Source organism: Lolium perenne, chromosome 4 (genome assembly GCF_019359855.2).
Source record: "Lolium perenne isolate Kyuss_39 chromosome 4, Kyuss_2.0, whole genome shotgun sequence".
NCBI classification, from domain to species: Eukaryota; Viridiplantae; Streptophyta; class Magnoliopsida; order Poales; family Poaceae; genus Lolium; species Lolium perenne.
The window spans coordinates 10,489,217-10,633,395 of NC_067247.2; the positions used below are offsets into that span (position 1 = coordinate 10,489,217).

Sequence of the window (144,179 nt, forward strand, 5' to 3'; positions counted from 1 at the left end):
CCAGGTCCCATTCTTCTGGTGCGCGAATGTCCGGTGGCGTCTCGCGGGAGGAGGAGGACCCAAGGGAGAGTTCCGATGAGGTGGAGGAAGAGGAAGACATGGTGCACGGAAGGATTTTTGGAGCGCTAATGCGGAGCAGGAGGATGAAGAAGCAAACCGCTCAGCACGGTTAAAAGTAAAGGGGACGAGGAGGTTTAATGCTGTGGTGATTTCCGAGGTGGTGGTGCCAAAATTGTCAGATCACACAGAGAAGTTGTGAAGGCAAGTCATCATGATGAGGAATACTGCGACGGTTCTGCTCTGCCGCGACATGACCCTTCGAAGGAAAAACAGAGTGGTTTTGAAATTATCATTACCAAAACCAGGGGGGCATGTGTTATCACCAGAATTTGACCAAGTCAGAGGTGGGCCGCGATCAAGATGGACTTGAAGATTATATACGAAGAATATTCGTGAATCGGCCTTGTTTAGCAAGTTTGGGCTAGTTTGCCTTTGTATCTGTAACATAGTAGGATACGCGTCGATTTAGTTAGAGTTGGGCCCGTGCCCGGTTGGGACTATTCCCACGATTAGAGAGTCTACGGACTATAAATATGTATCTAGGGTTTATGGAATAAACAACAACCAACGTTCAACCAACACAAATCAATCTCGGCGCATCGCCAACTCCTTCGTCTCGAGGGTTTCTACCGGTAAGCGACATGCTGCCTAGATCGCATCTAGTGATCTAGGCAGCACAAGCTCCACGTTGTTCATGCGTTGCTCGTACTGAAGCCTTTTTGATGGCGAGCAACGTAGTTATCATAGATGTGTTAGGGTTAGCATAGTTCTTCGTATCATATGCTTGCGTAGTGCAACCCCTAGCATGTCTCGCCGCCCTTACACCTATCTTAGGTGTAGGGGCGGCACCCCGCTTGATCATAGTATAGTAGATTAGATCCGTTACGGTTGCTCCTTGATTCTTCAAGGATTAGTTTAATATCTGCAATAGTTAGGCCTTATAAGGGGCTGGAGGATCCAGCGGCACGTAGGGTGTCGTTCGCAAGTCCTAGACAGGACGTTCCGGGAATCAACCTCGTGTTGGTTTTTAGGCCTTGTCTAGGATCGGCTTACGATCACCGTGCGTGGCCGCGAGGCCCAATCCTGAGTAGGATGTTCCGATTATGCGGTGAAAACCCCAAATCGTCGTAGATCTTATCAGCTGTATCTTGATCAAGCAGGACCACCATATATTCGTGCACCTCGTACGAATCATGGGTGGATCGGCTCCCATGAGCCGATTCGCAGGATAACCTGAGAGCCGATCGAGGCTCGTATTTAATGTTTACGTGTATGCCATGCAGGAAACTAAGCGAGGCATCTCCATCACCTTCCTGACCAGGTATAGGTCAGGTGGCACGCCCTTGCATTCAGCATCGGACGTGTGACCAGAAAGCTTTGCGGGCCGTCGCTCGGAGGGACCAGGGCCAACCGAAGCCCTAAGTTGTTCCCGGCTCTACTGTGTTGCCCGTCGCTGCTCACCGGTGGGTTTCGACCGCAACAATAACTCAACAAATCGAGAGATCGATCCAAGGCCAATTTGGGGCTATTTTTTGGGAAAATTTTTTGTAAAATTTTTTTGGGCGAAATTGGTGGAATTGGGTGGGGTGGAGGTCAAATCCGTGGCAACCAAAGAGCTGCTGATACCATATGATGGGGGCTAAGCCCTAGGGATGGCCCGATCTTCACGGATTTGGGTGGAGTTCGTGGGGGAGGTGGATGAACGCGATGAACACGTGGGGGAAGCGCGGGATACAAACACACACACACAAATCGGTTTTCCCTCGTTGGCCCGAACCACCAACTCGATAGAAGTTGCGAGAAAAGACCCTTCGGTAGAAATCTCGCAAAAAGATCGACGTATCGAGATCCTATGAATCTAGAAGGGCGAAAAGACCAAATCGATAGAAGTGCATGCAAAAGATCCAAAGGATAGAAGTGCAAGCAAAAGACCAACTTGATAGAAGTCGCCAAAGAGATACAAAGGATTCGATCGGAGCCCGGGTGGGTAGTCACCAGATCCTAGATCTAGATTGGTTTTCCCACAAGGGTGAGCACAGCTCAGGTTTTAGTTCATCTCAAGTCTGAATCTCAAATCTGAGCCAACATGGCTATTTATACTAGGTGGGGCGAAGGGGTAAGTTACAAGCTGAAAGTGCTGATGTGCTGAAACTCGACAGGGCGGAAGTTCCGGTCGGTTTGGGCGGAAGTTCCGGTCAGGGGCGGAAGTTCCGGTCCTGGGGGCCGGAAGTTCCGGCCAAGTTCCGAAAGTCGTCCATTTCCTTGCAGTAACATCCAGTGTTGATTTCGCGTAATTTCGGAACTTGGGCGGAACTTGGGCGGAAGTTCCGGCGGGGCGGAAGTTCCGGTCCCACGGGGCGGAAGTTCCGGCCTGATGCTTTTTCCTGCGCGCTGAAGGGCATCTTGGGGGCATCTTGGAGGAATCTGGCCGGAAGTTCCGGTCTTGAGGGGCGGAAGTTCCGGCCTGGGCGCTGTAGCTCCATCTTCGTCATTTCCAGCTCTCTCTCCAATGGCTTGATCTTCATGGCTAGTGTCTTGGTCGATGTACCTGATGGAACACAAGGTATTTGCATGAAGTAGTATACCATCCAAGGGGGTATCAAATGTATACATGGAAAGGAGCGAATTCACCTCTTGGTGTAGTGCTTTGGCTCGAGCTCGTGACATGGGACCACGAGGAGGGCTAGTCGGTCTTGATGTAGTGTCGACCTTGGGTAGGGCTGCATCACTATTGTAAAGCATATAAGATGAATGCAGCGATTCAAAGCAATGGTAAATACAATGGTTAAACAATTGAATCATATAACAAAGACTTTTCATGAATAGTACTTTCAAGACAAGCATCAATAAGTCTTGCATAAGAGCTAACTCATAAAGCAATAAATTCAAAGTAAAGGCATTGAAACAACACAAAGGAAGATATAAGTTTCAGCAGTTGCTTTCAACTTGTAACATGTATATCTCATGGATAGTTGTCAACATAAAGTAATATAACAAGTGCAATAGGTAAACATGTAAGAATCAATGCACAATTAACACAAGTGTTTGTTTCTAAGACAGAAAGAAGTAGGTGAACTGACTCAACATAAAGTAAAAGAAAGGTCCTTCGCAGAGGGAAGCATTGATTGCTATATTTGTGCTAGAGCTTTTATTTTGAAAACAAGAAACAATTTTGTCAACGGTAGTAATAAAGCATATGTATCATGTAAATTATATCCTACAAGTTGCAAGCCTCATGCATAGTATACCAATAGTGCTCGCATCTTGTCCTAATTAGCTTGGATTTACATGGATTATCATAGCATAGCATATGTTTTAACCAAGTGTCACAATGGGGTACCTCTATGCCGCCTGTACAAAGGTCTAAGGAGAAAGCTCGCATTGGATTTCTCGCTTTTGATTATTCTCAACTTAGACATCCATACCGGGACAACATAGACAACAGATGGTGGACTCCTCTTTGATGCATAAGCATTCAACAACAGATAATATTCTCATAAGAGATTGAGGTTTGTTGTCCAAACTGAAACTTCCACCATGAATCATGGCTTTAGTTAGCGGCCCAATGTTCTTCTCTAACAATATGTATACTCAAACCATTTGATCATGATAAATCACCCTTACTTCAGACAAGACGAACATGCATAGCAACTCACATGATATTCAACAAAGAAATAGTTGATGGCGTCCCCAGAAACATGGTTATCGCACAACAAGCAACTTATAAGAAATAAGACACATAAGTACATATTCAATACCACAATAGTTTTTAGGCTATTTGTCCCATGAGCTATATATTGCAAAGATAAAGGATAGAAATTTAAAGGTAGCACTCAAGCAATTTACTTTGGAATGGCGGAGAAATACCATGCTAGCAAGGTTATTTGAAGCAAACACAAGTATGAACCGGTACAGCAAAACTCACATAAGAACATATTGCAAGCATTATAAGACTCTACACTGTCTTCCTTGTTGCTCAAACCCTTACTAGAAAATATCTAGACTTTAGAGAGACCAATCATGCAAACCAAATTTCAACAAGCTCTATGTATTTCTTCACTAATAGGTGCAAAGTATATGATGCAAGAGCTTAAACATGAGCACAAAAATTGCCAAGTATCACATTGTTCAAGACATCGTACCAATTACCACATGTAGCATTTCCCGTTTCCCACCATATAACAATGAACGAAGCAGTTTCAACCTTCGCCATGAACATTAAAAGTAAAGCTAAGAACACATGTGTTCATATGAACCAGCGGAGCGTGTCTCTCTCCCACACAAGCATTTATTCAAGCAAAACAAAAATAAAAACAAACAGACGCTCCAAGTAAAGTACATAAGATGTGACCGAATAAAAATATAGTTTCAAGAGAAGTGACCTGATAAGTTGTCGATGAAGAAGGGGATGCCTTGGGCATCCCCAAGCTTAGATGCTTGAGTCTTCTTGAAATATGCAGGGATGAACCACCGGGGCATCCACAAGCTTGGAGCTTTCACTCTCCTTGATCATATTATATCATCCTCCTCTCTTGACCCTTGAAAACTTCCTCCACACCAAACTCAAAACAAACTCATTAGAGGGTTAGTGCATAATTAAAAATTCACATGTTCAGAGGTGACACAATCATTATTAACACTTCTGGACATTGCACAAAGCTACTGGAGGTTAATGGAACAAGGAAATCCATCCAACACAGCAAAAGAGGCAATGTGAAATAAAAGGCAGAATCTGTCAAAACAGAACAGTCCGTAAAGACGAATTTTTTAGAGGTACCAGACTTGCTCAGATGAAAATGCTCAAATTGAATGAAAGTTGCGTACATATCTGAGGATCACGCACGTAAATTGGCAGAATTTTCTGAGTTACCTACAGGCGTAGGGATTCAATTTCGTGACAGCAAGAAAACGGTTTCTACGCAATAATCCAAATCTAGTATCAACTCTACTATCAAAGACTTTACTTGGCACAACATTGCAATAAAATAAAGATAAGGAGAGGTTTCTATAGTAGTAACAACTTCCAAAACACAACAAAACAGTAGCAAAATAAAAACATGGGTTATCTCCCAAGAAGTGCTTTCTTTATAGCCATTAAGATGGGCTCAGCAGTTTTAATGATGCACTCGCAAGAAATAAGAGTTGAAGCAAAAGAGAGCATCAAAAAGCAAATATGAAACACTTTTAAGTCTAACCCACTTCCTATGAAAAGGGATCTTGTAAATAAACAAATCATGTAGGCATAATGCAACAAGCATAGAAAGATAAAACAAGTGTAACTTCAAGATTTTCAGCATGTAGAGAGGAAACTTAATATTATTAAGATGCATATAACCATATTTCCCTCTCTCATAATAACTTTCAGTAGTATCATGAGCAAACTCAACAATATAACTATCACATAAAGCATTCTTATCATGAGTATCATGCATAAAATAATTACTACTCCCAACATAAGCATAGTCATTCTTATTAATTGTAGTGGGAGCAAATTCAACAAAGTAGCTATCATTATTATTCTCATCAAGTGTAGGAGGCATAGTATAATCATAACAAAATTTACTCTCCATAGTAGGTGGCACCAAAAGACCACTAATCATCATAAATAGGAGGCAAAGTATCATCAAAGAAAATTTTCTCCTCAATGCTTGGGGGACTAAAAATATCATGCTCATCAAAGCCAGCTTCCCCAAGCTTAGAATTTTCCATATCATTAGCAACAATAGTGTTCAAAGCATTCATAGTAATAACATTCCCATTAGCATGCATGTAAAGTTCCATGGGTTTCTTAATTCTCTCTTCAAACACATCATCTCCTAATTCAAGATAAAGTTCATAAAGATCTATCATATTTTTGTTGTTTTCCATTATGCCTAACTAGTGTAAACAAGAAACAAAAAGATGCAATTGCAGGATCTAAAGGAAATAGCTTCGACCACTCACAACGGTACCAGAAAAGTGTTTGGTTACCTGGGACCAGCGTGTGAGTACCTTTTACCTTTCCTCCCCGGCAACGGCGCCAGAAAAGTGCTTGATGTCTACTCACGCTTCTATTCCTGTAGACAGTGTTGGGCCTCCAAGAGCAGAGGTTTGTAGAACAGCAGCAAGTTTCCCTTAAGTGGATCACCCAAGGTTTATCGAACTCAGGGAGGAAGAGGTCAAAGATATCCCTCTCAAGCAACCCTGCAATCACGATACAAGAAGTCTCTTGTGTCCCCAACACACCTAGTACACTTGTCAGATGTATAGGTGCACTAGTTCGGCGAAGAGATAGTGAAATACAAGTATTATGGATGTATATGAGTGGTAATAGCAATCTGAATAAAATATGGCAGCAAGTAAACATGCAACAGAACAGTAAATAAACGGAGATTCGATGTTTGGAAACAAGGCCTAGGGATCCTACTTTCACTAGTGGACACTCTCAATATTGATCACATAATAAAACCACTCTACACTCTCTTGTTGGATGATGAACACCGCTATTTGTGTAGGGCTACAAGAGCACCTCAATGCCGGAGTTAACAAGCTCCACAACATTCGATATTCATTTTTAAATAACCTTAGAGTGCATGATAGATCGACACAATTATACCGAGTACTAACATAGCATGCACACCGTCACCGACAGACTATGATAGGGGGAATAGATCACATCAGTACCATCATAGTAATAGTTAACTTCATAATCTACAAGAGATCATAATCATAGCATATACCAAGTACTTCATGATGCACACACTGTCACAATTACATCATGGAGGAGGAATAGACTACTTTAATAACATCACTAGAGTAGCACATAGATGATATTCAACTAGATCACAAAGAGAGAGATGAACCACATAGCTACAGCGGAGCCCTCAGCCCCAGGGGTGAATTTCTCCCTCCTCATCATGGAGACAGCGATGGCGATGAAGATGGCGGTGGAGACGGCGGTGGAGATGACTCCGGGGCAATTCCCCGTCCCGGCAGGGTGCCGGAACAGAGACTTCTGTCCCCCGAATTGGAGTTTCGCGATGGCGGCGGCTCTGGAAGGTTTTCTCGGGTTTCGTCAATCCAGGTAGGGTTTTCACGACGGAGGCCTTAAGTAGGCGGAAGGGCGGCGTCAGAGGGCTCACGGGGGCCCCACACGCTAGGGCCGCGCGAGCCCCCTATAGGCCGCGCCGCCCTAGTGTGGCGGCGCCCTGTGGCCCCACTTCGTCTCTCCCTAGGTCTTCTGGAAGCTTCGTGGAAAAAAGAACCCTGGGCGTTGATTTTGTCCAATTCCGAGAATATTTCCTTACTAGGATTTCTGAAACCAAAAATAGCAGAAAACAGCAACTGGCTCTTCGGCATCTTGTTAATAGGTTAGTGCCGGAAAATGCATAATAATGACATATAATGTGTATAAAACATGTGAGTATGATCATAAAAGTAGCATGGAACATAAGAAATTATGGATACGTTTGAGACGTATCAGGGGACAACGGGGATTTGGCCAAGGCTCTGGAGAAGCTGGCAGAACTTATCACTACCAAAGGAGATGGGGGAGGAGGATCTGCTGGAGGGGGAGCAATCGTTCCCCATACCAACATCGGTCAGAAACTTGAGATGCCGGCGAATGAAATCAAGTTGGAAGGAGTGGCCAACTATGTCCGGTGGTCAAGGAGGGCGCTGCTGATTTTGAACTCGAAAGGGCTGGATGAACGTGTGAGTGGTGAAGCTGCAGAACCAGCAGACAAGGCCAGTCCGGAATGGAAACAGTGGAATGCCATAAATTCTCTTATTGTGGCATGGTTTCTTAACTCTTTGGTTCCTAACATTGTTGCTTCTGTAGAGGCACTCACAAAAGCTTCAGAGGTATGGGACACCCTATCAAATCTCTATTCTGGAAAGGGGAACATTATGTTGATTGCTGAGATTTAGGATAAAGTGCATGACTTGCAACAAGGAAACAAAACTGTGATGGCATATGTGGCTGAGTTGCAGCATCTTTGGGGAGATTTAGATCATGTTGATCCTCTGGAACTTGCCCATGGGGAATGTGTAAATGCTGCTGCAAGCTGGATTGAACGTCGGCGAGTCATGAAGTTCTTGAAAGGTCTTAATCAAGATTTTGAGGGAAGAAGGGCCGCTTTACGGCATCAAACCACTACTCCTTCTCTCAAAGAAGCCATTGCAGCTATGTACAGAGAGGAAGTGCGTCTGAATATGACAAAGGGAAACGATTATATCCCTCATCCGACCTTCTACACTACCGAGAGACAAGAGATGAAAGACTGCTATACTTGTGGACAGAAGGGACACTTGAAGCATCAGTGTACCTCCTTTGCTACACCCAGTAGGGGGAGAGGAGGATACACACATGGCAGAGGAAGCTACAGAGAAAGAGGTGATGACAGAGGTGGTGGACAACCAGATGGACAGCAGTATGGAAGAGGTGGTGGACAGCAGTATGGCAGAGGTGGTGGACAGCCATATGGACATCAGTATGGTAGAGGTGATGGACAACCATATGGACAACAGTATGGCAGGGGTGGTGGACAGCAGCACGCTATATCACCCAAGGCAGATATGGCAGTAGCTTCAGAGCCAACTACCAGTACCTCTTAGGGACAATCAAAGGAAGAAAGACAAAATGAAGCAACCTTTGAGAACTTTTCTCACTATGTCTACAGAGATGAAGGCAATATTGATCGAGTTTCTATAGCCACTCATAATGCTAATTCAGATTGGATTCTTGATTCTGGAGCATCCAAACATGTTACTGGGAATATTAGTGAGTTTGACTCTTATACTCAGTATCCTCCCACATATAGAGGCACTATCCAAATAGCAGATGGCACAGCACAATCTATAAAAGGGGAGGGGTCGGTGCAATATATACCCAACATAAAATTGTCATCCGTTCTATATGTTCCTGCTTTTCCAGTCAATCTGCTATCTCTAAGTGCCCGGATTGATCAGCAGGACTACCGTATAACAGTTGATAGATATATGTGTTTAATCCAGGAAAGGGAGAGCAGCAAGAAGATTGGGACTGCAACCAGGCATAGAGGTCGTTGGCACATAGATCGTGACAATATGGGGCATGATGCTAGTTCTGTGCTTGCTGCGATTGTTGGAGGAAAGGAGATTATGGCTCTAGTTCATCATTGTCGAATGGGCCACATGGCGTTTGATAAAATGTTTCAAGTTTTTCCTGATGTAATGAATGGAGTGGACAAAACCAAATTATGTTGTGATGCCTGCGAATATGCTAAGCATACGCGAACCTCTTATGATAGTAGAGGGATCAGAAGTGTATCCCATTTGTGTTAGTGCACTCTGATGTATGGACGTGCCCTGTTGTGTCAGTAAGTGGCATGAAGTACTTTGTGACGTTTATTGACTGCTATTCCAGAATGACTTGGATTTATCTTATGCGTCACAAAGATGAAGTGTTCACTTATTTTCAGAGTTTTTGGGCCTATGTGAAAAACCAATTCAATGTTCAGGTGCAAGTGATCAGAACGGATAATGGTACTGAATATATCAACAAACCTTTTGCTGCTTTCTTATCTTCGCAAGGTATACTGCACCAGACTTCATGTCCTGACACTTCTCCCCAGAATGGAGTTGCTGAGCGGAAGAATAGGCACATTCTTGAAGTGGCTCGATCTCTTATGTTTACCATGAATGTTCCCAAATTCTTATGGAGTGAGGCAGTTATGACTGCTACGTATTTGATCAACGGAATGCCTTCAAAGATTCTAGGTATGCAGTCTCCTTGCCAACTCCTTCTAAATAACAATGACTTTGTTGTACCACCCGAACTCTTTGGCTGTACATGTTTTGTAAGGGATCACAGACCATCTGTTGGCAAGCTAGATCATCGGGCTATCAAATGTATCTTTATTGGCTATTCCTCCAGACATAAGGGTTACAAGTGTTGGAGTCCCACTAACAGGAGGACATTTGTAAGCATGGATGTTACGTTTCGCGAGTCAGAACCATTTTATGACGGTGAGAGTGATCTTAGTGCCTTGTTCCAGGGGCTTGACCATCTTGGTGATTCTCAAGAGGGGGAGCAACAGCAAGGTGGTGATCAAGAGCAGCAAAATGGTGACTAACAGCAGCATCAACAAATTCCTATTGTTGCGGAGATTCCTGCAATTCCTGGTACACCTACACCACCTAGACCCGTACCAACACAAAGATGGCTGCAGAATCCACTTGTGTACTCTAGAAGACAAGTACAAAGGGAACAAGTAGATGCACTGGAGGAGCAACAAGACCAGGGGCAGGGGAGTAACCCATTGGACATGAAAATCAAGGAAGCACAAGTGTAGATTCTGCTGAGGAGAATCAATCTCAGACTGAGTCCAATAATAGCCTAGACTTGCCAATTGCAATAAGGAAAGGGATAAGGAAAGTTGGGCCCCCAAAGCGACTGAGTTATAATGACTATGACGTAGGAAATTATATTTCTTACGAGGCATTGTCACCCTCTTTTCGGGCTTTTGTTGCTTCACTTCAAACCGTATCTGTTCCTAAGGATTGGAAGGCAGCCAGGTTGGACCCGAGATGGTGCAATGCTATGATGGAATAATTAGAGGCCTTGAAGAAGAATAAAACATGGGAGTTGACAGATCTCCCTAAAGGAAAGAATACAGTAGGCTGTAAGTGGATCTATTCTGTAAAACAAAATGCAGAAGGAAAAGTGGAGAGATATAAGGCAAGACTTGTGGCAAGGGGATATAGTCAGACTTATGGCATTGACTATGATGAGACGTTTGCACCAGTGGCAAAAATGAGCACTGTCAGAATATTGACCTCTTGTGCAGCAAATTTCGGATGGCCCTTGCATCAACTTGATGTCAAAAATGCATTTCTGCATGGTGATCTTCAAGAGGAGGTGTATATGGAGATGCCACCAGGATTTGTCAGACCTGAAACCAAAGGGAAGGTATGTAGAATCAAGAAATCTCTATATGGTCTCAAACAATCTTCACGGGCCTGGTTTGATAGATTTAGACAAGTGGTGTGTGGCATGGGATATGGTCAATGCAATGGAGACCATACCGTATTTTACAGATATTCTGGGCAGAAAATCACTATCCTTGCTGTGTATGTTGATGATATTATTATCACGGGAGATGATGATGCGGAAATCGCAAAACTGAAAGGATGCTTGAGTCAAGCCTTTGAGGTGAAAGATTTAGGAAAACTTAAATACTTCCTTGGAATAGAAGTTGCAAGATCGTCAATAGGGATATCACTATCTCAAAGAAAGTATACATTGGATCTCTTAGATGATATGGGCATGATGGGGTGCAGAGTGGTTTCAACACCTATTGACCAAAATAATAAAATCACAGCAGAGTCTGAAGAACCCATAGACAAGGAGAAATATCAAACAATTGTTGGAAGACTAATATACTTATGCCACACGAGACCAGATATATCATTTGCAGTGAGTGTAGTGAGTCGCTATATGCATGATCCGAGGGATGGACACTTGGAAGCAGCTCAAAGAATCTTGAGATACTTGAACGACACTCCGGGAAAAGGATTGTGGTTTAAAAGTAATGGACACCTAAATGTAGATGGATATTGTGATGCAGATTGGGCTAGCTGCTTAGATGATCGAAGATCCACCTCAGGGTATTGTGTTTTTGTTGGAGGAAATTTGGTGTCATGGAGAAGTAAGAAACAATCTGTTGTCTCGAAATCAACAGCCGAAGCAGAGTATAGAGCTATGTCACAAAGCCTGGGTGAAATGTTGTGGGTACGAAACCTTCTAGGAGAGTTGAAAATTTTAAGGCAAGGAAGCTTGAAAGTATGGTGTGATAATATGTCTGCCATAAACATAGCAAACAACCCTGTCCAGCATGAGAAAACTAAACATGTGGAGATAGACAGATTCTTTATTAAAGAAAAGATTGATGCAGTGATTATCTCATTGGCTTATGTGAGATCAGGACAACAAGTGGCAGATTGCTTAATAAAAGGACTAGGATCGAAGGAGTGTAATCTTGCCTGTGCCAAGATGGGGATGATTGACATTTATCACCCATCTTGAGGGGGAGTGTTGGATAATTGTTGGGCTGTCTTCTTGTTCCCTATTATGGCCCATCTGGCCCAGCCCAGTCCTGACCTATATAAGGTGCTTCTATCTCTGTAACCATAAGCTGAGAGAGTTCCTCTCTGCGCCTCCTTCTACCTCAGATTAGGCCCTCACCTCTGTCCACAGATGGTGGCTAAATTTGGCAAATGAGAATATGTAGCTGTTTTGTTTCAGGGATAAGATTTGATCAGGTTGAACTTAAGATTGATAAATCCACACCTCGTGCAGCCGTGCTTCCTCTTCAGTCTCCAAACCTCGTGCATCCATGCTACCCTTCCTTCTTCACATGGAAGGGGAACTGCCATGGTATATCGAATGAGAAAAGGAGCATTTTTTAATTTAAGTGGGGGGCAATGTGTGGCAAAGCTAAGTACGGTAGATTTTGGAATATGGAAAACCTGTCGAAGTTTAAAGTTGGCAAAAAGGAGTTGTTCAAGCTATTATATTTTAATATTTGCATATAATTAACCTTAAATTTTTATGTTAAGATAAAACTTTGACATGCAATTACGCTATTAATATGTTATGTACATGATGTGTAATTTTTTGTACATTGTACATATGAGTAGAGATGTTAATTACCATTTATTTGTTTTCTTTATTTCACTGGTGAGATCCTATTGCTTCTTATTTATATTTCAAGGTACGGAACGTGAGTTATATTATAAAAATTAGTTCAATAAGTTTTTAGAAACTACATACACGTATAAATTCTAGTCATGGGCAGTATAAAAACTAAAAGCCTCTTCTCACTTTGCTTTTGCCACGAGATTGTTGTCGAGAACCTTGCGTCACCACTGAATCTAAGTAAATATTGACCGTCTTTTAAAAATGTTCCTTTGACTTGTTTTCACATAATATAATATATTTAGAATCATCTGATTGCTTTTTAAAGCATGTTCTCGAATGTTTTAAAAAATCTTCAAAATATTAAAGACAAAAGGTTGCAATATTTGGTTTGCAACACAAACACTTTTTATTTATCTATAACCAGTACAAGCACCAATCCGAAGAACATGCACACTGATCGACTACACGTCGAGAACATATATAGTACATAAGCCGCTGCCCAAGCACGATCGAGATCCTGCTAAATCCTGCTCGCGGCTTAGAAATGGTCCATCGATCAAGTACTTATGAGCCACCATGGATTGGCGGGCAATTTCCTTGAAAGGCTGCCACAAATGATAAACAAAAAAAAAGAATCAATTTCAGCCTTGGTGCTTCGTTGTGACAAAAAAAATGATAAACAAAAAAAACAAGTTAGCTAAGCAGAAAGAGAAACCTGAGGCGGTTAGTGAAATACGGCTTTCTAAGGCCAGCCGTATGGCAAAAAAAGAGAGATAAACAAGAGAGGGGAGCAGTGTGAGCTAGCTTACCTTCGCTACATTTGGATGGTCCACGAGCATCTTTGGCGAGGATGCTACCAACGAAAACCAGCAGAACGAGGAGGGTCAGCATCAGCCTAACCGAGGCCGTTGAGTACTTCTGTGCCATTGTTGTTGGCTTCCTGTATTTGCTGCCGAGTAGTACGATTTGTAATGCCAACTCGATCACTTATATAGAGCAGCAAGGTAGGTGCAAATGTGACGAATGGTACTTTTGCTAAGGTCTTAGAGCATCTCCAACAGGCGCGGTAAAACGCGCGAGCGGCAAAAAAACCCGCCAGTTTAGCGCGTGCGGGCGCCCGCGCGAACCCCCAGCGGAAGCGGGAAAAAGACGCGCGCGGTAAAACTTTTGCCACGCCCGCGCTTTTGCGCCATCCCGCGCGGGAAACTTGTCGCGTCCGCTCCCGCGCGCGTTCCCGGAAGCTCGAGCAGCGCCTGCGCGTGGCGGAGCAGGACGAGCGCCTGCGCCTCGAGTGGGCGCGCGCGTTCCCGAAAGAAGTCGTCGCCATGGAGGGATTTTACGGACAGAAGAAGGAGGCCAAGGCGAACGCGGCGGCGAAGAAGAAGGTCGACTGCGACAGGCGCCGCGCTGAGTCGGCGGCGAGGAAGGCGGAGAGGGCGGAGAAGGCGGCGCGGAGGGCGAAGAGGGCGGAGGAGAAGAAGAGAGGCGCCGGACCGTCGACGAACATGCCCACCTCCTCCTCCTCCTTTGAGTGGACGACCACTCCGGTCTCCGACACGACTCCGACTAGCGGATCGTCGGACTTCGATTGGGAGGACTCCGAGTAGTTTAGTTTAGTTTAAATAAAATGTCGGTATTTATCGAACTTTTAATATATTTCGTAATTTTCAGTTAAATTTTCGTAATTTTATTTGATTTGGTTGATCCGTTTCAAACGATATACAAAAAACTAGCCGTTCGCGTATCGGCGCGCGCTGTATTTTAGAGCGTCCGAAGAAGGCCCAATTTTACCACCCGCGCACGCGCTGCATTTTAGCGCGTCCAGCGAGGCAAAGTTCGGCAAAGCGCGCAGCAAACGTTTACAGCGCGTCGGAAGGGAGGTATAGCGCGCCGAAATTTTACGCGCCCTGTTGGAGATGCTCTTAACTTTTGCTTTGGGGTGGTGTGCCGGACAAGTGAGGAGTAGTAGAAAGATGGACATGCAAGTGGGAACGCACATGGTAGCTAGCTAAACATGCATTGACTGACTATCGGTTCTTTCTAAAGCATGACCTTACCTGTGTCCTGGAACATCTATGTCCTTTTTTTTCCAAAATCTTGGAGTCAAGTGGTGATTGAAACTTTGGGGGTTGGTGGATTACCTGAGTCGCCATCATGGAAGAGCTAGCTATACAAGGTCTGACCTGTGTCCTGGAACATATATGTCCTTTTTTTCCAAAATCTTGGAGTCAAGTGGAGTCAAGTGGTGATTGAAACTTTGGGGCCTTGTTTATTTCTAGAGTATTTTAGGGGATCAGAGGGGATTATACCCAATCCCGAAATCTCCCAAGTAGCATGTTTACTTCTCGAGGTTTGGGGAGGATAATCCCCACATATCCCCACAATTTCCCTCATTTTTGCCTAGATTTAAAACTCTACCTCATAGTAGTGTATTTTTTGGGAGGGGTATTTGAGGGGATGGTAAGGGATTGGATGAACACCAAATCCCCTCTTATCCCCAAACTTTTGGGGTGAAAATACAAGAGAAGTAAACAAGGCCTGGGGGTTGGTGGATTACCTGAGTCGCCATGATGGAAGTTACGGAAACCCGTCAAATCAAGTAAATTGACCGACTTCCACATATGACTGAATTTTGTTTATCAATTCGTTCTAGTTTCAACTTCAATATTGCAAACTATTGATCAATTGCAAATTGCTTGGGTCTATATATACTGCGAGTTAAGACAAAGCCTCGGCCATGCATCTGTTGGCACTCATGTGAGAAAAACCAATATCAAGTTGAATGCATATATATTATTTTCTCCAGGTGGACTCAAGGGATGACTGAGGATTAAGATGCTTACCTTAGCTTCGATTAGTTGCCATAATGGAAGGGAGGAAATCTCATTGTGTAGGGTACAGTGGAGGTTAGGAAGTGACATCAAATAAGAAACGCATAATGTATTGTAAACTGACTGGTGACTTCTTGCACAGGTACCGTGATAAACAGATTAATTCATCTTTCAATTTGGAGGTCATTTTACAAATACTGCCAGTCAAAGTTTTGTAGTTTTGACAATCGCTGAATAAAAATGGATCCTGTAGATTGAGAAGGTTAAGGTTAGTGTTGTTGGATTTTCACAAATAAGAACTTCATAAAGTGCAATCCTTTTTTATTTGAAATATTATACTTTTTACTAAAATTGCTACGCAAAGTGCCACCTTAATTTTATCAGTCATGTCTTAAAAAGACTGTATACTACTGTACTTTAGATCAGAGAGAGTATACATATAGTTAATGGGGAAAGATCGAGTTGAGTTCCTTTAACAAATAAGTGGCCAAATTCGCAAACAATCTTTTTGGTAGTTGGCGGGATCAAGTTGGGCCGGTTGGAAAGGTAGTATGAAAGTAGGACCGAGATTCCTCTTTGATTCAATGTGGAAGATAGACTATAGCACCCAGGGGGCACTTTCGTCTGCAAGCAGCAACTAAGTGCGTGCAACCAAGGAGCTTGCAGCAGCAACTTACCTTTCCCTTTTATAAATTGCAGCATATCAATAGTACAAAAATCAGACCACGCAGCCTATTGAAGAAGTAGCACAACATGTGTGACACACCGAGAAGGCTCCTAGCCATTGTTGCCGTGGCCTCTCTTTTGAACTTCACTGCCGCTGCTTCTTCTTCTTCCTCATCTAACACCGACGACTTACAAACGCTCCTTTGCTTGAAGCTCCATCTCTCCAGCAGCCCTGCTGCCAGCAGGCGTCTTGGCTCATGGGCACAGAACAGCTCCCTCCATTTCTGCAGCTGGCCCGGCGTCACTTGCAGCAACGAGTCTCATGTCGTCGCACTGGACCTCGAGAAGTCCAGCCTCGATGGCCAGATACCACCCTGCATCGCCAACCTCACCCTCCTCTCAAGAGTCCACTTCCCGGGCAATCTGCTTAGCGGCCACATTCCGGCGCAGCTTGGTGACCTCAGCAGGTTGACCTACCTTAACCTCAGCTACAATAGCCTCACCGGTTCAATCCCCAGCACCCTGTCTTCCACCACATCCCCCCAGCTCCAGGTGATTGATCTTGGCAACAACCAGCTCACTGGAGACATCCCAGAAACACTCGGGGCGCTCCGCAACCTCTCTGTTCTACGCCTTGCTCGCAACAGCTTGACAGGCCACATTCCCCTCTCGCTCGGAAGCAGCGGATCTTCCCTTGTCTCCGTGATTCTCACAAACAATTCCCTCACGGGACCCGTGCCGCCGGCCCTTGCTAGCAGCTCATCTCTTCAGGTGCTGGACCTGGTAAGAAACAACCTCGACGGAGAGATCCCTGCTGCCCTCTTCAACAGCACATCGCTCCAGAGACTAGCCCTTGGATGGAACAACTTTGCGGGGTCTATACCAGCTGTTTCAAATGTCGACTCGCCCCTGCAGTCTCTCATATTGTCGGTGAATAACCTTGCAGGCACCATACCTTGGACTCTGGGTAATTTCTCTTCCCTTCAGACGCTCCTTCTTGCGGCCAACAGTTTACAAGGAAGCATCCCTGCGAGCATAGGAGAGATCCCAAACTTGCAAGTACTAGACATGTCTTACAACCGCTTGTCGGGGACTGTCCCATCCTCCCTATACAACTTGTCTTCACTCACTTACCTTAGCTTAGCTGTCAACGATTTCATTGGGGGCATTCCATTTGACATCGGGTACACCCTTCCAAGCATCCAAATTCTCATCTTGCAAGAAAATAACTTCCAGGGCAAAATCCCTCTATCTCTAGCCAATGCGACAGATTTTGTGTCCATTAACCTAGGGGCTAATGCATTTCATGGTGTTATCCCTTCTTTTGGGTCCCTTCCTGCCTTAAATGACCTGATTCTGGCAAGTAACCAGCTCGAAGCTGGAGACTGGTCATTCCTCTCCTCGTTGGCAAATTGCACACAGCTGCAGGTCTTGTCTTTGGGAACCAACATGATGCAAGGGAATCTGCCGAGTTCAGTTGGTAGCCTTGCAAACAGCCTGCAGGCTTTGGTGCTGCACGCAAATATGATATCTGGAAGCATACCACCGGAGATAGGAAACCTCACAAACCTCGCATATATTAGGATGGAGCAGAATCAGTTTGCTGGCGATCTCCCCGACGCGATCGGAAACCTTGCAAACCTGACTTTCCTAAACCTGTCACGGAACAGGCTTTCAGGACGGATTCCACTTTCAATAGGCAAACTCCGCCAGCTGAACAAACTCCTCTTGCAAGATAATAATCTCAGCGGGCCCATTCCCAGGACGCTGGGTGATTGTAACGGTTTAATCACTCTCAACCTTTCATGCAACGCCTTGAATGAGAGCATACCAAAAGAGCTCTTCTTCCTTGACTCCTTATCAGAAGGTCTCGATTTGTCCCACAACCAGCTTTCTGGGCAGATTCCACAGGAGATAGGTGGCTTGATCAACATAGGCCGACTGAATTTTTCCAACAACTATCTTTCTGGGCACATTCCAACTGCTCTAGGCTCTTGTGTCCGCTTAGAGTTCCTACGCCTGGAGTCCAACTCTCTTGATGGCAGAATTCCGGGATCTTTCATCAATTTGAGAGGTACAGTGCAAATTGATCTATCACGAAACAACTTGAGTGGTGAAATTCCAAACTTTTTTCAGTCCTTCAATTCTTTGAGGCTCCTGAACTTGTCCTTCAACGACCTTGAGGGTCAAATGCCACAAGGGGGGATATTTCAGAATTCTAGTGAGGTATTTGTCCAAGGGAACACGATGTTATGCTCTAGTTCCCCAATGTTACAACTCCCACTTTGCGTTGCATCATCCAGAGACCGTCGCACTCGGCGCAATCTAATGATAACTGGGATTAGTGTGGCGGCTGTTGCGTTGGTTGCTTTCTCATTTGTAGTATTTATTCTGGTGAAGAGGAGTAAGAGGTCCAAACAGTCAGATAATCCATCATTCACAGAGATGAAGAGCTTCTCATATGCTGATTTAGTCAAAGCAACAAATGGTTTCTCTCAAGACAACTTGGTTGGCTCGGGGGCATATGGAGCAGTATATAAAGCTGTACTTGAGTCTGAAACAATTGGAGTGGTTGCTATCAAAGTTTTCAAGCTTGATCAACTAGGAGCACCAAAAAGCTTCATTGCTGAGTGTGAAGCCTTTAGAAACACTCGTCATCATAATCTGGTAAGAGTAATTTCGGTATGCTCAACATGGGACAACAGAGGGAATGACTTCAAAGCTCTTATCATTGAATACATGGCTAACGGAACCCTAGAGAGCTGGATTTATTCAGAAACAAGAAGACCGTTGAGTTTGGGCTCCAGAGTAACAATAGCAGTGGACATAGCTGCTGCATTGGACTATTTACATAACAGTTGCATCCCCCCCATGGTACATTGTGATTTGAAGCCTAGCAACGTGCTTCTAGATGATGTCATGGGTGCCCGTCTCAGTGACTTTGGATTAGCTAAGTTCCTTCAAAGTAATAATTCTTCAAGTATTGCTTCTTCTACAAGCTTAGCAGGACCAAGAGGATCAATTGGATACATTGCACCAGGTAAAACATTTACTATATTATTATCTTCCCTCCATGTAAAAGTTATAGGTATCCCTACTATATTCAAGTTTTACTTTTTGTTTCTTCAAAGAGAACCCTTTATGATTTCCAATAATCAACCTTGTAATATAATTGAATGTTAAACAATGCAGAGTATGGCATTGGGAACAAGATCTCAACAGGAGGCGATGTCTACAGCTATGGAATTATCATCCTAGAAATGCTCACGGGTAAACGGCCAACAAATGAGTTGTTTAATAATGGTCTGAGCCTTCAGAAATTTGTGGGAAGTGCATTTCCTGAAAAGATTGGTGAGATACTTGATCCGAGTGTCATCGCAAATTTCAGAGATGAAGGCGTTCACAGTAGCATAGACCATGGAGAGCATGCAACAGTGGGAATGCCCAGCTGCATTACGCAACTTGTTAAGCTTGGCCTCTCATGCTCTATGGAGACACCAAAAGATCGACCGGCAATGTCGGACGTTTACGCAGAAGTGTCCGCAATCAAACGGGAATATTCAGCACTGAACCTTAAGTAGGTCACTTTTAATTTTTTGCTCGCACGCATGTTCTGAGAGAGTTGTAGACTTGTAGTCTATGCTTAGTTTGCTCAATGTGACTCCTGAGAAGTCTTTAGGTTGGGGTTCGTCGAAATTTTGCTGTACTGCTAGTAGACATGTCATCAAGAAAAATATCAGCAATCCAATCCACTGTCTGATAAAGTGCGGAAGAAATACGCTGTCGGTCTGCAGCGTAAGGATGACATTGTCTGATATATCCTTTTTTTTCGAGGTTGAGTCTGATATATCCTGAATGTGTTATATTATACTACAATAGTAACAAATTAAGATGGACAGCTGGTGATTGCAATTGCAAACAGGGGGTGCTACCCTGTTGTTCAGTCTGATGATTGTGGCTAGCAATTGTGCTCTGTGTGCCTCACGAGAGATCACTAGCAATGATGGTGGCTAGATTTGGCAAATGGTGTCGTGGATGTAACCACGGCAGATGCTACGGGGGGTAGCACTTCATTGATGCGAGGGGAAGGGAACATTGCCATCTACGGGTCGAGGTGCAAGAGACGCAAGGGTTTTACCCAGGTTCAGCCCCTCCGGAGAGTAAAAGGCCTACGTCCTGTTAGATCTTTATTGCTCAGTGGAGAATTACAATGGGGGGGGCTCAGTCGGCGGCTACGCCGAGAGCTTACAGGGGGAGATTGGATCTCAAGTAAGGTGTCCCCTAGGGTTTAAGCTCGGGGGTTTATATAAGCACCCCCGATCTAGGGTTACATGGAGATAACTCCGAATCATATCAGTTGCTACTAATCCGGGATCCGCTATCCCCCTCTCAAGTAATCTTCTTGTCCAGCCGTGTGGACCTCCTCCTTGGGATCACGGCCCAGTCGCCTTAGGGCCCAGTCGCTTAGGCGACTGGCGATCCACCCGAGCCTCTATCTTCATGGCGACTGGGACTGGCGACCCACCCCCTATGGGCATATCCCCATCAGTAGTCCCCAAGCGCGGTGGTGATGAAGCGCGGATCTGGAGCAAGTCTTGGAGAGGCGCGGTGATGGATCAAGATGAGTCGCCGCCGGGCTTCCAAAGATAAAGTCGCGGGTGCGGTGGCAGTCTTAGTCGCCAGAATTTGATCGATCGATCGGCGTGTGTGATCGGCTACGGCCGATCGCCGTTTGCCAGTCGACGCGTAGTCATCATAGAGACACGTGGAGAGGCCAACGGCTAGATTTCACGTTGACCGAGGCGCACACCGTTTGCATGTTGTTGACCGTTGGGCTCGACGTGACCGCTAACGGCTAGTTTAACGGCTATTCAGCCGGTGACGGCGCAGATCTCGACCGTTGATTGCGGGGCGGCGATTCCGGACGATTCAACGAACAGATTTCATCCTCAATCTGAGCGAGTGCGGGCGGTATAAAGGGTCGCCCCTAGGATTAGGGTTCAACACTCCTCCGCATTCATCCCCCATCTTCTCTTCATCTCATCTTCATTCCAAACTCCACACACATCCATGGCGGCGAAGGGTTGGGGCAAGTCGAAGGTCACGCGGGAGTCTCTCCTCCCGTACGTCGCCTCCGGGGTCATCCCGGAGTTTAACCGAGAGCGATGGCGGGTTCCGCCGGCGAACGAGACGGAGCCCTCCCACGGCCCGGGAGTTCGTGATCTTCATGAGCTTCCTCGATCGCGGGTTCGCTCTCCCCACCTCCGATTTCCTCCGGCGATTGCTGGCCTTCTACAGCATCAAGGTTTCCGACCTCGGGCCGCACAGCGTCCGGCAGATTTCTCTGTTCGTGGCGCTGTGCGAATGCTACTTGGGCTGTCTGCCCTACTTCCCGCTGTGGGTGTCCATCTTCCATGGGCGGGCGACTCGAACCAGCAAGAACAGCGAAGCACTCATCCCAAACGGGGATCACCTTCCAGGTGAAGTCCGGGGAAAGCTTCATCGACATGGCGCTCCCAAGAAGGCGCGATCGGCTGTGGCGTCGTTTCTGGTTCTACGCCAAGGAGTACACTCCCGGGCGAGGTATGCATTCCCCAATACAGTCCCGAGCCGAGCGTCCGCGGCGCCTCAATGTCCGGTCGCTGCCGCGCGAGCAGAAGAAGGTGGTGAAGGATATGCGCCAAGCGATCCAGCGCTAAAAGATGACGGCCTGACGGCGGTCGACATGTACAACTGTTGGCTTGGCCGGCGGCTGATCCCCCTGCGGTGCCGAGCTCACCCCATGTGGGAGTACCGGGGACAGAATGACCGCACCCGGTCGACGGCGACCGAGTGGGACGAGGGCGAGTACCGGAAGGCGCTTGCCAAGATCACTACTGCCACCTTCACTTCCTTCGAAGACGGCTTGCAGCCCTACACCGAAGACACCCCAGCGCCTCAGGTAATGCTTCGCATGGCGACTTCGCACGGCCTGGCCGCGCTTCTTCCTTTCTCGACTTGTCCCTTTGATTCGATTACAGCGTTGGCGAAGATCGCGGACCACCTCCCTCCTCTCGCCGGGAAGGAACCACCGGAGATGACCGAGGGCGAGGAGGAAGAGGTCGACGAGGAGGAGGAGCGCACCGAGTCGGAGTCGGAGGCGCGGGACTTCATCAGACTCCCGCGCGGGTCGAAGAGGGGTGCCGAGTCCTCGTCCCGGGCGCGGGCTGAAGAGGAGGCGACCTCTCGCCCGGAGGACAAGGCGGAGCCCTCCAAGGAAGGGGCTGAGCCGCTATCGAAGCGACTGCGCCCCACTCTCCTGGAAGGGTCCATGAGGCTTCAGCGTCCTTTGAAGGACGCGATCGATGCGGGAGCTCGGGCTGGTCCGGGCGTAAGAGCGATTCCCACGGTGAAGTAAGTACTTCTTGTCGGATTTGTCCTTCTTGCGACTGGACTGGGTGTCGACTCACCTCACCTCCTTGTAGGTCCAAGAAGAAGACCTTGGCGAAGCCGCCCGCGGCCGGGGTGGCGGCCACGAGGGCGGCCGAGGCAAAGAAGAAAGCCGCGGAGAGGAAGGCGGCGCCGTCCGACCTTGGGGGCGCGGGGTCGGCTCCGGAAGAGCCCGCCGCCGGGAGCCAAGCGGAGAAGGAGAGCACTAGCCGCGTCGAGCCCACCGCCAACGTCTTTCCTCTACCCAGCATGGCTCGCGGGGGCATGGCGAGTGCAGCGACGGGTCCAGACGTTACTCCGCCCGTGGTGGAGGAGGAGTCGGCGACGTTGGATCGACCGAGGGCGAGAAGGCACCCGAGGTTGAAGAGGACATCGTCGAGGAGGGCGGTCTGTCGAGCCACTGAAACAGTGCCGGTCCAAGCCCGCCAGGGACCGAGCCCCGCCCAGTGACGCCGACACGCGGACGGGCGAAGTTCCATCGGCGAGGCGGTGATGCGAGCGGACGGGGCGACCGAGACGCGTCATCCGCCGCCGTCTTCATTGACCACCACCGAGCTCCACACGGCGCTTGGCGAGGCGCATGTGGTAAGTGTCGCTGAACACGTGGCCTAGTCACCCCCGGTCCCGAGGGTCGACTTGGTCCGAAAGGGCGAGTCGAGTCTCTTCTGATTTTCGTTTGTTGAACTTGGCATTTTTTGTTTGGTTTTCGCAGGAGGAGATTAAGCGGCTGACCTCGCTATTGGAGGAGGCGGCGCGAAGAACCGGAAGCTGATTGCCCTGGGCGATAAGTCGAGCCCGCTCGCCGTCCTCATTCAGTGTCACTGGCCCTGGCGTTCGTTCTCACCGTTTCCTTTTCTTGTAGCAGAGGCGCAGGCAAAGGCTCTTGCCGAGGCTCGGGAAGGGTTCGTCAAGGAGTCCTTCTACCGTGAAGCCGAGTTCCGGGCGCAGCAGGCCGAAGAGGCCCGGAAAAGGGCAAAGCGGAGGTGGCGGAATTGACGAAGGTCCTGGAGCGAAGGGCCGGGAGCTGGAGGACGTCATCGCCGAATACAAGGTGAAGCTGGAGGCCGCGGCGACGCGCGGGACTCTGCTCGTGGGGCTGCCGCGTCTCTGCGGGAGGAGGTGGCGGCCTTAAAGCAGCAGCACGCCAAAGAACTTGCTGCGGAGAAGGAGGCGTCCGAGGGCATCGTCCTGGCGGTGCAGGCCGAGAAGACCAACTTCGAGGCGTTCGTCAGAGAGATGTCGCGGCAGATTCTTGGTAAGTTCTTGTCGTCGCACTTCTTGTTTATTTGCCGGGGGTTCGAGCATCTGAACACGGCGAGTCGGCCTCGGGGGTCGGTCCCGAGCGTGGCGAGTCGGCTCGGGGCGATCCCGAGCGTGGCGAGTCGGCTCCGAGGGGCCAGTCCCCGAGCGTGGCGAGTCGGCTCGGGCGATCCCGAGCGTGGCGAAGTCGGCTCGGGGCGATCCCGAGCGTGGCGAAGTCGGCTCGAGGGGCCAGTCCCCGAGCGTGGCGAAGTCGGCTCGAGGCGATCCCGAGCGTGGCGAAGTCGGCTCGAGGCCGGTCCCCGAGCGTGGCGAGTCGGCTCCGGGGCCGATTGGCGTTGAAGGGAAGTTCTCATTTTTCCCTTTTCCTTGTGTTGTTGACTGCAGGTACGTGCGACTTCGTGGAGACGGCGACTCCGCGGAATGCCTGTCGACCGCGACCGCGCGTATCATCGCCGCGCGGGGAGATACTCGCCGCGCTCCAGTACCTAAGCCCGCGGGAGGTGATTCCGCGGGACACGCCATCCGTCTTCAAGGCGGTGTCCAACATTCCGGCTGTTGTTGGTGGCTTCGCCGCTCTTCTGCCGCGTTGGCATTACCATGGCTCGAGTATGGTGCGGCGCATTACTACGAAAGGGTTCGACGTGGAGGAGGTCACCGCTGGCTTCCCTCGAGAGGCGGCGAGTTCGATGTTGCCGAAGTGCTGCGGCTGATGGATGCGGTGCGCCCCTTCGCCGACCGAGTACTGGCGACCGCGGACTTGGAGACTCATATCCCCAGCCAAGCGGCACCTGGTGACGCGGAGAAAGAGCCGGGCCCGGTGGACTACCCCGCGGAGCGCCTCTTCCATGCCGCTGCCGCCGGCTCGTTGTCGACATATCCGGTCGTGGTGTACACGCCGAAATTTCGTCACGGCGACGATGGCGTCGAGCCTGTCGTAGAGGGGGCTCCGGGGTCGTCCTCGTAGTTTCCTGAGTACCTGTGTAGGAAGTGGCTGGATTTCCCGCGAGCGGGAGTTAGTTGTAAATAAAATGATGACTTTTGCTTAAATATGATTCGGTGGTTGCTTTTGCATTATTTTGAGGCGGCGATGCATTGGAGTTGGTTCCGACTATCCATGGCCTTCGTGCCGATCGCCTTGCGACCCCAATGAAGGCTATCGACTTGACTGTTTTCCTTTTCGAGCTGGGCGTCCCGATCGCGATGCGTAGTCATTATAGTACGAATAGCAGCCTCATGGGTGGAGTAGTGGTGAGTTGTATTTTGCGCTGTTCGGATGTAGCGCGCCACTCGTCGTGGCTCGGTGAGCCAGTCGCTAGGCGACTCCAAAGGGGATCATTGCGGGCGTATTTTCCTTGGCGAGCCGCGGGTCCGTTTTGCGGAGTCCCTAGTCGAAGTACTTAGCCGCACAATTCGCCAACCTAAGGTAGAGGAGGGCATTGGTGTGCTTTATAGCGTAGCACAAGGCGGTCGCCGAGGCCCGTGGGGCTGGCCGAGCGTGCGGCCCTGCTGTGGGTTCCAGTCGCCGTTTTCACCCGACGGCGTTAGAGATGGTGGGTGACCGGGCCTGGTGTTGCGCCTCGGTTACGCCGCCATCCCGTGTTAGCCCGGCTACTTGGCCGATCGTGGACTTCTCTCTTCCAGCAGCGGCGACCGGAGGTCTCTCAGCACCTAGTCGCTTGTTGCGGCGACTAAGCCGGTGTGTACCGGGATGAGAGATGGCGATATCTGGCGGGTGAAGGAGAGGTAGTCGGAGCTTGAGATCAAAAAAAAAAAAATGGTCGGCGATTTTTATTAACCTCTGAATTTTCGGATTACATTTTTTCCTTAGGTATAGAACCGCCGGAGAAGGTTGATGTTCCAGGGGCGCTCCACCTCTTTAGTGAGCGGCTCGCCTTTGTCGTCCTTGCGGACGTCGATGAGATAGTAGGAGTCGTTGCCGAGTACGCGGCTGACGGCGAATGGTCCTTCCCAGGGCGGGGACAGCTTGTGCATCCCTTTCTTGTCCTGGATTAGCCGGAGTACCAGGTCGCCGACTTGGAAGGAGCGACTCCGAACGCGGCGACTGTGGTAACGACGGAGGTCCTGCTGGTAAATGGCGGTTCTGGAGAGTGCGAGGTCTCTGGCCTCATCGAGGAGATCGATGTCGTCTTGGCGAGCTCGCTCGTTGTCTTCTTCGGCGTAGTTGGCGACCCGAGGCGAGTCGTAGGCGATGTCCGTGGGCATGACGGCTTCGGCGCCATATACCAGGAAGAAAGGCGTGAAGCCGGTTGACCTGTTAGGCGTTGTGCGAATGCCCCATAGTACTGAAGAGAGCTCCTCTGCCCAGCAACCGGCTGCGCGCTCTAGGGGCACGACCAGGCGTGGTTTGAGTCCGTGCAGGATGCTCTGGTTTGCCCTTTCTGCTTGGCCGTTCGACTCGGGGTGGGCGACTGAGGCGAGATCGAGTCGGATGCCCTTTTCTTCGCAAAAGTCAGCCATCTCCCCTTTGGCGAAGTTGGTGCCGTTGTCGGTTATGATACTGTGAGGGTAGCCGTACCGATAGATGAGCTCGCGTAGGAACTTTGTAGCCGTCTTCCCGTCGCACTTCTTTATGGGCTTTGCTTCTACCCACTTGGTGAACTTGTCCACCGCTACCAGGAGGTGAGTATATCCGCCGGGGGCCGTTTTGAATTTTCCCACCATGTCCATGCCCCATACGGCGAAGGGCCAGGTGAGGGGGATGGTCTTCAATGCCGATCCTGGCATGTGCGACTGGCTTGCATACTTTTGGCACCCGGCGCATGAACGGACAAGGCGATTGCGTCTTCGTGGGCTGTTGGCCGGTAGAAGCCGTGACGAAAGGCCTTGGCGACGATTGAACGCGCGCTGCGTGGTGGCCGCAGTCCCTGCGTGGATGTCGCGCAGAATGTTACGCCCTTCCGCCGTGGTGACGCATCGTTGGAACACTCCCGAGACACTGCGCTTGTATAGCTCATTGTTGATGATGGTGAAGGACTTGCATCTGCGCACGATGGCGCGTGCTTTGGTTTCATCCATCGGCGGTGCACGGCTCTCGAGGTAGCTTATGTATGGCTCGGTCCAATCGGTCTTGTCGACGGCGAGTGCGACTAAGGTGGAGTCGGGAGCAGGTGGCTCGGCAATGTCCAGCTCGCGCGGTGCGCGCACCGAGGGGTGGCTGAGGATGTCCGGGACGACGCCCGGAGGAGGTTGAAGTCGCTTGGACCCGATTCGGCTAGCGCGTCGGCTTCTTCGTTCTTGCGCTGTCAACCCACTCGACGACGTGACCGGCGAAGCCAGCGCCGGCTTGGTCGACGGCGCGTTTGTATGCGATCATGTTGGCGTACGTGGCGTCGCAGGTGCCGGAAGTTTGGCTGGCGACTAGGTCGGAATCGCCGAGGCAGCGCAGCCGTGTTGCGCCCATCTCTTTGCGACTGCATGCCGTGCGAGAGCGCCTCGTACTCGGCCATGTTGTTGGTGCATGGCTCGAATCTGAGTTGCAGGACGTACTTCACTGTGTCGCCCTTTGGTGATGTGAGGACGACTCCGCGCCTGCTCCTTCGAGGTTTTAGAACCGTCGAAGTGCAACGTCCAATGTTTGAGGTCCGCGGGGGAGCTTGGCTGCTGGGCCTCTTCCCAGTCGGCGAGGAAGTCGGCGAGTGCTTGAGATTTGATGGCGTGGCGTGACTCGTAGGTGATGTTGTGGACGCCGAGCTCGACTGCCCACTTGGCGATCCGGCCAGTTGCGTCGCGGTTGCGGATGATGTCGGCGAGTGGTGTTGAGGCGACTACCTTGATGGGGTGCTCGTGGAAGTAAGGGGCCGATCGCCGCTGGGCCCCGAGGACGGCGTACACCAGCTTCTGGTAGTGTGGATACCGTTGCTTGGATTCGATTAAGGCTTCGCTGATGTAGTAGACCGGGCGTTGTACCAGTTGCTCCCTTCCTTCCTCCTTCCGTTCGACGACCATGACTGCGCTTATAGCGCGGTTCGACGCGCGACGTATAGGAGCATGGTTTCTTTTGGCAGCGGGGCCGCGAGGATAGGGGCATTCGAGAGAGCATGCTGGAGTTCCTCTAGGGCCCGCTGCGCCTCGTCTGTCCACCGGAATGATTCCGACTTCTTGAGCAAGCGGTATAGTGGCATGGCCTTGTCTCCGAGCCGGGGTATGAAGCGACTGAGGGCGGCGACTCGACCGCGAGTTTCTGCGCGTCGACTAGGCATGCTGGCTGCTTGGTGCGCATGACCGCCAGTGTCTTCTCCGGGTTAGGTTCGATGCCTCGCCTGGAGACGACGTAGCCTAGCAGCTGTCCTGATGGAACCCCGAAGGTGCACTTCAAAGGGTTGAGCTTGATCTTGTACCGCCGTAAGTTGGCGAATGTTTCGAGGAGTCGCTGACGAGGTCGGTCTGTCGAGTCGATTTGACCACCACGTCGTCGATGTAGACATGCACATTGCGGCCGATCTGGCTTTCCAAGCAGCTGTTCATGCACCGCTGGTACGTTGCTCCGGCGTTCTTGAGGCCGAAGGTCATGGACGTGTAGCGATGGCGCCTAGGGGTGTGATGAATGCAGTCTTCTCTTGGTCTTCCTTGGCCATCTTTATTTGATTGTACCCGGAGTATGCATCCAGGAAACATAGCGACTCGGACCCGGCGACCGCGTCGATAATCTGGTCGATTCGCGGTAGGACGAATGGGTCCTTGGGGCACGCGCTGTTGAGGCTTGTGTAATCGATACACATTCGCCACGTCTTGTTCTTCTTTAGCACTAGGACTGGGTTTGCCAGCCATTTCGGGTGCTTGATTTCTATGATGAAGCCGGCAGCGAGTAGCCGGTTTACTTCTTCGGCGATTGCGCGTCGCCGTTCTTCTCCCACAGGGCGCATTGCACCTGCCTAACGGGTCGCGCGGTGGGATCGACATGTAATTTGTGCTCAGCAAGTTCTCTCGGGACACCTGGCATGTCGGATGGTTTCCATGCAAAGATATCTCGATTCTCACGGAGGAACTTGATGAGCGCTTTCCTATTGGGCGGACAGGCCCGTCCCAATGGTAACTTGCCTACTTGGATCGTTTTCTACAAGATCTACTTGGCGAGTGCCTGCTGCGGCCTTGAAGGTTGCTGCGGACGAGTCGAGCTCGGTTGGCTTCTCCAGGATGGCGGGGTCGTTGCGGTCGACTGGGTACTTGGCGAGCTCGGCGGAGTTGTCTTGTTCGTCGGCGATGACGGCGTCGGCGAGCTTGGCGCTGTCGTCCTCGCATTCCAATGCCATCTCCGGGTCGCCGTGGATGGTGATGACGCCTCGAGGCCCTGGCATCTTCATCATGTTGTACGCGTAGTGTGGGGTCGCCATGAAGCGGGCGAACGCTTGTCGGCCGAGTACGCAATGGTAAGAGCCGGAAGTTCACCACCTCGAACGTTATCCGCTCGGTGCGGTAGTTCACGGGCGTGCCGAAGGTGGCGGCAGCGTCACCTTGCCGATCGGGAAGGCCTTCCGCCGGGGACGATGCCGTGGAACGTGACCTTGGTGTTCTCAAGGCGTGAGTCCGGCAGACCAAGCCGCTGGAAGGTGTCGTAGTACATGATGTTGATGGAGCTTCCCCGTCCATCGGGGTTTTGGTAGCCGATGGTCGGCGACCTTGGGCACGACGACTAGCGCCACTCGCCCGGGGTACTCGATGCGGGGGCGTGATCTTCGCGGCTCCAGGTGATGCTTTGCTCGGACCAGTTGAGCCACCGGGGTACGTCGGAAAGTATGACTGCGTGTACCGCCATCGCCCTTGCGAGGACCTTCTGTCCCGTCGGTCGCCGACCCCGGTGAAGGTGTGGAGCGAGCCGGCGCTGCGACCGAAGCCCTCTCCCTTGTGCTGGTCTTGGTCTTTGGCGCGCTCTTTGTGCTGGTTGCCGCCGTCGTTTTCCTTGGCGCGGCGAGCTCTTTCTATCTGCTTCAGGGAGTAGCAATTTCCCGTCGTGTGGTTGGCGGGCTTGCCCTCCTTGCTGTGATAGATGCATGGTGCATCTAGGAGGCTGCGGTCGTAGTCGCGCTTGGGGTGAGTCCGATCCTCCCGAGGTGCACGAGTGTCGCGCCGAAACGATTTTGGCTCGCGCTGCTCGTAATCGGTGGTAGCGACTAGCTCGTTGTGTCCTCCCTCTCCGCGGCGCTTGCCGTTGTTAGACCGGCCGGCGAACCGGTAGTCGCCACGCCGAGGCTCCGTGTGCGCAGGGCGGCGATTGCGTCGTTGACCGTACTCGTCGTCCGAGTCGACTGTAGGGTCTTCATCGGCGTAGCGGGTGGCGATGTCGAAGAGCTCGGAGATTGAGATATTGTCCCTGCTGACGCGACGGAGCTTGGCGCTTAGCGGTTCATACCGGCAGCAGCGTCGGAAGCGATGATTGCCGTGTCCGTGCGATGCCGCTGGAGGTCGTCCACATGTCTGCCCGCCAGCGCTGCACCCACCGGCGGGTCGACTCGCGCGGGCCTTGGACGCAGCGATCTAGGTCTTCTATGGTTGTGGCACGGGTGTATGCGCTGGCGAAGTGCTTTGGATGAACGCGGCGCGGGCTTCTTCCAGTCGATGCTGTTGACGGTGAGGGTATTGAACCAATGGCGATTGACGCCGTCCATCATGAGGGGCAGGTACCGCGCTGCGAGTAACTCGGAGTGGCCCTGGATCCCCATTGCCATGGCGTCTGAGTCGATCCAGGCAGTGGGGTCAATGCTTGTATCGTACTTTTCGATGTCGCGGGGTCCTTTGAACCCTACAGGATACGGCTCGCCTCTAATCATCGGCCCGAAGCAAGCGGGGCCGATTCGGGTGAACGCGCTCTGGCGCGGAGCTTCATCGGCGTGGCGGTCGTTCAATCGATTGCGCGCCCGCCATTCTTGGTCGGTGACGATGTGGGTTCGGGCGTCAACTGGCTGCCCGTTAGCGGCGACCCTCATCCGCGCGGGCGCGGCTCGACTCGGTTGTTAGGCGAGTGGGCGCGCGCGGTCTTTGCGGCGGGCCGTTGTTGGCGTTGACGATTGCGCGGTTTGCCGCGTCGACGACGCCGCGCGGCGGCGGATGTGCTTGCGAATAGAGTCGCCCTGCGAGTCGGCTGCGGCGTGCTGCTGCTCCAATGCCTTGGCTACCAAAGCCTTGGCGTGCTTTGGACGAGGATCGCGCCGTCTCCCGTTTCGGGATTCTTGCGAGGACGGCCTGCGCAGCTGCCACGTTATCGGCTGGAGACGAGTGCGGTGGTAGGCCGTTGGCGTCGACCTCTGCCCGAGGAACTTCGGGCGGTGGTGGTGGGGGTGGCGGGGGTGCTCCGCGCGCTGCTCTATCTGCGGCAGCCCGACTTCCTTCCGGGATGTCGTGGTTTTGGACTCGGGCGACCCGGATTTCTCCGTCTGGGTCGTCGAAGTTAAGGCGTGCGCCGGGAAAGTCGTTCGCGCGGGCGCGCTCCATGCGCCGGCGGTTTCGCTGCGACGATAGTGGGACACGGCCCTTACTTCATCTTGCTCGAGGCGGAATTTCTGCCTTTCGGCGAGCTCCTTTTCCTCTGCTCCTCGAGGGCCGCCCGGGGCGCCTCGATCTCGGTTGGGGTGGCGGTTGCGGGGCGGGGAGTGGTGAAGGCGTCGTCTGGGAGCTCCTCTTCACCCCCTGCCATGAAGACTGCGGTCGGGTAAGCGGTAACGCGGGGCCTCGACGAGTCCGAGTCGTAGTCGCTGCCGAAGAGGGAGAGGATGGAGTCATCCTCGAAGCCACCTTCGAAGTCGCTCGGGTGGGAGACCAGGAGATAGAGTCCTTGGTTGATGCTGTGGCGATGGAGCGGGCAGTCGGGACGCAGCGGTGGATCCCGCAACCGACGTTGCAGCGATGATGTCGGTGAAGTCGGCGTCGATCGCAGCGATGACGGAGTCGATGGCCGGGATGGTGTCGGCGGAATCGGCGGGCTGGAGCGGTGTCGGCGGTGTCGGCGGCGCCAAGGCACCAGTGGAGTTGGCGGTCGGTGCCACGACCGCCGACTCGGCATCGTCTTCCAGGGCCGCCTCGGCCTCCGCGTATACCTCGCCGGTGACCGGGCGAGTAGCAGTGAGGAGCTGCCCGGGCGCGACGGGGTCGTGCGAGCGGCCAGGCGAGGCTCGAGAGGGTCGCTGACGCCGGCGAGCCCAACGAAGAGGTTGATGGAGCCGATCGGCACCATCCAGGCGTGCTTGAGAGGCGACGAGGCGGGCCGGTAGGTGCTTGGCTGGATGTGGAAGAAATTGCCGGTGGCGATCATCCTGCCGGAAGCAACCGGCCGCCGTATTGGCGAGTAGGGCCTCGCCGTAGCTCGAAGGCTTGATGTCCCATGCCCCACGGTGGGCGCCACTGTCGTGGATGTAACCACGGCAGATGCTACGGGGGGTAGCACTTCATTGATGCGAGGGGAAGGGAACATTGCCATCTACGGGTCGAGGTGCAAGAGACGCAAGGGTTTTACCCAGGTTCAGCCCCTCCGGAGAGTAAAAGGCCTACGTCCTGTTAGATCTTTATTGCTCAGTGGAGAATTACAATGGGGGGGGCTCAGTCGGCGGCTACGCCGAGAGCTTACAGGGGGAGATTGGATCTCAAGTAAGGTGTCCCCTAGGGTTTAAGCTCGGGGGTTTATATAAGCACCCCCGATCTAGGGTTACATGGAGATAACTCCGAATCATATCAGTTGCTACTAATCCGGGATCCGCTATCCCCCTCTCAAGTAATCTTCTTGTCCAGCCGTGTGGACCTCCTCCTTGGGATCACGGCCCAGTCGCCTTAGGGCCCAGTCGCTTAGGCGACTGGCGATCCACCCGAGCCTCTATCTTCATGGCGACTGGGACTGGCGACCCACCCCCTATGGGCATATCCCCATCAAATGGGAACATGTAGCTGTTTTGTTTCAGGCATAAGATTTGATCAGGTTGAACGCAAGTTGGATAAATCAGTTGAGATCTTCACATTCAAGAGATGAATTAGGAGCGGACCGCAGTCAGAGAGGCGGGCACCAAGGCTACAATATAGATGCTACAATACCTAAGCCAAATCTTCGGTGGTTTGGTGCTACATTAATTTGTTGCACAAAGGAACACATATTTAACGACCACGCAAAGTAGAAAAACCATGGGAAAAACTAGAAATAATAGCAGAGAAATTAAGTTGGATTCAGCACATACAGACCCAGGAGCTAAATCAGAAATTACCACATCCATTCCAAGAGAAACAGGGGCAGGTGAGCAGGCGAGCAGCGAACAGAGTTCCTCGGCAGGAGCCGGTGGCGGGAGGGGGAGATGCCAGCAGTAGGCGGTAGGCACCCGGAGCGTACATATGGGAACTGGGCTAGTGGGGAGAAGCGTAGATTTCTTAGGCGCTGTAGTCCAAATAAGTACTCTAATTGGATTCTCAAAAAAAGAAGTACTCTAATATAAAGTCGCTCCAAAATTGCACCAAGAGCAATGCAACATCGCTGTGATAAAGTATTTGCAATCAGTGGATATCTTAGTATCAGTTCCATGTAGGGATATTCACTTTGACTCATAGAATCATTTGCTTCGTTGTGTGAATCTACATTTTGAAGTGTCAAAAAATTATAAATTCAAAATTTTCATGTACATCTACACATTTTATGTTCGTACACAAGTCTTTTAAAAAAATAAAAAGTTGTATGGCTCCTGTAAAAAAGACAAATTTTGATGCTATAACACGACTACATACCGGATATTTTTTTCTCTTTTTTGTACACGTCACATAAAATATTCTTTCTCCATGAAAACTTGTGCACTAACATAAAATGTCATGACGTACACCAAAAAATTTATTTCAGAATTTTTTAATATTTTTTAATATTTTTAATTATTTTGTATAATGTGAGGCAAAACGCCGCCTCCTTCCATGTACCACTACTCAACTGTCACACCTACTCAATTGTCAGCTCTGTTTGAATGTGGTGTCCGGCATAGAGTGCTCCAAACTCTGCATAATTTTGTTAAGTAATCAACAACAGCCAGGAAAAGGGGACATAAAGATCCATCTGACATAATGGTGCTTAAGATTTGAAAAAAAAATCTCACACAACAATGGTTAGCAGCCTATGTCGTGAATAACCACCTTGAACAGGTTTATATATGCTAGCAAAGCTGCAAAAGCATAGCAACAATCTTTTATTTAATGGCTATTGCTTACACCACCAACCACAATTAGTAGTGGAACAAGAATATCTAGATCAAAACACGGATATATTTATGCCCTTGTGCCAACTTTTTATTTGTTCCTGCTCCTGATAAATATGTGGGGATACAAAAATCCCAGTGACTTGGATCTCTCTCATCTTTTTGCCCAAACCGTGTCAATGACACAGCTTATTCACTAGTTACAACTAGGATAGGAGACCAGAAATTTAAAAGGCTTGCGTAGGTGCTCGTCGAGCATAAACATGGATCCAAAGACCTTCAGAAAAATTAAAGCCAACATAAGTTAGATATGCATCGATCACTCTACATAATCGTTAAATATTCGTGTTGTTTAAGGAGGCATACCAGAAATGTTGGAGCAATGGATGTTGTGATGATCTCCTTTCCTAGACTACGGCTCCTCTCCCGATGGCGTGGCTTGATAACTGGAATTGACTAGATTGTTGGTCAAATTTTCCTTGATTTATACTCTTTCCAGTTCTCTCAAGTTGTTGTGACGAACATTGATACTTTTTCTCTAAATTGTAAATTTTAAAAGTAATTAAGGTTGTAGTACATCTATACATTCCACATATACTTTACCAATGTATTGATAGTCAAAGTTTTGAGAGTTGACTTTACATAAGCATAAAATTAAAAACCTTTTTAGAATCATCGGAACAAAAGACACTCAGCTACAATAGTTTAAGCAACACACGTGGTCATAAAGAAATTTCAATTTTATACCATGAACTATGACTGAAATCCATTTTTTTCCTAATACTTTCTATCCCTCCAAAACAAACCTTGCGCTTAGGCAACCTTTAACTTTTGTGCAATGTATTAATTTGAAAGTGTTTTGCTACCTACACTAGGCTAGATAAATTTGTGCTAATGGGCATTGGAGTCACAAAGATTTATACATATGGAAGAAATATATAAATGTAATGTTATGTATTCTCTATATTATAAAAAAACTACATAAATTACATTCAAGTTATCATTTGTAGGTTGTAGGTGAAGTTACCCGTTGGTAATGTCCCAATTAATACTTTCCAGCCCTTGAAGCATAACAATAATTTTCTTCATTGTAGGCCTTTTAGTCCGCTCGGGATTTAGGCACATTAGACCAACTTGAATGCATCTTTTTATTTGTTGGCAGTCTTTTTCTAGTGATGTATAGCTTGGTCCTTTTTGCAACACATCTCTCCATTTCTGAAGCGCCTGTGAATTGGAAAACAAATCAGAATGGTTGATATACATAATTCATTGGTAAAATGTCACATGGTGTCTAGGATAAGAGGCCTCGATCTTGAAAGTTAGTTGTCTTACAAGCTCGATGAAGACCGTGGAAGGTGTTCCATTATCATCTAGGTACTTCCTGTGTCCCGTTATTACCTCCATGATTATTACACCCAAACTGAATATATCTGACATAGGTGTGACCATACCTTGTAGGTATTCCGGTGGCATGTAACCTCTGCATTAACACAACTCGGTGAATATATATGAAGATTTAAGAGAAAATACATCCCGTTGATTACTACAACACAATGAATTGTATAGTGGTGATTCACTTACAACGTTCCACTAATATTTTTTGTGCGAATAGTTTGTTTTTCATCATTCAGTCTCGATAGACCAAAGTCGGTAACTTTTGGCAACATTTGTTCATCTAGCAATATGTTCCCGGGTTTTAGGTCCAAGTGAATAATTGGACCGCCGTCTTGCTCATGGAGGTATTGTAGACCATAGGAAATCCCCTCAATTATTTTGTAGCGCGTGGGCCAATCAAGTCCAGATGATGCATCTACATTTGCGAATAAAATAATATCATTCAATAGATGTTGTCTTGTAATCCTTATTATTGGTTTGCCCTCTATATAGAAGGTTTTCTAGTTTTTTATTGTACATTCCTACTTTTCATTCGTGAGAGCAAGGCATTTATAGCTGTGATCAAGCCACAATAAGGTGACCTCGACAAGAGATGAAAATTAGAGATAGAAGAGTTATTCCATCTTTCAATGGCATACCTGTAATATACTTCTCAAGACTTCCATTAGGTAAATATTCCAAGCAAAGCAAACATTGTGTATTCTCAGCAAATATTAATTTTCCTTCATAATTATTATGTAAGTGTTGCGTTTCATAGCAATAGCTTACTAGTTGCACTATATTTGGGTGCTTCAGCTTCATAAGAAGATTAATCTCATTCTCAAATGGCTTTTGGGATCCCGATATTGATTGCACAAGCTTCTTGACAGCAATCATTTTCCCGTCACCTAGCAAACCCTGTTTAAAGACTCCTATTAATATGGATATTGGTTTAGGGTCTAGTATGGTTCCCACTTTGATAGAAATCTATTTAGCCTTACCTTATATACCACACCAAAACCACCCCTTCCTACTATCATCTTCTCACAGAAGTTGTTTGTGATATCTTTCAAATTTTGCAACGTCATGTTGTGTAACGTGGATCCCGTCTGCATAAATAAGTCAATGAGTTAATGAAGTATTGCATGTATACCATTTCAAGAGCTTTTGGGTTAACTTGAGGATATAGATCAAAGAAGACATTTTAAAAAGTTATGTTAAACATTGAAAAAAGTATGAGTTATGTAGTCAAAGACAAGGCGACGAACTCTCTTCAGACCCCTCCCATATTTTAATGTTTCATTGTTGCCATACAAGGTAATTTTTTTATCCTACCACCATGTTACTTTCATCAACGCAGTGCCAAGATCACAAGTATGTAGGAGTATGACAAAATCCTAGAGTAAAATTAATAAGTCTAAAATTTACACTCCGGTACTCCACTCGCAATCTCTTATAAATTATCCTTGTCTATCAATTCCAGGGGTAAGCCCATAAGCGATCCAGGTCCACCCCTTTTGTTCTCTACTATAGGGTTTTATGCATGAATATGTGGGCTAGCTCCAGCATGTAGAATATCAGAATTATGAGTGAAAAAAATGGTTACTTTCACCAAGAAACCGAGATCAATTTATTTGAAGATCTTGCTTATTCTACATCACATGTAACTAGTTGATAAGTAACATCCTCGACTAAGTAAAAGTAAGTTTTTGCCCTCGGTACCAACCAACTAAGATCATATTGACATCAACTCTAATCTTCGGTATCAATTTTTTTTTGGTGTTTCCTGCATCTATAAAACAATCAATCCCATACGAACCATTTAAAATCAAGCAAATAATGGAACAACATAAAGTCAAGAGTTCTCACATCTTGAAAATTTATGTTTGCCTCAGCGGGCCCAGAAGAACGAGGCGACGAACCCTCTTTAGACCCCTCCTGCCTGGGCGATGGTGGTTGTACATAGAGTACCTTCAGCTTTGTCTTGTCCATTGCATTACCTGCTTGCTTTTTAAACTACGCAAGGTTGACCTGTTAATAATGTTGAAGCAAAAAAAAACTCCACCAACAAAGAGACATTGGAATGAGAAGTACCATCTCCTCAGTTAGATCGTTAGTTGTTGTTGCTTCCCTCACCACAACACTCTGCACGAGAAACATGTCCTTACAATGCATGTTTGGCGGTGCCTCTTCTTGTGGTTTCATTATAACTAGCAAAACACATAGTATATCAGTTTTTGTGCGAAAATGACAAAGCATCATAATGAATTTGCTGGGTGGGAATGTGAATACACTACCATTGACATCGTAGGTGGACTGCGGTGGCACAATAGAGATGTTGGGCCGAACCCAATATCTCTTAGGATTAGTATTTTTAACCTAAGAAGAACAATAGTTTGCCAAATGTGGCATTATATTCCGAAACTTTTTATAATAGTAGAGTCCTGGTGGAAATCAAAGTATCCCGACACTTTGTCATGATGGAAATCAAATCAATAGTAGTTCTAAATTACCTTAAATGCAATGAAGTCGGTTGTTGTATTCGTTAGATACATAAAGCACATGATTTGCCTCGTTGTTTCAACTGCGTGAATAAAAAATGAGAGAATAAAATTTAGCACAGAGAGTACGAGCTAACGAAATACCAAATTCCATATATGCTCTGGATGTTGAATTTTCTCCCTCTATATTGCATTCCAAACCGAGAAACACTCTAGCATTACTAAAAATTCCATAAAAATATAAATAATGGAATCTGCATGTGCCAAAACAACTACAAACAAACATAAAATCTTCATTGGAGAGATGCCATACAGGGGAAGCAGAGCGCATCGGGTTTGATCGTGAGGAACCTCTTCGAGATGTGTTTCATCTGCCATTAGAATATGGATTGGTCAAATTTTACTAGTCTAGTTCGAAAATAACAACGTGTATAAGTAATATTAATAGCATAGCGTATATCAGTGTGATCAGGTGTTATATGGGTGGCGCACCAAGCCTGGTGTTTGTACCAGCATGTTTCACTTGTTGATTATATGTACATAACTCTTTACATTGTGCATATCAATAAACACGCATTGCTATTGGTTTACTTATTAATTCATAGGTGGTATCAGATAGCTTCTCTTCAAATTTTATTTGTAGTGGATGTTAGCAATTGGTTCAGATATTTTTCTCGTTGCCTGCATCTAGAAAAAAATCAAGCTGATATTCTGATTTAAAGCAATTAAGAATAAGAAAACAAATGAAACAAACAACATAAATTAAGAGACCTCACATCTTTATAATGTATGTTGCCCCCACCAGACGATGAAGGACGAGGCGACAAACTTTCTTCAGATCCCTCCTCCACATGCCATGGTGGTTGTAAAAATAACACCTTCAGCTTCACCTCATCCACTAGATTACCTGCATGTATTTTGAACTACACAAACTTCACTTGTTAGCACTATTGAAGAAAAGATAATCCAACAATGAAGATACATTGGAATGTGAACTACCATGTCTTTGTCTTCAGTTACATCCTCGACCGTTGTTCCCTCCCTTACCACAACGCTCTGAACGAGAAACTTGTCCCTGCATTGCATCTCTGGTGGAGCCTCACTTTGTGTTCCCATTGTAACTACGAATCACACGGTGTCAACTTGTGTGCAGAGATTAACAAAGCATTGCAATAACTTTGTTTGATGGGTAAGGGATGTAACACTACCGCTGACATTGCAGGTCGACTGTGGTGTCACAATAGAGATGTTGGGCTGAACGCAGTATCTCTTAGGGTTATTATTCTTAACCTAAGAAGCACAATCCAAATGTGGCATTACATTCAGTCTCTTTCAGAATTGTAAAGTCATGTGTTATAAGCGGCAGACTAAAAATGCTTGGTGGAAGCAGAAAAAGGTGTAGTCCCAAGTTACCTTGAAGGCGATGTGGTGATCCGTTCTGTTCGTCAGGTGTATAGAGCACGAGGCCTGCTTATTCGCCTCAGCTGAACGATTCAAAAAGAAAAGGAGAACCAATTTTAGCATAGACAGTACAACAAAACTGCCAAAATTAATTCCGTCCACACTCTGAATAAACATTAGACGGGACTGTTTGGCTACTTTGGCTTAAACATCAGCGCAGACTGAGAAACACAGCAACATCATCAGTGAATCAGTAACAACGGCATCGGCATGTGCCAAATTAAACAGCTTAATGCAAACATGGAATGTTCAGGCAGAGAGATGGCATACATGAGAAGCGGAGCTCGTTGGGCTGGATCCCGAGCAACTTCTTCGAGCCGGAGTCCATCTGCAACTGTAATTTGGAGAGGGGTGTGCGCCTGCGCGGTGATGCCCAAGATGATGTCGCGCTGATCAATCTTAATTGGCCCCCAAATGCAGAAAGAAGCATTGGTTGAACTGCAGTTGCAACAGCTTAGTCAACGCTCGCTGGTGCCTACTGTACATAGTATGTAATGAGGTCATTTGGACTTTAATATTGTTCCATCAGAAACGGACCAATGTGCCTGTTCGTGAGAAGAAAGAGTTTTGTCAACTCTTGCCGAGTCCTGGCTGCTTCTGGGATGATGTCACTCGGATTTTAAATTGTTGCAACAGGGTCAAATGAGAACCGGGCAGCGGAGAGATACATACGGATGGGGCAGTGAGATCGGATGAGGTGGCAACCACACCCACACTGTATTTTGATGGTACTATTTTTTTTTTTGATGGTACTATATATGGATAGACGGGCTTCGAGGAGAGGTATGGATGATTGGGCCACTCTGTCCTCAGACAGCCCAGAATCTCTGACTCAGTTTGCAGGATCTCTGCTAGGTGCTAGCTCGTTTCCACAGCCAAACAAGACCAACTCCACTGAAAAACGACCAACACGTTACAGTGCACAGCCGTTTTGAATATTACCACTTCATACAAATGTCATGAATCATCACCACGTTACTGCGACAGTACAATATCGTCTCTAGCTCACCGGAAACATATCATTTAGATCATAACGAGGTCATCTCCCGCACAATCGGTGAGGAGTACAACACCAGGTACATGAAGCAGTCAAACAAGAACATTGAGATTTGCATCCCGCTGTAGGAAACGTTTCTGATAATGTTTAGACCAAAGCTCACAAAGACTTTGAAATCTATCACCTATTGTCTAAACCGTGTCCATGGCACTGCATATTTCCCTAGGAACTGAAACAATTTCAGATATGTGACATAATTAGCTACAGCTAGGACCGGAGACCTGCAAGGGATACGAACGAACGGAGACCCAAAGGCCTGCGGAACAACAAACATAAATTAGATATATGCCTTTAGCACTTTACATAATTCTAACAGTAATAGCTGACATGATTTAAAGTGGCATACCAGGGAGGAAGATAAACTGGACGCTGTGGCATTCTCCTTTGCTGATCTATGGCTCCATCCTGGATGACATGGCTTGATAACTGGAGCGGATCAGATTATTAGTTGATGTTTTGACACGATCTACGAAAATGCAATTTTGACAAGTAATTCATATTGTTAGTAGATTTGTATGTTCTAAAAACTACATATGATAGTATCTAATATAAATATTTTACATGGTATAAATAGTTAAGTTTGAGATTTGAGTTTACGTATTTGTAGAATGACAACTTTTTTTGAGAGAAGCTCAATAGTCGAAGGAACAAATACATGAGTTCAAAAATTACTTTAACTAAGAGAAAGGACCAAGAGATTGAAATTTTCCGAAGGTCCAATTTAGTCCTATAGCTTGCAAATTCACAAAACCGAACCTTTGTACTCCTACCTAGGAAAGCATTCACTTTTTGAACATCGACAAATTTGGAAGCGAATTTTATGCTAAAAGTAAGTCAGGTTATAAGATCTTGTAGAAGGTATGCATTAAGAATATAGCTTAGTCCTAGTCACTTGGTCACTACTTGCAATGTAAACTATTACTTGTACAAATTTATAACAATAATCACTTTGTAGGTATGATACATAAATTTAATAATTTGTGCTTTATACTTTCGCAGTTAAGGAAAAAAATACATATTATATATTGGAGTATGTAACAACCGAACATTATCATGTGTGGGTTGCAAGTGATGTTATGGTGTGACTTACTTTAATAAAAAGTCGTATGCATCAATTGATGCAGAGGCAGGGGTACCCCATTTCGAAAAAAATGTGTGGGTTGCAAGTGATGTTACCTCGTTGCTAATGTACCAATTCATACTTTCCAAACCATGAAGCATATTGATAATTCTATTCACTGCAGGCCTTTTGGTTCGCTCGGGATTCACACATATTAGACCTATTTGAATGCATCTTCTTATTTGTTTGCAATCTATTTCTAGCGATGTATATGACGGGGCTTGTTGCATCCTGTGTCTCCATTTTTGAACTTCCTGTGAAATCCGAACACAAATATGGTATATTACTTTACTATGGAAAAAAATTCGCATGGTCCATAGGAAAAGGGACCTCAATCTTGAAAGTTATAAAAGATATTCCTTACAAGCTCAACAAACTCGGAAGATGTTCTGATATCATATGGGTATTCCCTGTGTCCAGTTATTACCTCCATGATTATTACACCCAAACTGAATATGTCAAACATAGGTGTGATTATACCCCGTAGGTATTCTGGCGGCATATAACCTCTGCATTGTAATGTGAGTGGGTGAAAGGAAGTTTTACCGGTAAAGAAGACACATTCACATTATTACAAGAAAGTAATGGATTTTCAAGAGGTGGTTCACTTACAGCGTTCCACTAATAGATGCAGTGAGAATAGTTTGTCCTTGATCAAATAATCGTGACAGACCAAAGTCTGTAATTTTTGGTAGCATATTTTCATCAAGCAATATGTTCGCGGGTTTTAGGTCCAAGTGAACAATAGGATAATTGGATTGCTCGTGCAGGTACTGTAGACCATAGGAAATCCCCTCAATTATTTTGAGGCGCTGGGACCAATCGAGTCCGGAAGATGCATCTGCGTTCGTAGATAAAAGAAGAGCATTCTATAGATGATGTCTTGAATTCTGTTTTTATTGTATAATCAGTATGTATGACTTCAAATTTATGTTGAAAAGTATATTTTTTCATCAATAAGAGCACAATCATTATGAACTATGATCAAAACAGAAGAATGCAATGTCCAGGAGAGATGAAAACTAGAGAAAAAACAAATGGTCCATATGTAAATGGCATACCTGAAATGTACCTGTCAAGACTTCCCATAGGTAGACATTCCAAGCAAAGCAAACTTTCAGTGCTCCAAACAAAAATGAATTTTCCTTCATGAAGTGTACGTACATTTTGCATTTCATAGCAATAGCCTAGTAGTCGCACTATATTTGGATGCTTTAGTTTCATAAGAAAATTAACCTCATTCTCAAATTGGTTGCTTGAGATCGAGGTTGGTTGCACAAGTTTCTTCACTGCAACTATTTCCTCGTTCAAAGTACCTTTTTTAATACCCTATTTAAAGAACCTTGTTAATATGGATATAGGTTTTTGTGTCAAGTATGGTTTATATCTTAGAGAAAACAAAAAGATACATGATTTTAACATTACCTTATATACCACACCAAAACCACCTCTACCAAGTATTCTCTCATCAGAGAAGTTTTGTGTGATGTCTTTCAAATGTTGTAACGACATGTGCTGTAGAGAGGATTCCGTCTGCATAAAGAATGGCCTGGATTAACGAGGGATTGCATTTCTATCATTTCAATAGGGTTAATCTGAAGATTCTATCAACAAAAAATATGAACAAATATTTTGTAAATACAAGATGAAATTATGAATTGTGCGACTTTTTCTATAGAAATTTATGCATATGCTATTGAATTTCAATCTTGCGCCACCATATCAATTTCATAAGCGTAGTGCAAAGACCACAAATATGTTGGAATAAGACAAGAGCCTACAGTAATATCAATAGGCAAATTCCATATGTGATGCAGTTACTAACCCTGAAATTTACACTATTAAGTTCTCTCTTTTTAATATTACATTTACACCGTAGGGGCTTCCCCCATGATAAAGTGGTCAAAAAAATTACACTGTCCAGCAACCCCTTACAGATCATCCCTACGTATCAACTTAAGTGCAACTACACTCATGAGTGCTAGTCCAATGACTCCAAGCCACTCTAGATTTTCTCTACTTTAACTATATATTGAGTGGGGCTGGTCCAGTGTGAGAGCTATGTGTTTATTCAGTAATTAGTAGTGAAGCAATCGTGAATCTAGCTACTGTGATCACACCCGGTAGACTAATTAGCACTAGGAGTGAGAAAATTAGCTATTTTCCACTGAAAAACTCTGATCAATCTTTTCGTATGTTTCACTCAACAAATATCTTTCTAGCAGACAACATGTTCTTGTTTATTTGAAATCAGATGTAACTAGATCTTAAGCAGCATTGTTAAGCGAGTAAAAGGGTGTTTTTCCCTCGGTGGGAAATAAGTAAGATATTGCTATCAACATTAGTTTTGGCCTACTGGTACATAGGTTTCTCGAAACTATCAATATTTTTGTATAAATGGTAAATAAATTGATAATGAAAATGGATTTTCCAGGGTTTTATATGCATTTGTTGTTTTGTTGCTATCTTTCAATATGCAAAATCTTTTTTACATTAAGCGCCAACTTTTTTAGACAAGTAATTTCAAGTAAAATTATATAAAAAAATGAATGAATTGCATATCACTATGCAAGAATTGCCATTTTGTACCTCCATACCACCTTCACGGTTTCCCTGCATACTGCCAAATTGTTGCACAAGATCTGTATAAAAAGTTTGTCCCTACACAAAAATATAAAAAAAATCTAAATTAGTGATTCTGAAATCTTAGGAAACAAAGTGACAGTGAGTGGTATATGTTCTCAGTTATATGTGTGCAAGCGCAGTTGAAAGGACAGTAGGAGGTTCCACTGTTGTGATCAGAGTGAAACAATTCAGCATTTGTTCCTCGCATGTCTCTTCTGGGCTTGTGGCAGACTGTTCATGGCACTGAATATCCCACCACCAACTGTATGTTGAATATGTTTGGTGATTGCTTGACAGGTGATTAGAAGATAACTTAAGGCTCAAATGCAGGTTACCATATGTGTTTTATGTTAAGCAGGTTGGAATTGCTACAAAAATATTATTTATACTCCAATTTCTTGCAGACTATTCATATGGGCATATGGCTACTCATCGGATCTGTACATGATGCTCAATGCACTGTGTGGAGGCATGAAATTCTGGTGATGGTCGCACGGGCTATGTTCAACCACTTTAGCAAGTGTTCTAACAATAAAATTAGTTATCCTAACTTCTAGGCTTTAGTACGATTATTGAGTGATACTTTCCAATAAATATGGTTACGTACATGATTTATATGCGGAGTTCAGAGGATCCCTCGTGTATCAACAAAAACGTTAGCTGTCATACCTTGCCAATAAAAGATACAGTACGGCCCCACCAGTACACTGGAAACCAGCGTCTTTCACTCTTCTTCAGAATTTGCATAATTTCTCCTGTAGTGGGTCTATTCTTGCTTTCATGGTCCGCACATTTTATTGCCATTTTTATGCATGTATCGATTTGATTCCATTCGGATGATGTTGCATTTGACCCTTTCCTCCAATTTGAGTTTACCTATGGAATGAGAACAAACGGATATAAGTATATAACTGAGGGTGGAGAATATAGTATAGGTGTGCGATTTTACTTCGAATGAATTGATCATGATGTAGAGAAATAGTTCTTACCAAGTCAATCAATTGTTTTACATCACCTTTTTCACGAAATTCGTTGTAACCACTATGTCCAGCCATAATCTGTATGATTATAATGCCTAAACTATAAACATCATACTTCTCATTGACGTTGCTGTGCGAGGAGAACTCCGGTGGCATGTACTCACTGAATAGTACAATCAGTATATATCAAGCATCAGTTCAGTCTGACCTTGAAAAATAAATAGGTTCATGCATGAAGTCTTTTACTTACGCTTTGCCTTTACATGCCTCTGTCATATAGGTATTTGTTTCACTGATGAGCTTTGACAGTACAAAATCCGTAATTTTTGGCACTAGGAACTCGTCCATTAGTATATTGGAAGGGTTTAGATTTAAATGAAAGAAGGGAGTTTCCAATCCCCGGTGAAGGAAATTTAAACCTTCACAGATCCCTTTTATTATGTTGTAATGGATTTGCCAGTCATGGTCAGCAAAACCTTAAGCACGAATGAATAAGAGAGTATTAGTCAAATTTTAAATGAAGATCAGTATCCCTTAAACACACAGAAAATCTGACATTGTACTTCATCTTACCTTTGAGATACTTGTCGAGGCTTCCTCCCTGCAAGAATTCAGAACAGAGAATTCTATATCTATTGTGGTACTTACGATTATACTCTGAGTGAGAGCAATAACCAACTAACCGTGCAATATTTGGATGGTAGATCTTCATAAGATTAGGAAATTCACTTTCAAATTTCTGGTCTTCAAATCTTAGATTGTCGTGAAACAATTTCACAACAATCTCTTCCCCATTATGAACAGCCTGTTAGACAGAATAGTTAATATATGTTAGTGAAATTAACTTTTGTTATTCCATGAGAAATAGTTTCCATATGTTATCGCGACATGGAATTTTCAGTGAAAATATCCCTGTAATCCAAGACATAAAGCGCATCTTCAAAAAATCCAAATCATTGTATTACAGATGCTATGCGACATAGGATTTTGGAGGGTATGGAAGAGAGCCCTGTTAGGAAGAAGCAAATTAAGCAAATAGTCTTTACAGAGAGTGCCTTGTTCTTTGGAAAAAGAAGTTTTACGCGGGGTACATGCTCTTACACAAACATGTAGGGCTCTTTCTAAAGATTTTGGGGAGCATATTATTTCCAACGAATTTAGGCATTTTTTCCCGCAAACAGAAGAAAATGTTTGAGTTTATGCTAGATGGTCTTGCCTTTGACGAACTTGATAGGGTGTTACCTAATAGGACGAGAAATGTCCCATGGTTAGTGTCAATGTCTTAGAGACCTCTGTTAAATGCAGAATAGAAAGAAAAGTCATGGCATGGCTCCAGTGGTAACTCACTATTTTTAAGTAGTACTAGAGATTTGCTAAGTCAATTAACACCTGTTCAAATATAAACTCAGAGGGATCACTGGATATGGTATTAAAGGTTTGTCAAAATTAGCATGGGCATCACATGGCCATGGAACATGTCAACCTGAATTCTCAGTGTCCCAACAACATCACAAGGGTTCCCCGCCAAAAAAAAAAAAAGAAAAACCAACATCTCAAGGGTTGGGCTAAGCATACAACAAGTGGGTACTTACAGAAAAAGACAAGAAACAACTTGTGAACATACTGCTATATAGTATGGAATAATTATAAGTACTACTACTTAATATCAGCAAAGCTAGCTCTTTTTTCTGTGCAACTCAACAAAGAAGCGTGCAGGGAAAATAGTATGTTTGTCATCAGTACCTTGTAAACTTTTCCAGAGCAACCGCTTCCAATCTTCAGCTCATCAGAGAAACCCTTTGTAATCTCCTTTATGACACTAAGACTTATAGACATTGCTTATTCCAGAAGTGATATCTGTTGACGTAAGAACAATGTATGTAATCAACCCTTGACGGGTAACCGAGTGCATGATTACAATCTGAGATTTCAGATAAGAGGTAGCAGCAGTAAAAGGCAATAACACAATGAGACTGAGACCTTGTGGCACACCTGGAAGATGCTGGGAAGTAATCAACGTGCTGAAGATGATGCAGTGCCCCTAACTGGCTTCCAGATTCAGAGAGGTGTAGTTGAGAGCGATGAGATATGGGTGCAAAAGATGCAGTTACTGTTGTATATATGGAGAGGTTCAGTCAACCGTAGCTAGCGTGATGATCTAGGGGGCAATGTCATTGGGGTTAAAAATTGTTCCGTCAGCGTGACACGAGAATCCAACACGTGAGCCTGTGTTATCCGAAACATTAATGACTTGAGCGACTTGCATCGGATCCAGGGCTCAGTTTGAGTTTCTGCCTTAATCTTTCTGACGAGACAACGGCAGTGCATGAGACAACGGGCATGGAGGACATGAGGGACGCAGGGGCAAGCCTGGCAGGGCAGAACAGCATCACATTCGGTTCTTCAACCTGCCAAACATTGGCATTTCCTGGAAAAGTTCAATCTGGGAGTTGCCAATGCTGACACCACATGAACTGAGACTCCGAGAGGGTAAACTGAGCAAATGCTCGATAAAATGAAAGGTAAAAAAGTTCAGTAAGGGCTCGTTTGGTTACTCGAATCCCAGCGGGTTCCCGGCCTTTTCCCGGGGAGATTTTTCCCCTAGTCTGGAGGTCAGGAATAGAATCCCGGAGTTTTGCTCCTGTTTCAGTCTATTCCCGGCAGGGAATATTTTCCCGGGGAATTTCGGTCCCAACAGCCAAACGAGCCCTAACTGGGTAACACCAAGCTACACGGAGAGAAAAAATCATTCAAAAGCCAATCAATGAGAAACTGGTCTGCTTGACTAGTTCTGAAGAGCAGATGTACAACTAGGTTCAGAAGGGCAGACGCCAAAGAATACAAACAATAGTTGTGAGAACGAGTGGTATTCATTGTACAGTAAATTCAGATCGCTCCCAACACAGGTTCCGTGAGCAAGCAGGTGATGCCTGTGCAGAGAATAGTTTTGCCCATCCCGAGATTGTGATGCCAGACCATTAAGAAGGCAGGGCAGGGAACCTAAAGAAGGCCATCTAACTCAAAACAGTTGCACCTTACACTTTCAACACTGCCTTGTGGATCATAGTCTCCTTGTGTATTTGGTGGCAGCTCTTCTCAACAAGGTCAAGAAGCTTCTCGAGGTTCGACGCCCACGAGTTGAGCACGCCGTTGCTGTCCTGGGCTGTCCGGAAGGATACGATCCCCATCGGTCTGTCAATCTTTGCAATCAAGGCCTTCGAATTCACCATGTCTGAAAGATGCTTCTCTGCTTCCTGGAGGAGGACAATGCTAGGCAAATTAGTTTACTCTGCATACACCATATTTATAACAATGAGGTATCAAGAGGAATAAGCTGCCAGGGAGATGTAGGAAATACAGACCTGCAAGCTCAAACAAAGAAGATCTGCAATCCTCTTCAAGGTAATCCTCGAATAATACTTCGAAACAACCAAGATATTCTGAACAGGGCAACAACAGAAAATCAATTGACAAGCACAATGGAAGAACTAGATAAACATATAAGGAAAAGTCAAGTACACAGTACATGTTCGATGATCCTCAGCTTCAAATCTTCTGCAGCTTTGGTGCCTAAAGCTCCTCCAAGAAAATTCTTCTCGTTCTCATATTCATCCTTAAAGAATTCCCACAATTTTGTCCACTGGATCACCTCCATGGTAACGAGTTGCTTCAGTAGCAATCTGTTTTCATACAGCATCAGAAAGGCAAGTGAGCATTAGGTAAGAACGTCTGGAATTTCAATCGGAATTTCAAAAGCTAAAAGGCACGCAACAGTACCGGAAATTTGGGATCTCAGAAAGATTTTTGTCCTCTAGTGTAGCATTGAGAAGGCTTGACTGCATCGGATCATGAGGTGCCAGCACCAAGTACCAACAGATCTTCCTAAGAACCTACACACAAGATCAGGTAGTTAGATAAAGTAGGGTATGGATAAGCACACATATGTAGCCTCAGAGAGTGGGTGCAGGATTACAGGTATCCACTTTGCTGTATCCTCTTTTACTGATGGAATTTCATAAATCGACTTGTAGCAACGGCAGATTTCCAGGTAATCATTGTTGTGTGAGTAGTAACTGAAAAGAAACAATTGGGAAATCAGGATTAACCACCAATATGGAAAATAATTGTAATGACTGACAGTTCGAGAGATTTATCAAGCAGTTCAAACTAGAAATCTGTTTTCGCATATCAAGCACTTCAAACAGGGAATCTGTTTTCACATATCAAGCACTTTAGACAGGGAAATGATAGCAGATACTATTGTAGTCTTCAGAAAAGGGATTCATGACATGACTGCAAATAGAACATATACATATACCACAGGTAACAGTAATAAATAGAAATATTGAAAAGGATTTTTAAGTCACAGTAATAAATAGAAATATCGAGAAGGCCTTTTAAAGGTAAGAAAGTCGCAGGTTGCAGCAATGGCAAACAAATATCAGTTGAAGACTTGAAGCATATGACAATTTGTGAGTTATTTGTCATCATTGTCCGAGCATACAGTAACATTATGTTAAGTAGTTAATGTTACTATCAGTTAGGTAAAACAAACATTTAAGATATTTCCTTTGTCTAATAAAAAAGTTGCATTAACTAGAATAAACATTGCCAGAAAAAGAATTTGAACTTATCATGATTAACTGATTAAGTAACACTAAGCAGATGAACCGCATACCGAATCATCAGTTCATAGTAGATGCGCTTCAGTTCTAAGAGTGAAGGTATCTCTGCAGGGGCTTCCTGAACCATATTATCACCATCTTTTGGTTTCTTTTTTTCCTTTGATGTATCTGCATCGAAGACCCTGGTGCTAATTTTCCTGGATAAAATTTGTGCGCGAACATAGTCTTGACGATCCAGGCACAGCCGAACCTGCAGCCATGATGCAATAAGGTTTTCATGAATCAGGCTCTTTTGATCCTTAGAAGTTCTATTATCACCAATTGGCCACATACCTGCTCTAAAATGAATGCAATTTTCTCTGTCTTCGCCATTGAGCCAAATGTTTCAACCTGAGGATGGAGATGTTAGTTAGAAAACAGTAAAGGTAGTTGGAAAAGAGCACAAGAAAAATGAGCACATCATGCTTATAGTGGATGAACTGTTTGTCCGGGATTCTAGTGCATGCAAACTTACAGCAACTTCCTGCATCAAATCAGCAGCCTCGTCGATCTTCCCCTGCTCCTCTTTGATTTTAGCAAGTCTTTTGATCAATCTTGCTCTCTCTATCTCGACATATATCTACAGTGGATGCTCAGCAATGAGATTGTGAAAGCCAACGAATGTTACAGGAGCAAACAATAAAAAGTAATCATTCTTCTCACTTTTCCAGCAGCAACGCTGCTCAGTGTTTTGATAAGCTCAATACGGGTGTCTACGTCTGGTGTCACGTCAATGTACTCCATCGCTTTCTGAACCACAGCAGTAATAGCCTGAATATAACAAAGAACAACAAAATGAGATATGTGAGAGTAAACACAAAAGATACAGCAGTTGCAGGTGCAGCCAGGAGTATTTAACTGCTTATGACATTGTTCAATCAATAAAAAAAAGAAGACAGATGAACATTAAGCTCAAGATACAGGCTCTCCATAGTTGTTTTTCCAATACTTCAAAAATAGCACGTTTTGAGAGATACTAACATATTAATATTACAGTTTTTGTCATAGGCAAACACATCAAAGTATTTAAAACTTTGGTATTTTGTGAAACTATAGTATTGCAGAATTACTTCAAAAATATTTTGCTACCAAACACATTTACAGTTTTGTGATAAATTTGGGCATAAGTAATTTTGTGGAAGTCTCAGAATAAGGCAATGACGTTATACAATTACTGGAGCACTGCAGATACGGGCATAAAAGAAGCTATATGTAGAAAGATCTGGTGGAAGCAAACAATAACATCAATGTTGTTCAACAATGTCTAATGCGACTTCAGTACAATGAGAATTAATATAAAGTCGGAGAATAAGAAAAGAAACAATTAGGGGTGCATGCCTAATCCTGCTCCCTTGGTTGTTGATTGTTCTCATACGTGTGCTAAAAATAAATAAATAAATAAAACAGTTGGCGTCGAAACAGCCCACTAGAAATAGAATAAAACAGTGAGTACTTCTGAAGCCTTATCTAAATACATGGGGGTTCTGCAACTATTACGGTCACTGCAGGGAGTGGTGCTGCTACAAGGCAATATGGCATTCCTTGATCACGGCGTAAAGGCTAAAATGCTTGTACTGCATAGGTTCCAGCTTCCCTCTGAAACAAACAATCCAGTGCTTCTCTAGATATCCAATTGTTATAGCATGGAAAATAAATCAGGCGTGCCAATTCTCTGAGCAGCTTCTACTGAGTAAGTAAATCTGGCGTGCTAAACCGTAACCACGGACGGGGTGAAGCTGGCACAAACAATGGAGCAGGAACTGGTAAAGGGAGGGACTCGCTACATACATACCTGCTTGAGCTGCCCCCTCCGCTTGGAGATGACGACGATCTGGTCGTTGAGCGTCTTCCAGGCGCCATCCTTGAAGCAGAGCTCGACGATGTCGACGGCGGCCTTCCTGGTGCCGGCCACGTCCCCGGCCAGCCGGCACTGCTTCTCCACGTTGAGGAGCGACTCGATCGCCGCGTCGAGGCTCCCCTCCTGCACCGTCCGCAGCAGATCAGATCGGAAACCCTATGCGAGGGGGTCGTGGGGCGGCCGGCCGAAACCGCAGGGAGCGGAAGGGCCGGGGTAGGGGCCGGTGGAGTGGCGGGAAGGGGAGGGGAAGCTCACCATGGTCGGGGTCTCCGGAGGACGGCGCGGCGGCGGCGGCGGCGGCGGCGGCGGCGGCCGCTTTGGCTTTTGCTTGCGGGAGAGGTATGGGGAGAGGAGTGAGTATGCTGTTTCGCCTTTGCAATTCCTGTCTGTCTATTTTGAACTGGCAATTCATGTCGTTTGTACCCTGGCCTGTTTAATTTCAGTCTAATCAAAATTTGAACATGTTTTGCAGAAGGAAAAATAAATTTAAAATTATTTAAACCCTGAACTGGTACAAGTTGGAAGTTGGCAAAGAATTATTTACGCTGTGCGCGCTATTTTGTGGTGTGCATTTGGGACTGTAACTGGGCAATCCTGTGCCAAACCCTCCTGCCTTCTTTTTGCTGGTCCAGTTAAGTAATGGAATCACGTGTTCCATCTCAGAAAAAAACCCCCCTCCTGCCTTCTTTTGGCACCTTTATCATAAAAAAATATATACTCTATGTAGTGGCACATGCACTGCATGTAGTGGCACACCGGTTAGACCGGATGTCGAGTCGGCTCATCGGCAATGCTCACTATGAGGGGCTTGGATTTAGAGAAAGGCGACGATGGAGATTCCGGGAGCGAGGTGGTACACGACGTACCCAGGTTCACGTTCCCACAGTGGAGGATCGCTACGTCCTGCTAGCAATCCAGTATATGAAAATATGAGTACAGTGTGCCGCCATAAGTGGAGTTGTTATATCTAGTCTAGTTCTAATCCGCAGGTTGTGGTGTCTAGGCGTATCGCATATGTGATCTATACATATTGTGTTTCTGAATTTGTCCCCCCCTAAGGGGTGTCCCTGCCTGGATTTATATATCAGCCAGACTAGGGTTTACAAGAGTCCTAGTAGGATTCGTATTGGAGTATTCTTTCTTATAATCCAAGTTGATATTCCTTGTAGATCCAGCTTATCGAGTCCTTGTGCTGGTCCATCTTCATAATCTATACCGGGTATAGCAATGTCGGGTACCGAAGGGTAATGCCCACATCAGTTGCTCCCGAGTGTCTGGCTGAAGTGAAGCTTCGGGCAGGGACTAAAGTTGTCATCGTCCGATTGTGTTGATCATCCGAAGAATGTTGAATATTGTGCTTGATGTAGAGTTGAAGTTGTTTTGTATCGGGTGCGCGAAGCGCTCCCGATGGGAGTAGCCCCCGAGTCTATGGACGTGTACTTGCAACCGTGCGTAGACTCAAGTTGTACTACTCGAAGAGCTTGATATTGATGTCGACACCTTCAAATTATTCCACCATCCGATACTTTTAAATCTATCATGTCTTCAGAATGGTGCAAGCTTCGAGAGAAGCCGAAGAGTTAGATTGTTAGAACCTTCGGGTTTATTCTTCTTTGTCGACGAGGCTTCCATCTTTTTATTGGGTGCGCGACCAGTGCTCCCGATGGGAGTAGCCCCCGAGCCTGTAGATGAATATGAAATAGTCATGTATAGGATGTAAAAATGTTGAGTCGAATACCGTAGATTTCTTTGAGTTTCGAGAACATTTGGATGCTTTTGATGATGTCGATGATTTTGATGATGTCACAGAGGAGTTGATGATTTGGATGATGTTACATACGAGTCGATGATTTTGATGATGTCCCGAAAGAGTCGATGATTTTGATGATGTCACAGAGGAGTTGATGATTTGGATGATGTTACAGACGAGTCGATGATTTTGATGATGTCCCGAAAGAGTCGATGATTTTTATGATGTCCCAGAGGAGTTGATGATTTTGATGATGCCGCAGAGGAGGCGATGATTTTGATGATGCCGCAGAGTAGTCGATGAACCGTGAGCCCAGCCGAAGCTTTTTTGTTTGTCGAAGAGTAGTCGATGGACCGTGAGCCCAACCGAGCTTTTTGTTTGTCGAAGAAGAGTCGATGGACCATGATCCCGGTCGAATGTTTTTTTGTCTTTCGAGTCGATGGACCGTGAGCCCAGTCGAATCTTTTGTTTTTCTTTCTAGTCGATGGACCGTGAGCCCAGTCGAATCTTTTGTTTATATTTCGAGTCGATGGACCGTGAGCCCAGTCGAATCTTTTGTTTGTATTTCGAGTCGATGGACCGTGAGCCCAGTCGATGTAAGCTGTGGTATGCCGATAACCATAGCTCCCGATGGGAGAAGTAGTAACCAATGAATTTATAATAAACCTTGTAGCCCCCGAGTATTGTCGGGTAAGTTGTAATACGTTGATAACCAGAGCTCCCTGTGGGAGTGGTAGTAACCGATAAAAAAATTCATCAATTGCAGCACTCGCATGTTCCCTAAGGCCTTGATGAAATCATTGATAGTATAAAGAGTCTTCATGTTTGCTTGAATTCCAGCGAACCAGCGCTCCCGATGGGAGTTATAGTTGTGATAGCCAAAGATATTCCAGGAGCCCTCGAATGATTCTAGCGCTCCTGAAAGTGCATTGGGTCAATATTATATAAGATGATATCCATTAAGGATCATAATCGATGACCCGGAAGTATATCGGGCAATATAGCCATAGAAGATAAATCCATTGATAACCATAGATGATGAACCACCGACCCGGGAATGCATCGGGTCGATATTTATATAGCTATAGAAGATAAATATATTGATAACCATAGATGATGAAGCCACTGATCCGTGAGTGCATCGGGTCATTTATATAAGATGATATCCATTGATAACCATAGATATGAAGCCACCGACCCGGAAACGCATCGGGTCATTTATATTGATAACTATAGACGATGAATCCACTAACCCGCGAATGTATCGGGTCAAAATTTATATAGCCATAGATGATGAAACCATTGACCAGGGAGTGCATCGGGAGAACATATATACAGAGTCGAAGAAGATAAAATCATTGATAATCATAGATGATGAAACTGTAGGATAACGTTGCATAGAAAACAAAAATTTTCCTATCGCAAACACGCAATCCAAGCCAAGATGCAATCTAGAAGACGGTAGCAACGAGGGGATGATCAAGACTAACCCTTGAAGAGATTCCAAAGCCTATAAGAGTAGGCTCTTATTGCTGCGGTAGACGATCACTTGCCGCTTGCAAAAGCGCGTAGAAGATCTTGATCACGATCGCTTCCGGCGCCACGAACGGGCAGCACCTCCGTACTCGGTCACACGTTCGGTTGTTGATGAAGACGACGTCCACCTCCCCGTTCCAGCGGGCAGCGGAAGTAGTAGCTCCTCTTGAATCTGACAGCACGACGGCGTGGTGTCGGTGGTGGTGGAGAAATCCGGCGGAGCTTCGCTTAAGCGTGCGGGATGTGGTGGAGGAGAGAGACCGCTAGGGTTTGGGGAGAGAGGGGGGTTGGGCGCCGACCCTCTAAGGGGTGCGGCCAAGGCTGAGGCTTGAAGTGTTCAGCCCCCTCTCTATGCCCCTCATTATATAGGTGGAAGCCCCAAGAGTTCTAGTCCAAGTCTTCGAATAAGACCCCAACACTAGAACCTCCCATATGTGGGAAACCTACTCAAGGAGGGAGTCCCACCCAAGGTGGGATTCCCACCTTTCCTTGAGGTGGGTTGGCCGGCCACCCTAGGGGAGTCCACCTTGGACTCCTCCCCTTTAGGGTTGGCTGGTTATGCAAGTGGAGTCTCTTTGGGACTCCACTTTCCAAAGTGCCATTCTTCCGGACTTTTCTAGAACCTTCTAGAACCTGCCATAAATGCACCAGATCATTTCCAAACTTGGAATATGACTTCCTATATATGAATCTTATTCTCCGGACCATTCCGGAACTCCTCGTGATGTCCGGGATCTCATCCGGGACTCCGAACAAATATTCGAACTCCATTCCATATTCAAGTTCTACCATTTCAACATCCAACTTTAAGTGTGTCACCCTACGGTTCGCGAACTATGCGGACATGGTTGAGTACTCACTCCGACCAATAACCAATAGCGGGATCTGGAGATCCATAATGGCTCCCACATATTCAACGATGACTTTAGTGATCGAATGAACCATTCACATACGATACCAATTCCCTTTGTCACGCGATATTTTACTTGTCCGAGGTTTGATCATCGGTATCACTCTATACCTTGTTCAACCTCGTCTCCTGACAAGTACTCTTTACTCGTACCGTGGTATGTGGTCTCTTATGAACTTATTCATATGCTTGCAAGACATTAGACGACATTCCACCGAGAGGGCCCAGTATATCTATCCGTCATCGGGATGGACAAATCCCACTTTGTTGATCCATATGCCTCAACTCATACTTTAGGATACTTAATCCCACCTTTATAACCACCCATTTACGCAGTGGCGTTTGATGTAATCAAAGTACCTTTCCGGTATAAGTGATTTACATGATCTCATGGTCATAAGGACTAGGTAACTATGTATCGAAAGCTTATAGCAAATAACTTAATGACGAGATCTTATGCTACGCTTAATTGGGTGTGTCCATTACATCATTCATATAATGATATAACCTTGTTATTAATAACATCCAATGTTCATAATTATGAAACTAATCATCCATTAATCAACAAGCTAGTTTAAGAGGCATACTAGGGACTTCTTGTTGTCTACATATCACACATGTACTAATGTTTCGGTTAATACAATTATAGCATGATATATAAACATTTATCATAAATATAAAGATATAAATAATAACCAATTTATTATTGCCTCTAGGGCATATCTCCTTCAGTCTCCCACTTGCACTAGAGTCAATAATCTAGTTTACATTTGTAAAGATATAACACCTTGGCCTTCCGGTGCTTTATCATGTTTTGCTCACGGGAGAGGTTTTAGTCAACGGATCTGACACGTTCAGAAACGTATGTATTTTGTAATTCATTTGCGTCTCAACGCATCACTCATTTCCAAATGAGTCGGCATTAAATATATTTGGTCTTCTGGTGGAACCTTAATTCCGCGGTCTGAAATATGTCACTAATATTGTCACACACAATATAGCTTCAAAGTTCTGACACTATCGGAACTACACCAAGTTCTCAAAGAACTTCTTGACTTAACATCCTTTGTCATTGTCAAAACAATGACATACTCTGCCTACTTTTGTAGAATCCGTCACAATATTTAGAACTCTTCTAAATCTAGCATAGACAACTTCTAGCTCATTGTGCTACCTTTTAAACAACACTTAGTCTAATTTGAGATTTGAAATTTTATTTTCATATGTGACAAAATTAGTATCGGTGCAACACCTTACAGCGATTTGTTTTGTCATTTCTCCATATAAAACTATATATATATATACTTGGTTCTTCTTAAGTACTCAAGAATATTCTTACTGTTTTTCAGTAATCATCACATGAATCATGCTCATAACACTTTTAGAGCATAGGATATCTGATTGTGTACATATTATTCGTGATCTATAATCACTCATGTGTTTTTACTCATTGAGTGTCAGATACACTCAAGTCTTGTTAAAACTTCACATGACAAGAACATCTTCTTAATATTTCTATATTGAACTATTTCAATATCCATTCTATGTACTTTGACTTAAACTTATTTTGTGTTTCAATCTATCTTCATAGATCTTGACACTAAATTTGTTTCAGTCCATATCTTTTCATTGAAGTTAATTTCTCAATGAAACCTTTTTAATCAAGTATATAATTACATTATTTATAACCAACTATATGTCACCTACATAAAGTATTATAAATATGTCTTAGCGCTCCCACTTAATTTCTTGCAAATGCAAGCCTCTTCATCGTCTCTGATGAAATCAAAAACTCTTTGACTATTTCATCTGGTGAAGATTCAAACTCCGTGATACTCACTTCATCAAATTGAAGTTTGTATACCTATCTAATATTCCACGGACCAGCAAAACTCTTGGTTGTATCTTGTATACACCTTTAATACATACTTCTGATAAGTAATGTATTTTGCCATCCTACTAGAATAATCCATATAAACTATAAGCATTTCTATGGAAGATCTAATCTTATCGTAGTCAACTCTTTGAACTTTGTCGTAAATAATTTTTCGACAAGTCGAGCTTCTTCAAGGATATTTCATCCAAGTCTATAGATCCATTTACTTTCAAAAAGTATTCATCTATTATGGATTTCATGGCGCATGGCCATTTTAACGGAGTCAGGGCCCATCATAACTTCTTTGTTTGTAGTTGGTTTATCATTGTTCAAAATCAATCCTTTGTCCACAAATCATTTATTTGATCACAAAGTAAACCATACCTACAAGGTTCAATATGTACTTCGATCTCCATGACTAAAATACTTTGTAGTCATGGGAGCCATGATCGTTGTGGCCGCTTCCGAAACCAATTCCGATGCTGCGCTACTCTGATCATTATGCTCAGGTTCATAAACCTTATCAAATTATATTGTCCTCCCACTCAAATACTTCACTAGAAACAATTTCTCGGAAATAAGAAACATTGACAAACACTTTTTGTCTTTGTCTCGTGGGAAGAATTCCCAATCAAATCTCTGGGATAACCAACAAAGACATTCATCCGATTTTGGTTGTAAACTTATTTACTTATGCTATGCATACCAAAATTTAAGAAAAGACTATCAGGTTTCTTACCTATGCCATAACTCGTATGGTGTCATTTCAACGGATCATGATGATGCTCTATTTAGTGTAAAAGCGGTAGTCACTAAAGCATAATCCACAAAAATATAATGGCGTCATAATTTTTTTTATCTCATCATTAATCCAACAAGGTTTGGATACATATCTTGGATACTATATCATCATTATGATACTCCAAGAAATGTGAGTTGTAGAACAATTTCATAACTCTCTTAGATGTTCGCTAAAACTCGTAATTCAAATATTTCCACCATGATCCAATCATAGATATTTGACTTTTCTATTACGATGATTTCCACTTCATGCTGAAATTTATTTGAATCCATTCAAATGTTTCAAACTTCTTCCTTATTGAATATATCCACATATATATACTCAATTCATTGTTGAAAGTTTTCGTGAAGTAGAAGAATCTCCCGCACACAACTATGCCCAGTGAACCACATACATCATCATGTATTTTTCCACTAAGTTAGTTGCCCGTTCAACTTTTGGCCTATGAACGGTATTTTAATCATTCTCTTTAGAAAAGATTTGCAAGCGCCAAATGATTCAAAAATCAAATGACTCCAAAAATCCATTTGCATAGAGTTCCTTCATGCGTTCCTTTCTAACATGACCTAAATGGCGGTTCCACAAATAAGTGGAATTCAAATCATTTGCCTTATGGCATTTTTAGCGTCAGTGTTATGTATGTGTGTTTAACCATTAAGATTTATAATAACTTATCCATCATACATGGAGAAATGTAATAATTTGAACAACTCATTGTTTTCATTTGACCAGAGCAAAATAACAATTATTAAGTTCTTTATTATAAATTCTAAGGGCTAGATAGAATGCCAATGATGAACATAATAACACTTTATTTTGTTCAAGACGTGCATTCCTATCATATTCCTTGTCAGTCACTTAGGCCATTGTATTCTTGTATTGCGTTGTTTTGTATGACACTTCATACCAACCAATATAGTACTAATACCCAAGAATTTCATAGTGTGACCTAACTAAGAATACAACCATAACATGTATATCATTTATATACACCTGAGCTAGACTTTCTAGTCTTTTCTTTCTTTCTGCCAAAATATCTTTTGCAGTTTCTCTTTTAGCTTTCCTCATTATTCAGAAAAACACTTTAACATCAATAACTTCTAGGTTTGTTGGTCAAATACCAATAACCTTGAGGTTCTTACTTTGAAGTTGATCATCATATGACAAGTGTTCTAGATTTCACTTATTAGTAACTTTGTAATATGATGAACAATTTCACTCATATTTTTATCCATCAATTCATGACAACTTTTTTCAGACCATGTCTGTACATGCTAGGCTCATAAAGTTTAACCTTAGTATTCGCATGTGCAAATCTGGCTTGCACCCGTTGTATGCACACGTAGAATCTATCACACCCGATCATCACGTGATGCTTCGAAACGACGAGTCTTAGCAACGGTGCATACTAAGGATGATAACTTCATGGATATGCGAATATTATTAGTGCCCCAATAGTTGGAGGATTGTGACGCCTGGCGTCTTCAACCTTCATACATTCCCATAAAACTTATGAGTTTATGTAGTCTCACCAAATTTATATTCTATCATCTTGCAATAAGGTCTTAGATATCACATATATCTCATACCTTGATTATTTCTGAAAACTAAATTTTCAGCTCCTTACTTTTCAAACAGATTTGAACTTCAAGTTTCATGGAGACAAGATAACTTTAGGTACTAATTGAAACCATAGCTCTTTGAATCAACATTGTGAGGTTTACTAAAAGTTTGCAATAGGACTTAATCAATTCTTGATTCTTAACAATACGGTACCAATCCGTAAAGTTTCTTGTCAGATTTTAACAGTATTTCTATCTCAATTACAAGACTAGCGCATAGTAGTAAACGGATGCCAAAACTACAAAATTAATTCAAAATACTACTCAGACTAAGTTTATGATAATTAGTTCATGTTTTAATCTTATTACTAATGAACTCCCACTTAATACAACATCCCTCATAGTTGTTAAGTGGTACACGATCCAAATCCACTACACCAAAACCGATCATCACGTGAGATGATGTAGCTTCAATGGTGAACATCAACATGTTGATCATATCATCCATATGACTCGTGTTCAACCTTTCGGTTTCGTTGTCCCGAGGCCATGTCTCGTACATGCTAGGCTCGTCAAGCAAACCCAAGTATTCGGTGTGCAACATTGCTTACACCCGTTGTATGTGAACGTTGAGTCTATCACATCCGATCATCACGAGATGCTTCGAAACGACGAACTGTACAACGGTGCATACGAGGGGAGAACACTTTATTATCTTGATATTAATGTGAGGGATCATCTTATAATGCTACCGTCGCGATCTAAGCAAAATAAGATGCATAAAGGATTAACATCACATGCAGTTCATATGTGATATGATATGGCCCTTTAGTCTTTGCGCCTTCGATCTTCATCACCAAAGCACGGACATGATCTCCATCATCAACGGGCATGATCTCCATCATCGTCGGCGTAGCGTTAAGGTTCATGGCGCCGTCTTCATGGTTGTTCACCTCATGTAGCAACTATTACAACTACTTTGAAATACTACTCAACATGAAATTTAAAGACAACCATAAGGCTCCTGCCGGTTGCCACAATACAATAATGATCATCTCATACATATTCATCATCACATTATGGCCATATCACATCACCAAACCCTGCAAAAACAAGTTAGACGTCTCTAATTTGGTTTGCATATTTTACGTGGTTTAGGGTTTTCGAGAGAGATCTAATCTACCTACGAACATGAACCACAACGGTGATACTAATGTTGTCAATAGAAGAGTAAATTGAATCTTCACTATAGTAGGAGAGACAGACACCCGCAAAGCCTCTTATGCAATACAAGTTGCATGTCGAACGAGGAACAAGTCTCATGAACGCGGTCATGTAAAGTTAGTCCGAGCCGCTTCATCCCACTATGCCACAAAGATGCAAAGTACTCAAACTAAAGATAACAAGAGCATCAACGCCCACAAAACCATTGTGTTCTACTCGTGCAACCATCTATGCATAGACACGGCTCTGATACCACTGTAGGATAACGTTGCATAGAAAACAAAAATTTTCCTATCGCAAACACGCAATCCAAGCCAAGATGCAATCTAGAAGACGGTAGCAACGAGGGGATGATCAAGACTAACCCTTGAAGAGATTCCAAAGCCTATAAGAGTAGGCTCTTATTGCTGCGGTAGACGATCACTTGCCGCTTGCAAAAGCGCGTAGAAGATCTTGATCACGATCGCTTAGGCGCCACGAACGGGCAGCACCTCCGTACTCGGTCACACGTTCGGTTGTTGATGAAGACGACGTCCACCTCCCCGTTCCAGCGGGCAGCGGAAGTAGTAGCTCCTCTTGAATCTGACAGCACGACGGCGTGGTGTCGGTGGTGGTGGAGAAATCCGGCGGAGCTTCGCTTAAGCGTGCGGGATGTGGTGGAGGAGAGAGACCGCTAGGGTTTGGGGAGAGAGGGGGGTTGGGCGCCGGCCCTCTAAGGGGTGCGGCCAAGGCTGAGGCTTGAAGTGTTCAGCCCCCTCTCTATGCCCCTCATTATATAGGTGGAAGCCCCAAGAGTTCTAGTCCAAGTCTTCGAATAAGACCCCAACACTAGAACCTCCCATATGTGGGAAACCTACTCAAGGAGGGAGTCCCACCCAAGGTGGGATTCCCACCTTTCCTTGAGGTGGGTTGGCCGGCCACCCTAGGGGAGTCCACCTTGGACTCCTCCCCTTTAGGGTTGGCTGGTTATGCAAGTGGAGTCTCTTTGGGACTCCACTTTCCAAAGTGCCATTCTTCCGGACTTTTCTAGAACCTTCTAGAACCTGCCATAAATGCACCAGATCATTTCCAAACTTGGAATATGACTTCCTATATATGAATCTTATTCTCCGGACCATTCCGGAACTCCTCGTGATGTCCGGGATCTCATCCGGGACTCCGAACAAATATTCGAACTCCATTCCATATTCAAGTTCTACCATTTCAACATCCAACTTTAAGTGTGTCACCCTACGGTTCGCGAACTATGCGGACATGGTTGAGTACTCACTCCGACCAATAACCAATAGCGGGATCTGGAGATCCATAATGGCTCCCACATATTCAACGATGACTTTAGTGATCGAATGAACCATTCACATACGATACCAATTCCCTTTGTCACGCGATATTTTACTTGTCCGAGGTTTGATCATCGGTATCACTCTATACCTTGTTCAACCTCGTCTCCTGACAAGTACTCTTTACTCGTACCGTGGTATGTGGTCTCTTATGAACTTATTCATATGCTTGCAAGACATTAGACGACATTCCACCGAGAGGGCCCAGAGTATATCTATCCGTCATCGGGATGGACAAATCCCACTGTTGATCCATATGCCTCAACTCATACTTTCCGGATACTTAATCCCACCTTTATAACCACCCATTTACGCAGTGGCGTTTGATGTAATCAAAGTACCTTTCCGGTATAAGTGATTTACATGATCTCATGGTCATAAGGACTAGGTAACTATGTATCGAAAGCTTATAGCAAATAACTTAATGACGAGATCTTATGCTACGCTTAATTGGGTGTGTCCATTACATCATTCATATAATGATATAACCTTGTTATTAATAACATCCAATGTTCATGATTATGAAACTAATCATCCATTAATCAACAAGCTAGTTTAAGAGGCATACTAGGGACTTCTTGTTGTCTACATATCACACATGTACTAATGTTTCGGTTAATACAATTATAGCATGATATATAAACATTTATCATAAATATAAAGATATAAATAATAACCAATTTATTATTGGCTCTAGGGCATATCTCCTTCAGAAACCACCGACCCAGGAGTGCATCGGGTCATTTATATAAGATGATATCCATTGAAAACCATAGATGATGAAGCCACCGACCCGAAGAAAATAAATCCACTTAGTCGGGGAAGATATATCCAGAGTCAGCTCGGCTGCAGCGAGACCAATGCAAAAGCAGGTCGCATGGTGGACGCAGTCAAAGTAATTGTGCAATCAGAAATAGTCGATATGGTGGGCGCAGTCGAAATAGCATCGCGGCCAGAGATAGTCTATCTAGTCATGCGATGTCTGGTCGAAAGTAGTCGATGAAGAGCACGCAGTTGATATGACTGATCTGCGGCGGGCGAGCATCCGAATATATCGAGTCCGTGACAGGCGAGCCCCCAAGCACGTGGCGGGTGCGTGATGGCGGACACGGTCGACCGAGCAAAGCAGTCAAAGATGATAATCCTTTGTGTCGGATGATGAAGCGTGGCGCAAACCTAGTGGAGCGCCGTTTAGTTGGAAGAAGTTGACGGAGCAGATGATGCAAACGAAGCCGATGAGCGATGTAGGTTCCTCTGGATTTAACGGCGATGGAGTTGTTCGTAGTTGAAGTCGTCGGCAGTTGAGGCGAAGGCGAAATCAAAGTATCTTTCAAGTTATCCATACAGCCCAGTAATATACTGCTGCCGTGTCGTCTTTATGGAAGATGGTGTATATGTACATGAGCGAAATCGATCTCTCTTGAGTATAAAAACATCTCTGAATGTTTTACATCTTTGCCATGCGCTTACACTAGGCAAAGTCTTCTTTACCGTGCGTTTTTCAAAAACACTAGGCAAAGGTTGCTTTGCCGTGCAACCCACCTGCGCGCACGGCAAAGGATGAGGCACGGCAATGCCCAACGCCTTTGCCGTGCACCAAGTCTTTGTTGTGCGGTGTGTTGGGCCATTGCCGTGCACCTTTCTGTGCCGTGCGGCCTCTTCCATCGTTGCCGTGAATCGTATATTTGCCGTGCGCTTGTGTCTATCTTTCCCGTGGCCAAGATCTTTGCCGTGCGTTTTTATCTGTGCGCACGACAAAGAAATCTTTGCCGTGCGGGGACACACGGCAAAGAAAGGCTGCACGGCGACGCCTATTTTTCCCGTAGTGTATGTCCCGTAAACAATTTAAGCTCAGATTTGAATTAAAGTAACTTTTTATTACTGTGTTTATTTTTTGATTCCGTGGCAACGCACGGGCATTCAACTAGTATTAGGTAACAATCAACCTGCAGTCACCCGTTCTGGATCCCATCCTCCACATACCACAGCCATGGCGTCACCCTCGTGCTCCAATCGTCATCCTGGATCGGTGTCCCAGGAACGCGGCAACCAACTTACGGTGAATCGAACGGAGGTCGTGGAGTGGCTCCACCCGCGACCCATTGCATGGCAAACGGTAGTGGTGAGGGACGAGGAGGATGGAGGCCATGCGAAACCCGAGAGGCGCCGTCCAGGATCAGTGCCCCAACGCGCGACAAATGGAGGTGAAGGCGAGATGGCTTTGCAGGTGACGAGAGGCCAGGAGGGGCTTATCGCCGGCACAGCAAGGATGCAGGAGGTAACCCACCGCGACGCCGTCCTCTTCTGCACGGAGGTCGATTTCGATGGGCTCTTGTCTATTATATACTAAAAGCAAAATAAGGTGGATTAATAGAGCCACCACATTGATCCACATCATTTATATTAATATTAATAGTTAGATATAAAATGTATGGCTAGGATTTTATGAAAGATTAGTTGTAACGTAACATATTTGACACAGTTTATATTGAGAATGTCACGTCTCTCCAACCTGGACTCATATAATTGAGGGAGATGCACCGTAAATAGAAGTGTCCATTTGGCTGGAACGTAATATCAGCAAACTAGCAAGACCCGGCCGTATACAAAACTAAGATATGGAAAGTTTGAAAGAAAAAAGTCCAGCTGTTTACGCAACTAAGCTTTGGTGGCTGAAAACGTGACATCTTCAAAGAAAAAAAAGGCCTTGCCACTACGTGTTAGCAAAGGGACATGTACGTTTTTTTTGCTGAACGCCCTAGCTAGCATGTTTAATTCTTTTTCCGGAATAAACTTATGACATTCATTTAATCTATTATTGGAGTCCACGGTGTAAATGATTTATCACTCTCTGTTTTTTTATTTACACTACATTTAGGGCTTAGTTAAAATAAAAAATTGTAAAGTTTTCCAAATATATAGTATGGAAAATATCATCTATTAATTAATTTAATTTTATAATAAAAGTAAAATAAAGGTGTTTTCGAGGAAGCAGTTTTTGTTTGTAATTAGCTCACCGAACCTGCCGCTCGGTTTTACGAGCCACTAGTTTAATCCACATATGTTAAAAAAATATAAACTGGTGATTTTAATCTTGATCTACGAAATTAAAACATAATAGGTGTTACTTATAACAATATAGATGTACAAAAGTGATGTTTACCGTATCAAGTTGTATACCTGTAGGACTCTAGCTACACAAATCTACGTGATAGGATCTAATACTAATGGCTAGGATACAATTCCATGCTGCATATTGTAAAACTTAATCATTCAACCTGATAAATAAATTCTTAAAAACTCAATCGGTTTGTATTATGGAATAGTACTATATGCCCAGTACGTAGAAGCTCCCATAGCTGATCGATCATATATAGAAAGAAAAGCTAATTGATTTTTTTGTTGACAATCAGCTAATTGATATATATTCAAATACATGGAAAGCACAGATAATTGATAGATTTAACTTGGCCGGTAGCTAGGTATATGAGTCCGTTCAGAAACTGGAAGAGATTTGATCAGGCTGGCTGCGTCAGTTCAATGAACTAAAAATTGATTATGGCAGGACCTGTCTATATCAGTTATACGAAAGAAAGAAAAGAAAAACGAAGAAATATTTCAATAGGCTGGTGAGCTGGTGTACGTAAAAAAGCAAGCCAATCTTACTACGACCCTACAAGCTGATATATAGGATTTGAATCCGAACGCATGCACGGTTAGTTTCTTTTTCATTATTTTAACTCTTGGCTAGCGTTAAAAAGACTAGCATCTTTGATTGCCTAAATAAAATACTAACATCGTGTGTCTTGACTTGAAATTGTATATCTCTCCATAGGCTCATAAATCCTACAATTATTTTAAGAAAAAGTTGAACACCAATTTAATTATAGAGCGGAGCTTTGCACACTAATTATGGAAGAGGTTGTCACAAATGATACACTAAAAATATAACTGCTATCTTTAGATAAATACAGGTGTGGATTAGTAGTAATAGGCACGCGAAGCACAAAAACTACGAAATATTTACTTCCATGTACATTGGAAAGGACAAAGTCATGCATACAAATATGCATCCATATCTAAACTAATAAGACGGATAAACATCTGGAAAAAATGCACTAATGATTTTTTTAGAGTTTTTAGCCCATTAAAGATGATGTCCTTGCATTTGCAAGAGCCACCATGCTAGTTTAACTAAAAGCACTCCGTCCTAAATCAGCTATTCTATGGACGATGAGATCAGAGAGGTAGACGCCGGCACCCGTCTCCCCCGATTAGCTTGGAGCCGTGCTGGGCCGTGCATGGCTGCCGCCCTCCTGTTCTGGTGTGGTGTCATCCTCACAACACCACAGCTGCTCCAAATGGACTCATCTGCTTTTGAATTTCTATGATACTACTGTCTCTGAATTTTGCACCCAGCGCCGCCATGAGAGCGCAGCTTGACATTAATTTTCCCTGCGGTTGGACATCTGCACGCCAGCCAGATATCGAAGGTTCATTTTCAGAATTTTTTCTAACCCGATGCATCCGGCTGGACTCCGCCTATTGCACACGCATTCTGCTGCCGTGAAGAAGCTGTTGTCATCTCTCTGGGTATAGCTCGTGTTCACCGTTTCACACATCAAGAGAAAGCATTAGCAGGGTATCTCATAATGATACACTGATGATCAATATAATGTCAGGATAGCATGGAAGGTGTAAGAGGATTTCTTTTTTCTGAATATGCATTTCATCGTTTATCCCCTTGTAGTCTTCTGTTAGGTCAAACAACTCTCACAACTTGATGAGGATTATGATCTTATGGAGCGTTTTATTTAGAAAAATTTAGAATTTCTCCAAGTGATACTTAGTGGTTAATCTCTACTGATGATCTGAATCCAAAAATATATGTATGTGAGCTCTCAGAAAGACATATGCACTGACGTCAATAAATGAGGTAAGAAAGATTGGCAATATTTTGGCTTTTGACCAAAGTTTTCCTGACAATACCTTCCTAATGGTTTTTTTATTGTATGATCGTACAAGGTTTAGAGAAGTTCTGTCACATGCCACAGTATATGGATGAGGCTAGGTTTTTCCAAACACTGATGCAGTTCCGGTTTCCAATATAAGAGATGATTTGGAAGAGTCTCTTTCTCAGAAATAATTTTCTTATGATTCAATCTTCAACAAGTTTGACGGCATAAGCTTGGCAAAAGTATTGATGTCTTTGATGTCGTATTAACACACTTTTGGTAAAAAAAAGAAACTTGAGCATTCACAGAGAGTTGACAGTAAATACATTTATGACATGTCATTCTATTTTTAGTCAAAAGGTAAGACTACTCTATGAAATTATATTGCTGAACTTTATGCATTTTAAAACAAGTATGCATATATGTTTCTGAAATTGTTGGGAAAATTCATCATTCGATCTTTCTTTTGCTGAGATGAGAAATTGACATGTCAAGTCTGAAGGGTTAAGTAATTCTCAATTGTATGTATCCGTGTTCACGTTAGGCATTTAATTTGTCACTACTGTTGTGCAAACTAGATGATTCCCCGCGCATTGCAGCGGAATATTCGGTGAATAAAATTCAAGTGTTAACTTTTTTGTGGTTTGAATCACCTAGTAGATTTCCAAATATCCATAGGAAACTTCTATTTTCTTATCGAAAAGGTAAATCAAAGAAAAAATTGGAATGACCCTCTCAAGTTATTACGTAAATAACTATATTGGTTTTAATAAAAATGGCTGAATGACTCGTTTACTAATTTTGAACCATAGTGCTAGATAGAAATATGCATCTTTCACAAACAAATATTGATCTTAACTACTAATTCAAATGGATTATCTGAACAGATGGAACTATATATACTTTAAACAAACTCGAACAACTTTGACACAGAGGAGCACTAATGACAATATAGTGTACACATCAGTGTGAAAATACTTCTAATATGTCAGCAATAAATTAATTTTATACTCTATAGGCGGAGAGAAGTTCCACCTTAAGTTAATATTCTTCGAGGCCATATATAAAGCGGTAGATTTAAAATGTTTGGTGAATCCTCTGATCTTCAAGATTAAAATGAATTCATCCTTCTCAATTGTAAATAAATGTATTACAAATTTTTGATGTTGGAAGACTGATCTAATACGCAAAGAACCTAGTACCTGCAATACAGAACAACAAAAAGAGAATTGAAAATCATCTTTAGTTTGGAGATGAAATTAACAACGAATAGCAGTATTACTCTGTAGTGGATTGCCTACAAAAAGAAACGCTTTCAATAGCTACTTACCCACTTCTTGTGAAATGAAATTTGGTTACAACTTGCCCGCACCTGAAAATTTTCTGAACATTGTACTATTCAAGTATCCAGCACATGAAAAAGCAAAGATGAAGTTCAACATCTACTTACCAACCTCCTGTGGAATGATGATTTGGTTTAGTACTTTACTGCATCTGATTGCTGAACGTGGTAGTATCCAATATGTACAAAAGCCAACTCACTTATTTATAATTCCAGGAACTCTGAAATTTGGGTTCATCACCATACCATATGTGGTAGACAGTACAACCACCTAGAGAGATATAGTGATTGACAGTCACCAGGGAACAAACGGGAGAGGATGAAGCAAATTGGGAGACGGACTGGAGGAAGGAAACGAAGTAGACAAAGGAGCATGGAAAAAGGTGAGATATATAGGAGAGAGAATACAAAAGGTCCAAGTAGGAGGGCAGACTCGTCGACTTCTTCTCCGTGACGTTTCTAGAATTTGAGCCACTCAAACCATTTACTCAAGGAAAGTGGATATATAAAAGTAAATAATTAAATTGGAAGACACGAAAAATAATACAAAACAGGCTGATATGGAAAAATGTGTGACATGGAGCTCTTGGTGAGGTGGATGCCCTGCATGTTAAGAGACCCACCTGATGACTTGGATAGCTTGCATGTTGAGAGAATTCCTTTAGTGGGTTGCTCCAATTTAGATATTATAGATTCATATCTCACATTGTAGTGTCTGCATTTCCTGTATTTTGCATGCAATGGAGTAAATGCTTTGCCAATAGAATAGTGAAAAGTAAGTAAGTAACTACTCCCTCTGTCAATAATTACCATGCATTTTTGGTTTAACCAAAGTTAAACTTGACAATCTTTGACTAAACATCTAGAAAAATTATCAATATCCATTACAATGAACAAATATTTTCAGATATATTTTTAGATTATATGTATTCACTATCACAAATGTAGATGTGTTTAACTTATATTATATGCATTCACTATCCATACACTTAGTCAAACTTTACAAAGTATGAATTTAACTAAACCTAAAATGCAGGGTAATTCCGGATGGAGGAAGTATGTTGATTTTTTTTTGATGGTGAATGGATCGTAGCGGACAAGAGGGGGGTGAATGGACGCTACAAAAGATTTAAGTATTTTTCAGTTTTAGCGGTGCGGAAGGTAAAGGTGATTGCTTTAGTGGTGAAGATGTTCCTAGTATGATCCTAGGCAAGTGCAACAAGTAAAGGAAACAAGCATGATAGTAAGAGTAAGGAGCGGGATAACCGGATGGCGCGGAGACGAGGCGAGGTTTGTTTCCCGCAGTTACTCCCACAAAAGGGAGTACGCCTGCGTTGAGGAGGTGCTAGCCTCACACAAGAGGCTAGGTGGCCACACCACGAAAGAAGGCCTCAGCATCTTCCTTGAGAGAGCTCCACAAAGGGGCTCCCCCTTCTCCACTATGGCACCGGTCGAGGTGGTGGTTCCTTCACAAGGTTGGGGCGAGCTCCACAACACTAGGAGGCTCCCAACAACCTATGGGGCTAGCACAACACCAAGCTAGCCTCCATAGGTGCACTTCCTCCAAGATCCCACCATAGGAACCCTAACTCCAAGATCCACTAAGGACTAGCACGAATTGGTGAAATCTCTTTTGGTAGAACTATAGATCGGGGCCTCCTCCACCACTCCTCAAAATTTGGGCAAGATTGGTTGGATGGTTGGGGAGATCCTCAAGGATTAAGCTCAGCAACAATGGAGGAGAGAGAGAGAGAGGAGAGATAAAAACGAGTTGGAGAAGAAGGGCCCTTTAAATAGGCCCCCCGAAATCCAACCGTTATCTGCAGTTTTTGCCTAAGCGGTACTACCACTTTGGTAAGCGGTACTACCGCTCTGGATTCGAAATCCCACAGAACTTATCCACGTGAACACATAGTGGTACTACCGCTCGCGGTACCGCTCGAGGTACCGCAATGGCCTCCAGAGCTTACTGGATCCCAAGCGGTACCGAAGCGGTACCAGAGTGGTACTGCCGTAACTCATGTTACGGTACATGAGCGGTACCGAGGCGGTACTACCGCTCGAGGTACCGCAAAGGTACCATAACTTGTTCTGTGGGAGTTTCTTAGTGCAAATCTCCAGAGAGGTACCGTTGGGCGGTACCAGTAGGGGTAGCGGTACTACCGCTATTGGTACCGGTAGTACCGGTCTGGCAAAAACTGCTTTCTCCTCTTTTTATCTCCAACCATGTCACCTCGCGATACACACATAAAACCAGAAAACCTATAAACTACGCTTCAGTCCTCCGATCTTGACGTGTCCAGCGAGGTCACCATGCACTTGCAAATCTATCAAAGATACTCTTTGCACACGGTGAGATTATTCAAGTGTTGTCATCAAACACACAAAACACGGGGTTTAGACTTTGCTCTTTCAGATGGTCCAACAAGTTGTTTAGTCTAAGAGGCAAGAAATGTGTGATCTTGCAAACATCTTATAACATTTGTTTAAAACAAAGAAGGCTTGAAGGCATACACAATTCAGGTGTTTTCCTACCTAGGATGCCGTCTGTGTTGAATGGTACCGAAAACTGAAGACCGCATATGTAGCTCAATGAGAAGAAATAAGTTCTTTAAACAACTCGATATTGGAAAGTACTTGTAAATGTTAGTTTGTTGTTTTTCTAGGTTTATGTTGCCCCTGTTTTCAAATTTGCTTCGGTTTTTCTGCTAGGTGTACGTCATGCATCTTGGGTTTCTTTTTTTTCTCTATAGAGAGCCGAATTTTGTTTGTCTTTTAATTTTATCACTTACAACAAGAAGAAATGGTTTTCCCATGAATGTTAGAACATTTAATTAATGCAAAATATCCAAGTGTAAAACTTCGTTACACTATTAATTTTTCAAAATTATATAACATGGGAAAGGTGAGGGCAAGCATATTGTATGACAGAGCATCGATACATTGTTTTGACATAGTCATAGAACATCGATTGATACTCATACCCTGCCAGCATAATCGAGTATTTTAAAGTACATAGATTTAAATTTAAATGGTTGTGTTTGTATGTTCTTTCATTATTCCATAGGAATATACGATTTTTTTCTAGCAAAGCAATATCTATATAAAGAAAAGTATTCAATGTGTCTTATATACTTTCATAGCTACTTGGTATGTAATTTTATTTGGACACCTGAAACCAAAATGTGTCCAGTGGTTCCTATACTCATACAAGATTGAGAAAAAGGACGTGTGCAGCCTATTCGAGCAATGTAAGACTGTGATCAATGTATCCATATATCCGTGGCAACACACGGGCATTCAACTAGCATATAGTATTATATGTATGTGCAGGTATCTTCATAGAGTATTCATATAATCCATCTTCATCATCTCGTTAGATAAAAAAAAAACCCACGTGATATAGAAACAACAGCAATCCAAGTAAAATTCTTCTTTGTTTCTTTCTTCCAGTTTCTTCCATATCCTATACGTACCACCAAACCTTCTCCGATCTGTTTGTTCCCAATGCACATCTAATCAACCTCTTCACAACTGAATCAGGCCGGTAAGAAATCAATACAAACCGAGTCAATCTATGAATTAAGCACCCCGTCTTTGACAAAGGATGTGCGTGGATTGCCGGTTGGGTCGCTTGTTTTTCGTTTTGGCCCTGGCCCAATTGTGACACCAGGCAGCCACCTATTCCAATTTAATAGTAAAGATAGTGTATAACTTTTACAACATTAATATATTAAATAATAAATTATCTTTACTCGGATCACATATGAAACATATACGGTCTGGGGAGAGGAGGAATGTCAGCGGGAAAGGGAAAAATGGAATCACAAAAATTCACACACAATTAAGGAAAAAATCGTTTGCAAATATTTTCCTTAAGCCAACGATTTCTTCGGACAGTACTGTGTGCGTAAATTCACATACACTTGTAGTTTTATGTCCATTTGCTATCTAGCCGCATCGCGGGCCGACGGAGACAAGGCTTATGGTATGCTTTTTCGATCGCACAACACACATAAAGACCTTTTTGTGTACCACGGGACTCTTTAATAGGTCCAATCTGTACTAGTGTATGTTTATTAGAAAATATAAATTTATTCATTATTTGCATTAGCATGATACATTACATGCTCAGGACATCATGCATTCATCGACATTATTGAACCATAAGTTGAGAATCTGTGACACTATCATTATTGTAACATATAACCTATCTAAAGTTGTGTACAACAACACTCCGGATGACCTTGGAATGTTTTACACTGCAATTCATAAGGTAGTTTATAGAGTCTTGCTTCGCAATCCTTCATGCACAACCCGATAGTACATTCTGCTATTCGTTTGCAAGGGTCTAAATCTACAAAAAAAAATACATCAAAAGATAAAGAATTAGTGATGTAGTCCAAAAAATAAGAATAAAGTTGTTGATAATACTATGAACATTTCTAAACTGCAGGTAAAATACAAAAAAATTGTTGCCTACATGCTTGGCAGGAAGGTAACGTCGAAGACACGATGGCCGTGAGCATGAAAGCAATAACAACCAAGTTGAACATCCTTGGGTTGGTTTTGCTGAGCGCCATGAGGAAAACAGATGACTTATGATCGGTGTATTGTTTCTTATGTTTATATAAACACATGATGAAATATTAGATATGAGATGGTTAATTACATGTATTTATATATGTATCTTCCCCAATTAATGTTAGGATATATGGCTAGTTTGTCGTAAGAAGTACAACTTTTATTTTGCAATAAGTTATGTTTCTCATCATTCTGGCCCGGTGTTTAATATAGGTTCTTATGGATAGAGCTGCAAAAAAATATTTAGATATCAGCACTACATTTATATACGTATCCCTCCCAATTAGTATGACATATCTTGCTAGTTTTGCATAAATACCATAGCATTTATTTTAAAATTAAATAATGCATTTCATCATTAGGGCTAGGTTTTTAATACCGGTGACTATACATAGAACCAAAATAAAATATTTAGATATCGGAGCGCCATTTATATATGCATCTCTCCCAACTAATATTACTATATGTATTCCATCACTAAGGTGTGGTGTTTAATATTCGTGATTATACGTAGTGACAGAAAAAAATCATGTAGATATCGACACTACATTTATGTTTCCATTCTAAATTAATGTTGACATATCTTGTTGGCTCTTGCCTATTTTTTTCATGCGCTAGTTTATGCTCAGTCCCCAGGCTGGAATCTAGTTCTCCTTTCCCTTTCCCACTTGGACTGGCCTCGGTGTACCTACGTCAAATATACTAAACCTTACCACCTAAATACTTGGATCATGTGACTTTCCAAGCCCAATCTATAGAACTTCCACCTTTGTACGTAACTTAGTGTCACGCCACTACCATCGTTTCCTAGCCCAAATTTTATTGGCCAAGAACATGCACTCTCATGGATAGGGGTCGGCGCGCGGCCACATCGGTGACATCGGTGTTCGGCTGTGATGACCTCCGCGAGATTCTTCTTCGTATCAGCTTGCCCCACTTACTCGTATGTGCCGCCCTCGTTTCCAAACGATGGCTCATCCAAGCCTCTTACATGGAGTTCCTCCGCTGCTTCGACGACCACTACCCACCATACCTCCTCAGCTTTTGTGGTAACTACTCGCTTTGCACATACGAGTTTGTGCCGCTCCCGCAGCCTCTGGAGCTCACCGCCTTCTCACGTTGTGCATTGTCATCATGCAACGACACCATTGTCGCCCACCCTAGAGTACAGTTAGTCAACCACACCCAGAACAAATGCCTTGTTAACGAATTAGACTCAGGCAACCCTAAACCCTAGCTCATGGTTCGCCGGTGATCTCCCATCTCTCCGGTGATCTGGGCTCGTCTAGCCTGTCATCTGGATCGGATTGCGATCTTGCATAAGGTACTAGGTCTCCTCCCACCTTCCCTGTGACGCCTCGAAATTGGTACCATGAGGATCCCAGCGAACCCGCCGAAATCCACACGATATCGATCCATAGACGTCCTCCGACACGACGTGCGCGAAGAATCACACACGTGATGCCAGAGGAATTACAACGAGCAGTAACATTACAACAGGTTTACAATAGAGCCCACAAGAAACATATATTACAACAACGACTCCAACGAGTCAAGATACAATTATACAATACAAAGATCCAAATCATACAGAAGATCGAATACGTGCGAGTACAGATAAGATACAAATGGGACTAAGAGTCCTAAAGATAACCAATGGCGTCCATAACCCTGCCCAGACCAAGTCGGAAGGGTAACCTTGCTAACGTCGTCTTCATCACACAGATCTTCATACCTGCCAGGTTATGTCCGAAAGAAGCAGCAATAAGTACGGGTTCGTACTTAGCAAGACTTCAAGACGTATAAGCATTCGTCAACCAGTCGTCCTTTGTACTTGAGGCACGCAAGGGACTTCGAGGACGCAAGAGGAACGTCATAGGAAATATGGTGGGGTTTAGCGGCAGCGCGCAAGCACTAAAAACCTATAGAGACAATCTACAACAATCGTATAATCAAAGAAGATGAGAGAGCACATAAACTAGCAGTTCGATACTCTGCAAATATAACTCGACGGATGTGTTCCCCCCTCGCAAGGAGGTACTTACAAAGGCACTCACACGGTGGATGATACGTCTCAAACGTATCTATAATTTCTTATATTCCATGCTACTTTATTGATGATACCTACATGTTTTATACATACTTTATGTCATATTTATGCATTTTCCGGCACTAACCTATTAACGAGATGCCGAAGAGTCAGTTGTTGTTTTCTGCTGTTTTTGGTTTCAGAAATCCTAGTAAGGAAATATTCTCAGAATTGGACGAAATCAACGCCCAGGATCTTATTTTTCCACGAAGCTTCCAGAAGTCCGGAGGAGATACGAAGTGGGGCGACGAGGCGCCCACACAACAGGGCGGCGCGGCCCAGGTGCTGGCCGCGCGGCCCTAGTGTGTGGGGCCCTCGTGGCGCCCCCTGACCTACCCTTCTGCCTACTTAAGCCTTCGTTGATAATAGTTCCAGTACCGAGAGCCACGATACGGAAAACCTTCCAGAGACGCCGCCGCCGCCAATCCCATCTCGGGGGATTCAGGAGATCGCCTCCGGCACCCTGCCGGAGAGGGGAATCATCTCCCGGAGGACTCTTCACCGCCATGGTCGCCTCCGGAGTGATGTGTGAGTAGTTCACCCCTGGACTATGGGTCCATAGCAGTAGCTAGATGGTCGTCTTCTCCTAATTGTGCTATCATTGTTGGATCTTGTGAGCTGCCTAACATGATCAAGATCATCTGTTTGTAATGCTACATGTTGCGTTTGTTGGGATCCGATGAATATTGAATGCTATGTTATGTTGATTATCAATCTATCATCTATGTGTTGTTTATGATCTTGCATGCTCTCCATTATTAGTAGAGACTCTGGCCAAGTCGTTACTTGTAACTCCAAGAGGGAGTATTTATGCTCGATAGTGGGTTCATGCCTCCATTAAATCTGGGACAGTGACAGAAAGTTCTAAGGTTGTGGATGTGCTGTTGTCACTAGGGATAAAACATCAATGCTATGTCTAAGGATGTATTTGTTGATTACATTACGCACCATACTTAATGCAATTGTCTGTTGTTTGCAACTTAATACTGGAGGGGGTTCAGATGATAACCTGAAGGTGGACTTTTTAGGCATAGATGCATGCTGGATAGCGGTCTATGTACTTTGTCGTAATGCCCAATTGAATTTCACACTACTCATCATAACATGTATGTGCATGGTCATGCCCTCTTTATTTGTCAATTGCTCAACTGTAATTTGTTCACCCAACATGCTATTTATCTTACGGAGAGACACCACTAGTGAACTGTGGACCCCGGTCCATTCTTTAACATCGAATACAATCTACTGCAATACTCGTTCTACTGTTCTCTGCAAACATCATCATCCACACTATACATCTAATCCTTTGTTACAGCAAGCCAGTGAGATTGACAACCTCACTGTTAAGTTGGGGCAAAGTATCTTGGTTGTGTTGTGCAGGTTCCACGTTGGCGCCGGAATCCCTGGTGTTGCACCGCACTACACTCCGCCGCCATCAACCTTCAACGTGCTTCGTGACTCCTACTGGTTCGATAACCTTGGTTTCTTACTGAGGGGAAAACTTGCCGTTGTACGCATCATACCTTCCTCTTGGGGTTCCCAACGGACGTGTGCTTTACCGTCACAAGCAGCAAACCTTTTTCTGGCGCCGTTGCCGGGGAGATCAAGACATGCTGCAAGGGGAGTCTCCACTTCCAATCTCTTTACTTTGTTTTTGTCTTGCTTTTTTTTATTTACTACTTTGTTTGCTGCACTAAAACAAAACACAAAAAAAAATTAGTTGCTAGCTTTAATTTATTTACTATCTTGTTTGCAATCCCTATATTAAAAACACAAAAAAATTAGTTACTTGCATTTACTTTACTTATTTCATCATGCTTCCTCCTAAGTTTACTCTTAAAGATATACCGGTAGGACAAGGCTCTATAATTGGAAGAGATAATATAGAAGAATTTTTCACCCATGTTAGCATGAATGAAGATCTTGAAGATATACCCCTGGCAAAAACTGCCCCTACCTATGAAAGTGCCTCTGCCTGTTTGGTTCACAGGATAGAAACTAGATTTATTAGTCTCAACCCCATGATACAACACATGTTTCTTACACTTTCTGATATGGAGAGGGGAGAAAAGAGAGATTTTGTTTTAAAAGTCCTTGTCCGAGATTTTGAGGATATAGCTAAAGAAGCTAGAAAAGTTTTTATTAAGCATAAGAGGCTTGGTCTGTTCACCGATTTTAAAATAACACTTGAAAAGATGGACATGGATAGAATAAGTTATACTAATAATGTTAATGATGGTGGGGAGATTAAAGCACCAATACCTTGCAAGCTCCTAGGAATGCATGAAGCTCTAGAAGATAATTATGCTTGGCTTGTTCCCGAAAATTTGTTTGATGAGAATAGCAAGCCTAAGACTAATGAAAAGGGAGCCTCTTAAACTTACATAGATAAGATACAATGCATAGTTGAGAAAACTCCAAACCCCGCTGTTGATGCATCATCTCTTGATAACACTTGATACACACTTTCTGCGCCTAGCTGAAAGGCGTTAAAGAAAAGCGCTTATGGGAGACAACCCATGATTTTACTTCTGCACTTTTGTTTTATATTTGAGTCTTGGAAGTTGTTACTACTGTAGCAACCTCTCCTTACCTTAATTTTGTTGCATTGTTGTGCCAAGTAAAGTCTTTGATAGTAAGGTTCATACTAGATTTGGATTGCTGCGCAGAAACAGATTTCTTGCTGTCACGAATTTGAGCAGTAGGCTCTGTAGGTAACTCAAAAAATTCTGCCAATTTACGTGAGTGATCCTCAGATATGTACGCAACTTTAATTCAATTTGAGCATTTTCATTTGAGCAATTCTGGTGCACCTAAATAAATTGTCTTTACGGACTGTTCTGTTTTGACAGATTCTGCCTTTTATTTCGCATTGCCTGTTTTGCTATGCTTGATGGATTTCTTTATTCCATTAACTTTCAGTAGCTTTGTGCAATGTCCAGAAGTGTTAAGAATGATTATGTCACCTCTGAACATGTGAATTTTGATTATGCACTAACCCTCTAATGAGTTGTTTTGAGTTTGGTGTGGAGGAAGTTTTCAAGGATAAAGAGAGGAGGATGATACAATATGATCAAGGAGAGTGAAAGCTCTAAGCTTGGGGATACCCCCGTGGTTCATCCCTGCATATTTAAAGAAGACTCAAGCATCTAAGCTTGGGGATGCCCAAGGCATCCCCTTCTTCATCGACAACATTATCAGGTTCCTCTAGTGAAACTATATTTTTATTCCATCACATCTTATGTGCTTTACTTGGAGCGTCTGTTTGTTTTGTTTGAATAAAGTTGGATCCTAGCATTCATTGTGTGGGAGAGAGACACGCTCCGCTGTTGCATATGGACAAATAGGTCCTTAGCATTACTCATAATGTTCATGGCGAAGGTTGAAACTGCTTCGTTAATTATTATATGGTTGGAAACGGGAAATGCTACATGTGGTAATTGGTAGAATGTCTTGAATAATGTGATACTTGGCAATTGTTGTGCTCATAAGGATCATGTTTAAGCTCTTGCATCATATACTTTGCACCTATTAGTGAAGAAATACATAGAGCTTGCTAAAATTTGGTTTGCATGATTGGTCTCTCTAAGATCTAGATATTTTCTAGTAAGGGTTTGAACAACAAGGAAGACAGTGTAGAGTCTTATAATGCTTGCAATATGTTTTTATGTGAGTTTTGCTGTACCGGTTCATACTTGTGTTTGTTTCAAATAACCTTGCTAGCCTAAGCCTTGTACTGAGAGGGATTACTTCTCATGCATCCAAAATCCTTGAGCCAAACACTATGCCACTTGTGTCCACCATACCTACCTACTACATGGTATTTCTCCGCCATTCCAAAGTAAATTGCTTGAGTGCTACCTTTAAACGCTTCAAAATTTATCATCTCTGATTTTGTGTCAATGTTTTATAGCTCATGAGGAAGTATGTGGTGTTTATCTTTCAATCTTGTTGGGCAACTTTCACCAATGGACTAGTGGCTTCATCCGCTTATCCAATAATTTTGCAAAAAGAGCTGGCAATGGGATTCCCAGTCCCAAATTAATTAACCTTCATAATTTTACAAAAATAGACACTCCTCCATGGTATGTGATTATTGGACGGCACCCGAGGATTCGGTTAGCCATGGCTTGAGAAAGCAAAGGTGGGGAGGAGTGTCATCCAAATAAAACTAAAATAAAAAGGCACTCCTTCATGGTATGAGATTGTTGGCAGGCACCCGAGGATTCGGTTAGCCATGGTTTGTGAAAGCAAGGTTGGAAGGAGTGCCACCCAAAAATAAAAATGTTTCATGGGAGCCGCTCTTTGAAGGTTTGTCTGGCAAGGGGGTTAGAGTGCCCACTACCATTCGTTGACAACAAGAAACACCTCTCAAAATTTACTTTTATGCTCTCTTTATGTTTTCAAAATAAAAGCTCTAGCACAAATATAGCAATCCATGCTTCCCTCTGCGAAGGGCCTTTCTTCTACTTTTATGTTGAGTCAGTTCACCTACTTCCTTCCATCTCAAGAAGCAAACACTTGTGTTAACTGTGCATTGATTCCTACATACTTGCTTATTGCACTTATTATATTACTTTATGTTGACAATATCCATGAGATATACATGTTACAAGTTGAAAGCAACCGCTGAAACTTAATCTTCCTTTGTGTTGCTTCAATGCCTTTACTATGAATTTATTGCTTTATGAGTTAACTCTTATGCAAGACTTATTGATGCTTGTCTTGAAAGTACTATTCATGAAAAGTCTTTGCTATATGATTCAATTGTTTACCCATTATCTTTACCATTGCTTAGAATCGCTGCATTCATTACATGTGCTTACAATAGTATTGATCAACATTATGATATCATGTCACTTCAGAAATTATCTTTGTTATCGTTTACCTACTCGGGACGAGTAGGAACTAAGCTTGGGGATGCTTGATACGTCTCAAGCGTATCTATCATTTCTTATGTTCCATGCTACTTTATTGATGATACCTACATGTTTTATACATACTTTATGTCATATTTATGCATTTTCCGGCACTAACCTATTAACGAGATGCCGAAGAGCCAGTTGCTGTTTTCTGCTGTTTTTGGTTTCAGAAATCCTAGTAAGGAAATATTCTCGGAATTGGACGAAATCAACGCCCAGGATCTTTTTTCCACGAAGCTTCCAGAAGTCCGGAGGAGATACGAAGTGGGGCGACGAGGCGCCCACACAACAGGGCGGCGCGGCCCAGGTGCTGGCCGCGCGGCCCTAGCGTGTGGGGCCCTCATGGCGCCCCCTGACCTACCCTTCCGCCTACTTAAGCCTTCGTTGATAATAGTTCCAGTACCGAGAGCCACGATACGGAAAACCTTCCAGAGACGCCGCTCCCGCCAATCCCATCTCGGGGGATTCAGGAGATCGCCTCCGGCACCCTGCCGGAGAGGGGAATCATCTCCCGGAGGACTCTTCACCGCCATGGTCGCCTCCGGAGTGATGTGTGAGTAGTTCACCCCTGGACTATGGGTCCATAGCAGTAGCTAGATGGTCGTCTTCTCCTAATTGTGCTATCATTGTTGGATCTTGTGAGCTGCCTAACATGATCAAGATCATCTATTTGTAATGCTACATGTTGCGTTTGTTGGGATCCGATGAATATTGAATGCTATGTTATGTTGATTATCAATCTTTCATCTATGTGTTGTTTATGATCTTGCATGCTCTCCGTTATTAGTAGAGGCTCTGGCCAAGTCGTTACTTGTAACTCCAAGAGGGAGTATTTATGCTCGATAGTGGGTTAATGCCTCCATTAAATCTGGGACAGTGACAGAAAGTTCTAAGGTTGTGGTTGTGCTGTTGCCACTAGGGATAAAACATCAATGCTATGTCTAAGGATGTATTTGTTGATTACATTACGCACCATACTTAATGCAGTTGTCTGTTGTTTGCAACTTAATACTGGAGGGGCTTCGGATGATAACCTGAAGGTGGACTTTTTAGGCATAGATGCATGCTGGATAGCGGTCTATGTACTTTGTCGTAATGCCCAATTGAATTTCACACTACTCATCATAACATGTATGTGCATGGTCATGTCCTCTTTATTTGTCAATTGCCCAACTGTAATTTGTTCACCCAACATGCTATTTATCTTACGGAGAGACACCACTAGTGAACTGTGGACCCCGGTCCATTCTTTTACATCGAATACAATCTACTGCAATACTCGTTCTACTGTTCTGTGCAAACATCATCATCCACACTATACATCTAATCCTTTGTTACAGCAAGCCAGTGAGATTGACAACCTCACTGTTAAGTTGGGGCAAGTATCTTGGTTGTGTTGTGCAGGTTCCACGTTGGCGCCGGAATCACTAGTGTTGCGCCGCACTACACTCCGCCGCCATCAACCTTCAACGTGCTTCGTGACTCCTACTGGTTCGATAACCTTGGTTTCTTACTGAGGGAAAAACTTGCCGCTGTACGCATCATACCTTCCTCTTGGGGTTCCCAACGGACGTGTGCTTTACCGTCACAAGCAACAGTGGACAAGTTTTATTAGGTAACCGTTGTAGTGATGCTAATTACTACGCAAGTCATTAATAGATTATTAGCAGCAATCATAAAGGTGTAAGTTGTTCTATGATCGAGCTATACAATTCCAAGTTGTCCATAACCGCGGACACGGCTTATCGATAAGATGTACACCCTGCAGGGGTTTCCCAAATGTAACCATACGCATGCTCGACCCCACTTACTACAGGTGAAGTCTCACAACAAGACCATTCCCAATGCAAGAGAAAGTTTAATTGGAGCCACCCAACAAAGCTACCCGTGACGAAGTCCGGCCGTACTCTGATACGGACCCAGAGGTTTGCGACGGCGGCTAGGTGTGTGATACGTCTCAAACGTATCTATAATTTCTTATGTTCCATGCTACTTTTATGATGATACTCACATGTTTTATACACACTTTATGTCATTATTATGCATTTTCCGGAACTAACCTATTAACAAGATGCCGAGGTGCCAGTTCATGTTTTCTGCTGTTTTTGGTTCCAGAAAGGCTGTGCGGGCAATATTCTCGAAATTCGACGAAACAAAGACCAAATATCATATTTCACCGAGACGGACCAGGACACCGAAGGGGACCCGGAGAGGAGGCCTAGGGCCCCCACACCATAGGGCCGCGCGGGCAGGCCCCTGGCCGCGCCAGCCTATGGGGAGGGCGCCCTGGTGCCCCTCCGACTCCGCCTCTTCGCTTATATAAGCCTTCGTGACCTAAAACTTCGATACCAATTGACGAAACTCCAGAAAGACTCTAGGGGCGCCGCCGCCATCGCGAAACTCCGTTTCGGGGGACAGAAGTCTCTGTTCCGGCACGCCGCCAGGACGGGGAATTGCCCCCGGAGTCATCTCCATCGACACCACCACCATCTTCATCGCCATTGCTGACTCCCATGATGAGGAGGGAGTAGTTCTCCCCCGAGGCTGAGGGCTCTACCGGTAGCTATGTGGTTCATCTCTCTCTCTCCCATGTACTTCAATACAATGATCTCATGAGCTGCCTTACATGATTGGGATCCATATGATGATCTTTGTAATCTAGATGTCATATGCTATTCAAGTGCTTAATTATGTGAACTTTGGGGTTACTGTGACCTCGGTGTAATGGTGACAGTGTGTGCGCCGTGTGTAACTCCCTTATGAATTGTGGTGTGTTAGTACCTCCTATGAATGCTCACGGTGACGGTGTGGGGTGTTTATTAGTACTTGGGAATACGCCTTTGAGGTGTGCCTTTGCACACTTGCCCAATGAATTTGAGTTCTCTATCCAATAAGAGAGTAGTATGATGAAGTGCTTATATTTATATTCAATTATGATAGCAATGTTGAGAGTGTCCACTAGTGAAAGTATGATCCCTAGGCCTTGTTTCCAAATACCGAATCACCGTTTATTTACTGTTCTACTGCATGTTTACTTGCTGCCATATTTATTTCAGATTGCTATTACCACTCATATTCATCCATATCACTTGCATTTTACTATCCAACACTGTCTACAGGAATAGAAGCGTGCGTAGACATCAAGCTATTTTCTGGCGCCGTTGCCGGGGAGGTAAGGTAAAAGGTATTCACATCCTCCGACTACTAAGCTATTTCCTAGCACTGTTGCCGGTGTGTGAGTGCTCGAAGCTATTTCCTTTAGATTATGCAATTATATCTTTTTGTTTCTTGTTTTTATTTCACTAGTTAGGCTTAATGGAAAACAACAAAAAAATTAGAGATCTTTATGAAATTTATCTTGAGTTAGGACATGAGGTGTTTGAAGAGAAAATTAAAAAACCTATGGAACTTTATATGCATGCTAATGGCAATGTTATTAGTATGAATGCTTTGAACACCATTGTTGCTAATGCTATGGAAAATTCTAAGCTTGGGGAAGCTGGTTTTGATGAGCATGATATTTTTAGTCCCCCAAGCATGGAGGAGAAAATTTACTTTGATGATACTTTGCCTCCCATTTATGATGATTATAATGATAGTGGTATTTTGGTGCCACCTACTATGGAGGATAAAGTTTATTATGATTATACCATGCCTGCAATTTATGATGATTACAATGATGGTTGTGATAGTTTTACTCCCACTATTACTAACAAAATTGATTATGCTTATGTGGAGAGTAATGATACTTTTATGCATGTGAATAAGAATGCTTTATGTGATAGTTATATTGTTGAGTTTGTTCATGATGCTACTGAAAGTTATTATGAGAGAGGGAAACATGGTTATATGCATCTTAATAATATTAAGTTTCCCCTCTTTATGTTGAGAATCTTGAAGTTGCGCTTGTGTTGCCTTTCTATGCTTGTTGCGTTATGCTTACATGACTTGTTTATTTGCAAGATTCCTTTTCATAGGAAGTGGGTTAGGCTTAAATTTGTTTCATACTTGCTTTTTGATGCTCTCTTTGCTTCAACTCTTATTTCTTGCGAGTGCATCATTAAAACTACTGAGCCCATCTTAATGGCTATAAAGAAAGCACTTCTTGGGAGATAACCCATGTTTTTTATTTTGCTACTGTTTTGTTGTGTCTTGGAAGTTGTTACTACTGTAGAAACCTCTCCGTATCTTTATTTTATTGTATTGTTGTGCCAAGTAAAGTCTTTGATAGTAAGGTTGATACTAGATTTGGATTACTGCGCAGAAACAGATTTCTTGCTGTCACGAATTTGAGTAGGATTCTCTGTAGATAACTCAGAAAAATCTGCCAATTTACGTGCGTGATCCTCAGATATGTACGCAAATTTCATTCAATTTGAGCATTTTTATCTGAGCAAGTTAAGTGCCCCAGAAAAATTTGTCTTTACGGACTGTTCTGTTTTGACAGATTCTGCCTATTATTTTACATTGCCTCTTTTGCTATGTTGAATGGATTTCTTTGTTCCACTAACTTTTAGTAGCTTTGTGCAATGTCCAGAAGTGTTAAGAATGATTATGTCACCTCTGAATATGTGAATTTTTGATTATGCACTAACCCTCTAATGAGTTTGTTTTGAGTTTGGTGTGGAGGAAGTTTTCAAGGGTCAAGAGAGGAGGATGATACAATATGATCAAGAAGAGTGAAAACTCTAAGCTTGGGGGATGCCCCTGTGGTTCATCCCTGTATATTTCAAGAAGACTCAAGCATCTAAGCTTGGGGATGCCCAAGGCATCCCCTTCTTCATCGACAACTTATCAGGTCACCTCTAGTGAAACTATATTTTTATTCCGTCACATCTTATGTGCTTTACTTGGAGCGTCTGTGTGCTTTTATTTTCGTTTTGTTATTTTCATTCTCTGAATAAATTCATGCTTGTGTGGGAGAGAGACACGCTCCGCTTGTTCATATGAACACTGGTGTTCTTAGCTTTTAATGTTCACGGCGAAGGTTGAAACTGCTTCGTTCATTGTTATATGGTTGGAAACAGAAAATGCTGCATGTGGTAATTGGTATAATGTCTTAAATAATGTGATACTTGGCAATTGTTGTGCTCAAATAGATCATGTTTAAGCTCTTGCATCTTGTACTTTGCACCTATTAATGAAGAAATACTGTAGAGCTTGTTGAAATTTGGTTTGCATGATTGGTCTCTCTAGAGTCTAGATATTTTCTGGTAAAGTGTTTGAACAACAAGGAAGACAATGTAGAGTCTTATAATGCTTGCAATATGTTTTTATGTAAGTTTTGCTGTACCGGTTCATACTTGTGTTTGCTTCGAACAACCTTGCTAGCCAAAGCCTTGTATTGAGAGGGAATACTTCTCGTGTGTCCAAATCCTTGAGCCAAAAACTATGCCATTTGTGTCCACCATACCTACCTACTACATGGTATTTCTCTGCCATTCCAAGTAAATACTTCATGTGCTACCTTTAAACAATTCAAAAGTTACTATCTCTTATTTGTGTCAATGTTTTATAGCTCATGAGGAAGTATGTGGTGTTTTATCTTTCAATCTTGTTGGGCAGCTTTCACCAATGACCTAGTGGCTTCATCCGCTTATCCAATAATTTTGCAAAAAGAGCTGACAACGGGGTTCCCAGCCCCAATTAATTAACTTTCATTAATAATTCTCTTCACATGTTTTGCTCTGATTCATCAGTAAGCAACTTAATTTTGCAAATAGACACTCCTCCATGGTATGTGAAATGTTGGAAGGCACCCGAGGATTCAGTTAGCCATGGCTTGAGAAAGCAAAGGTTGGGAGGAGTGTCATCTCTAAATAAAACTAAAATAAATAGACACTCCTTCATGGTATGTGATTGTTGGAAGGCACCCGAGGATTCGGTTAGCCATGGCTTGTGAAAGAAAAGGTTGGAAGGAGTGTCACCCAAAAATAAAATAAACTACACTAAAGTACATGTGTAAACAAAAGAGAAGAGGGATGATCTACCTTGCTGGTAGAGATAACGTCCTTCATGGGAGCCGCTCTTTGAAAGTCTGTCTGGCAAGGGGGTTAGAGTGCCCACTACCATTCGTTGACAACAACAAACACCTCTCAAAACTTTACTTTTTTATGCTCTCTATATGATTTCAAAACTTGAAAATCTCTAGCACATGATTTTATCCCTGCTTCCCTCTGCGAAGGGCCATTCTTTTACATTTATGTTGAGTCAGTTTATGTCAACACACGGATTTTTAAGTCCAGATGCCTATTATGCCATTCCTCGCAATCCCAGAAATATTGTTTTTGCGAGACATAATAGATTGATATCACAACACATCATTCATTACATACCATAATCGTCTTACAAATAAAGGATCACATGATCCAGTCTTATTACAATAATAGAAGTTCTTTTGATCAATTACATAACACATAGCGGAAGCGAAATAGCGCAGTAGTAGTCCATCTATTCCACAGGCAACTGTTGACGTCAGGAGTGATCCTAGTTGTCGTAGACGTCTTGCTGTCCTTCTTCTAGGTTCGGGTACTCTTCTTCATAGTCTGGCCATTTGAATAGCCAGAGACACAGCCATGAGTACTTTAAAGTACTCGCAAACTAATACTAAGGTAAATACTATCAAATATAGTAAGGGGGTTCTAAGCTCTAGTTTCATTTGCAGAAAGCCAGTTTTATTTCATAAGCACTTTTAATATTCAAAACTTCTTCATTTGCTAAACTCAAGTGGGAACATTAGTGTCATTCCCGCAACTCAGTTGTGATTCAAAGTCAAAGTCACCTTTCAATTCAAGTCACCATTCATATTTTTAGAAAAGTTCTGATGACGGAACAGTATGGCCTTTCCAACTGTCCATAACCACGGACGCGGCTATTCGAATAGGTTAAACTCTGCAAAGGTTGTACACTTGTGCCACAGCAATTGCAATAGTTCGTCAGGGGTAACTGGCCCTGATTTATCGTACGCAGTACGCGAACTACCAATCCTAACCTTTCATTTACATACTCTAGTATAGGCACCTCTCCCCATGAGCTTGGCCTCCCGGTGGAAACAAACCGTCAACCCGGGAATTGCACAGAGCTTGGATAGGACATTCACCTCATTTCACGTCATTTCACATTCAATGGAGGCAGCCTCGGCATAACCCCTATGACGCTTGTTCAGAGGGAACCCATACTAAAATACATAAGTTTCCAGCTAAGCCTTACCCAGATTCAGGTATTGTGGGGGTACTAGTAAAAATGGAATGGTATCGCATCCGAACCCAACCATCAGTTTTCATTTAAATTCACCACGTCATTCACAAGTCATATTCACCTTCAAAATCTTTCAATAGAATGACTCATCATTCCAAGGTTTTCAAAGTCATTTCAATTCATAAGTTCCCAACTAGAGTAGTCACTTTTAATCTTTAGCACTAGCAACTAGTTATGAGGGGTGCTAAATATCTTGGAGCTTTCTAGGCTAAGTGTGATGCTCTTCTACTACTCTATAACTAAACCAAGTGAATCATAAATCAAAAGTAACTTTGATAAATAAAATTCAATAAAGCTTGTAAAGTAAAAACTTGGGATAGGTTCATAAAGTAAAATGTAATGGTGCCTTGCTCTTGTAGAGCATTGCACTTTGCAAGAATATAAACTTGCAACCAAAATAGTTTGCATTAGTCTAGCTTGCATTGGTAATAGCTTGCCTTGATTGGTGATGTGATCAAAGTTTTCTTGCTCTTCCTCTTGGTAGAAGACCTCTTCCTCTTGATAGTCTCCGGTACTAGCGTCTATAAACGAATACGAGGATACAATCACCAAACAACACTTAAGTAATCTTAATTAGCCTTATTGGCTCACACAAATGATCTAACATCACTACTTAACATTTATTCAAAAATTATGCTAGGGTTTCCTTATTTAATATTAGGAAAAATAATTTCCTCTCATTGAAATTGGAATTAGGGTTTCTCTTTCGTTTGGAGAAATAATTTCCTCTCATTGAATCTTCTTAAGATTTAATCTTCTCAAATAACCAGGGATGATCACATGTTGACCAAGGTCAACACTTCACACTTATTATTTGAGAAAAGTGATTTAAATGAGATTCATCATCTCATGTGATTTAAATAACCATTGCAATTTAAAAACTATATTGATTTAAATTCCACAAGTGAGCAAGTATGAGCCTATGCAGTAGAGGTCATCACATTACTTCATATCACTTGAGAAAAAGATTTAAAGAAGGTGCTACACCTCATAGATTTAAATTCCTAAAATTTGAAATAGTTTGAATGGACTAGTATTGACTACATTGCCAATATTTTGCTTCTAGCCCATGATCATGTACAGAACCTATATTATATTTTATATATTAAATTAGAGTTTGTTAAATGTGAATTATTGCAATTGGATTCACTTAAAAATTCAAATTGGTTGATTTTTAAGATTTATTTGAATAGTGCAAAGTATCTGACTTGTTAATTTTGCTATTCAAAATCTACAAGTTATGGGGTTGAATCCAGTGGGGTTAGCTAGATCAATTCATAATCTTTCTGGAACATTTTGATTTGCTAGATTTGGACTTGTAGAATTTGAAATATTCAATTTATAGTAAGGGACCAGTATTGAAAAATTGCTGAAACAAATTAATTTGAATTAAGCTAGATGGGCTAGGCGGGAAAGCAACTGGGCCGAAACGTTTAAATCGCAGAAGGGCCAGCCCAACTAACGACGCGGGCCTGCTGACAAACGGTCCCACGCGTCAGTGACTCAGCTCAACCGAAATGGTAAGGAGGAATGCTGGCCGTAGGATTAAAAGGAGGATCGACGGCGCAGAATCGTCGTCTACGTCGATGAGCGGCGGCACAGGCACGGCGAGGGTTTGGTGCTGGCGGCTTACCGGAGCTCCGACGAGGCACAACGAGGGTTTGCGGTGGCGTTGTCGAGGACGAGGAAGCAGAGGGTGGTCGTGGGAGGAGCGGAGGTGGTCAGGATCTTCTCCAGCGTTTAGCTACTATGGCGGCGGTCTCCGGCTAAATTGCGGCGGCGGAGTGGACAATGTGGAGCAGAGAGATGTCGAGGAGGGTCAGGAGGGAGAGGGGAGTGCGAGGGTGTGAAGAACTTGTCCAGGGGCATGCTCCTTTTATAGGGTTGAGGGGTGGCCGTGAGGTGCGGGCAAGGTCGACGACGACAATGGCGCTCCAGGGCGCGAAGGGGCAAGCTAGGGGGCGCGTCGTGTAGGCGACGGCTAGGCGATGCTAGTGAGCGTGATGGCACGGTGGATGATGGTCTGAGGCGTGTAGGGGAGGTCATCGGCTTTGCAGGACTGGCGCGACAATCCCTTGATCATGGCGATGGCGACTGGTCCTCCGCCAGCGAGTGAGCATGTCTAGCGTGTAGGTGTAGGTGTGGTGATCATGTATGCAAAGTGAGAGAGGGAGAGGAGGACGAGAGCGTCCAGGCGAGGAGTGCCCAGTAGCGTGCCGTAGCATGCCAGTGTACGCTCTGGCGTGCACTGGACATGGTGATCACGATGTGTCCAGGGTGTTGGCGTGCTCCTTTGGTCCAGAGACCATGTCTAGCTTGCGTTGCAGAGTGAGAGAGGCTAGTTTGGCAAGGTTTTGTGGAGAGGGGAGAACCAGGGTAGGGTTTGACATTGTGGTGCTCATAGGGTCGGCATGGTGATGATTTGTTTGCTTTGTGGCTTTAATCATCAAGGGCTTGCACTAGTTTTATGCAGAGGAGGTACCAGGGTTTTGATGATCACAAATGGAAAGGGGTTGAGGCTAAAATCTGATGGATATTAGGGTGTGTGTCATTTTGCAAATCATGCCTGCCAAGTGTTTGTGATAATGGCCGCAAGAAACTTTTAGTTGAAATTTGGAAATCTTTTTGGTGGAACTCATTTATATAATTAATGTGATAGAATGGTGGTGGTGGTGTTCCTTTTGGTGAAGGTTTGTGAGAATTCAAAATGGGGGTTAATCTTCCCTTTATTTCAATGTCTCCACTTGTCTCCTATATTTTGGTCAACCTGGTCAAAGTAAGCACTAGTGGTCAACCTAAAAGTTGTTCACCTTGACATGGTCTTGGATGACATGGCAAGAGTTGGTCAAGGTTGGTTTAAGAAAAGTCAAAACCAGGGGGGTAAAGTGGTGAAGATTTTATAAAGTGGCCATATGACCATTATCATATGTAAGTTGAATTTGAATTCATCTTTGATTTGAATTGGGTTTCTTTGATTCAAAAGGGTGTGTTATTGATATATAAGTGTTTTACAAACAATGGCACAAGCAAAAGTGGCCTTGATTGAAGATTTGCAAAATTGGCTAAGTGTGTATGTGAGTGAAAATGGGATTTTCTCCCTATTTGATTTCTCTCTTTTTGATTTGATTTTTCTTGACTCCAAAGTGATTCTTATTAGTTTAGGAACATTTCCAAACCATTGAAACCATTCCAAAAGGTCTAGCTCAAAGATTTGCAAAAATGGCCATAACACATAAGAGGTGATGTGTCAATTTTTCTTATTCTTCTAAAATGTTTCCCTTGCTTTACTTGGGCATGGGTTAGGGTCCATTTAGGGTTAGATTAGGTTTAGAGATGGTTTCACACCATTTGGTCTAGGTTTAAAGGCATAGGGCAAGAGTTGGGTATTATGGCTATGTGTCACCTATGCCTCTATGCATATGTTGTATTTGATTTTTAATTTGACTTGGCTTGACCCAATTGATGTTGTTGAGTGTTGAAATGGTATATAGGAGTGATCCAACCATTCACAACAAGTCTTAGGGTCAAAATCCTTAAATTCACAAATTTGCTATTTTACTCTCATATGCCTCTATGGCATTTTTAGTTTCTTTTTATTTTCTTTTGTTTCAACTTGGATTTGATTTGATAAGTACTAGGTAAGGTTTATGAAGGTTTTCCAAACCTCTAAACAAAGTAGAAGAGCTTAGGGTAAAGATTTACAAAAATAGCCATAGGCACATATACCTTTTTCTTATTTAATTTCCTTTTATTTTATTTTATCTTGGGTGGTGAAAAGAGGGGTGAGGTTTAGGGTTTAAGATCATCTCAAAATAATTTAACAAGCAATCATGGAAATAGCACAAGAATTAAGCAAGATCACTATGTATCAAACTTAATTTAATAAATTTTTTTGTTGGTTCCAAAATTTGGAACTAGGGAAATTCATTTTGTTTGTTTTGAAATTTTTGGGATGTTACAGTTGACCTATTTCTTCCATCTTAGAAGCAAACACTTGTGTCAACTGTGCATTGATTCTTACATACTTGCTTATTCGCATTCATCATATTACTTTGTGTTGACAATTATCCAAGAGATATGCATGTTGAAAGTTGAAAGCAACTGCTGAAACTTAATCTTCCTTTGTGTTGCTTCGATACCTTTACTTTGAATCTATTGCTATATGAGTTAACTCCTATGCAAGTCTTATTGATGCTTGTCTTGAAAGTACTATTCATGAAAAGTCTTTGCTATATGATTCAGCTATTTATTCATTGTCTTTACCATTGCTTCGAATCACTTCATTCATCTCGTATGCTTTACACTAGTATTGATCAAGATTATGATAGCATGTCACTTCAGAAATTATCCTTGTTATCGTTTACCTACTCGAGGGCGAGTAGGAACTAAGCTTGGGGATTCTTGATACGTCTCAAACGTATCTATAATTTCTTATGTTCCATGCTACTTTTATGATGATACTCACATGTTTTATGCACACTTTATGTCATTATTATGCATTTTCCGGAACTAACCTATTAACAAGATGCCGAGGTGCCAGTTCCTGTTTTCTGCTGTTTTTGGTTCCAGAAAGGCTGTTCGGGCAATATTCTCGGAATTCGACGAAACAAAGACCAAACATCATATTTCACCGAGACGGACCAGGACACCAAAGGGGACCCGGAGAGGAGGCCCAGGGCCCCCACACCACAGGGCCGCGTGGGCAGGCCCCTGGCCGCGCCAGCCTATGGGGAGGGCGCCCTGGTGCCCCTCCAACTCCGCCTCTTCGCCTATATAAGCCCTCGTGACCTAAAACTTCGATACCAATTGACGAAACTCCAGAAAGACTCCAGGGGCGCCGCCGCCATCGCGAAACTCCGTTTCGGGGGACATAAGTCTCTGTTCCGGCACGCCGCCGGGACAGGGAATTGCCCCCGGAGTCATCTCCATCGACACCACCGCCACCTTAATCGCCATTGCTGACTCCCATGATGAGGAGGGAGTAGTTCTCCCCCGAGGCTGAGGGCTCTACCGGTAGCTATGTGGTTCATCTCTCTCTCCCATATACTTCAATACAATGATCTCATGAGCTGCCTTACATGATTGAGATCCATATGATGAGCTTTGTAATCTAGATGTCATATGCTATTCAAGTGCTTAATTATGTGAACTTTGGGGTTACTGTGACCTCGGTGTAATGGTGACAGTGTGTGCGCCGTGTGTAACTCCCTTATGAATTGTGGTGTGTTAGTACCTCCTATGAATGCTCACGGTGACGGTGTGGGGTGTTTATTAGTACTTGGGAATACGCCTTTGAGGTGTGCCTTTGCACACTTGCCCAATGAATTTGAGTTCTCTATCCAATAAGAGAGTAGTATGATGAAGTGCTTATATTTATATTCAATTATGATTGCAATGTTGAGAGTGTCCACTAGTGAAAGTATGATCCCTAGGCCTTGTTTCCAAATACCAAATCAACGTTTATTTACTGTTCTACTGCATGTTTACTTGCTACCATATTTATTTCAGATTGCTATTACCACTCATATTCATCCATATCACTTGCATTTTACTATCTCTTCGCCGAACTAGTGCACCTATACATCTGACAAGTGTATTAGGTGTGTTGGGGACACAAGAGACTTCTTGTATCGTAATTGCAGGGTTGCTTGAGAGGGATATCTTTGACCTCTACCTCCCTGAGTTCGATAAACCTTGGGTGATTCACTTAAGGGAAACTTGCTGCTGTTCTACAAACCTCTGCTCTTGGAGGCCCAACACTGTCTACAGGAATAGAAGCGTGCGTAGACATCAGTGTGCGAACCACACGCTTCGTAATCGTCCCGCAAGGTACAGTACATAATATAAACACCCGAAGGCAACAGGAAGTAAACACCCGAAGGAAATAGTAATTAAAGCATGGCATACATGGCATAGGCAAATAAAACCAAGGTTGTGGCTCCCAATTAAACATACTCAAGGAAAGGTAATGGGTGAGGGGGTCCCAATAAACGTCCCCACATACGGGTAGAGCGCTCAATCTTGGAACATATAACAAGAACTCGGGTCCTAGGGGACATTAGCAAGTCAAAGTTCCTATGCTTTCGCAAAGGGGCTCACAGATGCCTCTACTTACAATTTTAGTTGTTAACAATTAAGTAAAACATGTGTATCTCCAACAAATATATCCATAAACCATGTGTCATGATTCCCCAACAGATAACCCGATAAGGTAACGACAACGCTAACAAGATAAAACAGCACTACCATGCACTATGACTCGCAAGGCAGACTCTATAACCATACAATAGCTGTAGGAGGTGGTGATGGAAATATGGGCTGCTTGAGGTAACAAATGGATAGGACACGTGACAAGAACGCAACTCAAGGCTATCATAAGGGAGAAGGCAAAATAAAATAGGTGAGCGACTCCTGCAGAGACAGGAGTATAGGAAATGCTTGCCTATTAACGGTTGCCGAGGTACATGAGGAGAACTTGTCGTATCTCACATCACCACTTCGCGATCCTATCCGGGAAGAAGAAAATGCTGGACAAACAACAGGTGCAAGTCTTACAACTACAGAAGAAGAATCAGCATGATTAAGATGATATGCATGGCATGGCAAAGATGGTGCAATGCAAGTTATCCATATTAATCGGATTTGTAACCCCGGACAAACAATTAGGTTGGAGTTGCATTTTCTACCGTCAAAGGTAAGTGTTGATTAGCATGGCATAACATGGCAGGGGTGAGCTACTTCAAAGTTAAACGGAGCCGGGAAACCGTTGGAAATCCAAAATACTCCGCATATATGTGAGGTGACATGCACAACTATCACGAGACGACATGATGTGGAATGCAAACATGCATATGGATGGCATATTTATGTTCAACACATTTTTCTGATCAATTTTCATATAGAACACATTTTTATTCGAGTTACAGATTAGAATATATGATTTATACAAGATATAAACATTTTTTGGATTTTTCAAAAAACAAGAAAAGGGGGTGGGGTTTTTGTCTCACCGAGGGCTGGGCTAGCTGCAGTGGCTGACGCGCGGGGCCAGGTTGCTGACTGGATCACGGCCGCTGGAACACTTTGCACCGGATAAGGGGCTAGCTCTAGCCAATGACGAGGGGGGCCCAGCTGTCAGCGATATAGAGAAACAAATGAACAAAAAGGTGTGACCTCAATTGCCAAGATGGGGATTTGAACTCAGGTCACACGGGTCAAGGAGCAAGGGTGTTACCACTGGGCTACAATTGCTATTGTTGATGAACATGGCCTTCGTGACAAGTTGAAGCAGAAACGAGCGGAGCTAGGGCCATGGTGGAGACTTGTAGACGAGCTCGGGGACGACGGAGATAGGACGAACCAGGATGGGAGAGATGGCGTCGGGGGTGCGGCTCGACGCGGGGAAGGTGATGGAGGCAGCGCGGAGTCCAGGGGATCACCGGAGAGCCGTCGGTGACGAGCTGCTACGGTGGTGGAGAGAGGTCAACGTGCGAAGAACAACTGAGAACGAATTGGAAGGAGATAAGGAGTCTCGGAGGTGCGCGTGGTTACCAGGAACATGTTGGTGAGGTCGAGGTCACTGGGGAAGGACTACGCCGGCCGGAATCGGAGAAGAAGCGCGGCAACCAACGCGGGGAATCGGCGACACTGCGCTCGAATTACAGGGTATTAGCTCAATTCCTTGCACCCGAACATAGAGGACGACGAGGCGGTTCCAACGGTGGCGACGAGGCTTGGGGTGGACGGAGTGGCCGACACGGTCAAGGTTTCTGTGAGGTGGCCATGACTTTGTTGCTTCTCCCTTTCCTCTCTGATTTCGTTCATGATAGGAAGAAGAAAAGGGGGAGAAGAGATGGTGGCGGCGACATGAGGGAGAGGGATATGGTTGGTGGCCTCTAGGGTTTCAGGTGAGCCTCGGTGGGGATCAGAAGGGGAGGGAGAAGGTGAGGTGGTCACGCACCGTGCGTGCTCTCTCTCTCTCTTTGCAGTCGCTGTCGAGAAAGAAAGAAAAAGAAGGGATGAAGGGGTACGGTGGAGCTGGGCTGGACCAAGGAGGAAGGGAAGGAAGGAGGGAGGTGGGCCGGATCGGCTGGGGAGGAGAGAGGAAGGAAGGGACCGAAAGGGGAGATAGGCCAGAGAACAAGAGAGAGGCCCAGGGTTAGGATTTTATTAGAAGAGAAGATAAGAGAGGGTTAGAGATAGGTTTTCTTTTTCTGTTTTCCTTTTTCAAACTGTTTTGCAAAAGATTTGAAACCAGAGTTTAAACTCGAACACAGTTCGATTAAAACAGAGAGGTGACAGCAGGTAAATAAAATAATTTTATTTTGTAAAATAACATGGATGAGATGATGCATATGCCATGATGATGCATAAAAGGAAAGCACAGAAAAATCTTATATGGGATACTACTCGGGGCCGTTACAATCGACACCACTAACAAGGGATTGCGTCCTGAGATCCCACATCCAGGTACGGGGGAGAGAGGTGAACTATCGGGTCTTCAGGCGACGTGTCGATCTCCTCGACACCACTAAAAAGAGTTCTTGCTCCATGCTGATCGGGTGACACCACTAACAAGAAGTCGTTGTTCCGGTTTTGATAATGCGTTGCTGTCGAGATCCTCCGAAGAATGAACCTAATAGGTGAGGGGCAAAGATCGTCCAACCCACGTCGGAACCTAAGACTCAGAAATTAGATAAGAGAGGATTCAAAACTCGCAAAGGTAATATGAGAAAGAATTGAGGTAAGGAGAAAATCAGAGCTAATCAGATCTATCCAACGAATTTTAGCAAATAGTTTTGACACTAGACACAACAACGTCCGTTGGCAAGGTTATCCTACAGGCTGGACTAGTGGGGTACCGTCAACCTGGGCTCTGATACCAACTTGTGACGCCCCGAAACCGGTACCATGAGGATTCCAGCGAACCCGCAGAAATCCGCACGATATCTATCCAGAGACGCCCTCCGACACGACGTGCGCGAAGAATCACACACGTGATGCCAGAGGAATTACCACAAGCAGTAACATTACAACATGTTTACAATAGAGCCCACAAGAAACATATATTACAACAACGACTCCAACGAGTCAAGATACAATTGTACAATACAAAGATCCAAATCATACAGAAGATCGAATACGTCCGAGTACGGACAAGATAGAAATTGGACTAAGAGTCCTAAAGATAACCAATGGCGTCCATAACCCTGCTCAGGCCAAGCCGGAAGGGTAACCTTGCTAACGTTGTCTTCATCACACAGATCTTCATACCTACCCGGTTATGTCCCAAAGAAGCAGCAATAAGTACAGGTTCGTACTTAGCAAGACTTCAAGACGTATAAGTATTCGTCAACCAGTCGTCCTTTGTACTTGAGTCACGCAGGGGACTTAGAGGACGCAAGAGGAACTTCATAGGCAATATGGTGGGGTTTAGCGGCAGCACGCAAGCACTAAAAACCTTATAGAGACAATCTACAACAGTCATCTAATCAGAGAAGATGAGAGAGCGCATAAACTAGCAGTTCTATACTCTGCAAACATAACTCGACCGATGTGTTCCCCCCTCACTAGGAGGTACTTACAAAGGCACTCACACGGTGGACAAGTTTTATTAGGTAACCGTTGTGTAGTGATGCTAATTACTATGCAAGTCATTAAGAGATTATTAGCAGCAATCATAAAGGTGTAAGTTGTTCTATGATCGAGCTATACAATTCCAAGTCGTCCATAACCACGGACACGGCTTATCGATAAGATGTACACCCTGCAGGGGTTGCCCAAATGTAATCATACATATGCTCGACCCCACTTACTACAGGTGAAGTCTCACAACAAGACCGTTGCCAATGCAAGAGAAAGTTTAATGGGAGCCACCCAACTAAGCTACCCATGATGAAGTCCGGTCGTACTCCGATACGAACCCAGAGGTTTGCGCCGGCGGCTAGGCGTGCGAACCACATGCTTCGCTAAACGCCCCGCAAGGTACAATATAAAATATAAACACCCGAAGGCACCAGGAAGTAAACACCCGAAGGCAACAGGAAGTAAACACCCGAAGGCAACATGAAGTAAACACCCGAAGGCAACAGTAAGTAAAGCATGGCATACATGGCATAGGCAAAAAAAACCAAGGTTGTGGCTCCCAATTAAACAGACTCGAGGAAAGGTAATGGGTGAGGGGGGGGGGGGGTCCCAATAAACGTCCCCACGTACGGGTAGAGCGCTCAATCTCGGAACAGATAACAAGAACTCGGGTCCTAGGGAACATTAGCAAGTCAAAGTTCCGATGCTTTCGCAAAGGGGCTCACAGATTCCTCTGCTTACAATTTTAGTTGTTAACAATTAAGTAAAGCATGTGTATCTCCAACAAATATATCCATAAACCATGTGTCATGATTCCCCAATAGTTAACCTGATAAGGTAACGACAACGGTAACAAGATAAAACAGCACTAGCATGCACTACGACTCGCAAGACAGACTCGATAACCAAACAATAGCTGTAGGAGGTGGTGATGGCAATATGGGCTGCTTGAGCTAACAAGTGGATAGGACACGTGACAAGAACGCATCTCAAGGCTAGCATAAGGGAGAAGGCAAAATAAAATAGGTGAGCGACTCCTGCAAAGACAGGAGTATAGGTGACATAGGCATCCCAAATGGGCCTGCCGAAGATAGTACCCGGGGTTTACTGAAGGCCCACTACCCGAAGAATAAGAAGATTCGGGAGCCCAAGATATATCAAGGAAAGTCAGGAGTTGTAATAGGAAGTGTTATTTGTAATCTGGCGGGATGAGTTAGAAACCGTCCCGGACTCTGTAACTTGTATAGCACGAATCCCTCGGCTCCACCTCCTATATAAAGGGGGAGTCGAGGGACGAAGAGAGGATCGAATCATTATCTACAAACCCTAGTTTTCATAATCATCGAGTACTTTTCGGCTGAAACCTTCGAGATCTACTTACCCTCTACTTCCAACTAAACCCTAGCCTACAATCCATAGGCATTGACAAGTTGATACCTTGTCAATTGGCGCCGTCTGTGGGAATTAGAGGCGTAAGGATCTGATCTCGATGGCACGTTCAAGATCTTCGACATCATCAACTGCAAGCAACACAATGGATCGAGGTAAACAGATCGCTGCTGGTCTTGTCGATTTTGTTCCTCACCCACCCTCCCGTTTGGATGCATATGCGTATCTGGCGGAGCCCATGGAGATGACGTTCGGAAGGTTTCACTTTCGCGTCGAGAAGGAAGGATCGTATCGTGTCGAGGTTCCGATTTCGTCGGGATCGTCGAAGGCCGATACCGATTTTTCAAGCTATGCGTCGTCAACCGAGTCAGGAGAAGAAGAAACTTCGGCGACACGCTACATCAGCACCAGAACAAGAGAGAAACTCGCCAAGATCTTCAACGACATGTCGTTTGAGTCATCTGCGGACTCATATATAAGCGATGGCTCAAGCGATGCCGACAGTTACGACTTCATCGACAAATCTATCACAGTGGGCAAGATCTTCATCAATCTCAACGATGATGTCACCAAACCCAACGTAGATCTGAGTACAAAGTATCATCAGATTTACGCCATTGAAGATCAAGAGGAGACATCTGAGGCTTTCGACAGTCTGGGAAATCCATACGTCGATCCCTCCAATCTGCGACAAGGCCTGGGCAACAAATACGTCGGGCTAGAGCCGCGAGATAGAGTTCAACTTTCACAAGCAGCGTGGGACAGAGCCGCGAGAGCTATGAACGGCACAGAACCAATGGCTACCACGGCCACACCAGAGGAATTGCAAGCATATCAATATAGGCTCGCACGAGCTGCGAGGGAATTGGAAAAACAGACAGCTGAGTTGAACAGGAGGAAGGAAGCAGCTTCTGCATCCAGCAGGAGAAGGGCAGATCTGAGTCGACAATCTAGAACTTCGGGTGATAGCCACAGGGAGGCTCGGAACAGAGGAAGATCAAGGTTACAACACATACCCGAAGCAGAAAGAGAGCACTTGGTTCAAAACCTCGACATGTCCTTTATGTCGATAGACACAAGAGGAAACATTATCCCTAAGACACCAGAAGCTGGGTATATGGCGACACAAGCTTTTATCCTCGCGTCTAAACCACCTCCAGGTGATCCAAGGGAAACACTATACAATATGGCGATAGCAGGAGTTGGAGCTATGGGGACAGCGTTCGTTACAACGCCTCCCGAAGGAACAGCAAGGCAAAATAGTCCACGACCTGCAGCAGCAACGGCGGCAGCCCCTGAAGGACCAAGTGGAGCAAGAGATACGGCAGCACAAGCAAGAGTCGACAGAGCACGACAAAGCAGAAGGGATCATCGGCAATCTCCGGAGCTTAACGACGAAGATATGTGCGGCTTGCCATGCTTCACGAGGAGAGTCCGAAAAACTCGAGTCCCCTCAGGATTCAAGCTACCCGATAATTTCAAAAAGTTCGACGGCCTTCAAGATCCAGAGGATTGGCTAGTCGACTATCTGGAGACAGTGAAGCTCACGGGAGGAACCAGGGCAACAGCCATGCAAAGCATTCAGGTGCATTTGAGTGGAGCCGCACGATCGTGGATAAAGAAACTCACTCCAGGATCTATCGACAGCTGGGAAAGTTTCGAGGACGTGTTCGTCAAGAACTTCAGATCCACGTGCAAAAAACCCGCGTCGTTAGAGGAGTTGAGAGCATGTCGACAAAAGCCAGATGAGCCAATGAGAAAGTACATCCAAAGATGGAATATCATCAAAAATTCAGCAGAAAATATATCTGACGAGAGAGCGATAGATGCGTTTGTCGCAGGAGTCAGGCGTGGAGATTTTGTCGAGGATTTGGGAAGGACCAATCCAAAGACAGTATCCGCGTTAATGGAGATAGCAAATAAATGGGCAGATGGAGAAGACGCTGTCCACAACAAATGGCACAGGTCGCCAGAGGAGGACCGTGGTCGAAACTATCAACCGAGACGAAGATTTCCTCGGCAGTACCAGAACTATGACGCTCCAGGACAAATTTCGGCAGGTTTTCGGACAAATACAGGAGGAAGCAACAGAGATGATTACCAGAGAAGCAATGAACAGCGAGGTGATAACGGGGATGATTCACGCAGCGAGGCAAAATAAGCGGGCCTAGGTTCCCAAGACCCTTCGTGTCCCACGAAGAGATGATGAATGGACCGTGCCGGATGCACTTCTTCCTCGACGACAATGGTAAAAGACAGTCGGGGCACTTGCGAAAAGGCGTCGAAATTTTCAGGCAATGTTGCGGTACGCAGAAACGCTAACGCGCGGGCAGCACGAGAGAAATCCTCGAGAACCTAGAAGCGAGATTCACTTGCCGCCTCCTCCCGCGATCCACGAGACGACAATCGGCATCAGCTCAGAATAGCGGCAGCACCTGCACCACCACCTTATGTTGATCCTAACTCCAATGGAGCAGTGTCGATGATTCGAAGGGAAGGCCGTCCAATAGAGCTCGAAAGTAATCTCACGACGGTGTTTATGGCAGAGAAAATGCCTCCACCAACGATTGAGTACCTTAATTGGTCAGGACAAGATATCGGCTTCACAATAGCAGATCATCCGCAGCAAGTTCCTCGACCGGGGCAGTCGGCACTTATTCGCCGGCGATTATCGCGGGATTTGATGTCTCTCGAGTGTTCATAGACGGCGGCAGCAGCTTGAACCTTATGTATGCAGATACATTGAGGAAGATGAACATATCTTTAGCAAACTTGAAACCAACAGACACAAGGTTCCACGGCATCACACCGGAGAAACCAAGTTATCCATTGGGAAAGATCAATCTCGACGTTCAGTTTGGGACCCGAGAAAATTATAGAATCGAGAGGCTCGAATTTGAAGTCGTGGATTTTCCGTCGCAGTACCACGCTCTGTTGGGACGACCAGCATATGCTAGATTTATGGCGGTGCCACACTATACATACCTGTTGTGGAGGTTGCACGGGCCAAAGGGACCAATCACAGTCAAAGGAAGCTTTGCCTTAGCCGATAAATGCGACAAGGATTTTCACCGGCTATCAGAAACTTTCGGGATGCAAGCCGAGTACTTGGCGTCAAAAAGCATGACTGATTACGACGTACTACCAGACGTTGGAAGGCCAAACAAAGAATCAACTTTCAGTACCGAGAAAAATTCAAAAGAGGTGCAGATTCACCCGACAGACCCGAAAAAGACGACATCTATCGCAAACGACATGGATATCGCATAGGAAAGCGCTTGTCGAGTTCCTCCGTGAGCACTGGAAAATCTTCGCATGGTGTCCAGCTGACATGCCAGGAGTACCCAGGGAACTTGCCGAGCACCACCTAAACTTGGATCCACTAGCGAGACCAATCAAACAACCTTTGCGGCGTTTTTCGGAACCAAATCGCAAAGCCATGCTGTCAGAAATCAATCGACTACAAGAAGCTGGTTTTATCAAAGAGATATTCACAGAAGCCACATGGGTAGCAAATCCTGTGCTGGTGCCGAAGAAAAACACTAAGGTCCTTCGCATGTGCGTCGACTTTACGTGTCTCAATAAACATTGTCCAAAGGATCACTTTCCCCTCCCGAGGATCGATCAAATTATCGACTCCACAGCTGGATGTGAACGTCTTTCCTTCCTGGATGCATATTCTGGTTATAACCAGATCAGATTGAAAGAAGAAGATGAAGTAAAGACCGCGTTTATTACACCTTACGGCGTGTTTTGCTACAGAACAATGCCCTTTGGTTTAAAAATGCGGGAGCAACATATCGAGAGGATGATGCGGAAGTGTTTGGCGACACAGATCGGGAAGAACGTGCAAGTATACATTGATGATGTCGTCATAACATCAAAAAAGGGGGCAACGCTGATCGAGGATCTCAAAGAAACTTTTGATAACCTCGACAAATTCTGCCTGAAGCTGAACCCGACGAAGTGTTCCTTTGGCGTCCCGAGCGGGAGAACTTCGGGGTTTCTAGTCTCAGCAAGAGGGATTGAAGCAAATCCCGACAAAATACAAGCTATCATAACAATGAGGAAGCCAACAAAGTTGAAGGAGATACAACAGCTAACTGGGCGAGTCGCAGCTTTGAGCAGATTCGTCGCTAGGCTGGGTGAAAAAGCATTACCATTTTACGCTTTGATAAAGCAAGGAGATAAATTCCAGTGGAACGAAGAAGCCGACAGAGCTTTCGAGGATTTGAAGCGCACAATCTCGACACCACCAATTTTGGTGGCGCCAAAAGAAAGGGAACCTCTCCTGCTGTATATCGCAGCCACGCCCCAAGTGGTGAGCACGGTGCTAGTTGTTGAAAGGGAAGAAGAAGGAAAACTCCACGGCGTGCAAAGGCCAGTATACTTCGTTAGCGAAGTTTTATCGCCCTCAAAACAAAGGTATCCTCAGTACCAAAAGATAGCATATGGAGTGTTCGCGACAGCACGAAAATTGCGCCACTATTTTTCGGCACATCCGATCATAGTGGTCAATGAAGCTCCCTTGTCAAATATACTGAACAACCCAGAAGCTACGGGTCGTGTCTCCCTTTGGGGAATAGAACTTTCCCCACGGGACATCACGTATGAAAAAAAAAAGCAATCAAGTCGCAAATACTGCCGGACTTCATTGCAGAGTGGATGGAGTTGCAAAATACAGGACCTCCAGATTTGTCGAGAACCTGGACCATGAACTTTGACGGATCCAAAAGACTGGAAGGAGCTGGCGCAGGAGTAGTACTCATATCACCTGAAGGCGACAAGTTAAAGTACATCCTTCGGATGACGTTCCCTAACGCATCTAACAATGAAGCAGAATATGAGGCTCTCATACACGGGATGAAGATGGCGAAAGCCTGCGGTGCAACTCGACTAAAAATCTTTGGCGACTCACAGTTGGTGGCTCAGCAAGTTATGAACCAATGTGACGCAGTCAATGATAGCATGATGGCGTACAAAGAGGTGTACAACGAGCTCGAGAAATTGTTCGATGGATGCGAAGTAAATCATATTAGCAGATTGAGCAACGACGAAGCCGACGTTCTTGCAAACATCGGGTCGCAATGCCTTGCAGTCCCGCCAGGTGTATTCTGGGAAGAGATAACAGAGAGGTCCACCAAATCAACAAAATCAAAAAAGAAGGAGAAGAAACCCTCGGGGGCTACCAAGGAAAAGCAAGAGGAAGAAGAAGAAGATCAGGACCTGGTCATGGTGATACAGATACCGTGGATGCAGCCGTACATATCATACATCCTCAGGAAAGAAATACCCGATGATCCAGTTGAGGCAAGACGAGTAATTCGACGCTCCAAAGCTTTCACGGTGGTCAAAGGAGAATTGTACAAGCGAAGTATTTCAGGCGTCTTGCAAAGGTGTGTCACACCCGAAGAAGGAAGAATAATTCTGAAGGACGTACACGAAGGAATATGTGGCCACCACGCGAGTAGTCGAGCTATTGCAGCCAAGGTCTTTCGGGCAGGATTCTACTGGTTGACAACAATCGAGGACGCCAAGGACATAGTAAGAACTTGCGACGCGTGTCAAAGGTTTGCCGCAAAACCTCACTCTCCAGCAGCAGAGCTAGCACCAATACCATTGTCATGGCCCTTTGCTCAATGGGGACTTGATATGGTGGGTAAGTTACACAAATCCTAGCCAGGAGGAAAGGAGTATATGCTAGTAGCTGTCGACAAATTTACAAAGTGGATAGAAGCGAAGCCGATAAATTCACCAGACGGAGCATCCGCAGTAAAATTTATAAAAGGCCTCGTTTTCAGATTTGGAGTGCCCCACAGCATCGTCACAGACAACGGCAGTAACTTCACATCCCACGAATTCAAAGATTATTGCGAAGAGGTGGGCATCAAGTTGCACTTTGCGTCAGTTGCACATCCTCAGACCAATGGGCAAGTCGAGAAAGCCAATGGCATCATCTGCAATGGCATCAAGAAACGCTTGTTAGGACCACTGGAAAAAGCTCGGCATACCTGGCCAGAAGAACTACCAAGTGTGTTGTGGAGCATCCGAACAACACCAAACACAGCAACACAGGAAACGCCGTTTTTCTTGGTTCATGGAGCAGAAGCAGTACTACCAATCGAGATAGAGCACAACTCTCCACGTATCGTCGAATATGACGAAGAAATATCGAGAAAAGCGCTAGAAGACGACGTGGACGCACTTGATGAAGCCCGAGACGAAGTATTGTCTCGGGTAACCAAATACCAGCAGGACTTGAAGAATTACCACAGTCGACGTTTGCGGCCAAGATCTTTTCAGGTGGGAGACCTAGTTCTTCGGCTCACGCAAAAAAGTCATGAAAAACTCGAGTCACCATGGCTTGGCCCTTACATTGTCACGGAAGTAATCGGAGGAGGAGCATACAGGATAAAGGACAAGAAGACAGGGGTGGAGGAGCCAAACCCCTGGAACGTGGCGCAACTCAGGCGGTTCTACGCCTAGAGTCGAAATATAGTCCTTGTAAAACTTCAATATACTGAAACGCCCGCGAGTTTTCAGACGCACTCTTTTCCTTTTTCGGGGCACCGAGTGGGGCCGGAGAAGGTTTTTAATGAGGCGGGCTCGCGGTGCTGCAATATAATAAAGATAGTGTCAATATACCTTTCTCTTTATCGACATGTTCAAAGTCTTCGGTTCGACGAATTTCAATATAGTCCATCGAAAAAGAAAAACCTTGCTTTGGTATTAAAATACCTCGTGAGTCAGTAAAAATACAAAATAGTACTCAATAAAGAAGCTCGGGGACTCATATTCGCCATAAATATATAAATGCCTTGGTTCAAAACCTCGCAAATATACAAATACAGTAAAGAGTCACCGAAACACTCGGGGGCTAGACGAACAGAGAAATATAATGATTGCTTTACAATATAGTCATGGATTACAAAGAAGAAGTATCTACAAGAGGAAAATAACTAGTCTTGATTCAATATGTCATCAAGAGTAACTCTGTTTTCTTCAGGAGCAGCACCAAGAAAATCGGCATAATGGCCATCGGCAAAAAGTCGCGTCCATCCGAAGAAGGTCCTCAATCATTTCTTCGGCTATAGGCGTAACCTTCGTGTTAATCCTGTCAACACCAACTCTTCGACGTTGTACCTTTTGATGAACTTTTGCGACAACTTGGGTAAGGTCAAGATTTGAGTGGCAGATCTGGAGCATGATAAGACCAAATCTGGCGCCAGCTACCAGTTGAGCTTTGACAAAATCATGGATACTGCGAGCATCCTTGAATCTTTCCATCAATTCAGGGAGAGTTTTTGGTTGGACGTTCCGAGGAAACATGGAGTTGTAAACCATGGACAAGGTCTTGGTACAGAAGTCAAGGATATCGCGTGTTTGAGAGGTGCGATCTTGGAATCTGACAATTTGTCGGGTCCTCTGCAGGGTAGCCCAAAACAAAGAACCATGGTCCAGGAAAGGTTAACAAGGAGGTTCGTCCTAGCATGTACCCTCTCTTCCTCGGCAGCGGCATCGATAAAGGAACCTATCAAAACAACGAAGGGGAAACCTTTAAGAGACATAGCATGAGGATGAAAGATATCGGAGGATGAAGCAAGCATACCCGACATATCTGCACTGGCTTCATTCATTAATTCGAGCATGAAATTCTCTCGAGTGGTTGCCTTTTCAGCCTCGGAAGCAGCAATTTCCTTAGCAGCCACGGCCTCGCGAGCTTGCTGAAGAGCAACTTTTTCGGCTTCAGATGACTTACGAGATTGCTCCATCATCACAAGTGTTTGCTTCTTCGCATACTAAAGCTGCTGTCGAAGTTCATCCAGTTCTTGCGACAAGGTATCGTCGACAGTGCGATATCGGCAAAGTTCTCCTCGCGCGAGAAGAAGGCGAAACATCGGAAGGAGCGGAAGATGGAGTATAGTTATCAAATATCAACTGAAATTTAAACAAGACAACATCAAACAACAAGCAAAGATAGAGTTTTCATTGATCTCTCGGAATAATTACAAAGGCATTACAGTGGAGCTAAGGAAGTACGTGTCGCCAAATGGCTACTTTGGTGACAAGAGCAAAAGAAACATAGAAAGAAAAATAAAGAGGCATGCAACTAGACCTCCGGCCTTGATGAGCTAGGAGTCGACGCTGGCTTGATCCCGAGATAGGCCAAGATCTTCTTCGTGTTGGGCTTGGCTGCCTTAATCAACGACCTCCATCTTGATTGCTCTATCTGCTCGGTGTCGCCAACTTTCATCCAGTCAATAGTCTGTCGACTGTCAGCAACCAACGCGACAGTGTTCTCAACGGCAACCTTCATATTCTCTTGGCGCATCTTCAGTCCAAGGTCTTCCGGTGTATTGAACATCTTGGCAAGGTTGAGGAAAGTCGCAGGCTCCTCTTTCTTCGGGAAGAAGTAGGGGAACAATGCCGACAACACTGCGCTAGCATTCGACACACCTTCACGAATCTCGGATCCATGAAGCTCCAGATAGGAAAGTGCGTCAAGGACAGGGTCATTGACAGGATTCGTTAGATCAAAATCCTGGTTTGTTTGGGCTGTCAAGGAAACAAAGCATTAGTGAAAAGACAAGAAACAACGATTCTCATAGAAATAGAAGGGATCAGCAAAATTACTGAAAGTGCGGCGACTCTGAGTTTTCAGGCGCTTGAGGATTCCTTCTTCACGAGAAGCTTGCGCAGCTTTGTGCTCATCCAAGGCAGCTGTAGCATCCTCAAGTTTTTTCTGCAGTTCCTCGACACCAGCAGCTTTCGCCTTGGCTTCATCAGCTTCGGCCTCGGCTTTGCTAGCAGCGAGTTCGGCTTTCTTGCGAGCCGCCTCACTTTGCTCAAGTTTTCGAGCAAGTGCGTTGGCGCGTTCGTTGGCCTCTGCAAGTTTCTCTGTCGACATATGGAAAAGAGAGAGAAGAAAGATCAAAATCGCGAAAAGCAACAGGAGTAAAAAATCAAGGAAAAACAGCAAGTATAAAAGTCGTTACCTTCGACTCTATTAGCGTATTCACGGTATCCAATAAATTGGGAACCGATGCGGAGAAGATCTTTGATCATAGGCTGTTCAAGGTGAACACAGCAAGAGAAACATCGGCATGAAAAAGAGAAAAGGTGTGAAAAAACAAAATAAGGAAAATATAGATATCGACAAGCTTACATCATCTAAGAGCAGAGTCGACGAACTGCCCAACTGAGGGGCAGGTTCAACAATCTTTTCAACCCTTGTCCTTTTTGGTGAAGGAGCAAGGGGGCTTGATGGTGGAGTAGTAGTGACGACTTTTTGTTGAGGAGGCGAGGTTTCTTCTCCTTCAACTAGCGTGTCTGAAGCAACTACAGTACGTGACGTGCTTGTCCGAGGAGCCACGTCAGTAGTTGGTACTTCTTCCTCGTCATCACTGTTGATCAAAAAATCGGCAGCATAAAAAGCAAGACAAGATAAATATTTCGAGTAAAAAAAAAAAAAAAAAAAAAGAAAGGAAGGGGAGAAATAAAGACGACTTACGAGCTGACGAGGGATTCAACATAAGGATCGTAAGCTGCCTTCGGATGAGAAGGAACAACTTCTTCAGCCTTAGAAGTGCCAGAATCCTCGGCATCAGTCCTTTTCCTTTTGTTCCTGGGAGAAACAGCAGGAGGAAGGGATTGCGTTGACTCACTGGCTTCAGACTCAACTTCTTTTTCGTGAGAAGCCGCAGATTTGTGAGAACCCGCGACTTCACTTTCAGGAATAGAAGAACCTTGAGTATCTTCGGCAATGATGGCCTGTTCTTCGACTTCTCCATCCTCAGGAAGAGGAGGAAGGGAAGCCATAGTAGGATGGTTCTGCAAGAAAATAGCGACAAAAGAAAATCAGCGAGATACCAATACAATGAGATGCAAGGAAAAGTTTAGAACAAGACAAAAACTCGAGAAGACAAAATACCTCGGGAAGGGGATTGGAAGCACTGTATGGTTCTACTTGACAAGAGGAGGGAATAGGATCCTTCTTCGCTAGTCGAGAAACTCTTCGAACCAATTTCTCCAAGTCCTTTACAGAAAGATCGTTGGAGATTCTGTTGGCGTCGTTTTTGCCAGAGTACGTCCAAAGGGGATTTTTGCGAGCCTGAAGAGGCTGCACTCTAATCCTAAGGAAGTAGGCAGTGATTTGAACACCAGACAGCTCTTTGCCTCGAGTGTTTTGAAGCTGATGAATACGAGACATGAGTGCCTCTGTCGCCTTTTCTCTTCCTCGAAGCTTCGGCATCCCGGGAGCGGCGGCGCTGAATTACGGCACTTCCGTCGAAAGGAACTATGTTGTGTTCAACGGAGTTGGCGCTTTCTTCGTGAATATAGAGCCACTTTTGCGCCATCCTTGGACAGAATCAGGAAATTTGACGTCGAAATAATCGACATCGGTACGAACACAGAGACCAACTACACCTATGTTATAAGTGACGTTGTGGGAGCCATTGCGTCGGAGGCAGAAAATGCGTTTCCACAGAGCCCAATTGGGAGGGATTCCGAGGAAGCATTCGCAAAGTGTGATGAAAATAGAAATGTGAAGGATGGAATTGGGGGTCAAGCGGGTGCGGTTGAATCCCATAAACAAAAACAAGCCCGCGGAGGAAAGCGTGAATGGGGGTCGAAAGACCACGGATAAGGTCCCCAACAAAACGAACCCCGGACCCCAATGGAGGCTTGGGGTAGCTTTCTTATTGGAAAGCGGATGGCATCTTCCTTCTTCATGAGGCCAAGCCTCTTCAGCGTGTTGATGTCCTGGTTGGAGATTTTAGATCTCTCCCACTCAAGATCCTCGGCGGCCATCTTGGATTCCGAGTATCTTGTGGCGAGTGAGTCGCGTGCGCGGTGGCATCAACGGCAATGGGCAGAGCAATGCTCGTGAGTGCGGATGATCAGAGAGAGTTGGGCGCAGGGGAAGCTTTTGCGAAGAGGAACAGATGAGCGGCGCAAGCGAGGGGATGAACGGAGGTTGAAGAAAGGTTTATATAAGAATCGGGTGAAGCAGTGCGCCGTTGGATGAAGAAATCGTGTGGTGAAAAAAGATCTCCTAGATACAAGGGTAAAAAGGTATTTTTACTGAGATAGGCGTTACCGTACGTGCGCCAGAAAAAGCGGAGGACGTGTGTCCCCCACTTGCACGACGTGTCAACGTGGTGGAAGCAATGGACCCACAGGGCAGAAAAATCACGACTATTCAACAGGGATGAAGTAAATTTGGTTAAGGGAAGCATGTCGACAAGGAAAATAAAAGAAGATTGGCGACAGGGAGAATTATTCGGGAGCCTTTGATCAAATACAAGTTTTTGCCCAAATGCTCGGGGGCTACTTCGACAAAAAGTAAAATTTCGAGTATGACAATATAGAAATTGCGGGAGCCTACAACCAAGCACAAGTCCTTGGCTGTAGCCTCAGGGGCTACTCCCATCGGGAGCGCTGTTCGCGCACCCGAGAGATAAAAAAAAGAAGAAGAAGAGAGAGATCATATTGAGAAATAATGACAATATAGCGACAAGGTGGACTAAAATGTCGAGCCTACAACCAAGCACAAGTTCTTGGTTGTAGCCTCGGGGGCTACTCCCATCGGGAACGCTGTTCGCGTATCCGATGAAGTTCAAAAATAAAAGATAGAAAAGCAAGAGAGTATATTTCGAGTTATAATTAACTCTACATATACTCCCATCGGGAGAACAATATAAGTCAAAATTGACTCGATAAAATGTGCCATTCCAACAGCCGGAAAAGCACTCGACAATATATTCTCAGAACGCCGAAGTTGCGATCAATTTCTGAATGCCGCAAATTTGCGAAGGTAAGACCCCAGATCCGTTCTGCTGGGCGTGGCATCGCCAAAGACTGCGCTCTGCTACCTTTATCCGTATCAACAGATACGAAGAAAAATCCTAACGGACGCGTTAGGTACCCGATAAATTTGGTAGGACTCGACAGAATGGTAAGACCTTAAGCGGCACCTGTCGAAGTTTACACCAGTATCCCGAGATCATGTCCAGGGACGTGATCTTGAAGTAGGTTTTTGCGGATTGCCACTAGAGCAGTTAACTAGTACCTGATCCGTCAGATGAACTAGCCCCAACTACCATTATCCCTGTACAATATAGAATTTTATGTGAAGAAATATAAAAAAGTTGAAGCTTTCGAATAAAAATAAACAGTGGAGATTTTCCCTGATTCTACGATTCAAGCAAAATCTCGGGGGCTACTGACATAGGCATCCCAAATGGGCCTGCCGAAGATAGTACCCGGGGTTTACTGAAGGCCCACTACCCGAAGAATAAGAAGATTCGGGATCCCAAGATATATCAAGGAAAGTCAGGAGTTGTAATAGGAAGTGTTATTTGTAATCTGGCGGGATGAGTTAGAAACCGTCCCGGACTCTGTAACTTGTATAGCACGAATCCCTCGGCTCCACCTCCTATATAAAGGGGGAGTCGAGGGACGAAGAGAGGATCGAATCATTGTCTACAAACCCTAGTTTTCATAATCGTCGAGTACTTTTCGGCTGAAACCTTCGAGATCTACTTACCCTCTACTTTCAACTAAACCCTAGCCTACAATCCATAGGCATTGACAAGTTGATACCTTGTCAATAGGAAATGCTTGCCTGTTAACGGTTGCCGAGGAACATCTGGAGAACTTGTCGTATCTCACATCACCACTTCGCGATCATATCCGGGAAGTAGCAAATGCTGGACAAACAACAGGTGTAAGTCTTACAACTACGGAAGAAGAATCGGCATGATCAAGATGATATGCATGACAAGGCAAAGATGGTGCAATACAACTTATCCATATTAATCGGAGTCGGAACCTCGGACAAACAATTAAGTTGGAGTTGCATTTTCTACCGTCAAAGTTAAGTGTTGATTAGCATGACATAACATGGCAGGGGTGAGCTACTTCAAAGTTAAACGGAGCGGGGAAACCATAGTTGGAAATCCAAAATACTCCGCATATATGTGAGGTGACATGCACAACTATCACGACACGACATAATGCGGAATGCAAACAGGCATATGGATGGCATATATGATCAATTTTCATATAGAACACATTTTTTATTCGAGTTACATATTAGAAGATATGATTTATACAAGATATAAACATTTTCTGGACTTTTCAGAAAAATAGAAAAGGGGGCGGGATTTTTCTCACCGAGGGCTCGGCTAGCTGCAGAGGCTGACGCGCGGGTCCGGGTTGCTGACTGGGACGGCTGACTGGATCGCGGCTGCTGGAACACTTTGCACCGGATAAGGGGCTAGCTCTAGCCAATGATGAGGGGGGCCCAACTGTCAGCGATATAGAGAAACAAATGAACAAAAAGGTGTGACCTCAATTGCTAAGATGGGGATTAGGACTCAGGTCACACGGGTCAAGGAGCAAGGGTGCTACCACTGGGCTATAGTTGCTATTGTTGATGAACATGGGCTTCGTGACAAGTTGAAGCAGAAACGAGCGGAGCTAGGGCCATGGCGGAGACTTGTAGACGAGCTCGGGGACGATGGAGATAGGACAAACCAAGATGGTAGAGATGGCGTCGAGGGTGCGGCTCGATGCGGGGAAGGTGATGGAGGCGGTGCGGAGTCCAGGGGATCGCCGGAGAGCCGTCGGCAACAAACTGATGCGGTGGTGGAGAGAGGTCAACATGGGAAGAACAACTGAGAACGAATTGGAAGGAGATAAGGAGTCTCGGAGGTGCGCGTGGTTACCAGGAACATGTTGGTGAGGTCGAGGTCGCCGGGGAAGGACAACGCCGGCCGGAATCAGAGAAGAAGCACGGCAATCGGCACGGAGAATCAGCGACACTGCGCTCGAATTACAGGGTATTAGCTCGATTTTTTGCACCCGAACATAGAGGACGACGAGGCGGTTCCAACGGTGGCGTGTTGACGCGTAAAGCACACGCCCGTTGGGAACCCCAAGAGGAAGGTGTGATGCGTACAGCAGCAAGTTTTCCCTCAGTAAGAAACCAAGGTTATCGAACCAGTAGGAGTCAAGGAACACGTGAAGGTTGTTGGTGACGGAGTGTAGTGCGGCGCAACACCAGGGATTCCAGCGCCAACGTGGAACCTGCACAATACAATCCAAATACTTTGCCCCAACTTAACAGTGAGGTTGTCAATCTCACCGGCTTGCTGTAACAAAGGATTAAATGTATAGTGTGGAAAATGATGTTTTTATGCGAAGAACAGTAAAGAACAATGTTTGCAGTAGATTGTATTCGATGTAAAAGAATGGACCGGGGTCCACAGTTCACTAGTGGTGTCTCTCCAATAAGAAATAACATGTTGGGTGAACAAATTACAGTTGGACAATTGACAAATAAAGAGGGCATAACAATGCACATACATATCATGATGAGTAGTGTGAAATTTAATTGGGCATTACGAAAAAATACATAGACCGCTATCCAGCATGCATCTATGCCTAAAAAGTCCACCTTCAGGTTAGCATCCGCACCCCTTCCAGTATTAAGTTGCAAACAACAAACAATTGCATTAAGTATGGTGCGTAATGTAATCAACACAAATATCCTTAGACAAAGCATTGATGTTTTATCCCTAGTGGCAACAACACATCCACAACCTTAGAACTTTCTGTCACTATCCCAGATTAAATGGAGGCATGAACCCACTATCGAGCATAAATACTCCCTCTTGGAGTTACAAGTATCAACTTGGCCAGAGCCTCTACTAGAAACGGAGAGCATGCAAGATCATAAACAACACATATATGATAGATTGATAATCAACATGACATAGTATTCCATATTCATCGGATTCAACAAACACAACATGTAGCATTACAAATAGATGATCTTGATCATGTTAGGCAGCTCACAAGATCGAACAATGATAGCACATGAGGAGAAGACAACCATTTAGCTACTGCTATGGACCCATAGTCCAGGGGTGAACTACTCACACATCAATCCGGAGGCGATCATGGTGATGAAGAGTCCTCCGGGAGATGATTCCCCTCTCCGGCAGGGTGCCGGAGGCGATCTCCTGAATCCCCCGAGATGGGATTGGCGGCGGCGGCGTCTCTGGAAGGTTTTCCGTATTGTGGCTCTCGGTACTGGGGTTTTCGCGACGAAGGCTTTAAGTAGGCGGAAGGGTAGGGTTGGAGGCGGCGCGAGGGCCCCACACGCTAGGGCAGCGCGGCCCCACCCTTGGCTGCGCGGCCCTGGTGTGGCGGCGCCTCGTCGCCCTACTTCGTAATCCTTTCGGTCTTTTGGAAGCTTCGTGGAGAAATAAGACCCTGGGCGTTGATTTCGTCCAATTCCGAGAATATTTCCTTTGTAGGATTTCTGAAACCAAAAACAGCAGAAAACAGCAACTGGCTCTTCGGCATCTTGTTAATAGGATAGTGCCGGAAAATGCATAAATATGACATAAAGTGTGTATAAAATATGTGAGTATCATCATAAAAGTAGCATGGAACATAAGAAATTATAAATACGTTTGAGACGTATCAAGCATCCCCAAGCTTAGTTCCTACTCGCCCTCGAGTAGGTAAACGATAACAAAGATAATTTCTGAAGTGACATGCTATCATAATCTTGATCAATACAATTGTAAAGCATATGAGATGAATGAAGTGATTCAAAGCAATGGTAAAGACAATGATTAAACAACTGAATCATATAGCAAAGACTTTCATGAATACTACTTTCAAGACAAGCATCAATAAGACTTGCATAGGAGTTAACTCATAAAGCAATAGATTCTTAGTAGAAAGTTTTGAAGCAACACAAAGGAATATATAAGTTTCAGCAGTTGCTTTCAACTTCAACATGTTTATCTCATGGATAATTGTCAACACAAAGTAATATGATGAATGCAAATAAGCAAGTATGTAAGAATCAATGCACACAGTTGACACAAGTGTTTGCTTCTAAGATGGAAGAAAGTAGGTAAACTGACTCAACATAAAAGTAAAAGAATGGCCCTTCGCAGAGGGAAGCAGGGGATAAAATCATGCGCTAGAGCTTTTCAAGTTTCGAAATCATATAGAGAGCATAAAAGTAAAGTTTTGAGAGGTGTTTGTTGTTGTCAACGAATGGTAGTGGGCACTCTAACTCCCTTGCCAAGCAGACTATCAAAGAGCGGTTCCCAAGAAGGACGTTATCTCTACCACCGAGGTAGATCATCCCTCTTCTCTTTTGTTTACACATGTACTTTAGTGTAGTTTATTTTTATTTTTGGGTGACACTCCTTCCAACCTTTGCTTTCACAAGCCATGGCTAACCGAATCCTCGGGTGCCTTCCAACAATCACATACCATGAAGGAGTGTCTATTTATTTTAGTTTTATTTAGATGACACTCCTCCCCACCTTTGCTTTCTCAAGCCATGGCTAACCGAATCCTCGGGTGCCTTCCAACCTTTCACATACCATGGAGGAGTGTCTATTTGCAAAATTAAGTTGCTTACTGACGAATCAGAGCAAAACATGTGAAGAGAATTATTAATGAAAGTTAATTAACTAGGGCTGGGAACCCCGTTGCCGGCTCTTTTTGCAAACTTATTGGATAAGCGGATGAAGCCACTAGTCCATTGGTGAAAGCTGCCCAACAAGATTGAAAGATAAAACACCACATACTTCCTCATGAGCTATAAAACATTGACACAAATAAGAGATAGTGAATTTTGAATTGTTTAAAGGTAGCACATGAAGTATTTACTTGGAATGGCAGAGAAATACCATGTAGTAGGTAGGTATGGTGGACACAAATGGCATTGTTTTTGGCTCAAGGGTTTTGGATGCACGAGAAGTGTTCCCTCTCAATACAAGGCTTAGGATAGCAAGGTTATTCGAATCAAACACAAGTATGAACTGGTACAGCAAAACTTACATAAGAACATATTGCAAGCATTGTAAGACTCTACACCGTCTTCCTTGTTGTTCAAACCCTCACCAGAAAATATCTAGACTTTAGAGAGACCAATCATGCAAACCAACTGTCAACAAGCTCTACATCATTTCTTCATTAATAGGTGCAAAGTACATGATGCAAGAGCTTAAACATGATCTATATGAGCACAACAATTGTCAAGTATCAAATTATTCAAGACATTATACCAATTACCACATGTAGTATTTTCTGTTTCCAACCATATAACAATTAACGAAGCAGTTTCAACCTTCGTCGTGAACATTAAGAATAAAGCTAAGAACACATGTGTTCATATGCAACAGCGGAGCGTGTCTCTCTCCCACATAAGGAATGCTAGGATCCAATTTTATTCAAACAAAACAAAAATAAAAACATAAAGACGCTCCAAGTAAAGCACATAAGATGTGACAGAATAAAAATATAGTTTCACTAGATGTGACCTAATAAGTTGTCGATGAAGAAGGGGATGCCTTGGGCATCCCCAAGCTTAGATGCTTGAGTCTTCTTGAAATATGCAGGGATGAACCACGGGGGCATCCCCAAGATTAGAGTTTTCACTCTCCTTGATCCTATTGTATCATCCTCCTCTCTTGATCCTTGAAAACTTCCTCCACACCAAACTCAAAAACAAACTTATTAGAGGGTTAGTGCATAATCAAAAATTCACATATTCAGAGGTGACATAATCATTCTTAACACTTCTGGACATTGCACAAAGCTACTGAAAGTTAATGGAACAAAGAAATCCATCAAACATAGCAAAACAGGCAATGCAAAATAAAAGGCAGAATCTGTTAAAACAGAACAGTCTGTAAAGACGAATTTTTCCGGGGCACTAAACTTCCTCAGATGAAAATGCTCAAATTTAATGAAAGTTGCGTACATATCTGAGGATCACGCAAGTAAATTGGCAGATTTTTCTGAGTTACCTACAGAGAATACTACTGAAATTCGTGACAGTAAGAAATCTGTTTCTGCGCAGTAATCCAAATCTAGTATCATCTTTACTATCAAAGAATTTACTTGGCACAACAATGCCATAAAATAAAGATAAGGAGAGGATTCTACAGTAGTAACAACTTCCAAGACTCAAATATAAAACAGAAGTGCAGAAATAAAATAATGGGTTGTCTCCCATAAACGCTTTTCTTTAACGCCTTTCAGCTAGGCGCAAAAAGTGTGTATCAAGTATTATCAAGAGATGAAGCATCAACATCATAATTTGTTCTAATAATAGAATCAAAAGGTAACTTCATTCTCTTTCTAGGGAAGTGTTCCATACCTTTCTTGAGAGGAAATTGATATTTAATATTACCTTCCTTCATATCAATAATAGCACCAACAGTTCGAAGAAAAGGTCTTCCCAAAATAATGGGACAAGATGCATTGCATTCAATATCCAAGACAACAAAATCAACGGGGACAAGGTTATGTTAACCGTAATGCGAACATTATCAATCCTCCCCAAAGGTTTCTTTGTAGAATTATCAGCAAGATTAACATCCAAATAACAATTTTTCAATGGTGGCAAGTCAAGCATATTATAGATTTTCTTAGGCATAACAGAAATACTTGCACCAAGATCACATAAAACATTACAATCAAAATCATTGACCTTCATCTTAATGATGGGCTCCCAACCATCTTCTAACTTCCTCGGAATAGAAGTTTCAAGTTTTAGTTTCTCTTCTCTAGCTTTTATGAGAGCATTTGTAATATGTTTTGTAAAGGCCAAATTTATAGCACTAGCATTAGGACTTCTAGCAAGTTTTTGTAAGAACTATATAAATTCAGAGATGTGACAATCATCAAAATCTAAACCATTATGATCTAAAGCAATGGGATCATTGTCCCCAGCATTTTGAAAAATTTCAGTAGTTTTATCACAAGCAGTTTCAGCAGTTTCGGGCAGTTTTGCACGCTTTGCATTAGGAGTAGAAACATTGCCAACACCAATTATTTTACCATTGATAGTAGGAGGTGTAGCAACATGTGAAGCATTAGCATTACTAGTGGTGGTAATAGTCCAAACTTTAGCTACATTATTCTCTTTAGCATTTTCTTCTTTTTCCCACCTAGCACGCAATTCGGCCATCAATCTAATATTTTCATTAATTCGAACTTGGATGGCGTTTGCTGTAGCAAATGACTTAATATCTTTTGTTTCATTAGGCATAACTTTCAATTTTAAAAGATCAACATCAGCAGCAAGACTATCAAATTTAGAAGCAAGAATATCAATTTTACCAAGCTTTTCCTCAACAGATTTGTTAAAAGCAGTTTGTGTACTAATAAATTCTTTAAGCATGGCTTCAAGACCAGGGGGTACACTCCTATTATTTTTGTAATAATTACCATAAGAATTACCATAACCATTACCATTATTAGAAGGATATGGCCTATAGTTGTTACCAGAATTATTCCTATAAGCATTGTTGTTGAAGTTATTATTTTTAATGAAGTTCACATCAACATGGTCTTCTTGAGCAACCAATAAAGCTAATGGAACATTATTAGGATCAACATTAGATCTACCATTCACAAGCATAGACATAATAGCATCAATCTTATCACTCAAGGAGGAGGTTTCTTCAACAGAATTTACCTTCTTACCTTGTGGAGCTCTTTCCGTGTGCCATTCAGAGTAATTAATCATCATATCATCAAGAAGCTTTGTTGCGGCGCCTAGGGTGATGGACATAAAAGTACCTCCAGCAGCTGAATCTAATAGGTTCCGCGAAGAAAAATTCAATCCTGCATAAAAGGTTTGGATGATCATCCAAGTAGTTAGTCCATGGGTAGGGAAATTTTTAACCAAAGATTTCATTCTTTCCCATGCTTGAGCAACATGCTCATTATCCAATTGCTTAAAATTCATTATGCTACTTCTCAAAGATATAATTTTAGCAGGAGGATAATATCTACCAATGAAAGCATCCTCACATTTAGTCCATGAATCAATACTATTCTTAGGGAAAGATAGCAACCAGTCTTTAGCTCTTCCTCTTAAGGAGAAAGGAAACAATTTTAATTTTATAATGTCACCATATACATCCTTATATTTTTGCATTTCACAAAGTTCAACAAAATTATTAAGATGGGCAGTAGCATCATCAGAACTAACACCAGAAAATTGCTCTCTCATAACAAGATTCAGTAATGCAGGTTTAATTTCAAAAAATTCTGATGTAGCAGCAGGTGGAGCAATAGGTGTGCATAAGAAATCATTATTATTTGTGCTAGTGAAGTCACACAACTTAGTATTTTCAGGAGTACCCATTTTAGCAATAGTAAATAACACAAACTAGATAAAGTAAAAGCAAGTAACTAATTTTTTTGTGTTTTTAATATGGAGAACGCAAACAAGATAGTAAATAAAGTAAAGCAAGTAACTAATTTTTTTGTATTTTGGTATAAGAAAGCAAACAAAGCAGTAAATAAAATAAAGCAAGACAAAAACAAAGTAAAGAGATTGGAAGTGAGAGACTCCCCTTGCAGCGTGTCTTGATCTCCCCGGCAACGGCGCCAAAAAAAGAGCTTGTTGACGCGTAAAGCACACGCCCGTTGGGAACCCCAAGAGGAAGGTGTGATGCGTACAGCAGCAAGTTTTCCCTCAGTAAGAAACCAAGGTTATCGAACCAGTAGGAGTCAAGGAACACGTGAAGGTTGTTGGTGACGGAGTGTAGTGCGGCGCAACACCAGGGATTCCGGCGCCAACATGGAACCTGCACAACACAATCCAAATACTTTGCCCCAACTTAACAGTGAGGTTGTCAATCTCACCGGCTTGCTGTAACAAAGGATTAAATGTATAGTGTGGAAAATGATGTTTGTATGCGAAGAACAGTAAAGAACAATGTTTGCAGTAGATTGTATTCGATGTAAAAGAATGGACCGGGGTCCACAGTTCACTAGTGGTGTCTCTCCAATAAGAAATAGCATGTTGGGTGAACAAATTACAGTTGGGCAATTGACAAATAAAGAGGGCATAACAATGCACATACATATCATGATGAGTAGTGTGAAATTTAATTGGGCATTACGACAAAGTACATAGACCGCTATCCAGCATGCATCTATGCCTAAAAAGTCCACCTTCAGGTTAGCATCCGCACCCCTTCCAGTATTAAGTTGCAAACAACAGACAATTGCATTAAGTATGGTGCATAATGTAATCAACACAAATATCCTTAGACAAAGCATTGATGTTTTATCCCTAGTGGCAACAGCACATCCACAACCTTAGAACTTTTACATCCTTGTCCCAGATTAAATGGAGGCATGAACCCACTATCGAGCATAAATACTCTCTCTTGGAGTTACAAGTATCAACTTGGCCAGAGCCTCTACTAGCAACGGAGAGCATTCAAGATCATAAACAACACATATATGATAGATTGATAATCAACATGATATAGTATTCCATATTCATCGGATCCCAACAAACACAACATGTAGCATTACAAATAGATGATCTTGATCATGTTAGGCAGCTCACAAGATCGAACAATGATAGCACATGAGGAGAAGACAACCATCTAGCTACTACTATGGACCCATAGTCCAGGGGTGAACTACTCACACATCAATCCGGAGGCGATCATGGTGATGAAGAGTCCTCCGGGAGATGATTCCCCTCTCCGGCAGGGTGCCAGGGCGATCTCCTGAATCCCCCGAGATGGGATTGGCGGCGGCGGCGTCTCTGGAAGGTTTTCCGTATCGTGGCTCTCGGTACTTGGGTTTTCGCGACGAAGGCTTTAAGTAGGCGGAAGGGTAGGTTTGGAGGCGGCGCGAGGGCCCCACACGCTAGGGCGGCACGGCCCCACCCTTGGCCGCGCGGCCCTGGCGTGGCGGCGCCTCGTCGCCCCACTTCGTAATCCTTTCGGTCTTCTGGAAGCTTCGTCGAAAAATAAGACCCTGGGCGTTGATTTCGTCCAATTCCGAGAATATTTCCTTTGTAGGATTTCTGAAACCAAAAACAGCAGAAAACAGCAACTGGCTCTTCGGCATCTTGTCAATAGGTTAGTGCCGGAAAATGCATAAATGTGACATAAAGTGTGTATAAAACATGTGAGTATCATCATAAAAGTAGCATGGAACATAAGAAATTATAGATACGTTTGAGACGTATCATGGCGGCAACGAGGCTTGGGGTGGACGGAGTGGTCGACACGGTCAAGGTTTCTGTGAGGTGGCCATGACTTTGTTGCTTATCCCTTTCCTCTCTGATTTCGTTCATGATAGGAAGAATAAAAGGGGGATAAGAGATGGTGGCGGCGACAGGAGGGAGAGGGAGATGGTTGGTGGCCTCTAGGATTTTGGGGGAGCCTCAGTGGGGATAAGAAGGGGAGGGAGCAGGTGAGGTGGAGCATGTGTGGTGGTCACGCACCGTGCGTGCTCTCTCTATCTTTGTAGTCGCTGTCGAGAAAGAAAGAAAAAGAAGGGATGAAGGGGTACGGTGGAGCTAGGCTGGACCAAGGAGGAAGGGAAGGAAGGAGGGAGGTGGGCCGGATCGGCTAGGGAGGAGAGAGGAAGGAAGGGACCAAAGGGGGAGATGGGCCAGATGACAAGGGATTAACTTATCAATGCCTACAGGTTGTAGACTAGGGTTTTAGTCGGAAGTAGAAGGCAAGTAGATCTTGAAGGTTTCAGCCGAAAAGTGCTCGACGATATGAAAACTAGGGTTTCGTGAGACAATGAATCGATGCTTTCTTTGTCCCTCGACTCCCCCTTATATAGGAGGCGGAGCCGAGGGATTCGTAATACACAAGTTACAGAGTCCGGGAGGGTTTCCATCTCATCCCGCAAGATTACAAGTATTATTTCCAAATACAACTCTAGCTTTCCTTAATAATAACTTGGGCTTCCGATTCTTCTTATTCCTCGAGTTGTGGGCTGATACGTCTCCGACGTATCGATAATTTCTTATGTTCCATGCCACATTATTGATGATATCTACATGTTTTATACATACTTTATGTCATATTTATGCATTTTCTGGAACTAACCTATTGACGAGATGCCGGAGTGCCAGTTCCTATTTTCTGCTGTTTTTGGTTTCAGAAATCCTAGTAAAGAAATATTCTCGGAATCGGACGAAATCAACGTCAAAGATCTTAGAATCCCCGGAAGCATCCAGAACACCCGAGAGCCGCCAGAGGAGGACCTTGTGGGCCCCACACATGCAGGTGGCGCGGCCCAGGCCCTGGCCGCGCCACCCTATGGTGTGGTGGCCCCACAAGCCCTCTGACGCCTCCCTTCCGCCTATTTAAAGCCTCCATCGCGAAAACCCTGATAAGTTCGACGAAACCCACAGAAACCTTCTGTAGCCGCCGCCATCGCGAAGCCAAGATCTGGGGGACAGGAGTCTCTGTTCCGGCACGCTGCCGGAGCAGGGAAGTGCCCCCGGAAGGCTTCTCCATCGACATCACCGCCATCTCCATCAACGCTGCTGTCTCCCATGAGGAGGGAGTAGTTCTCCATCGAGGCTAAGGGCTGTTCCGGTAGCTATGTGGTTCATCTCTCTCTCTATGTACTTCAATACAATGATCTCATGAGCTGCCTTACATGATTGAGATTCATATGATGATGCTTGTAATCTAGATGTCATTATGCTAGTCAAGTGAATTTTACTTATGTGATCTCCGGAGACTCCTTGTCCCACGTGTGTAAAGGTGACAGTGTGTGCACCGTGTGGGTCTCTTAGGCTTTATTTCACAGAATACTTATTCACTGTTATGAATGGCATAGTGAAGTGCTTATTTATATCTCTTTATGATTGCAATGTGTTTTGTATCACAATTTATCTATGTGCTACTCTAGCAATGTTATTAAAGTAGTTTTATTCCTCCTGCACGGTGTAATGGTGACAGTGTGTGCATCCGTGTTAGTACTTGGCGTATGCTATGATTATGATCTCTTGTAGATTATGAAGTTAACTATTGCTATGATAGTATTGATGTGATCTATTCCTCCTACATAGTGTGAAGGTGACAGTGTGCATACTATGTTAGTACTTGGTTTAGTCGAATTGATCTTTCATGCACTCTAAGGTTATTTAAATATGAACATTGAATTGTGGAGCTTGTTAACTCCGGCATTGAGGATTCGTGTAATCCTACGCAATGTGTTCATCATCCAACAAGAGTGTAGAGTATGCATTTATCTATTCTGTTATGTGATCAATGTTGAGAGTGTCCACTAGTGAAAGTCTGATCCCTAGGCCTTGTTTCCAATACTGCTATCGCTGCTTGTTTACTGTTTTACTGCGTTACTACTGCTGCGTTACTACTGCTTGTTTACTATCCTGGGAAAAGCACTTTTCTGGTGCCGTTGCTACTGCTACTATTTATTCATACCACCTGTATTTCACTATCTCTTCGCCGAACTAGTACACCTATTAGGTGTGTTGGGGACACAAGAGACTTCTTGCTTTGTGGTTGCAGGGTTGCATGTGTGGGATATCTTTGACCTCTTCCTCCCTGAGTTCGATAAACCTTGGGTGATCCACTTAAGGGAAAACTTGCTGCTGTTCTACAAACCTCTGCTCTTGGAGGCCCAACACTGTCTACAGGAAAAGGAGGGGGCGTAGACATCAAGCACTTTTCTGGCGCCGTTGCCGGGGAGGGAAGGTAAACGGCACTCACACACTGGCAAGCCCGGCAACTAAGCACTTTTCCTCCCTCGTCAACTACGCGTCAAGCTATTTTCTGGCGCTGTTGCCGGGGAGGAAAGGTAAAAGGCACTCATACTTCGGTTCCAGGTAACAGTACTTTTCTGGCGCCATTGTGTTTGTGCTCGAAGCTATTTCCTTTAGATCCTGCAATTGCATCTTTTTGTTTCTTGTTTACACTAGTTAGGCATAATGGACAACAATGAGCTCCTTATTCTATTTCCTGATTTAAGGCATGGATGGTTTGACCCGAAAATTAAAAACCCCATGGAACATGTTAGCATGAATACTTTGAACACCATTGTTGCTAATGATATGGAAAATTCTAAGCTTGGGGAAGCTGATTTTGATGAGCATGATATTTTTAGTCCCCCAAGCATTGAGGAGAAAATTTACTTTGATGATACTTTGCCTCCTATTTATGATGATTGTAATGATAGTAGTCTTTTGGTTCCACCTGTTATGGAGGATAAATTTAATTATGATTATAATATGCCTCCTATATTTGATGATGAGAATAATAATGATAGCTACTTTGTTGAATTTGCTCCCACTATTACTAATAAAATTGATTATGCTTATGTGGAGAGTAATAATTTTATGCATGAGACTCATAATTTTCATGTTACTAAAACACCTCTCTATGTGCTGAAATTTTTTAAGCTACACTTGTTTTATCTTTCTATGCTTGTTGCATTATGCTTCTTGAACTTGTTTATTTACAAGATTCCTTTTCATAGGAAGCATGTTAGACTTAAATATGGTTTGAATTTGCCTCTTGATGCTCTCTTTTGCTCCAAATACTATTTCTTGCAAGTGCATCATTAAAACTGCTGAGCCCATCTTAATGGCTATAAAGAAAGAACTTCTTGGGAGATAACCCATGTGTTATTTTGCTACAGTAATTTGTTTTATATTTGTGTCTTGGAAGTTGTTTACTACTGTAATAACCTCTCCTTATCTTAGTTTTGTGTTTTGTTGTGCCAAGTGAAGCCTCTAATCGAAGGTTGATACTAGATTTGGATTTCTGCGCAGAAACAGTTTTCTTTGCGGTCACGAATCTGGGGCTAATTCTCTGTAGGAAACTCAGAAAATTATGCCAATTTACGTGAGTGATCCTCAGATATGTACGCAACTTTCATTAGTTTTAAGTTTTTTCATTTGAGCAAGTCTGGTGCCTGTTAGAAATTCGTCTTTACGAACTGTTCTGTTTTGACAGATTCTGCCTTTTATTTTGCATTGCCTGTTTTGTCATGCTTGATGGATTTCTTTATTCCATTGACTTTCAGTAGCTTTGTGCAATGTCCAGAAGTATAAAGAATGATTGTGTCACCTCTGAATATGTGAATTTTAATTGTGCACTAACCCTCTAATGAGTTGCTTTGAGTTTGGTGTGGAGGAAGTTTTCAAGGATCAAGAGAGGAGGATGATATACACCATGATCAAGGAGAGTGAAATCTCTAAGCTTGGGGATGCCCCGGTGGTTCACCCCAGCATATATCAAGAAGACTCAAGCGTCTAAGCTTGGGGATGCCCAAGGCATCCCCTTCTTCATCGACAACATTATCAGGTTCCTCCCCTGAAACTATATTTTTATTCCGTCACATCTTATGTACTTTGCTTGGAGCGTCTGTTTGTTTTTGTTTTTGTTTGAATAAAATGGATCCCACAATTCATTGTATGGGAGAGAGACACGCTCCGCTGTAGCATATGGACAAGTATGTCCTTAGCTTTACTCATAGTATTCATGGCGAAAGTTTCTTCTTCGTTAAATTGTTATATGGTTGGAATTGGAAAATGATATATGTGGTAATTGGTATAACACCTTGAATAATGTGATACTTGGCAATTGTTGTGCTCATGTTTAAGCTATTGCATCATATACTTTGCACCTATTAATGAAGAAATACATAGAGCTTGCTAAAATTTGGTTTGCATAATTGGTCTCTCTAAGGTCTAGATAATTTCTAGTATTGAGTTTGAACAACAAGGGAGACGGTGTAAAGTCTTATAATGTTTACAATATGTCTTTTATGTGAGTTTTGCTGCACCGGTTCATCCTTGTGTTTGTTTCAAATAACCTTGCTAGCCTAAAACTTGTATCGAGAGGGAATACTTCTCATGCATCCAAAATCCTTGAGCCAATCACTATGCCATTTGTGTCCACCATACCTACCTACTACATGGTATTTCTCTGCCATTCCATAGTAAATTGCTTGAGTGCTACCTTTAAAATTTCCATTCTTCACCTTTACAATATATAGCTCATGGGACAAATAGCTTAAAAACTATTGTGGTATTGAATATGTACTTATGCACTTTATCTCTTATTAAGTTGCTTGTTGTGCGATAACCATGTTCTGGGGACGCCATCAACTACTCTTTTGTTGAATATCATGTGAGTTGCTATGCATGTCCGTCTTGTCTGAAGTAAGGGCGATCTACCACTTTATGGTTAGAGCATGCATATTGTTAGAGAAGAACATTGGGCCGCTAACTAAAGCCATGAATCATGGTGGAAGTTTCAGTTTTGGACATATATCCTCAATCTCATATGAGAACACTAATTGTTGCTACATGCTTATGCATTAAAGAGGAGTCCATTATCTGTTGTCCATGTTGTCCCGGTATGGATGTCTAAGTTGAGAATAATCAAAAGCGAGAAATCCAAAATGCGAGCTTTCTCCTTAGACCTTTGTACAGGCGGCATGGAGGTACCCCATTGTGACACTTGGTTAAAACATGTGTATTGTGATGATCCGGTAGTCCAAGCTAATTAGGACAAGGTGCGGGCACTATTAGTATACTATGCCTGAGGCTTGCAACTTGTAAGATATAATTTACATGATACATATGCTTTATTACTACCGTTGACAAAATTGTTTCATGTTTTCAAAATCAAAGCTCTAGCACAAATATAGCAATCGATGCTTTTCCTCTATGGAGGACCATTCTTTTACTTTCATTGTTGAGTCAGTTCACCCATTTCTCTCCACCTCAAGAAGCAAACACTTGTGTGAACTGTGCATTGATTCCTACATAATTGCATATTGCACATGTTATATTGCTTTGCATTGACAACTATCCATGAGATATACATGTTACATGTTGAAAGCAACCGCTGAAACTTCATCTTCCTTTATGTTGCTTCAATTCCTGTACTTTGAATTATTGCTTTATGAGTTAACTCTTATGCAAGACTTATTGATGCTTGTCTTGAAGTACTATTCATGAAAAGTCTTTGCTATATGGTTCAATTGTTTACTCATGTCATTTACTTTGTTTTGATCGCTGCATTCATTACATATGCTTTACAATAGTATGATTAAGATTATGTTGGTAGCATGTCACTTCAGAAATTATCTTTGTTATCGTTTACCTGCTCGGGACGAGCAGGAACTAAGCTTGGGGATGCTGATACGTCTCCGACGTATCGATAATTTCTTATGTTCCATGCCACATTATTGATGATATCTACATGTTTTATACATACTTTATGTCATATTTATGCATTTTCTGGAACTAACCTATTGACGAGATGCCGCAGTGCCAGTTCCTGTTTTCTGCTGTTTTTGGTTTCAGAAATCCTAGTAAAGAAATATTCTCGGAATCGGACGAAATCAACGCCAAAGATCTTAGAATCCCCGGAAGCATCCAGAACACCCGAGAGCCGCCAGAGGAGGACCTTGTGGGCCCCACACATGCAGGTGGTGCGGCCTAGGCCCTGGCCGCGCCACCCTATGGTGTGGTGGCCCCACAAGCCCTCTGACGCCTCCCTTCCGCCTATTTAAAGCCTCCGTCGCGAAAACCCTGATAAGTTCGACGAAACCCACAGAAACCTTCTGTAGCCGCCGCCATCGCGAAGCCAAGATCTGGGGGACAGGAGTCTCTGTTCCGGCACGCTGCCGGAGCAGGGAAGTGCCCCCGGAAGGCTTCTCCATCGACATCACCGCCATCTCCATCAACGCTGCTGTCTCCCATGAGGAGGGAGTAGTTCTCCATCGAGGCTAAGGGCTGTTCCGGTAGCTATGTGTTTCATCTCTCTCTCTATGTACTTCAATACAATGATCTCATGAGCTTCCTTACATGATTGAGATTCATATGATGATGCTTGTAATCTAGATGTCATTATGCTAGTCAAGTGAATTTTACTTATGTGATCTCCGGAGACTCCTTGTCCCACGTGTGTAAAGGTGACAGTGTGTGCACCGTGTGGGTCTCTTAGGCTATATTTCACAGAATACTTATTCACTATTATGAATGGCATAGTGAAGTGCTTATTTATATCTCTTTATGATTGCAATGTGTTTTGTATCACAATTTATCTATGTGCTACTCTAGCAATGTTATTAAAGTAGTTTTATTCCTCCCGCACGGTGTAATGGTGACAGTGTGTGCATCTGTGTTAGTACTTGGCGTATGCTATGATTATGATCTCTTGTAGATTATGAAGTTAACTATTGCTATGATAGTATTGATGTGATCTATTCCTCCTACATAGTGTGAAGGTGACAATGTGCATACTATGTTAGTACTTGGTTTAGTCGAATTGATCTTTCATGCACTCTAAGGTTATTTAAATATGAACATTGAATTGTGGAGCTTGTTAACTCCGGCATTGAGGATTCGTGTAATCCTACGCAATGTGTTCATCATCCAACAAGAGTGTAGAGTATGCATTTATCTATTCTGTTATGTGATCAATGTTGAGAGTGTCCACTAGTGAAAGTCTGATCCCTAGGCCTTGTTTCCAATACTGCTATCGCTGCTTGTTTACTGTTTTACTGCGTTACTACTGCTGCGTTACTACTGCTTGTTTACTATCCTGGGAAAAGCACTTTTCTGGTGCCGTTGCTACTGCTACTATTTATTCATACCACCTGTATTTCACTATCTCTTCGCCGAACTAGTACACCTATTAGGTGTGTTGGGGACACAAGAGACTTCTTGCTTTGTGGTTGCAGGGTTGCATGAGAGGGATATCTTTGACCTCTTCCTCCCTGAGTTCGATAAACCTTGGGTGATCCACTTAAGGGAAAACTTGCTGCTGTTCTACAAACCTCTGCTCTTGGAGGCCCAACACTGTCTACAGGAAAAGGAGGGGGCGTAGACATCATGGGCCTCCAGTAAACCCCGGGTACCATCTTCGGCAGGCCCATTGGGGGTTCCTATGTCAGTAGCCCCCGAGATTTTGCTTGAATCGCAGAATCAGGGAAAATCTCCAACTTTATATTCATTAAATAGCTCTACCGAATTTTATCACATATCTTTGGATACGTAATTATATATTGTACAGGGATAATGGTAGTTGGGGCTAGTTCATCTGACGGATTAGGTACTAGTTAACTGCTCTAGTGGCAATCCGCAAAAACCTACTTCAAGATCACGTCCCTGGACATGATCTCGGGATACTGGTGTAAACTTCGACAGGTGCCGCTTAAGGTCTTACCATTCTGTCGAGTTCCAATCATATTTTATCGGGTACCTAACGCGTCCGTTAGGATTTTTCTTCGTATCTGTTGATACAGAAAAAAGTAGCAAACCGACGTCAGAGACGGCGCCACGCCACTCAGAACGGATCTGGGGTCTTACCTTCGCAAAGTTTTGCGGCATTCAGAGATTGTTCGCAACTTTGGCGCTCTGAGAATATATTGTCGAGTGCTTTTTCGGCTGTTAGAATAGCACATTTTATTGAGTCAACGGATGATTTATATTGCCCTCCCGATGGTAGTATATGTAGAGTTATTTATATAACTCGAAATATGCTCACTTTTTCTTCTTCCTTCTCTCTTTTTTATAATTTCATCGGGCACGCGAACAGGGTTCCCGATGGGAGTAGCCCTCGAGGCTACAGCCAAGGACTTGTGCTTGGGTGTAGGCTGATGTCTACTCACGCTTCTATTCTTGTAGACAGTGTTGGGCCTCCAAGAGCAGAGGTTTGTAGAACAGCAGCAAGTTTCCCTTAAGTGGATCACCCAAGGTTTATCGAACTCAGGGAGGAAGAGGTCAAAGATATCCCTCTCAAGCAACCCTGCGATCACAATGCAAGAAGTCTCTTGTGTCCCCAACACACCTAATACACTTATCAGATGTATAGGTGCACTAGTTCGGCGAAGAGATAGTGAAATACAGGTGGTATGAATGAATATGAGCAGTAGTAACGGCGCCAGATGTTGGCGTGTAGTAAGTAAACATGCAGTAGAACAGTAAATAAGCGATGATTGCAGTATTTGGGAACAAGGCCTAGGGATCGTACTTTCACTAGTGGACACTCTCAACATTGATCGCATAATAAAACCACTCTACACTCTCTTGTTGGATGATGAACACCACTAATTGTGTAGGGCTACAAGAGCACCTCAATGCCGGAGTTAACAAGCTCCACAATATTCGATATTCATATTTAAATAACCTTAGAGTGCATGATAGATCATTGCAATTATACCAAGTACTAACATAGCATGCACACTGTCACCATCATACTATGAAAGGAGGAATAGATCACATCAATACCATCATAGTAATAGTTAACTTCATAATATTCAAGAGATCATAATCATAAACTACGCCAAGTACTACATGATGCACACACTGTCACCATTACATCATGGAGGAGGAATAGAGTACTTTAATAACATCACTAGAGTAGCACATAGATGAATAGTGATACAAAACTCATATGAATCTCAATCATGTAAGGCAGCTCATGAGATCATTGTATTGAAGTACATAGGAGAGAGATTAACCACATAACTACCGGTACAGCCCTTAGCCTCGGGAGAGAACTACTCCCTCCTCATGGGAGACAGCAGCGTTGATGAAGATGGCGGTGGTGTCGATGGAGATGCCTTCCGGGGGCACTTCCCCGTCCCGGCGGCGTGCCGGAATAGAGACTCCTGTCCCCCAGATCTTGGCTTCGCGATGGCGGCGGCTCTGGAAGGTTTCTCGTACCGTGGCTTATTCGTATCGAAGTTTTAGGTCAGGGACCTTTAAATAGGCGAAGAGGCGGAGTCGGAGGGCTGACGAGGCGGCGACACAGTAGGGGGGCGCGGCCAGGGCCTGGGCCGCGCCACCTACATGTGTGGGGCCCACAGGGCCCTCCTCTGGTGGCTCTCGGGTGTTCTGGAAGCTCCGTGGAATTCTAAGATGCTGGGCGTTGATTTCGTCCGATTCTGAGAATATTTCCTTACTAGGATTTCTGAAACCAAAAATAGCAGAAAACAGCAACTGGCCCTTTGGCATCTCGTCAATAGGTTAGTTCCGGAAAACGCATAAAATCATCATAAAGTATGTATAAAACATGTAGGTATTGTCATAAAACAAGCATGGAACATAAGAAATTATCGATACGTCGGAGACGTATCAGCATCCCCAAGCTTAGTTCCTACTCGTCCCGAGTAGGTAAACGATAACAAAGATCATTTCTGAAGTGACATGCTACCAACATAATCTTAATCATACTATTGCAAGGCATATGAGATGAATGCAGCGATTCAAAGCAATGGTAAAACAATGATTAAACAACTGAATCATATAGCAAAGACTTTTCATGAATAGTACTTTCAAGGCAAGCATCAATAAGTCTTGCATAAGAGTTAACTCATAAAGCAATAGATTCAAAGTAAAGGCATTGAAGCAACACAAAGGATGATTAAGTTTCAGCGGTTGCTTTCAACTTGTAACATGTATATCTCATGGATAGTTGTCAACATAAAGTAATATAACAAGTGCAATATGCAAGTATGTAGGAATCAATGCACAGTTAACACAAGTGTTTGCTTCTTGAGATAGAAGGAAATGGGTAAACTGACTCAACAATAAAAGTAGAAGAAAGGCCCTTCGCAGAGGGAAGCATGGATTGCTATATTTGTGCTAGAGCTTTTATTTTGAAAACAAGAAACATATTTGTCAACAGTAGTAATAAAGCATATGAGTTATGTAAATTATATCCTACAAGTTGCAAGCCTCATGCATAGTATACCAATAGTGCCCGCACCTCGTCCTAATTAGCTTGGATTTACATGGATTATCATAGCATAGCATATGTTTTAACCAAGTGTCACAATGGGGTACCTCTATGCCGCCTGTACAAAGGTCTAAGGAGAAAGCTCGCATTGGATTTCTCGCTTTTGATTATTCTCAACTTAGACATCCATACCGGGATAACATAGGCAACAGATAATGGACTCCTCTTTAATGCATAAGCATTCAACAACAGATAATATTCTCATAAGAGATTGAGGTTTGTTGTCCAAACTGAAACTTCCACCATGGATCATGGCTTTAGTTAGCGGCCCAATGTTCTTCTCTAACAATATGTATACTCAAACCATTTGATCATGATAAACCACCCTTACTTCAGACAAGACGAACATGCATAGCAACTCACATGATATTCAACAAAGAAATAGTTGATGGCGTCCCCAGGAACATGGTTATCGCTCAACAAGCAACTTATAAGAGATAAGATGCATAAGTACATATTCAATACCACAATAGTTTTTAGGCTATTTGTCCCATGAGCTATATATTGCAAAGATAAAGAATAGAAATTTTAAAGGTAGCACTCAAGCAATTTACTTTGGAATGGCGGATAAATACCATGTGGTAGGTAGGTATGGTGGACACAAGTGGCATAGTGTTTGGCTCAAGGATTTTGGATGCATGAGAAGTAATCCCTCTCAATACAAGGCTTAGGCTAGCAAGGTTGTTTGAAGCAAACACAAGTATGAACCGGTACAGCAAAACTTACATAAGAACATATTGCAAGCATTATAAGACTCCACACTGTCTTCCTTGTTGTTCAAACCCTCACCAGAAAATATCTAGACTTAGAGAGACCAATCATGCAAACCAAATTTTAACAAGCTCTACGGTATTTCTTCACTAATAGGTGCAAAGTACATGATGCAAGAGCTTAAACATGAGCACAACAATTGCCAAGTATCACATTATTCAAGATATTATACCAATTACCACATGTAGCATTTCCTGTTTCCAACCATATAACAATTAACAAAGCAGTTTCAACCTTCGCCATGAACATTAAGAATAAAGCTAAGAACACATGTGTTCATATGAACCAGCGGAGCGTGTCTCTCTCCCACACAAGCATGACTTTATTCAAACAAAACAAAAATAAAAACAAACAGACGCTCCAAGTAAAGTACATAAGATGTGACCGAATAAAAATATAGTTTCAAGAGAAGTGACCTGATAAATTGTTGATGAAGAAGGGGATGCCTTGGGCATCCCCAAGCTTAGACGCTTGAGTCTTCTTGAAATATGCAGGGATGAACCACCGGGGGCATCCCCAAGCTTAGACCTTTCACTCTTCTTGATCATATTATATCATCCTCCTCTCTTGACCCTTGAAAACTTCCTCCACACCAAACTCAAAACAAACTCATTAGAGGGTTAGTGCATAATTAAAAATTCACATATTCAGAGGTGACACAATCATTCTTAACACTTCTGGACATTGCACAAAGCTACTGGAGGTTAATGGAACAAAGAAATCCATCCAACACAGCAAAAGAGGCAATGTGAAATAAAAGGCAGAATCTGTCAAAACAGAACAGTCCGTAAAGACGAATTTTTTAGAGGCACCAGACTTGCTCAGATGAAAATGCTCAAATTGAATGAAAGTTGCGTACATATCTGAGGATCACGCACGTAAATTGGCTTATTTTTATGAGTTACCTACAGACGTAAGGACTCAATTTCGTGACAGCAAGAAAACTGTTTCTGCGCAGTAATCCAAATCTAGTATCAACTCTACTATCAAAGACTTTACTTGGCACAACAATGAAATAAAATAAAGATAAGGAGAGGTTGCTACAGCAGTAACAACTTCCAAGACTCAAATATAAAACAAAAGTGCTATAGTAAAATAAACACATGGGTTATCTTCCAAGAAGTGCTTTCTTTATAGCCAATAAGATGGGCTCAGCAGTTTTAATGATGCACTCGCAAGAAATAGTATTTGAAGCAAAAGAGAGCATCAAGAGGCAAATTCAAAACAAATTTAAGCCTAACATGCTTCCTATGAAAGGGAATCTTGTAAATAAACAAGTTCATGAAGCATAATGCAACAAGCATAGAAAGATAAAACAAGTTCAGCTTCAAGATTTTCAGCAAAAAGAGAGGTGTTTTAGTAACATGAAAATTCCTACAACCGTATTTTCCTCTCTCATAATAACTTTCAGTAGTGTCATGAGCAAACTCAACAATATAACTATCACATATAGCATTCTTATCATGAGTCTCATGCATAAAATAATTACTACTCCCAACATAAGCATATTCATTCTTATTAATTGTAGTGGGAGCAAATTCAACATAGTAGCTATCATCAAATATAGGAGGCATATTGTAATCACAATCAAATTTATCCTCCATAGTAGGTGGCACCAAACGGCTACTATCATTATAATCATCATAAATAGGAGGCAAAGTATCATCAAAGAAAATTTTCTCCTCAATGCTTGGGGGACTAAAAATATCATGCTCATCAAAATCAGCTTCCCCAAGCTTAGAATTTTCCATAGCATTAGCAACAATGGTCTTCAAAGCATTCATAGTAATAACATTCCCATTAGCATGCATATAAAGTTCCATGGGTTTCTTAATTCTCTCTTCAAACACATCATGTCCTAATTCAAGATAAAGTTCATAAAGATCTCTCATATTTTTGTTGTTTTCCATTATGCCTAACTAGTGTAAACAAGAAACAAAAAGATGCAATTGCAGGATCTAAAGGAAATAGCTTCGAGCAATCACAACGGCACCAGAAATGAATCCCTCGAGATGGGATTGGCGGCGGCGTCTCTAGAAGGTTTTCCGTATCGTGGCTCTCGGTACAGGGGTTTTCGCGACGAAGGCTTTAAGTAGGCGGAAGGGCAGGGTTGGAGGTGGCGCAGGGGCCCCACACCATAGGCGGCGCGGGCCCCATGCTGGCCGCGCCGCCCTATGGGTACGGGCCCTCGTGGCCCCACTCCGTATCCCCTTCGGTCTTCTGGAAGCTTCATGGAAAAAATAAGACCCTGGGCGTTGATTTCGTCCAATTCCGAGAATATTTCCTTTGTAGGATTTTTGAAACCAAAAACAGCAGAAAACAGCAACTGGCTCTTCGGCATCTCGTCAATAGGTTAGTGCCGGAAAATGCATAATAATGACATAAAGTGTGTATAAACATGTGAGTATCATCATAAAAGTAGCATGGAACATAAGAAATTATAGATACGTTTGAGACGTATCAAGCATCCTTAAGCTTAGTTCCTACTCGCCCTTGAGTAGGTAAACGATAACAAGGATAATTTCTGAAGTGACATGCTATCATAATCTTGATCAATACTATTGTAAAGCATATGAGATGAATGAAGTGATTCGAAGCAATGGTAAAGACAATGATTTAAACAACTGAATCATATAGCAAAGACTTTTCATGAATAGTACTTTCAAGACAAGCATCAATAAGACTTGCATAGGAGTTAACTCATAAAGCAATAGATTCTTAGTAGAAAGTTTTGAAGCAACACAAAGGAAGATATAAGTTTCAGCGGTTGCTTTCAACTTCAACATGTTTATCTCATGGATAATTGTCAACACAAAGTAATATGATGAATGCAGATAAGCAAGTATGTAGGAATCAATGCACATGGTTGACACAAGTGTTTGCTTCTAAGATAGAAAGAAGTAGGTAAACTGACTCAACATAAAGGTAAAAGAAAGGCCCTTCGCAGAGGGAAGCATGGATTGCTATATTTGTGCTAGAGCTTTTATTTTGAAAACATAGAAACAATTTTGTCAACGGTAGTAATAATTCATATGTGTTATGTATAAGACATCTTATAAGTTGCAAGTCTCATGCATAGATTACCAATAGTGCCCGCACCTTGTCCTAATTAGCTTGGATTTATATGGATTATCATTGCATAGCATATGTTTCAACCAAGTGTCACAAAGGGGTACCTCTATGCCGCCTGTACAAAGGTCTAAGGAGAAAGTTCACATTGGATTTCTCGCTTTTGATTATTCTCAACTTAGACATCCATACCGGGACAACATAGGAAACAGATAATGGACTCCTCTTTAATGCATAAGCATTCAACAACAGATAATATTCTCATAAGAGATTGAGGATTGTTGTCCAAACTGAAACTTCCACCATGGATCATGGCTTTAGTTAGCGGCCCAATGTTCTTCTCTAACAATATGCATACTCAAACCATTTGATCATGATAAATCACCCTTACTTCAGACAAGACGAACATGCATAGCAACTCACACGATATTCAACAAAGGTGAAATAGTTGATTGCGTCCCCAGGAACATGGTTACCGCTCAACAAGCAACTTATAAGAAATAAGATACATAAGTACATATTAAATACCACAATAGTTTTTAAGCTATATTTTCCCATGAGCTATATATTGCAAATACAAGGAATGAAATTTTAAAGGTAGCACTCAAGAAATTTACTTTGGAATGGCAGAGAAATACCATGTAGTAGGTAGGTATGGTGGACACAAATGGCATAGTTTTTGGCTCAAGGATTTTTGATGCACGAGAAGTAATCCCTCTCAATACAAGGCTTAGGCTAGCAAGGTTGTTTGAAGCAAACACAAGTATGAACCGGTACAACAAAACTTACATAAGAACATATTGCAAGCATTATAAGACTCTACACTGTCTTCCTTGTTGTTCAAACCCTCACCAGAAAATATCTAGACTTTAGAGAGACCAATCATGCAAACCAAATTTCAACAAGCTCTATGGTGTTTCTTCACTAATAGGTGCAAAGTACATGATGCAAGAGCTTAAACATGATCTATTTGAGCACAACAATTGCCAAGTATCAAATTATTCAAGACATTATACCAATTACCACATGAAGCATTTTCTGTTTCCAACCATATAACAATGAACGAAGCAGTTTCAACCTTCGCCATGAACATTAAGAGTAAAGCTAAGAACACATGTGTTCATATGCAACAGCGTAGCGTATCTCTCTCCCACACAAAAAATGCTAGGATACGATTTTATTCAGACAAAAACAAAAATAAAAACATACAGACGCTCCAAGTAAAGCACATAAGATGTGACGGAATAAAAATATAGTTTCACTAGAGGTGACCTGATAAGTTGTCGATGAAGAAGGGGATGCCTTGGGCATCCCCAAGCTTAGATGCTCGAGTCTTCTTGAAATATGCAGGGATGAACCACGGGGCCATCCCCAAGCTTAGAGTTTTCACTCTCCTTGATCATATTGTATCATCCTCCTCTCTTGATCCTTGAAAACTTCCTCCACACCAAACTCAAAACAAACTCATTAGAGGGTTAGTGCATAATCAAAAATTTACATATTCAGAGGTGACATAATCATTCTTAACACTTCTGGACATTGCACAAAGCTACTGAAAGTTAATGTAACAAAGAAATCCATCAAGCATAGCAAAACAGGCAATGCGAAATAAAAGGCAGAATCTGTCAAAACAGAACAGTATGTAAAGCCGATTTTTTCTGGGGCACTTAACTTGCTCAGATGAAAATGCTCAAATTGAATGAAAGTTGCGTACATATCTGAGGATCACGCACGTAAATTGGCAGATTTTTCTGAGTTGCCTACAGATGGGGCTGCTCAATTTCGTCACAGTAAGAATTCTGTTTTCTGCTTATTAATCCAAATCTAGTATCATCTTTACTATCAAAGACTTTACTTGGCACAACAATGCAATAAAATAAAGATAAGGAGAGGTTGCTACAGTAGTAACAACTTCCAAGACTCAAATATAAAACAAAAGTGCAGAAGTAAAATAATGGGTTGTCTCCCATAAGCGCTTTTCTTTAATGCCTTTCAGCTAGGCGGTGTGAATCAAGTATTATCAAGAGATGAAGCATCAACAACGGGGTTTGGAGTTTTCTCAACTATGCATTGTATCTCACCTATGTAAGTTTTAGAGGCTCCTTTTTCATTACTCTTAGGCTTGCTATTTTCATCAAACAAATTTTCAGGAACAATCCAATCAAAATTCTTTTCTAGTGCGTCGCACATTCCTAAGAGGTTGCAAGGTATTGATGTTTTAATCTCCCCCTCACAATTAACTTTATTAGTGTACTTTAATCTATCTTTTTCCATCTTTTCAAGGGCATTAGCAATTTTTTTATAAAAGCCAAGCATCTTATGTTTAATAAAGACTTTTCTAGCTTCTCTAGCTACATCACCAAATTCTTTAAGGAGGGTTTCTAAAACAAAATCTTTATTTTCTCCTTCTTCCATATCACCTAGTATAAGAAACATATGTTGCATTATAGGATTGAGATTGAAAAATCTAGCTTCCAACATGTGTACCAAAGAGGCAGCAACAATTTCATAAGTAGGAGCAAGTTCTACCAAGTGTCTATCTTCAAAATCTTCAACCATACTAACATGAGTGAAGAATTCTTCTATATTATCTCTTCCAATGATAGACCCTTGTCCTACCGGTATGTCTTTCAGTGTGAACTTAGGAGGAAACATGATGAAATAAACAAAAGGTAAATAAAGTAAATGCAAGTAACTATTTTTTTTGTGTTTTTGATATAGAGAACGCAAACAAGACAGTAAATAAAATAAAGCAAGTAACTAATTTTTTTGTATTTTGATATAAGAAAGCAAACAAAGCAGTAAATAAAATAAAGTAAAGCAAGACAAAAACAAAGTAAAGAGATTGGAAGTGGGAGACTCCCCATGCAGCGTGTCTTGATCTCCTCGGCAACGGCGCCAGAAAAGTAGCTGCTGACGTGGGTGTTGGATTGCAACGGCACCAGAAAGTAGCTTCCTTGTGACGGTAAAGCACTCGTCCGTTGGGAACCCCAAGAGGAAGGTATGATGTGTACAGCAGCAAGTTTTCCCTCAGTAAGAAACCAAGGTTTATCGAACCAGTAGGAGTCAAGGAGCACGTGAAGGTTGTTGGTGACGGAGTGTAGTGCGGCGCAACACCAGGGATTCCGGCGCCAACGTGGACCCTGCACAACACAATCAAAATATTTTGCCCCAACTTAACAGTGAGGTTGTCAATCTCACCGGCTTGCTGTAAACAAAGGATTAAACGTATGGTGTGGAAAATGATGTTTGTATGCGAAGAACAGTAAAGAACAATGTTTGCAGTAGATTGTATTCAGATGTAAAAGAATGGACCGGGGTCCACAGTTCAGTAGTTGTGTCTCTCCAATAAGAAATAGCATGTTGGGTGAACAAATTACAGTTGGGTAATTGACAAATAAAGAGGGCATAACAATGCACATACATATAATGATGAGTAGAGTGAGATTCAATTGGGTATTACGACAAAGTACATAGACCGCTATCCAGCATGCATCTATGCCTAAAAATTCCACCTTCGGGTTAGCATCCGCACCCCTTCCAGTATTAAGTTGCAAACAACGGACAATTGCATTAAGTATGGTGCGTAATGTAATCAACACAAATATCCTTAGACAAAGCATTGATGTTTTATCCCTAGTGGCAACATCACATCCACAACCTTAGAACTTTACATCCTTGTCCCAGATTTAATGGAGGCATGAACCCACTATCGAGCATAAATACTCCCTCTTGGAGTTACAAGTATCAACTTGGCTAGAGCCTCTACTAGCAACGGAGAGCATGCAAGATCATAAACAACACATATATGATAGATTGATAATCAACTTGACATAGTATTCCATATTCATCGGATCCCAACAAACACAACATGTAGCATTACAAATATATGATCTTGATCATGATAGGCAGCTCACAAGATCTAACATGATAGCACAATGAGGAGAAGACAACCATCTAGCTACTACTATGGACCCATAGTCCAGGGGTGAACTACTCTCACATCAATCCAGAGGCGATCATGGCGATGAAGAGTCCTCCGGGAGATGATTCCCCTCTCCGGCAGGGTGCCGGAGGCGATCTCCTGAATCCCCCGAGATGGGATTGGCGGCGGCGGCGTCTCTGGTAGGTTTTTCGTATCGTGGTTCTCGGTACAGGGGTTTTCGCGACGAAGGCTTTAAGTAGGCGGAAGGGCAGGGTTGGAGGCGGCGCAGGGGCCCCACACCATAGGCCGGCACGGGCCACATGCTGGCCGCGCCACCCTATGGGTACGGGCCCTCGTGGCCCCACTCCATATCCCCTTCGGTCTTCTGGAAGCTTCGTGGAAAAATAAGACCCTGGGCGTTGATTTCGTCCAATTTCGAGAATATTTCCTTTGTAGGATTTCTGAAACCAAAAACAGCACAAAACAGCAACTGGCTCTTCGGCATCTCGTCAATAGGTTAGTGCCGGAAAATGCATAATAATGACATAAAGTCTGTCTAAAACATGTGAGTATCATCATAAAAGTAGCATGGAACATAAGAAATTATAGATACGTTTGAGGCGTATCAGACGGCGAAGGTCCTGGTACCGGCGGCGTCTCCTGGGGCGGCTCCAATCGACGGCGAGCTTCTGCGGCGCCTCACAGGCTCCGGCGGTAAAATTGAGTGGCTCTGGTGGACAATAGAGGAGGGGAGGTGGTCAAGGAGGTCGAGTGAGAAGAGGGGAGCGAGGTGGTGTGGAAGAAATGAGCGGGGGAGTGCCCCTTTTACAGCGGCGGAGCGAGGCCGTGTGCTGCGGAGAGGTTCGACCATGGTGCGGGCGTTACAAAGTGCTAGTGAGCTAGGCGAGGGCGTGGTGCTCTTCAACATGTCCTGGCGGTTCTCTTGGTGGCCATGGCGAGGCTGGGCTGTGCCTAACGCGGTCGGGGACAGGCGATGGTCTGCGCGGCCGAGGCAGGTTTTGTTTCCTTCTTCGGCGACGGTGGGCTACGGTTGGGGAAGCGAGGGTGTCCGTGATGATCGCGGAGCAGTGGCGAAGCGAAACGGGGCAGCGCAGAGGCTAGGCGAGGGCTAGGGCAGTGGCGCGTCACGGCGTCCTAGCGCGCTCTGTCGTGCACGCGTCGACGTGGCCGTGCACGCTCTGGCGACACTGGCCGTCGTGGGCACGGTCTGGTCTGGGCCGTGTCGTGCTCTCCTTGGCCAAGGGCGTGTACCAGCGGGTTTAGGGGAGCAAGGGGGGGCAGAGGGACAAGGTTGGCAAGGCTAGAGAGGAGAGGATCTAGGAGTGGCATGATGCCATGCCATTTATGGCCAGCATGGGCATGGCCATGCCATGTTGGCCATGTCCAAGGTGGAAAGGTGGGGGAAATGTGTTGGAGGGGACCAAAGGACAGTGGAGAATCAAATGGAGATCAACATTTGGCTAGAACACTATTTGAAATAGTGATTTGTGTTTTATTTGATTCCTGCCCACCAGGTATTCGACACAATGGCCGCAAGAAGCAAACTTTCAAATTTTGAAAATAATTTTGGTGGAGTTGATTTGGATAATATTTGGCACACAATGGTGGTGGTGGTGTGAAAAGTTGAGTTGGTTTGTGAAATTTCAAAATGTGTAAGATCTAGTTTTTGTTTCAAAGTTGCCACTTGGATTGATGATAATTTGAAATTGGGAAAGAATTTGCAGGGGTGTGCCTCACCAAACTTTTTCACCTTGATGAGGTCTTGGATGAGGTGCAAAGAGTTGGGAGGTTTTAGTTTAGAAAACTCTTAAACCAGGGGCTCAAATAGGGCATCATGAGATAAGTGGCAGATTTGACCATTATCTTATGTGAGCTCACTTTGATTTCAAATTTGATTTGGTTGGAGTTTCTCTGATTCAGAAAGTGTTCTTAAATGTTTAGTAACATTCTACAAACAATGGCACAAGAAAAATTGGCCTAGATCATAGTTTTGCAAAATGGCCATAAGCACATGTATGTGTTGAATTGGATTTTTCTTATTTCTTATTTCCTTCTCTCTTGTTGATCATTGGATCTTATGTTATGGTTTTAGCATTATTGCTAGGCACACACACAATCATCATGGAAATAGCACAAGAATTAAACATGGGTATTATGCATAGCACATGTGTTAACAAAAGTTTATGTTGGTTTTCATTTTTGAATATTGGAAACTCCTTCTTTTCTTTATTTGAAAATTTGGGAATGTTACACTTACCATCTCGTCCCTTGGACTTTGAGCGACCTCTGTCGGTCTTGCTCTTATCTCTTTTGTACTTTTTGTTTCTGTTTTCGGTCCTGCTGATACGTCCAAAACGTATCTACTTTCCCGAACACTTTTGCTATTGTTTTGCCTCTAATTTGTGTATTTTGGATACAACTAACACGGACTAACGCTGTTTTCAGCAGAACTGCTCTGGTGTTTCGTTTTTGTGCAGAAATCCAACTTTCGGGAAAAACCTCGGAATTTATGCAGAAGGCCCTATTTTCCCAGGAAACTAACGGAGCCAGAAGGGCAATTGTAGTGGAGGCCCGAGGGCCCCACACCATAGGGCGGCGCGGCCCAGGGGGGGCCCGCGCGGCCCTGTGGTGTGGCCCCCTCGGCCGGCCTCCGACGCCCTCCTTCGGACTACTTATTCGCCTCGACCTAAAAACACCCAGAGAGAAGTCGAAGTCGCCAGAAACCCTCCAGAACGCCGCCACATCGCGAAACTCCGTCGCGGGAGCCAGAAGTCTCCGTTCTGGCACTCCGCCGGGACGGGGAATTGGAGGAGATCATCGCCGCCATCACCGCCAACGCCTCTACATCAACCAGCCATGTTTCCCCCATCCATGTGTGAGTAATTCCCCCACTGTAGGCCGAAGGGGATGGTAGGGATTGGATGAGATTGGTCATGTAATAGCATAAGATTGTTAGGGCATAGTGCCTAGTGTCCGTAATTGGTACTTTGATGATATTGTTGCAACTTGTTATGCTTAATGCTTGTCACTAGGGCCCGAGTGCCATGATCTCAGATCTGAACATGTTATTGTTTCATGAAGATAATCATTGTTTATGGTCTTACCTATAAGTTGTATACACATGTCGCTGTCCGGAACCAATGGCCCCGAAGTGACAAGAATTGGGACAACCGGAGGGGATGGTAGCGATGTGAGGATCACATGTGTTCACGGAGTGTTAATGCTTTGCTCCGGTACTTTATTAAAAGGAGTACCTTAATATCCAGTAGTTTCCCTTGAGGCCCGGCTGCCACCGGCTGGTAGGACAAAAGATGTTGTGCAAGTTTCTCATTGCGAGCACGCACGACTATATATGGAACACATGCCTATTGATTGCTTTGTACTTGGACACCGTTTTATTATTATCTGCAAATGCCACTGTTATGATTGTTACATGAGTTTCTCTCATCCATGCAACGCCCGTCATCCGTCCCCGTGCCTACGATATTTTAATCCTGCTGTTTACTAAAATCACTACTGCTGTCTCTGTTACTGCTACTCTTTGTTATTTCACTCTTGCTACTGCTATAAAAGCTGTTACTACTGATAAACTCTTGCGAGCAAGTCTGTTTCCAGTGCAACTGAATTGACAACTCCGTTGTTAAGGCTTCCAAGTGTTCTTTGTCTCCCCTTGTGTCGAATCAATAAATTGGGTTTTACTTCCCTCGAAGGACATTTGCGATCCCCTATACTTGTGGGTCATCAAGACTATTTTCTCGGCGCCGTTGCCGGGGAGCATAGCTTTATTTGGAAGTTCACTTGGATTAATATTGTTCGCTGCAAATTCTCCATCATGGGTAAACCTCGCGATACTAAGATCGCCATATTACCATCCACTACAAGAAAAGGTACAATTTTGAATACCTCTGCTGCTCTTGATTCACCATCTGTGATTGATAAACTTGTTTCACCGTCACATGCTTCGCATGTGGGTACATCTGCTGAATCTGAACACTCTCATAATATTGATAATGTTTACTGCTGTGCTTGATGATAGTGGTTCATTGGGATCCTTTCTAGATGCTACAATTGCTAGGTCTAGACAAATTGAAAATACGAAACTCCTAATGCTACTACACCTGTTAGTTCACCTGAACTTGGTTATTTTAGTGATGATCCTGAGGAAGATTATGTGGAGCTTAATGATGATTTTATTGAAAAATGCAATGCTACTACTGATGCAAGAAAAATTAAAAAGTTGCTTGCAGAACATGCTTTGTTAGATATAAAGCTGTCTCCTGATCCTAAATTTGCCACATCTCCTATAAACATTAGGGATAAAGATTATGATTTTTCTCTTGATCTATCTCATATAGCTATTGTTGAGAAAACACCCTTTTGTGGTACTGAAAAAGAAAGTGCTGTTGAACACATGGTGAGCTATCTACTCTTAGTAGCTTGTTTTTACGATGATGTTAAGATGCGTACTTACTTTGTTGCTAAAATATTTCCATTCTCATTAAAGGATGACGCTAAAACTTGGTATAATAATTTGCCACCTAATTCTATTAAAAGTCCGAAAGAATTGCTTGATGTTTTCTTCCGCAAATACTTTCCTGCTAGTGCTCAACATATTGCTTTGCGAGAGAATTTATAATTTTAATCGGGAAGATGAAGAGAAATTGCACGAGGCTTGGTCGAGATTCTGCTCTCTTATTAGAGCTCGGCACGAGCATGATCTGGAAAAGCATGATTTACTTGATATATTTTATAGTGGACTAACCATTGAGTCTAGGGCATACCTGGATAGTTGTGCTGGTTGTGTTTTCAGGAAAAGAACTCCGGATGACGCTGAAGAATTATTGGCTAAAATAAGCCGGAATCATGATGAATGGACTACGCCTGAACCAACTCCAACTCCAATATTGAAGAAGAGGGGTTTAATTAAATTGAA

The 144,179-nt window shown here is 43.6% G+C and overlaps 5 protein-coding genes and 1 long non-coding RNA gene across 8 annotated transcripts; 1 reads left to right on the forward strand and 5 right to left on the reverse strand.

The window, feature by feature from the left end:
- Positions 1–13,081: 13,081 nt before the first annotated feature.
- On the reverse strand, positions 13,082–13,849 carry LOC127348123 (uncharacterized). The gene is made up of 2 exons (XR_007879681.1): positions 13,531–13,849; positions 13,082–13,326 (listed from the first exon to the last, which is right to left on the reverse strand). It is a non-coding gene; the product is annotated as an uncharacterized lncRNA (long non-coding RNA).
- A 2,371-nt stretch (positions 13,850–16,220) lies between these two features.
- LOC127291754 (uncharacterized) lies at positions 16,221–20,233 on the forward strand. Its single transcript, XM_051321070.2, has 2 exons — positions 16,221–19,258; positions 19,411–20,233. Exons 1-2 carry the CDS (start codon positions 16,306–16,308, stop codon positions 19,797–19,799), a joined length of 3,342 nt encoding a protein of 1,113 aa, XP_051177030.1. The 5' UTR covers positions 16,221–16,305; the 3' UTR covers positions 19,800–20,233.
- Positions 20,234–34,036: 13,803 nt separating this feature from the next.
- Positions 34,037–40,016, reverse strand: LOC127291757 (uncharacterized). The gene is made up of 16 exons (XM_071818458.1): positions 39,683–40,016; positions 39,365–39,435; positions 39,160–39,241; positions 38,951–39,072; positions 38,728–38,874; positions 38,265–38,322; positions 37,964–38,034; positions 37,748–37,829; positions 37,545–37,660; positions 37,320–37,466; positions 36,452–36,559; positions 36,110–36,368; positions 35,658–35,886; positions 35,409–35,556; positions 34,443–35,300; positions 34,037–34,353 (listed from the first exon to the last, which is right to left on the reverse strand). The coding sequence occupies exons 1-15, from the start codon at positions 39,840–39,842 to the stop codon at positions 35,100–35,102; spliced, it is 2,001 nt and encodes a 666-aa protein (XP_071674559.1). The 5' UTR covers positions 39,843–40,016; the 3' UTR covers positions 34,037–34,353; positions 34,443–35,099.
- A 286-nt stretch (positions 40,017–40,302) lies between these two features.
- LOC127291755 (cysteine-rich receptor-like protein kinase 43) lies at positions 40,303–43,118 on the reverse strand. Of its 3 annotated transcripts, none has more exons than XM_051321072.2 (7): positions 43,015–43,118; positions 42,651–42,918; positions 42,202–42,430; positions 42,017–42,098; positions 41,646–41,843; positions 40,816–40,895; positions 40,303–40,725 (listed from the first exon to the last, which is right to left on the reverse strand). In XM_051321072.2, exons 1-7 carry the CDS (start codon positions 43,099–43,101, stop codon positions 40,677–40,679), a joined length of 993 nt encoding a protein of 330 aa, XP_051177032.2. In that variant the 5' UTR covers positions 43,102–43,118; the 3' UTR covers positions 40,303–40,676. The 3 variants fall into 3 exon arrangements, with proteins under 3 accessions (XP_051177032.2, XP_051177031.2, XP_071674560.1); XM_051321071.2 differs by having other exon boundaries at positions 41,954–42,098; XM_071818459.1 differs by lacking the exon at positions 43,015–43,118 and having other exon boundaries at positions 41,954–42,098; positions 42,651–42,670; positions 42,826–42,918.
- Positions 43,119–44,877: 1,759 nt separating this feature from the next.
- On the reverse strand, positions 44,878–47,030 carry LOC139838830 (cysteine-rich receptor-like protein kinase 4). The gene is made up of 4 exons (XM_071828852.1): positions 46,938–47,030; positions 45,878–45,999; positions 45,204–45,357; positions 44,878–45,090 (listed from the first exon to the last, which is right to left on the reverse strand). The coding sequence occupies exons 1-4, from the start codon at positions 47,028–47,030 to the stop codon at positions 44,878–44,880; spliced, it is 582 nt and encodes a 193-aa protein (XP_071684953.1).
- A 929-nt stretch (positions 47,031–47,959) lies between these two features.
- Positions 47,960–52,112, reverse strand: LOC127291758 (26S proteasome non-ATPase regulatory subunit 12 homolog A). The gene is made up of 11 exons (XM_051321074.2): positions 51,972–52,112; positions 51,651–51,839; positions 50,522–50,629; positions 50,334–50,438; positions 50,153–50,209; positions 49,873–50,069; positions 49,168–49,267; positions 48,972–49,084; positions 48,721–48,874; positions 48,557–48,634; positions 47,960–48,448 (listed from the first exon to the last, which is right to left on the reverse strand). The coding sequence occupies exons 1-11, from the start codon at positions 51,972–51,974 to the stop codon at positions 48,230–48,232; spliced, it is 1,323 nt and encodes a 440-aa protein (XP_051177034.1). The 5' UTR covers positions 51,975–52,112; the 3' UTR covers positions 47,960–48,229.
- Positions 52,113–144,179: the final 92,067 nt, after the last annotated feature.

What these genes read in the sequence shown, in the direction of transcription:
- LOC127291754 (XM_051321070.2), top strand. Translation starts at nt 16,306, where the DNA reads ATGTGTGACACACCGAGAAGGCTCCTAGCCATTGTTGCCGTGGCCTCT. An exon ending in AATTGGATACATTGCACCAG is followed by an intron (nt 19,259 to 19,410) that starts GTAAAACATTTA and finishes TAAACAATGCAG; the next exon opens with AGTATGGCATTGGGAACAAG.
- LOC127291757 (XM_071818458.1), bottom strand. Translation starts at nt 39,842, where the DNA reads ATGCTTCTTTCTGCATTTGGGGGCCAATTAAGATTGATCAGCGCGACA. An exon ending in GTCCACCTACGATGTCAATG is followed by an intron (nt 37,661 to 37,747) that starts GTAGTGTATTCA and finishes GTGTTTTGCTAG; the next exon opens with TTATAATGAAACCACAAGAA. An exon ending in ACGATCTAACTGAGGAGATG is followed by an intron (nt 37,467 to 37,544) that starts GTACTTCTCATT and finishes AACCTTGCGTAG; the next exon opens with TTTAAAAAGCAAGCAGGTAA.
- LOC127291755 (XM_051321071.2), bottom strand. Translation starts at nt 43,101, where the DNA reads ATGTCGTTACAACATTTGAAAGACATCACACAAAACTTCTCTGATGAG. An exon ending in GTTTTGGTGTGGTATATAAG is followed by an intron (nt 42,919 to 43,014) that starts GTAATGTTAAAA and finishes TTCTTTAAATAG; the next exon opens with GGTATTAAAAAAGGTACTTT. An exon ending in CTTCCGAGTTTGTTGAGCTT is followed by an intron (nt 41,844 to 41,953) that starts GTAAGGAATATC and finishes CGGATTTCACAG; the next exon opens with GAAGTTCAAAAATGGAGACA.
- LOC139838830 (XM_071828852.1), bottom strand. Translation starts at nt 47,030, where the DNA reads ATGTCTATAAGTCTTAGTGTCATAAAGGAGATTACAAAGGGTTTCTCT. An exon ending in TACCATCCAAATATTGCACG is followed by an intron (nt 45,358 to 45,877) that starts GTTAGTTGGTTA and finishes TGTACTATTCAG; the next exon opens with TGAGTACATGCCACCGGAGT. An exon ending in TAAAACAATTGATTGACTTG is followed by an intron (nt 45,091 to 45,203) that starts GTAAGAACTATT and finishes CTCATTCCATAG; the next exon opens with GTAAACTCAAATTGGAGGAA.
- LOC127291758 (XM_051321074.2), bottom strand. An exon ending in TACTATGAACTGATGATTCG is followed by an intron (nt 49,268 to 49,872) that starts GTATGCGGTTCA and finishes GTTTCTTTTCAG; the next exon opens with TTACTACTCACACAACAATG. An exon ending in TTCTTTGTTTGAGCTTGCAG is followed by an intron (nt 48,449 to 48,556) that starts GTCTGTATTTCC and finishes GTCCTCCTCCAG; the next exon opens with GAAGCAGAGAAGCATCTTTC.